General features: G+C 40.7%; 1 protein-coding gene across 3 annotated transcripts; it reads right to left on the bottom strand.

The window, feature by feature from the left end:
- Nucleotides 1–6,812: 6,812 nt before the first annotated feature.
- On the bottom strand, nt 6,813–82,376 carry TFEC (transcription factor EC). Of its 3 annotated transcripts, none has more exons than XM_084625764.1 (8): nt 82,315–82,376; nt 60,331–60,582; nt 58,282–58,377; nt 29,751–29,865; nt 28,786–28,839; nt 25,744–25,819; nt 10,290–10,437; nt 6,813–9,381 (listed from the first exon to the last, which is right to left on the bottom strand). In XM_084625764.1, the coding sequence occupies exons 1-8, from the start codon at nt 82,345–82,347 to the stop codon at nt 9,001–9,003; spliced, it is 1,155 nt and encodes a 384-aa protein (XP_084481890.1). In that variant the 5' UTR covers nt 82,348–82,376; the 3' UTR covers nt 6,813–9,000. The 3 variants fall into 3 exon arrangements, with proteins under 3 accessions (XP_084481890.1, XP_084481889.1, XP_084481891.1); XM_084625763.1 differs by having other exon boundaries at nt 28,786–28,842; XM_084625765.1 differs by lacking the exons at nt 58,282–58,377; nt 60,331–60,582; nt 82,315–82,376 and adding an exon at nt 50,894–51,041 and having other exon boundaries at nt 28,786–28,842.
- Between the last annotated feature and the right edge of the window lie 61,803 nt (nt 82,377–144,179).

The raw sequence follows: 144,179 nt of genomic DNA on the forward strand, positions 1-144,179 counted from the left end.
GGCAGTTAGCTGCACAGAAAAGCTTATTTTTACTGGTCTGCGGATAGGTAACAGACAGGAGCCAACTGCCTGCGGAGGTTAACATGACAACTTCTCTCCAGTCTCTCTCTTCCTGCTCTTCCACTTTTGTTACCCTTCCAAGTGTCTGAGTGTGATAGATGTACATTCAAATATGTGCATGTCCAACCATCTTGTTAATTTTATAAGGGCCAAATTCTCCTCTCCTTTACAACTTATTTAATCTCAATAGAGTCAATATAAATACTGCTAAGGATGAGATAATTGCTTTGCATAAAATAAGAACTGACCCTACATCTTGCTGAATTGAGAATAAGGTGGGATGGTTTTTAACACAATACATTTTTCATTTTCACATTCTTCTGCTCTACCTGTTGAATCTGAAAACTTGACTTTGCAAAACCTTACTGCAAAAGAATGCCCCGTAAAGTCAATAGGGCTGCTCCCATAATCAAGCAATATGCGTGAGAGTAAATTTGAAACATCACTTATTCAATGGCATCTAAGATGTCTGGAGCTAACATAATGGTGTTGTGGTCCATGACTGGAGCTCCTAAGCACTATGGTAATAGAAATAAATAATAATAATAATGCAGTGGGTTTTTCAGAGGGCTAAGGGAGTGAGGTAGCCAATTTCCATTGGATCCCAGAGAAATTTGGGTACCCTCAGGGCCCTTGGAAAATCCCAGCTTTAAAGTGAGTATATACATATTTTTAAATGACTATGACATTTCATAAAAATGAGGGTCAAGGCGAGTAAATATCCCATCTTGATCTTTTAAAAATATTAATAATTATTATTTATATAGTGGCATTAATTTACCTTAAGTGTCTCCTGCTAACCCTCTCTGCCAGGCCCAGCTGGTGCAGCAGCAGCCCTCAAACAGCTGCGGGTGAGGGGAAGTGGGAAAAAGTGTATCTGGGAGCAGCTTTCCCCTGGGAAGGAACAGCCCATACACACCCAATGGAGGGGAGAGAGACAGCAGAGGGGTGTCTGGGATCAAATGCACCTTCCTCCTCCAGGAATGTGGTCCTGTTTGAAAAGGGTAAGAGGAGAGAAAGCTGTAGGGGTCTGGGAAGAAGCACTTGTAACCACACCCTATGGAAGCTGAGGAAGTCCTGAGAGTAGAAGGAAATACTCTTCACTCTTTCAAAAAAAAAATGAAGATAAAGAGAATGTGGGATTGTGGATCCATTTTGGGAACCTGGTTACCGAGCCCAGCCATGAGCTCTCAACTCCCTGTTCTCCCTATCTCTGTCCCTGGAAAAATCATGGAGCAGGTCCTCAAGGAATCAATTTTGAAGCACTTTGAGGAGAGGAAAGTGATCAGGAACAGTCAGAATGGATTCACCAAGGGCAAGCCATGCCTGACTAACCTAATTGCCTTTTATGATGAGATAACTGGCTCTGTGGATGAGGGGAAAGCAGTGGACATGTTATTTCTTAACTTTAGCAAAGCTTCTGTTACGGTCTCCCACAGTATTCTTGCCAGCAAGTATGGGCTGGATGAATGGACTATAAGGTGGATAGAAAGCTGGCTAGATCATTGGGTAGTGATCAACAGCTCCATGTCTAGTTGGCAGCCAGTATCAAGCAGAGTGCCCCAAGGGTTGGTCCTGGGGACAGTTTTGTTCAATATCTTCATTAATGATCTGGAGGATGGTGTGGACTACAGCCTCAGCAAATTTGCAGATGACACTAAACTGGGAGGGGAGGTAGATACACTGGAGGGTAGGGATAGGATACAGAGGGACCTAGACAAATTAGAGGATTGGGCCAAAAGAAATCTGATGAGGTTCAACAAGGACAAGTGCAGAGTCCTGCACTTAGGATGGAAGAATCCCATGCCCTGGTACAGACTAGAGACCGAGTGGCTAGGCAGCAGTTCTGCAGAAAAGGACCTAGGGGTTACAGTGGACGAGAAGCTGGATATGAGCCAGCTCTGTCTGTTTAATTGAAATGTAGACATATTTAATATTTTTTTACATCTAGGGTAACAATAAGTAACAGTAAAAAAGACTAATGTTGGCCAGTCACTCGCCCTGCTGCTTAGTTTTATGGTCAGTTGTATCGGTGAGTTGTACCACACTTTACAGCACATCTAGCTCATACGGATGACAGGCTGAACCAAATCATCTGCCAAAAACCTCCTCTAAAGTACCTGCCACAATTATGCTGCTTTGGTAGTTCCAATGCACTTTCCATTGGATCTACACTGTCACAAGCAAACATCTTTAGAGATTAAAGTGAATGCATAGTTGTAAACAAAATGACGTCTGAATGATAGATAGCTAAACACCGTATAACAGTTCAGCCTATGCAATGAATGGGAATGATAGTTTCATTCAGAGGAAGGATGGCATTCTTATACTAAAACACAGAGCAGAAGAAAAGGCGGCATTAAAAGCCAGTTACATCTTCCCTTCAATAGGCAGTTTATTGGCGTGCGTCCCGCAGTCTATCTGATTCCACCAGACACTGCCAGTCTCCTTCACTAGGACTCATTACACTTTTTGCTACAGAATAGGACTGGTGGAAACAATCAATCAATTTCAGTGAAAAATTGGAAAGGAAATTAACATTTTTCATTTGGTTCAAATTTTGTGGCAATTTTCAATGAACATTTTTTAAATGAAATGAAAATTTTGTTTTGTTTAGTTTTGAAAGTAAGAAATTTTTCATAACCATTGAAAATTACTAATTAATTCTTAAGATTTGGGACATTTTCCCCTCTCCTACAAACATAGAGTTACTCATCACATTGACAAGCATAGGAGTTGGCAACGTTGACTATAGTATTGTTTTCAGCAATCTGCCTTTTCCTAACATAGCCTCTTATTCCATTATAATGCTTGAATGATTCACAGGCAATGTTTCCAATCCACTATTCCTAGCTCATGAAACTTTTTAACGAAATGTTAGCATTTGCAGACACCAGATGTTTTGACATAAGGAGAAGCAATATGTAAATTTTAATCCATGCTAGGAACAATAGCCTGCAGGCACCTTTTTCTTATTACATGAATCATATACTTAACCACAATGTGGTGGATTATATCAAAATCATCATCATCCGGAATATAGTACACTTGTCTTGTGGTTGCCAATTAATGAAACTGATATATATTTAACTTGATGGGTATCAGTGATTTAACCAATAAGCTTTAGCATGCTTCACTACTGTACCTCCCCCGCTATAATTAGATTTTTGGCCCTGCAACTGATTAGTATCAAAACTTCTGGGTTTTCCTTTAATCTACCATCGGTTGTCAATACAAGTGATGCTTACATCAAACCTGATTGGCTATCATTTGCTAACATCACCATTTTTAATCAAGCAGTCTAACACACAGTGTCTTTCCTAATCTTTTTAATAACTTCTGATTGGATTTCCTGATGTTATTTATTTAATCATTAGGAGCTTGATTCTGCAAGATGCTGAGCACCTCCATGAAATGGAATTGAGAGCTCTTAGCACTGCACAGAGAATCTTTTATAATCAGATCTGTGTATAATGTATGCACAAGCAAAGTTTCCTTCCTTTTGGCTAATCACAGAACTTTAGTATGCAAGTAATAATTAGCATGTTCAGTTTTTAACATTAATTAGAGAAATCTTAATGAACGGACTAATGGAATAATAATAATAAAAATGACAATACTATCTTCATTTTAAATAAAATGTTTATCTAGTGCTGTATAAAACAATGAAAATCCTTATTTTCAAAGAAATAAACAAAAATGCTCCCAAAACGGGGCTGAAATATATATTCCTATTTAACAATATTTGTATTATTCATGTACATAAATGCCAGCTATATTCTTGAGATGGCACTTCTGATATTAGTAATTCAAAATGTTAAACCCAAATCCTAACCTAATTCAAAATGTTGTCTAATTATCAGTTTTAAAAATGTTTTACATCTTAAAAACACAATATTCTGTTTACCCTAGGTTGTCTGGGGAACTTCTAGTATAGTAAAAGATTTTTGTAGAGCATCTTTGTGATTTAACAGATACCATCAGACCTGCTAGCAATTTTGCAACATTCTGAAAACACTTTCCATAAATCAAAGCCTTAGCCTCAAGAATAAGCAGATGGCAGGAGAACATATTAAAGAATATATCAATTATATTCATTAATGGAAGGCTTCTGGATCATGATGTATCCTAATGGACTAAATGTTTAGCAGTTGTGAAGTCTAGTAGGTATCTCCTCAGATGCTCTTGGCCGATGTTATTATATTGTTTGGTAGTGGGTTCTTAGTGAGTCTGGACAGTGATATTTCACAAGGGATATATAAAAAAAGATGTTTTAATTTTATTTCTTTAATTGTATTAATATAATAAACATAAAGTACCAGGACATATCAAGTGTATTTTTATAAAGATTGCATGTACAGTAGGTAATAAAGTATATTCTGTCACATACATTTACTTAGAAAACAAGATACTGTATGGTTAACAATGAAAAATAGCAATTATTATAAAAATATTCTAGTCTCATGCTAGTAATGTAAATGTCTTTACTGATCTAACAGACTTAACATAATTTTAAATTACAATAATTTTACAGCCTCCATTCATATATACAGCCCTATTAAAGTCAAAAGGTATTATAATAACAATGTTCTTATTAAGATTAAATTATTGAATTATATTTAGTTCTTTATCCGATAAAGCAACTGCAGTTCTGTTTGTTAAAATGTTTGCACGTAGTTTACCTTTTCAAACAGTATCCCCACTCTAGACAGTGAAATAATTTAGGTCTTGTTTCTTAGTATAGCATCTATATCCATTTCATGAATTAAACAAGATGATGATATTTCAACTCCCTTTCCTTTTGTATAATTATCAGTTCACTGGTTCATGTATACTTTAAGAATATGACGACCAGTTTTTAATATCTGCTACTGAAAACGGGCAAAAGCTCCTCATTTAACATATCTGTAAAAAATGAAGATAGTGGCAGAGGGTGTTGGAACAATTTGTATAGCGGGGGTGCAGAGAGCCATTGAACGAACTTGTAAACCCTGTATATGATGGAAACCACTTCAAGCCTGAGGGTGCTGCTGCACCCCCAGCACCCCTAGTTCCAATATCTATGGATAGTGGGTATCCTAGAAGAACTATAGAAGTCTTTCTTTCTTAGGGCCTGAGTCATAGACCCACTCCACACCTCTTGTATAAGACTTCAACAAACAAGGCTGTATTAGAAATAATTTGGCCACATTGCTCATGCACCAAAACCTGCAGTCCCGATACATAATTTACTCATTGACATCAATAGGAGTTTTGCTTCAGGATTTGTCCCCATATTCATCAAATCCCTTTCCTCTGCACAAGCATGCAATGAAGAAAGCATTGTGCCCTGGTTTAAAAAGTACTAAGCTTTAGTACCATCTCACTAAAGCTGAGCAGACTCAGAGAATTTGTTATTCTAGTAAGTTTGGGATAGTGAGACCAACACGTAGACAGCTCTGGCCATCTAGCCTTCTCAGAAGCTTCCTTAACTCAGTAGGGCATGTCTCCATTGCCCTTTTTTTTTGTAAGCATTAACATATTTGTATTAATAGATCAAACCAGGAAACTATAGACTCTGCCACTGAGGAGCCAACTTAATTTTCTTTTTTCCCCAAAGATTCATCCCCTAGCAGATGTGTCAGAGAAGTATTTCCCACTCTATACCACTGATTTCAGGGGTGACACCATATCTTTTATTAAGTTGTAGTAATTCATAAAAACACTAACGATTATTTGAAATGCTGAATTTCTACTGGAAAAATAATTTGATGGCATTAACACAGCATTATCATCATGTGCATTAACATAAGCATTTTCATGAATGACTACAAATTGATGAGAGTGTAGTTGTTGTCAATATATTTATTTGCAGAGACAGCAGTTCAGTATCTGGAAATAGAACCACTGCCTGTTAGATTTCTCATGCAGAAAATACATCTGGTGTTTCATATTGAGGGCATTGTAAGATGAATAAAAATGAACTTTAAAAAAAACTCATGGATGCACTGTAATCCTTTTTTAGGACAGCACTTGTAGAAGTGATTAAATTCAGGATCCTCCTTAAAGTCAATATGGTTCCTAGGTATGGTCTAAAAATTCAATGGGAAAATCATGTAACATTCATATTTAATTTCTTTTTCTCCATTATGAGCAAACTCACATTGGTGTATTTGAAACTAATGTAGTAGAAACTACAGTACAAAGACAAATGAAAATACTTGACATTAGCCAACAATTCCCTCCCTTTGGCAGCTGAAATGGGCAATATCCATCCTAAATTAGGAATCTGTGCATGAATGTTACTTTGGATATATCCAATTTTGTATTTGACTTTCACTACAAGCTAGTCCAGTGGTTCTCAACTTATTTATCATTGTGGGCTACTTCTGTGGCCCACAATGCATTACCTGGGCCGCAGGGGCAGGGTGGCAAGGTAGCGGCAGCTTGGACCCTGACCCTTTACCCCCGGAGCTCACGGCTCCAGCCAGCTGCCCAACCCTGGACCTCGGAGCTCACAGGGCCAGGTGGCTGCCCCACCCCCGACCCCTGGAGCTGGCCTTTAGCACACAGCTGAGCTGGGCCGCAGCTGTGTGCTAATTGGGCTGCATGTGGCCCGTGGGTTGGAAACTGCTGAGCTAGTCCCTGACAAAGCTGTGAACTCTAGCGAAGTAGGCTCTTCTTCCTGTATTCAATTACCTGTGGTTAATATCCCTTCAATGCTCCCATCCCCACTCCCGATGTTCTTTAAAAAAAAATACTTAACATGTCAGTTGTTGTTATTATTGTTTATTTGCATTGTAGTAACAACTAGGGGCCGCAATCAAGGATCAGAGCCCCGGTGTAATAGGCACTCATATAACAAGAAGAGAGTCCCTGCCCCAAAGCACTTACAGTCTAAATAATTTGATTTATATTAGCTAATAGAACTCCTTGAGTTGACTGAAAAACTCAAATGTTTCCTTTAGACAGACAGAGATTGGTTTTACTACACGTCTGCAATGCTTCCTAGAACCTCAGATGAAATTATACAATTCATAAACCCATGTCTTAAACTCCTAGCAATGCACTGAAGTCAGTCCAAGTGAAATGGAATGAGAAGATAAAATACCATCAAGAGTACACCAGATAAGGAAACTGTAGCCCTCAAACTGTTTGGATATGTTGTAGCACACTAGTCAGGTCTGGGCTATGGCCCCTGTACAAACATTTACCTAAGGGAACGATCCATTTAGTAACCTGAATGGATATTCCAGGAGATCTCATTTGACTTCTGGGCACAATTTTTTTTTTTAAAGAAAATGAATCTATCAGGATAAAGACATCATTCTTGGACAATAAATGTAAAGCATTCACTCAACTAGCAGCCTGATTGACTCTCCCTTAGCTACTCCACTACCCATATCTATAAGATACCTTTTTTAGGCAGGCTCTGGCAGAGCAAAGTGAAACACAACACTTTTTACTTTTGAATCATTTTTTGACTTGCACCAAGACCCCCACAATGCTCTTTTGACTCAGTTGTGGAAAGCTCTGAAGAACTCGGGTCAGCTCAATTTCCGGTGTATTACTATTAGATTTAGAATGATTGCACTTAATCTATTCCAAGTATATACCTCACTCTCCAAAATCCCACTATGTACAAAAATCAAGTGTGTTCTTCCTGCCTTCCAACTGCCAAACCTCTGTGGGGTTATCAATCCACATGTTTTGTGAGTGCGCAGTACTAGCATGTTAGAAAGCAGTGGATCATATCAATAGGTATCAGGAATATCCCTTATGATTCCAAGGTCTGCCTACTTCATTTTTATAGTGAATCTAGAGATGAATTTAAAGTGAAATTCTCTCTGACAAAATGCATATAATGGGAATCCAGTGCATTGCCTTCCATATGCAACTGGCTCAAAGACGTAGGTATCAATTTAGATATAGTCCCTTTAGAAAAACCTTATTATGTCAAAACAGGAAACAAGGTACAATTCACGTCTGGAAAAAGCTCTCTCAAGGAAAGCAGTAGAGAGAAGAGTTTGCAACAAAGAGCTGGTGTTAGCCATATTAGCACTAATGTCTGTTTTTATTTGTACTATCTGTAACACTGAATATATTCATTGTGTCTTGAACATACCTGCACTCTTAGTATGTTCTGTTGCCTGAACAGAATCTGTCTTGAAGCTGCTTAAACCTTGCATCTGTTTGTCTGATTAATTCTTTTAAATCAGTATCATTAAGGTAGTTTTTGTTTTTCTTCAGTTACACTAAAGCGTTTGAAAATAAATATAAAATATTGGATACTTTTCTAAATAGGAATAAAACAGAAATGATAAGGATTCTGAACACAACTTTATGGACTTTGTGGCTTCATTATAAAAAGAAGGCGATGCAGTTCATGAAGCACTGAATTTATGTGGACTTTACTCTGACAAGAGCCCTGTGCTCCCTTTTTTTTTGATGTTTGTAACCTCTCTATTGCAGGAACATCACATTCAAACATTTCCTCATTGTTGTGTTGCAATTGTTGTATATATTGAAATTTCTCCTTTTCATTTAAAAAGAAATTAACAAATATTTCTGACTAAAACATTGTTAAATTTGAGTGAACCGAGTGGTAGATTCCACAGAGTTTTTGCAATGTGGGTCTTCATTTTTCTGGGAACCATTTTAATACTGCTGTGAGAATGTGAGGGGAAATGGCTAAAGCCTTCCCAGTGAACAAGGAAGGGTCTGTGCAAATGCTAGCTCTGAACAGGTGTAGTCAATTCTGGGCAAAGAGATATGAATCCAGGTCCATCTTTCATCTTTCTGTGACATATGCAGTCACCTACATCCTACCCATGCAGCAGCTTATGTCCACAACAGTTCTCCACCTTCTTAGAACTGAGTACAAACATCACACTTAAATTCATAATACAATCTCTTAGCACCAACAAAAGATTATCAAAATTAATTATGCCCTTTCTAGTTTTAGAAATCATCTCCATCATCTGTGCTAAAGCTACTTCTTCTGCTGCTCTCTTTTGATGCAGCAGGTGATATTGAAGACAAGAGTGGATCTGTTCCAAATGGCGATATTGTGTCATCCAGTAAGATTTCTTCTAACCTTTGTTCTTCTTTTGAAGCAGCACTAAAAGACAAATCGGTGAAATGCGAGAGAGGATCAGAAAAGGCTGTGGATCCATCACAAAGGTCAGCACTTGGTCCATGTACCAGAACCAGTTGCTGAGAATAGTCTATGGAATTCTCCTCTGGATATGTCTGTTGCTTGATGACCTGGGCAGCTACATCCACAGCACTGAGTGAAGACATGAGTGGTAGCCCATGAGCACGAGCCTGTATTTCTAGTTCCTAAGGTTTCAAACAAAAAAGATTTAAATAATGATTTTGGAAGGGAACTTCAGTTCTTTAGAACCACTGTAGGTAAGAAATATGCATACAGATTGTACGTGCACAGTAATTCTTAATCCACTTGTGGCAATATGTTTAAAAATACAATATATGGACAATCCATGATAAATAACAACAAACAACCTGGGCTGGTTTTCTTTTTAATTCTCAGCCTGTAGCTAAGTGAACGCCCTACGGGAATATAAGAGAGATGACAATCCCCATAATACCATTACCTACAGTACTGAACCACTTAAAGGTGATGGAAAAATGCTGCAGATATTTCTACTTATTAATTATCCACAAAAATTCAAGGCTGCTATCTGGAGAGATAGCGGGTACCTTACCTGATTATATATTTCTTTAAATCTTGCATTTCAAGCTATGGAGACCAGATTCTGATACTTTATGTCACATGAGCAGATGATGTGTGACTTAATATAACATGGCACAATGTACCCCAAGGCAATGCAATGCCGTGGAAATTTTACAAAGAGGAAAAGAAAATATGGAGGAGGATTTAGTGTTCAATATAGTTTTAGGGAAACAAATGAATTTTTTTGCTGTAGTTATAATGTAGATATACTACATAAGGCAACATTTCTTCAAAATATTGTATTAGTTCTCTATAAATATGTTACCTTGCATAAGGCCTAATTATCAAAGGATTTTTCTAGAAATCTAAAGAACTTGCATAGCAATAAATACAGACTCGCAAAATTATGTAAAATTGTACCATTCCTGAAAAAGGCCAATCCACTTTTAATAAATGGCATTTAAGAGAAAAAAAATGATACAGATGAATTAAATTCGATGATGGATAAGTAGTGAGAAATCTTTGTAGTTCATAGTGACATTCTTATACAAACCTGAATTCGAAGAAGAAGTCTTCTGTTAGTCTGCTCTAATTTCTTCTGTCTGTGTTCTAATTCTCTAGCTCTCTGTTGTTCTTTTTGTAGCCACTTGATGTACTCCACTGATGCTTTTAAAATAGTTCCTTTGTTCCAGCGCATATCACTGCAGAATGTAGAGATAACCTTTTCACAATTGTGCATGTCAGCAGAATTCATAAGAACTTACAAAATCTTTTACATTAATATGAAATAATGATTTACATGACTATTATTCACTCTTAGATATTATTGCTTCTGAATGGAAATTTTAATAGAATAGTTAAGAAGCCCTTATATAGTAAAATTAATCCCAGAATGAAAATAAGTGTCAAAAGAAAGTAATAAAGTGACTTTTTGTGGGAGAGCTAAATGCAATATCATGATTCTACCATTACAGTTTTTATATTTTTAGTGAAAATTGCTTTTATTATTAACTCTAAGATTAAAATCTCTGTGCAGTATTTCTGCATTAATGAACTAGGAAATATACATTACTTAGGACTTAAGCCTAAATTTTTAAAGATCATTTCAAATATACTACTCCTTTTACCTGACTTTCTAATGAGGTAGCTTTTATGCTTGTCGGGAAAAAATTGTCTGGGCTGAATGCTGGTCCTCATTGATGGTGAAGCAGACAAATTATAGTTTAGCAATCACATGGAGTGTAATATGACAAAACTTTCTCACTCAAACCCTTTGACCACACTTGAATCAATATATAGCTGGTTAAAGCAGCACAAATAAAAATACATCCCAAATACTTCTTCTCCAAGGATCAGACTGTCTCTGGCACTGATCAAACAAGGATCTTAAGCACATGCTTAATTGTAAGCACACAAGTAGTCCCATTAAAGTCAATGTGCTTAAAGTTAACATTGCACTCAAGGACTTTGTGGATCTGTGGCCTTGAAACAAAATGGATTTTATGAAGCATGCAGATTTTTGATATAGTTCTAAATCTTATAATACAGGTATGGGTACAGCCTGCATGACAGATACAGATTGCAAGATTTTAGCAAATCCATGTCACCAATTTCAAAGACAGAATGCCTGTAGGAGTCCACACAGAGGAAAGAACTCACATGGCCCCGGGTCCTGTATATATAATAGCGGATTGTGACAGATATGATAATTTCCTGCAATATTCTGGACAAACCTTATTGAATTAAGTTTTAGGAGCTCATTGTATGAAATATGCAAATTATTGCATATTATTGTGGGATTGTATGTAACATTTCTAGTAGGGAAACATGGCTAATGTAAACCCTGGGAAGTATTATGAGCTTCTAAGGACTATTTGAAACAATGGACCAGACAAGTATGAACTTTTAAAGTTAAGTGGGTCTCCCACAAAATCTCTAGGGGTGGTGTATACTAATATACCTCTGGTTATGTAAGAACTCAGCCTTTTGAAGCATTGCCACGTTCCTGAGGAGGGACCTTTGTCTGCTGATCGCCTGTTACATGAGGACAAGATGATACTGCCAAGAATGACCTCGAGCAGATCACTGAAGACTACGTGGCTCTGGGAAGAAGGATAAAGGAGTTAGAGGTGCAAGTGGTGTTCTCGTCCATCCTCCCCGTGGAAGAAAAAGGCCCGGGTAGAGACCGTTGAATCGTGGAAGTCAATGAATGGCTACGCAGGTGATGTCGGAGAGAAGGCTCTGGATTCTTTGACCATGGGAGGTGTTCCAAGAAGGAGAAGTGCTAGGCAGAGATGGGCTCCACCTAACAAAAAGAGGAAGAGCATCTTCGCAAGCAGGCTGGCTAACCTAGTGAGGAGGGCTTTAAACTAGGTTCACCGGGGAAGGAGACCAAAGCCCTGAGGTAAGTGGGGAAGTGCGATACCGGGAGGAAGCACGAGCAGGAGAGCACGAGAGGGGAGGGCTCCTGCCTCATACTGAGAAAGAGGGATGATCAGCGAGTTATCTCAAGTGCCTATACACAAATGCAAGAAGCCTGGGAAACAAGCAGGGAGAACTGGAAGTCCTGGCACAGTCAAGGAATTATGATGTGATTGGAATAACAGAAACTTGGTGGGATAACTCACATGACTGGAGTACTGTCATGGATGGATATAAACTGTTCAGGAAGGACAGGCAGGGCAGAAAAGGTGGGGGAGTTGCACTGTATGTAAGAGAGCAGTATGACTGCTCAGAGCTCCAGTATGAAACTGCAGAAAAACCTGTGAGTGTCTGGATTAAGTTTAGAAATGTGAGCAACAAAGGTGATGTCGTGGTGGGAGTCTGCTATAGACCACCGGACCAGGGGGATGAGGTGGATGAGGCTTTCTTCCGGCAACCAATGGAAGTTACTAGATCGTAGGCCCTGATTCTCATGGGAGACTTCAATCACCCTGATATCTGTTGGGAGAGCAATACAGCGGTGCACAGATAATCCACGAAGTTTCTGGAAAATGTAGGGGACAATTTCCTGGTGCAAGTGCTGGAGGAACCAACTAGGGGCAGAGCTCTTCTTGACCTGCTGCTCACAAACCGGGAAGAATTAGTCGGGGAAGCAAAAGTGGATGGGAACCTGGGAGGCAGTTACCATGAGATGGTCAAGTTCAGGATCCTGACACAAGGAAGAAAGGAGAACAGCAGAATATGGACCCTGGCCTTCAGAAAAGCAGACTGACTCCCTTAGGGAACTGATGGGCAGGATCCCCTGGGAGAATAACATGAGGGGGAAGGAGTCCAGGAGAGCTGGCTGTATTTTAAAGAATCCTTATTGAGATTACAGGAACAAACCATCCTGATGTGTAGAAAGAATAGTAAATATGGCAGGCGACCAGCTTGGCTTAACAGTGAAATCCTTGCTGATCTTAAAACACAAAAAAGAAGCTTACAAGAAGTGGAAGATTGCACAAATGACCAGGGAGGAGTATAAATATATTCCTCAGGCATGCAGGAGTGAAATCAGAAAGGCCAAATGACATTTGGAGTTGCAGCTAGCAAGAGATGTTAAGAGTAACAAGAAGGGTTTCTTCAGGTATGTTAGCAACAAGAAGAAAGTCAAGGAAAGTGTGGGCCCCTTACTGAATGAGGGAGGCAACCTAATGACAGAGGATGTGGAAAAAGCTAATGTACTCAATGCTTTTTTTGCCTCTGTCTTCACGAATAAGGTCAACTCCCAGACTACGGCCCTGGGCAGCACAGCATGGGGAGGAAGTGACCAGCCCTTTATGGAGAAAGAAGTGGTTTGGGACTATTTAGAAAAGCTGGACAAGAACAAGTCCATGGGGCCAGATGTGCTGCATCCAAGAGTGCTAAAGAAGTTGGCGGATGTGATTGTAGAGCCATTGGCCATTATCTTTGAAAAGTCATGGCGATTGGGGGTGGTCCCAGACGACTGGAAAAAGGCTAATGTAGTGCCCATCTTTAAAAAAGGGAAGGAGGAGGATCCGGGGAACTACAGGTCAGTCAGCCTCACCTCAGTCCCTGGAAAAATCATGGAGCAGGTCCTCAAGGAATCAATTCTGAAGCACAAGGACAAGTGCAGTGTCCTGCACTTAGGACGGAAGAATCCCATGCACTGCTACCAGACTAGGGACCGAATGGCTAGGCAGCAGTTCTGCAGAAAAGGACCTAGGGATTACAGTGGACTAGAAGCTGGATATGAGTCAACAGTGTTCCCTTGTTGCCAAGAAGGCTAATGGCATTTTGGGAGGTATAAGTAGGAGCATTGCCAGCAGATCGAGGGATGTGATCATTCTCCTCTATTTGACATTGATGAGGCCTCATCTGGAGTACTGTGTCCAGTTTTGGGCCCCACACTACAAGAAGGATGTGAAAAAATTGGAAAGCATCCAGTGGAGGGCAACAAAAATGATTAGGGGACTGGAACACATGACTTATAAGGAGAGGTTGAGGGAATTGGGATTGTTTTGTCTGCGGAAGAGAAGAATGAGGTGGGATTTGATAGCTGCTTTCAACTACCTGAAAGGGGGTTCCAAAAAGGATGGATCTAGACTGTTCTCAGTGGTATCAGATGACAGAATGAGGAGTAATGGTCTCAAGTTGCAGTGGGGGAGGTTTAGGTTGGATATTAGGAAATACTTTTTCACTAGGAGGGTGGTGAAGCACTGGAATGGGTTACATAGGGAGGTGGTGGAATCTCTTTCTTAGGGGTTTTTAAGGTCAGGCTTGACAAAGCCCTGGCTGGGATGATTTAGTTGGGGATTGGTCCTGCTTTGAGCAGGGGGTTGGACTAGATGACCTCCTGAGGTCCCTTCCAACCCTGATATTCTATGATTCTAAGATCAGAGGCCCATCCTGTATACAGGAGTGGCTCATACATTCATGAGTGTGTTCATTCTGAGCCAAGGTGGTTATGAACTTGTAACCTTAGAGAAAACGCCCTTGGTGGGGTTTGAAGGACTGGAGCCCTTGCTGGAGTTGCAGTGAGCTCTGATAAGCATGTGTGTAGGTTTCTTTATTGTTTAAATATATTTTCTCTATAATGTTTTCACCTCAAGAATAAATGGCTTGATTAGGAAAAGGTGTATGGTACCTTATAACTATGCGCAATTACGCTGATTATAGCCTATGAGGAGAAAAGCAAAGCAGGCCTATTCAGGCAGTCTGACTTGCTGGGGAATTCATAGAGCAGGCAAGGAACTTTGCCACCTGCAAATACCCTGGTCAGGAGGGAGTGTGACGCATGTCTCTTCCCAAGAAACGTGACAGCCGGGGAGTCACAAGCCTGAGAGTGGGTGCCCTTGGTGGACCACACAGGGGCAGTACTAGTTCAGTTGCCATGAAGTGTGACACTGATTGGATGTAGTCAATTGGGATCTGGAGGTGGGGTAAGAGGTAACCCATATAGGCTGCTTTGCAGGATCAGGGCCATTAATGTATACTCATATATGCTCTGTAAATGGTGAAAATGAAATATAAATTTTAAAACAAATCAATCATAGAATAGCAGGGTTGGAAGGGACCTCTGAAGGTCATCTAGTCCAACCCCCTGCTCAAAGCAGTACCAATCCCCAATTTTTGCCTCAGCTCCGTAAATGGCCCCCTCAAGGTTTGAGCTCACAATGCTGGGTTTAGCAGGCCAATGCTTAAACCACTGAGCTATCCCTCCCCCAAAATAATCAGTTCCCATTGCTTTTTGGACTGTAGGCACCAAAAGAGCACAGAAAGAGACTTCTTTTGACTATTTCAGAGACAGCCTTGGAAAACTGTACTCACCCACTAACCTGTGGTGACGAAAATATCATTAATATTTTCTCTATTTTCAAGAAAACGAGTGAGTGACTAGATCTTGTGCCTGATTTGGTAAATTTTCATGGCAATTTTGCAAAGTGAGACTGAAATAAGAATACTTATAGCATATTCTTCAGAGAAACACATCCAAAATGGGTTTTTGCCAATCCTCCTATCCACATAAGGTCAGCCTGTCCTATCAAGGAGCCAGAACAGTACCATGAGAATTATGTGTCCACTCACAACCAACTGGCTCAGCTTGAAAATAAAGAATATAATGCTGCAAAATTAGGTGCCAAGATACTTCAATGTTCAACAAATTAGAAATTCTGAAGATAGCATCATCCTCATAGTGGAAAAATAATTCATACAAAACTGTCAAGATTTTTTGCAACAGTTTCACACAAGTGTTGTTATTCAAAACAGGCAAATTTTGACAAAAAAGTTTTTTCAATGTATATTCCTCCTAGACATAAGAATAAACCATGTGTTATAGACTATACTTTGAACTCACTAATCAACAACTGGAAATCTTTTTTTTTTAACAGAATAACGTTAGTAACCTTAATATAATGTTCTGAATATTATTTACATTTCCTAATTGTGCTGGCTGGACATTTCTACTGATATAATGGTGCTATTTTTATCTCTTTCTTTAAGTTAGATCTTCTTTAAGTTAGATCTAAGAGTCTAATTGCTACATTCACATTTACAATGGAAATAGTCAACTGCTACATGGCTCACAAGCGTTAAGGCACAAATGCTAGACAGGTGACGTTAACTAGATAAGGTGACATTAACAAATTTGAGGGGCTTGCCCACTAATGTGAACTCTGATGAAAAGCTTGTAGCCCTTCTGATATCACGTTACTAAAGAATTTTGAATCCTTGGTTTTAAGTCTGGAAGTTCTGGACTGAATGACATCAGTCACACTTTCTTAAGTGTGATATCCAATAAGCGTATTGTTCAATACCTGATAGGAGAAATTTTGTACTAACTAATTGGCATATATATGGTGGGATGTCTTACAAAATAAGAGTATTATAGCTAATCCTTCCAGTGCATGAAAGAGAAACAGAAGTTCCCTCATACACTAGGACTGATGCAGGGAGGGGAAAGGCATGCAACAGCAAAGGATTGGTTGGGGATCAGCTGATGTATGACAGTACCATCCATAGGCCCTTTGCTCCATCCATACTTATTTATGTCATCAACAGAGGAGAGCTGATGAAAGAGCTTCTGTGCTGGCTCTAATTAACAAGGTTCCCCTTCTACTAGTGTGATTTTCCTGGGACAGCTATGCCCACTTTAGCACCACCTTCTGCTGGCAGTGCAGCATAACAGGTTGCATAACAATTACCTCACAGGTTGCATAACAATTACCTGCAGTATGCCTAGCTCTAGTTAGTAATTGGCCCTCACTTCCTTGAGAGCTGAGTTCATCAACATTAAGACAAAAAATCATGGAATCTGAAAAATATTGTCACTTAAGAAAAAAATAAAACAACATCAGAATAATTTAGCAATTCCCATAACATTTTCCCGTTCTTTAAACTTTGAAATTCTAAGCTGAAATGCAGTTAAAGTTAAGTGAAAAGTGACTGCAAGTGTCATTGTGGAATTCTGTGTTTATTGTCTCCCAGTGATTTCTATATCAACCTTGCTCAGTTTACAGAGAGAATTATGATTTTCTAGCTACCAGTGCTGCAAACTCATCTGAGAATCTGCAAAATCACGCAGTTGATGTTAGTTGTTATTTATTTTATTTGCAAATAATATTTTAAAACAATATTTAAAAATGGCTACATTTTAAATAATTGGAACCCCATCCAATTGTGCATATAACTAGCCTGTAGACCTTCAGGGAGTTGTTATTTGTTATTCTTGTCCTCTTTCCCCATTCTTTTCTATTCCTTGTCATACTCATGTAATGTCTTAAATTAGGCCCAAGTCTTGTAAATACTTACATATATAACTCAAGACACAAGAGCAGGTCACTTAAGCGCTTACAGGATTACGACCTTAGACTGTAAACTCTTCACAATAAGGACTGTGTCCAGGGCCATCCCTAGCCCTAATGGCACCCCAGGTGAGGAGCATCTTCAGTGCTCCCCTTCCATTTATTAAACTTTTGAATACCTTATTTTTATTGCATATGTAATATGTAGCCCATTTCACAATTTGGATGCACCATTTGGATGCATGGTTTTCCCTGTCATATAAAATGATAAATTTGCATGCTAGGATATGTAAATCTGTATTTATTCATGTCATATATAAGCAAATAAAAAACTAGTTTCCTCTAAGCTTATAGAAATTTTTTATAGAATAGCTGAAATGTACTAACATCAAGAAATTGAACTATGCACGAACAATGGGTGGACCAGTATTAAATAGTATTACAGTAGGTGACAGCTTTAGAAAATTAACCCAAGTCCTTTAGTTCAAAAGGTCGCTTTTCTTGCCTTTGCCCACACAAACTGATGCACAGCATCAGAGAGATCCAAATAGTGGCCAATGGAATTTTCAAGTGATAAAATAGCAAACAATGTCAATCTCTTGTTGACCATCATCGATCGAAGATATGTTTTAATGAGCCTGAGCTTTGAAAAGCTGTGCTCATCACTCATGGCTGTGACAGGCAGCATGAGCAGAATCCTCAAAGATATCCACACAGTAGGAAAAGTGTCCTTCAGCTCTGCATCATGAAGGAATTGGAGAACTTGGAGTGGAGAGTGCTTCCCATGTGGCAGAATGTAACAGAAGTTGTCTAGTTCGACATATAGGTCTTTATCATTGACATCCAAACATTCCCTATGCGTCAGCATCCAGTGAAGGTCAGTACAATTGTTCAAGAGTGTTTTCCTGTCCACCAGCAGCTTACTAAGGTCATAAAAAACCACCCAGGTCTTTTCATGGTGCTTCATTTGTCCGAACCTTTCTTCGATGAACATTCAAGCAGTGTCAACGAGTGAGCAAAAAAACTCCCTCTTGATTTTTCTTCTTGGCTTCCCATCACCTCATCTCTTCCCTTGTAGCCAAGCTGTCTCTTCTTCCAATGAATACAAGTTTCTCTGAAGATTCAACTCCTAAGTTTTCTGCCATTTCTTTGGCAGCAGTGATAGAATCTTCAAATCCATTGTCTCTGTAGGCCACAACAAAATCAAGGCAGCTTCTCATCAAAGTAGTAGCAGTCGCGATGTCCATCGACTGAGTTTGTAATACCTTGCTTACAATGTTTACTTAGAACAGGAGATCATGCCAAACCACAACTGAGACCAGAAATTTGAACTCAGTTTCTAGTTTGCTAGGCTATGAATGTTGTGTCAGATTCCGGCCTCAGTTTTACTTGACTGTGCCAATTCCATCAAGACGTCGTAAACCTCAGGCACTTGGTACCTCACTGGCCTTACACTCCCAGTGAGTGTCACTTAGTGGCTTCACATCAGATTTGTAACACTGTCCATGAGGATTTTCCTCCTGATAGTTGATGCTGAAAACAGGACGTATATCCTTTGCTGTAATCTGAAGATACTGAATCTAAAGATGATGACACTGCATCTGACACAACTAGGGTGAGGGAATGGCATTCAAAAGGCATGAAGGAAGCTCTTGGATTCAGCGCAAGGGTCCTTGCCTGGACAACCCTGTTTCTTCCTTTCATTTTAGCACCATTGTCGTAACCTTGGCTGCAGCAGTCCTGAAGCTTTATTTTACTCTCATTCATAGATTCATAGATATTAAGGTCAGAAGGGACCATTATGATCATCCAGTCTGACCTCCTGCACAATGCAGGCCACAGAATCTCACCCACCCACTCCTGAGATAAACCTCTCACCTATGGCTCAGCTACTGAAGTCCTCAAATCATGGTTTAAAGACTTCAAGGTGCAGAGAATCCTCCAGCAAGTGACCTGTGCCCCATGCTACAGAGGAAGGCAAAAAAAACCCAGGGCCTCTTCCAATCTGCCATTCAAAATGTTCATAAACAGTTCTGTTAGGCTTTTTCCAGTAGAGTCGTCCACAGACTGGAAACAGATAAAGTGTTCTTTTACTTGGATACAGCCACCCTCACTGTCAACAAAGCTTACTATAAATGACATCTTTTCACTGCGACTAATGTCAAGAGTGCAGTTCATTATTATGGTGTAGTACTTTGCTTTGCTGAGCCACATCAATATGTTATCAAGCACCTTCCTTGGCATAAGGTCAGTCAATTCATTTTGAATTGTTTTGTTGCAGTAATGGTCCATAGCTTCTTTACAAACTACTTGACGTAGGTGCTCACGCATGACATTGTCGTATTTCCAAGGAGCTCTACCAAACTGAGAAAATTACCATTATGTTAAGTGAACAACTTACCTGATGAGCCCTGGAAAGCCAAACTATTAGTCACTATTTCACTGTTCAAGTCATAAAACACAAGTACACTTTCACAATTACACAATAAAACAAGGTTCCCAATATTGCAGGTGGGATTTCACTTCAGTTTGTTCTTATATCTCACTGATTGACTGGCAACATCCTGCCCCTTATATATCCTTGAGTGCATGGCTAACAACATTCTAGGAGGTTTGAGGAAAATGTTGTTCTCAGAAAGTCTGGAAGGTTCCATGAGATTCTACAAAGATCCAGAACGTTCTAGGAGGTTAGTGAAACATGAATCCACATACGGAATACCTGAAACATTTACTTCCAACATTCTAATTTTCCCTTTTGTCGCTAACAACAAAAACAGCACCCCAAGCCCAGCGTCTCCCAAGCCCAGCACCCCAGACAGTTGCCTGGGTCACCTGCTCCTTAATCTGGCCCTGACTGTCTCTTCCTATGTTTTAGCCCATCACAGTGAAACCTCAGTACTGCCCATGGCATCTGTGTGCTACTGTAACAATAATCTTACCCCAGACTATTATATTATGTGTAGGGTTAAGATTTTGTCACTTTTACTTTTTAGTAAAAGTTAGGCACAGGTTATGGGCAATAAACAAAAATTCACAGAAGCCCGTGACCTGTCCCTGACTTTTACTAAAAAGAATGGTAACAAAATAGGGCTGACGGGGATGAGAACCCGAGCCCTGCTGCTGGAGGAGAGGAGGGGCAGGGGTCCAGACCTGCCACTGCTGCGGCTCACAGCTCTGGGGTTAGAAATATTTTTTCCATTTCTTCTTCAGTTTCACTGGAGATACCATGAGAAAGATAGTTATTATTTTGGTACTTCCAGGTTCCATCTGGAGCCTGGTTTAACCAATCAGAACTGGAACTTGGAAGTGCTGAGACACATGAAAAGGAAAATGGAAAAAATACATATATTTAAATGCACTGGTTTTGAATTTTCAGCAAAATATCAATGTTTGGTTGTGGTTTTCTCCCAGTTTTATTTTTAAATGATTTTACTTGCCTGTTAATAGTTTTGCATTTTGAAAGTACCTATCACTTGGATATCTAAGCCCTTAAAATTAAACTAAAAAGACAAAGTATTTTGTAACTTAATAGAGACAATATTCCCACCTCAAGTTTTCTCCCACTGAAAAAGCAAGTTCAAAACATCTATTCAGTTAAGCAATGTAATCCATGCCCCTAAGTATAAATTAAACGAAAAAGAAGAAAAGGGATTTCAATGCAGTCAGGAGTGAGTCCCCTGTGAAGTTCAACTGGATCAAAACAAGTTCAGCAAAGACACAAGAAAATAAAAGTGAGATACAAACACTTCTAAGAAGCAAAATCTGCCTTGTAAAGGTCGATCATAGAAACATAGAAATGTAGGGCTGGAAGGGACCTCCAGAGGTGATCTAGTCCAGCCCCCTGCGCTGACTCAGGACCAAGTAAACCTAGATCATCCCCGAAGGTGCTTGTCTAACCCGGGGTGGGCAAACTTTTTGGTCCGAGGGCCACATCAGGGTTGTGAAACTGTAGGGAGGACTGGGTAGGGAAGGTGCCTCCCCAAAGAGCCTGGCCCGTGCCCCCTATCCGCTCCCTCCCACTTCCTGCCCCCTGATTGCCCCCCTCAGAACTCCCAACCCATCCAATCCCCCCTGCTCCTTGTCCCCTGACCACCCCCTCCTGGGACCCCCTACCCCTAACCACCCCCCCAGGACCCCACACCCTATCCAACCCCCCCTGCTCCCTGTCCCCTGATTGCCCCGCCCCCTATCCATACCCCCACCCTCTGTCAGGCCTCCCAGGACTCCCATGACTATCCAACCCCCCCTGCTCCCTGTCCCCTGACTGCCCCCTGGGACCCCTGTCCCCAACTGCTCCCCCAGGACCCCATCCCCTATCCAACCCCCCCCACTCCCTGTCCCCCCGACCTCCCAGGACCCCACCCCATCCAACCCTCCCCCGTTCCCTGTCTCCTGATCTCCCCACCCCCCCCAAACTTCCACCCCATCCAACCGCCCCCTGTCCTCTGACTTCCCCCCAGGGTCTCCTGCCCCTTATCCAATACTCCCTCCCCCCTTACCCTTATCATGCCGCTCAGAGTGGCAGGACAGGCTTATTTGAAAGCCTGGGAGGTAGGCGGGCACAAGCCGTGCCGCCCGCACGGCAGCGTTACTGCACGGGAGGGGGGACAGCGGGGTAGGGGCTGGGGGCAAGCCTCCCCAGCTGGGAGCTCAGGGGCCGGGCAGGACGGTCCCGCGGGCTGGATGTGGCCCACAGGCCGTAGTTTGCCCACCCCTGGCATAACCTATTCTTAAAAATCTTCAGTGATGAAGATCCCACAACCTGCCTTGGAAGCCTATTCCAGTGCTTAGCTATCCTTACAGTTTGAAAGATTTTCCTAATGTCTAACCTAAATGTCCCTTGCTGCAGATTAAGCCCATTACTTCTTGTCCTACCTTCAGTGACATAAAGAACAATTGATCACAGTCCTCTTAATAGCAGCCCTTAACATAGTTGAAGACTGGCCCCCCTCAGTCTTCTTTTCTCAAGACTAAAATATGCCCAGATTTTTTAACTTTTCCTCAGAGGTCAGGTTTGCTAAACCTTTCATCATTTTTGTTGTTGTCCTTTGGACTCTCCAATTTGTCCACATCTTTACTAAAGCCTGGTGCCCAGAACTGACACAGTACTCCAACTGAAACCTCACCAGTGCTGATTAGAGTGGGACAATTACCTTCCATGTCTTACATATGACACTGCTGTTAATACACCCCAGAATATTAGCCTTTTTTGCAACTGTATCACACTGTTGGCTCATCTTCAATTTGTGATCCTCTGTAACCCCACAGATCCTTTCAACGGTACTACCACGGAGCCCTGTTATTTCCAATTTTGTAGCTATGCCTCCGATTTTTCCTTTTCTAAGTGTAGTATTTTGCACTTGTCTTTACTGAATTTCATCCTGTTGATTTCAGACCAGTCCTCCAATTTGTCAAGGTCATTTTGAATTCTAAACCTGTCCTCCGAAATGCTAGCAATCCCACCCAGCTTGGTGTCATCCACATATTTTATATGTATACAATCCATTCTGTTAACCAAGACATTAATGAAAACATTGACTTGTACCAGACCCAGGACAAACCCTGGCAGGACCCCACTAGACTTGCCCTCCTCATAAGAGGCTTCCAGATAGCCTCTGTAAATATCCTTTTTGATCCTGATTTTGAATGTGATCTCAAAGGAAGCCATCCAGGATAGGCATGCTAATCACTCTGCCTCAGTTGCAGTAGCATTGTTCTTCCAATGCTAAGGATGATTTGCTCCACTGTTATTAGTCCAACTATCATCCAAGCTCTTCCCTTTGCAACCAAGTTTCCAGTGTCAGGAACATCTTTTAAAATCAGTAAATATGGTGACAATATTGAATTTGAAGAAAGTTACAGATTGACAGTATAAAGTGGGGTGTTTTAAAGAAAGAGGGCTGACTGGGAGAAGAGGAAGGTGGATGGTAGCAGAACAAGAGCCTCAATAGAGGGTGTAGGGAGTTGGCAATGTACCATGCCAGGAAGAAGTAATTGATAGATGTGATGGGCCCCAGGCACAGGCTAATTTGTGATTACAAATAAAGGGAAGTTCATAGACATTAATTCTTTGAAGCATTTTGATCTGACAGACAGTAGTAAAGTTAGATTATGGGAGATTATGTATATACATAATCTATTATATTTGCTACATTTTCAAAAGTGATCTTGGATGCCTCCATTTTGGGATGCTCAACTAAGTTGAGACACTTTAAAGGGACCTGGTTTTCAGAAAGCACTGCGCACATGAATATCAGGCCCCTTCAAAGTGCCTCAACTTGAGTACTTAAAAACGGAGGCACCCAAATTCACTGGTCACTTTGTGACTGTCACGTCATCGAACCAGTCAAGTACTGAGAGAAACAAAAATGTGACATGTTTATTATTTTTTCCAAAAAAACTGTAAGGCAACATCTGTAAGCCAAAAAAACTGTAAGCCAAAATACTGGTGCATACTCTTTAGGCTTCACTGAGTGACATGAGTTTAAATCCATCATGTGCTTGTGGAAGCACCAAAACAGATTTAAGGCCAATTTATGTGTTTTTACAGGAGATCACTATAATGTATGAAATATCAAAACAAGACTTGAATCCAAACCAAAATATTCAACCCAAACACCCCTACACATCTGGGCGAAAATGTTGATTCATATCTGGAGTTTGCAGCTCTCGCCCATTTCTAATCACAGTTCAAGACTTGCTTCCATTAGCACTTCATAGCTGCAAACCAACAGTGCCATCCACTGTTCCTCAGAGTAATCTTTCCTCACAATTCTTTACTTAAATGGTCTAAAGTACTGTCCGAAAAAACACTAAAATTAAAACCAATGTTACCAATGTGTCTCTACAGGACATCTGATGTGAATAAAATCTTATTTGGCGGCTTAGTGGTGGTCTTACTTTAACTCAATTGGCACACCCATCATTGTATTAGTAGCATCAACAACAACATGCCCACTTTACCCATTTTGGGTTGATGCCAGAGAACAAGGTGAGCTTGTGAAAAGGTCATTCCCTAGAAAGGACTGTGACTGTGTTAACTTTCTCACTGGCGATTTTGCTCAGAGTGGCTTGTCATGCCACGCTTATACTTATGCAAGTCTCACACAGCTTTATATTATTATAAAAATCCTTAATTTAATAAAAAACTTCTTAGCCCTGAGGAAAAAAGGCTGAAGTGTCAACAGAGAATTTTATTCTGAGCATCACGAAGCAGCCACTGACGAACAAATGAAACCCACAATATTTGTATAACCAATTATATCCAAGTTACAATCATACTGGTGCATACTCTTTAGGCTTCACTGAGTGACATGAAAAATCCAAAGCTAAAAGTCTAGGCTTTAAATAACTTACTGAATTGTTCTTGCTCATCCTGCAATAGGCTTCACTATGGCGCGTCTTCCCCCGCTCCCATTTTGTTTACTGCAGAGCTTTGAAAGTTTGCTAGCACCAGAGAAAGCTGGCAAATTGAAGGTCATTGACTCCCTGTTTTCTATGTTAAAAGAGTTAAAGCCAACTCTTTTAATAGGGCACGCTGATTGCAAAGACTTTCCAAAAGCTAATCTTTAGATACAATCTATTAAACAGAACTGTTGACAACACAAACTATTTTCTTACAAATAAATTAAAAGGGATGATGGAAATATAAACATTAAGAGAATGCAGTAAGGTGTAGCAGCATAAAATTTGAGTTACCACACATTTATTTATACACTGGCATAAAAATTATAGCCATTTTTGTATCAATTCAAAGTACCTGAATTTCCCTTGCCTTTCAGCTTCTTTTCTCAGTGGATGTGGTTTTTACGAAAGGTGCCAAATCAACAGCCTCAGAGACTGAAGTATTCTGTTTATCTAAAGAGCAGGTAGCAGCAGTGCGCATGCTGCTTCGTCCCATTAAAGGGACCATCTCTAGGGATGAGAAGGTAGCTCATTCCCCATTATCATGCTACCCGTGGCCTCTCTGGTGAGACTCCGAACAGGCATAGCAATTATTCCCAGATGTAATGGTGGTTTTTGTGGTGTGGAGACTTCTCTCTGAGGAAATGCAATGATAAGACCACCAACTCTTTTCATTACAGCCATCAGAGGTTAATGATTTTTGCTACCTATCTGACCAGCTGGGCTGGATTTGAACTAGTGACCTAGAAGCAAAAGTCTCTGTATCCCATTAACCGTTTTCATGGTTATCTTATCGCTTCTTTCCCTCTTTATTTATACTACAGACATTGTTATAGAAATGACTGTTGAACTCACGGATCATTAGACTTTGGAATAAGCGTGCCAAGCTCCTTGATTCGGTAATTAATATTATACCTTCTTCTTCTTTCAACTGTTAAAAAAAGAACAATTTACTATGGTCATTATGAAACATTCTTTGGAAAAGGCCTAATGAAACATTTTAATTAGTTAAAAACAGGCAGACCAAAATAAGGACCAGTGCAAAACATTCTGATTTACAATGATAGAATTAATCCTGAAGTTAGCTTAGAAATAATAAATTACCGAGTCAAATTCAAAACCTATATCGCTCAGCATCCCTTTGCCTACTTGTCTCAGGGTCTCAGTAATGTAGGTTTGCTTTGATTTTTAATGTAATTGACTTACCACTGTGGTCCAGGAGGGAGCAAGTTCATATCCCTCCACCCACAGGGGCAGCTCTCCCTGCAGGGCCATTACTTCAGGGCAGATGGTGTTAAGGTTGCCACCATTTACTATGGCTGGGGTTCCATAGAAGCCCCAGTATCAAATGTACTAGGTGCCTGTGATTGTCCCCTCTCCACATCCATTCTCCTGCCTGCAATGGCCATCTCTGGTCTTCACGGTAGCTGGTGTGCTTGCCTCCACTGTGGGCCCACAATCCTAGGAATGAATTGGGCTCATATTGCTTATAAGATCACAATGAGGGTGTGTCTACCCAATGGGGTACTGTAATCTATGGGGGTATGATTTCTAAAGCACACTGTGTTGCACATTCATTGGTCCATGGACACTGTAGTGGTGAGTACTAAAGTTACCCTAGTGCACTTTAATGTACTATTGTTTCAAACAGCACTACATTAAAGTGCAGTAGCACGGTCTAGGTGGGCCAATTAATGAGCAATACCTTAGTGAGCTTTAGAAAACACTCCCCCATAAAGCACCTTAGCCCACTATGTAGACAAGCCAATGGTATGGTTCTGGGAATGCCTGCCACCTTCTAAGAGATAAGTCACTGAAAATGCATCTGGCCACTTAAGACAAATATGTGGGTCAAAGCATCAGGCAACTTACGCTCCCTCATCATATTAATTCTTTTGAAACAATAAGAAGACAGACAAAAATAGGATGTTTAGTCAACTGGTTAATAATTTCACCCATGAAATTTCACCCATATTCTCCCTTCTATGTGTTGCCAATGGAAGTGTGCATTACTAGGAAAACCAGTTATATCATCAGCGTGTCCATATTATAAGGACAAGGAAACAGAGCATTTGGTGCCAAACTGAACACACAGAATTTATTTTTGAGATAACTAAACAAAACACTGAATAAAGCTATCAACCACTAAACCTTCCATTATGGCACTGGCTAAGATGGGACTGTTGATCTGGTGTGGCACGAAACACGTAACAAGCTTCAATGGTTATTTTTAAAATAAACAAAGTTAAAAGCTATAGGAACCAGTTGAAACTCTTAAAGTTTCATATAGGTTAAAGCTGATTTCTTAGATCCAAACCTATCTCCATGATTTTGGTTCCAGAAATTTATGTGGCCTATTTTGTCAGTTCCTCTTCAGATGTTCTTGTAAATTTTGGATCATAACTACAAAATGTGAACTTTAATTGTGCCTGGTATTTGAATGCTGGTGTAGTTCAAATCCTCTTCAGACCATCTCTAAAAAAATATGATCCTCATAAAAGAGCTTACCTTAAAGGGTTATTTTTTAAATCACTCCAGCAAAACCTTTATTATTTAATGCCTTAATACATACAAGCAAACAGATAGTCGGGTTAGCCTCCAGAGAGAGTCTGAGCGCTAACGTGTACACACAGAACCAAAGCAATGTGAAACATGCCCCATGGCTGAATATTGTAGTCATGACATATAGCTAGGCTTCAACCTAGCCTCCAATATTGTATACAATTAAATGCACTCTTCTCACCCACTGAGATGCCTAATTAACTAATTTGCGTGAGGTGATTATGGTCTAATAGTCGGAGGGAGCAACCTAAGCAAAGACAAGATTTGGCACCCCAAATGTATGCTTGCTACTCTCTTTCCTCCCTCTCATTAATCCAAACAACTCAGCAACACCTGGAGTTTCCTACCTGTGTCTTTTCCTCCTTCAGAAGGAACTCTTCATTTCTGGCCAATCATGTGAAACAGGCAGTGGCTGCTGCAGGGCTTCAAAAAGGATGCCACAGCCACCATCATAAAGATTTTCAGGGTGTGTTAGTAACCCCAAAAGGCCCCATCCACAAAAATCTGGGTGGAAACAAGGATACCTTCTGGAGGGGGGAGGCTAAGTGAGCAAAAAGTATTCTACAGCAAGTGAAGAGTAGCTTGCATGGGTAGGTGGATGATACTACACTCCCAGTATGCCAGAAAGTATCCTGCTTAACCTACGTCAAATGTTATCTGAGCAGATGGAGAGATAAGAACTCCTGAGATCTAATGCTAGTCTGATTCTGACCACAGAATTGGGAAGTCATTGAATAGTTGGGTCTCAGTTTTCTATTCTGTAAAATGGGGATAATAATACATATGTAATTCACAGAAGTAAGGGAGACAGCATGGTTTAGTGGACAGTGTATCATACTGGGAGTCGGCAGACCATGCTTCCATTCCAGCTTTGCCACCAGCTGACTGTGTGACCTTGGGCAAGTCACTTTATCTCTGTGTCTCCTCCCACCCTTTGCCAGTCTTTGTTTGGACTATAGGTTCTTTGGGGCCGGGACTATCTCTTGCTATTTAATTTTACAGCACCTAGAAAAATGGAGCCTCAGTCTTAGTTGCCACCTTTAATCACTGCAAAAATATAATTTATTATAAGTTATTTATAAGTATATGCTGTAAGAATTAATTCATGAAAATATGTAAAGTATGTCAAAGGTTAAAAATGTTATATAAGTGCACAGTATTATTTTATCATCTCTGGGAAGAAAGCAATGTATTTATGGAGTTCTTTTTTGTCTTCCCCCCCCCCGAAACAGATCCTTTCTGTTAGTCTTGGACAACAGCAGATAGCTGGCACACTCCATTTCTGTTCTCTCTGTACACAACGTACAATGATATAGAAGAAGAACATATACTCACTGAGGTTGTGGTTGTCCTTTTTTTGTCTCTCCTTTGCCATTGCTCGTGTATCTGCTTCTGACAGAAAGTAACATTTATTAAAACAGTCCTTGGGTCACAGTTCTACTACTTTCTCCCTGTTACAGTGTCCCCTTTTCATTAAGGCAAAGTTTTTAGGCAACAACTTTAGAATTTTTATCAATTCCCACATTACTAAAGAAGACTGTGCCTTTGACCAGTATTGCATTTTTCAGTGTACCTGACAGGTTTCTTAAGACTTTATTGAACATGCATTTTAATTAAAAAAATTAGAAGTGGTAAGAAAGAACATTACATTTAGTACTTTTTTCTCCAATTTGCTGTACTTTACGGTGGGAGGAATCCCTGCCCCCCAACCTTTACAATAAACTAATGTGAATCTGGATTTGTATATCCCATAATGCAATAGTTAATCAGATTTCTAAGATATTCATATTGAACAAACTCACTGTTTCTTTTGAGTGACACTAATAAACCGTACATGGTTGTTAGCATTCTTTGGATTAACTGAATGTAACTTTTAAAGTTGTTAATCCATTAATATAGATTCTCCTTGAATAGACGTATTGTAAGCTTTTAAAAGAGCCATTTGTTCAATCCTGGAACAAATTTAATGGGCGATAATTTATTTATGCTATTGATTAGGAGCCAAAATGTGGAAGAATCCTCTATGTTTCCTAAAATAATTAGGTTTATTAGAAGCATGATGTTCATAAAAATGACAGAGTACACATTGTTTCTGAGTTGCTAAAGTAGAGGACCCAGTGTAAACATTTCCCTTGCTCTTTGCTCAACTCCTTAAAGGAAACAACATGCACTTTGCAAATTCTTAAGCAAAAAATACTCTGTATTTCACATATATTTTATTGGTAAGGTTCACTGAATTTTTAAAACAAACATCATTGCCTCTTAAATTATTACATTCCAAAATCCCAGAGCTATATTACCTGTGATTTCCCTTTTTAGTGGTAGAGTAGATGGGCAGGAAGCATTTGTAAGACCCATATTAGCAGGTGACAATCCTTGGTCACTGTTGTATATATCCAGAATGCTACTGGACAGCTTAAGGAAACAAAGGAAAAAATAGGAAAAAAAGAATCACAATATGTTACAAGCTTAAAAGGTAAAAAGCATAAGTAAATGCTAAGAGTAAGCATAATGACAGGTTTCAGAGTAGCAGCTGTGTTAGTCTGTATTCACAAAAAGAAAAGGAGTACTTGTGGCACCTTAGAGATTAACCAATTTATTTGAGCATAAGCTTTCGTGAGTTACAGCTCACTTCATCTGATGCATAAAAGTGGAAAATGCACTTTTATGCATCCGATGAAGTGAGCTGTAGCTCACGAAAGCTTATGCTCAAATAAATTGGTTAATCTCTAAAGTGCCACAAGTACTCCTTTTCTTTTTGCTAAGAGCAAAATTCTCTATCAGATGCGTATTCATGTCTCATGTTCTTCAGTGTGAGCTGCATATATACATCTAAAGGAGAATTTATCATCTTGTATTAAATAAAATTAAAGGTTAAGGGTCAAAGCCTGCCATTGTTCCACATGCAGAACTTTGATAGAGGACAATGTGAGTTTTGTATGTTGAGTGATGGCAGAATATGGCTCTTGGTGTCTGATTTTGAAATAATACTGTAGCCTATTTTCCAATAACAAGATTACTGCAGCTACACTTCAAACATGAGTTAAGTTGAAAGGGAAAATAACCTTGCTGGTCTTTACCTAGTCCCCAGGGAGTACTTAACCACACCATTGAACTCAGAATTAGTATTTCGTTTTGTTTATGTTTTAACAATATAAAGAAGTTAAGGCCCGATTGCTTTTAAAAGAGGAGTGAACAGAGCACTGGAGAACATGCTGTTGGTGTAAATCTTGCAAAGTTACAAGGATAGACCAGAAACTCTACTGGCCTTAATTCAGCTCTACCATGTCTGGCTGTACATAATATTGTATTGTTCCTTCCTTTGTGAAATGCGATATGGTACTTGAAAACAAAACAAAAAAATTGTTAAAAGGGAGTGAAGGTTGAAAGAGTGTTCCTATGGATTCCTGCTAGCACCCCAAGATATCAACCTTTCTTTGAATAATTCTAAACCTTTTTAAAATAAAACCCAGTTCTGGAAATCTAGAAATGAGCAATTTAGACTCCAATCCCATATAATCAACCCTTCATCACGCACTATCCCCGCACCAGACTTACAATTAAACACTGTTGTGTGTCCATGTGAAAACAGCTGTATACAAATGTGACTCAAGCCAGCCCAACAGAAAATAAGTCTGGGAAAAGCAGAAGAAAAGATGCCAAATATTGTATTCTGCCATTTTATTGCACACACAACTTCTGTGCACAACATTTCTCCACTGTGGCCAATGTACAACAAACTAGGGGCTTTTGTCAGTCTGGTCCAAAACATTTTAAAAAGATAGATGAAAAAAGCAAAGACAGTTTGTTTTAGTTGGGGGAAAAGTAAACTGTCCTTAAGATACAAAAAGTCTCTTTTAAACTGTATAGACCTTCATTGTCCCAGTTCTTTCTTGCATCCTGACCATGGGATTGGGCTGGGAAAGCACTTCCAGTTCTTCTACCTCTTCCCCTCAGGATGTCTCCTCTAGATTTCCCTTGCCTCCCTTGCTTTACATTCCTGAGCCCCTAATTAACTATTTCTGTACCTTCCCTAAGGTTGGGCACGTACCTCATTGCAAGCTGCTTGGGACTAAGGTACTTTGGTAAAGATTTGTTTAATGCTTATCTGTCCCATGCTAGTGTTACTACATTCTTTCGTGAGTCCTTTTATGTATCTAATTACAAAGAAGATTTATCTTCTAGGGGGAAGAAATCTCTTTAATTTTAAAGATTTTCCACTTGAGAGTTCAGTTCACTGCAAATTCTCCTAGTAGCCAGTGGTAGAATGAATCTACCATTGCACATGTTGCACACATACGAATAACACCACCTATGTACTTCAAAGCACTTTATCAGAAGACTAATGCTTCAGAGCATGGAGCGCTCCTAAACACAGATAGAAATCACCAAGCCAAGTCAGTTTTGAAAATCCGCTTAAATATTTCATCTCTCAGTGCAAATAAATTTTAAAGAATGTTCAGAATTCACTTGAGTATTACTCAAGAACAAACTATGTTTAATATGTAGGATTTGAAAGCTAAGCACATTCCCATCATAAGCACCTTTATTTCATTCCTGAGCAGTAAAACAAAGAGTACTGTAGTATTTATTATATTTTTAAGTTTGCAATATCTGTGTTGCAGTCATACTATAACTGAACTATGACAGTGGATTTTGTATCAGCTCCAGGTGTATATTTAGGGACTCCTTTGAGATTACATTACTGTAAGTTAATGCAGAAGTTGGGCTCCTGACACTAGATTAACTCAAAAAGAAAAGGAGTACTTGTGGCACCTTAGAGACTAACCAATTTATTTGAGCATGAGCTTTCGTGAGTGAGCTGTAGCTCACGAAAGCTCATGCTCAAATAAATTGGTTAGTCTCTAAGGTGCCACAAGTACTCCTTTTCTTTTTGCGAATACAGACTAACATGGCTGTTACTCTGAAACCTAGATTAACTCAGTAATTTCCAACAGCCTAATCCAAAATCTTCCTAATGGAAATGTTACTATTCACTTCAATGGGCTTTGGATCAGGCCCTTATTGGGATTTAGTCTTATTGTTTTAGTGAAATGACAGGGAAAAAATAACTATTAATAAAATAATAGTTTTCTTACATACAAATAGTCCAGCAAATGTGATTTGTTCAAATAACTGCAGCAAAATTCTCATACGCCTATACATACATATTCAAAACTAGGTATTAATATCGTAGTAATGGTAAATACATTATAATTTGTAATGTTATGTAACAGAGTGCTGAAGGCTAGTACTGAGCCAGCACTCTGGTTACCATTGGTACTGATTAGGTTCTCCTGGAGAAGGCCTAATTAGAAGAGGTGCACCAGATTACCAGGCCAGATTGGGAATAGTCAATAAACCAATTAGCCCCTCTGACAGGGAAGCTGTAAAAAAGGGCACAAGAAGGAGTGCTCAGGGGGAAAAGAGAAAGAGAGGAACAGAAGGCTAGGAAAGCTTGCCAAATGCAGGGGGAATCCCCTGAGTAGAAACACCTTACCTACCTCCCCCACCACTTTTGGAGACTGGATCAGGAAGTTGAGATACAGTGTGTAAGTGTGCAGACAATGCTATGTATTTGTGGAGGGATTAAAACTCTAAATAAACAATGCAGTGGTGTTTACAAGCAAGAAGATCTCAGGGTAGTGTGTTCGTGGAAGAGGTAGGGGTGCACCATGCTGCTTTGTCATGATCTGGAGGCTTGGCTGGGATTGTGCCTGTATCTGTGTGGTCTGGAAACCTGACAGAGAAGCTGGTGTCGAGTTTTGGCAGTCTTGGCGATGTGGGAACACCACAATGGCTGATGGAGCAGCAAAGAGAGCTGTAGAAGACACTGAAAGGCTTCCAACAATCGCACCACACAGAGAAATAGTCCTTGCTTGCCTGGCAGGCAGAGCAGCAAAAAATCCAGCAGGAATTTATATGGGAGCAAATCCAGGTTCAGCAACAATTCCTGCAAAGTTTAAATTGCTGAGTCCTACAATGGAAAAGAGAACCTAGGGATAGGACTCTGTAGGATGGAACAGGGAGATTACCCTGATGCATTTGGTTACTTTTGAAAGGTGGCAGTGGGAGCCAGAACAATGTGGGCCTTCTGGCTAGCAGCCTATTTAACTGAGGAAGCACAGGCAGCATATACAGCTCTTGGTGATGAGCATGCAAGAGACTATAACGTGGTTAAAGCAGCCATCTTGGATCCGGTGGGCCAGTCCACAGATAAATATTGCAAGAAATGTACCGTGGCAAGAATAGTAGATGGAAACAGAGGCCCAGGAGCAAGAATGACCCCCCCCCCACCAACAAAGAAGGTGTAAGGGGGGGAGAACAGCTCAACAGGCTGCCCTTCATGTGATGACCTCAGACAGAGACAGAATTATGGGACGGAGCCACACCCACCAAATGTGATTTTTGTGGGTGGAAAATGGGTAGCCCCTGTAATAGGATCCAAGATGAAGACTCTGAGGGCAAGGAGGGGCAGATGCCTGGTAGAACCTCCATTAAAGGAAAAAGAGCAAAGAGGAAGAAACTAATTCTAATTAGGTTCCCATGGAGAAGGCCTAATTGGGCAGAGGTGTACCTAATCACCAGTCTTGGTGTGCTCTGTGTTCATGGAAGAGGCAGGAGTGCAGCATGCCGCCCCATCACAGATACCAGTGCCATTAAATAAGAATGTGTAGATGATAAAGAATGGGATGGATGATATGAACAGATGAGTTAAATTGAAGAACACATCTAAATCTCAAGAGTTAAGCCATATAAATATAATCTATATATCTGTCATATAGATATAATCAAATATCCACCATCTAATCACAAAGGCATGAATTATAATGACAAGGTCCAACTCTGAGAAAAAAGATCACAGACATCTAACTAGATGCTGATGAAAAATGATGCATTAACCATGAATTGCACATGACAGCCCAAGAGCAGATGGGGGTTCAAAAGTACCTCTGTAGTGACAATCACCTCAACAAAGGGTGGACAAACTCCCTGAGGGCATGTCTATACTACAAAATTAAGTTGACCTAACTTATGTCGACATACAGCTGCTGCAGAAATTACATCACTTGTACATGTCTACACTTTGCTATGTCCTCACCAGGACTGCATGCACTGATTGAACTGTCAGTGTGGGGTTTCACGGAACAGCTTCTGAAAGCCAGCAACAGTTGATGTAAGCAACACAGTGTCTACACTGACACTGCATCGACCTAACTACATTGACTCTACACCTCTTATGGAGGTCGAGTTATTACGTTGGTGCAGTGTGCGAATTACATCGGTGGGAGTGAAATTTTAGTGTAGACATGTACATAGTTAGATTGACATAAGCTACCTTGTATCAACCTAATTCTGAAGTACAGACCAGGCCTGAGTCTCCACAACTGATATAAAAGGCCCAGAATCATTTCCCAACCCACTAACATCACCTTTGTCTCATAGAGATTAAGCTTCAGACAGTTTTTCTCTCCTCTACGTTCCATTCTCAGTGAGGCACTGGGAAAGCAAAGCTACCACACTATCTGTATGTGATAAAAAAAGTGAAAAAAATACAGAGCTGCAAGTCATTCATAGACTGATGGCGGTGCAGTCCAAATAATCTCCCCATCTCCCCAAAAGCTCCATGTAGGTGTTAAAAAGGAGTGTCCAAAAGAAGCCTTGTAGAGAAACACCTTGCCCCAATTCGCCGTATAAAACCACTTGGAAAGATAAGAACAAAGCCATTAAAGAGAGAGAGAGGCCACTGAAATCTGGTCCCCATTGAAGTCAATGGCAAAATTTCTATTTACTTTAGTGGAACCCGAATGTAACTTACCATGTTCCCAGCCGAAGAACAAGGTGATTCTATGAAACCTTGTGGTCAATGGTATCAAAGACTGAGAATAGACCTAAAAGAATCAGCATAGACATCTGTCCTTTGTCCCTTGCTAGGAAATCATTGGATAAATAACATTAGACCAAACACTCTGCCATATTCAGGCAAAAAAAAAACCCCAACAACAAACAAACAGGACTGAAATGTTCAGATAGAGAGAAGAAAAAACAGTATGAAGAGGTGGCTTCTTGAGCAAGGGCTTAACCATCAGTAAGATAATGGCACCCTAACCTCCCAAAAGATGTTAACAATCCTGATTTATAATTCATCCCATAACTCCCTGCTTGAATTTATAAGCCACGTGGGGCTAGAAGCCAATTTACAGGTCACAGGTAAAAGTTTCCCTAAAACCTCAAGCATTTTAGGGAGCAAAAGTATCCTAAACTCTGTAAGAAAAGTCAGACAAATCTGCACCCACAAAAGCAGTCAGATCAGTTCTATCAAATAGAAGTGCCGTGAAGTGAATTGTTGTTTCCACACAATGCCCAAAGTCAGCAAACTAAAATGGCAGTAGATTAAATGCCAGCTTTGTATTAAGCAAAAAGACATGAGGTGGTTGTTCCTGTGATGTAGGTGGGGAAATATTATTATCCATTATCCCTTTTATACGGATAGCAATACTGTGATTCAGGGACCTTGGAGCCCAAGCTCTAGGACATTCCCCCAGGGTGTCACAGAGCCTGGGCTGCAGTCCAAGCTTGAACATCTACACCACAATGAAACAGCCCCATGGACTCACAGGGCTTGGGCTGAGTTAGCTGACACGGGCCAGCCAGGGGTGTTTAATTGCAGTGTAGACATACCCAAAGTGATCTCGCTTGAAGACACTAGGTTTGATTCTGAATTACCCTGCACTTTATGAGAGGTTTCAGACTAGCAGCCGTGTTAGTCTGTATCCACAAAAAGAAAAGGAGGACTTTTGGCTTAGAGACTAACCAATTTATTTGAGCGTGAGCTTTCGTGAGCTTCATCCAATGAAGTGAGCTGTAGCTCACGAAAGCTTATGCTCAAATAAATTTGTTAATCTCTAAGGTGCCACAAGTCCTCCTTTTCTTCCTGCACTTTATGTAGACATTTACCTCAGCACAAAATGGATGTAAAACACTAAGTCAGAATGATAACATTTGACACCCACTTTGCACTGATATAAGTGACTATACATGCTGCAAGGCAATAGAGACTGTCATCCACTATGTTCTAGGGGGGTTAAGAGCATGCCTCAGCATCAAAAGTGCTGGGTTATAATCCTAGTTCTGGCACTCACTTGCTGTGTGCCCATATGCAAGTTGTTTGACCTCTCTGAGTGCCAATTTCCCCATCTGTAAAATGAGTATAAACATATTAATTTTTGTCAAATACTGGTTTTATAGTGCCTGGATGAAATAATGTCAGTAAATGCTATATAAATACAAAATATTATCAAGCCTGTCAGTAACAAAGATTGGAGTAGAACTCCAGAGTTCAGAGCTCCCTTCCTCCATTCGTACTCTAGAGTAGGGGTTCTGCTTCCTCCATCAGGATATATAGGCTACTAGAGATTTTAAACATCCTTACAAATATAGATTGCACAGTGGCCTCACAGTGTTTGAAGCTGCTTTATATAGAGCAGAAAAAACAAATAGCAAAATTTAATGCAACTATGTGTCCACAATACTACAAGGTATAGACGAAGCAAAACAACAACAAAAACCTCAGAAAATACTACTGTACATATCTTAAAAATAAATTGTCAGTTTTCTTAATATTAAAACTTCTGAACTATTTTCCTTCAAATATGGATTCTTGTTTAAATCACATTAGGATCTACAAAGCAAGACAAATTTGATGCCCCTTTGACATGTATACACATTTCTCTTTTGGGTTTTTCCCCCCCATATGAAAATTCCACAATTTCTTAAAGGATTTTGCTGAAACTCTATAAAAAAAATTCACCTCTGGCATGATACCAAGCATGGAAAATTCTAGTACCAAACAAATTAGAGGTTAAAATAGAAATTGCATTATAACCTTGAGTGGTCACTTTTGCTGTAATGAGAGATGAGAAATTTTGTTTCCTGGTTAAATGTTGCAGAAGTTAGTTCAAACGTGACCCAAAATGTGGGCATTTTGGAATTAAATACAAAAGACAAAAATTATACCCCAAAATATTATACAAATTATTAGGCGTCATTCACGTTATATCAGGCCACTTGCATATATATTACCCTGTATGTCACAACAGGATCCTGTATGTCACAACAGGATTTCATGATGTTATATGATGTAGCACTGAAAGTTTATACACAATTATGGCTTGAACCAAATATACTCAAAACTTTGTATTTAAACCTCACAAAAACTTTTGTAACCTTACAAAAAAGTACAAATACTTTTGCAATGATGTAATTATACATTATGTGTATGAAAGTGACCTTACAGTGATATAGCACCATTAAATGTGATGAATCCAAAGCACTTAAAAATGTCCTAACTGTACAAAATATACATGCTTGCTCTCAGTTCTGTGTCTGTGTGTGTACTTTGTAGATGACATGTATGTCCTATACACGTACAAACACATAATAATTTCACCCACTTAAAAAGAGCAGTTGGAGAAAGATAGCAACTGTTAACACAGGAAATGTTAACCAGGCACACCCAGTGACAGTGTATTACTGGAAGTGAATCATACTATATCCAACTGAAACTGCAAGGGGAATTAATGAAAGCAGAATGTAATTAACCAAATTAGAATTTGGCAAGGATACCAGGCTTAACGCTCTTGCTTTTAATAACAAAAGTGTCACTGGATCTTCAATGACTGTATCAGAATATTGGTTTGACATCTCATCTGTAGATGGTGGTTCTCATCTGTAGGGCTCAATCCTGCAAGGTGCTGAACAGTGCATTCCAGCCTAGACCAATAAAGCACTTCAGCCCATGCTGAATTTTAACTTTGTGAGTGAGTCTCTGGCTAGGACTCAGCAGCATTTTGCAAGATCAAGTCCATAGTGCCCCCAGTAGTAAGTCCTGCAGCTCCAGGACTTTTGCTAGGCTCTCTCATCCAACTACTGAAGAGGCCTGACCCCAGGGTGCGGGACAAATTTTATAGTGGGGGTGCTGAGAGCAACTGAGCCAAACTGTAAACTCTGTATATAATGGAAACCACATCAAGCTTGGGGGTGCCGCAGCACCCCCCTGCACTCCTAATTCCAGCAGCTATGCCTGACCCTGAGGAATTTGTGCCATCCAATGAGATTACAGCTTGAATTAGTATGGCTGCAGACATGAATGTTATAAAAATGTAGTTCGTGGTTGCTATTGAAGAGCTGGCAGTTACCACAATTCAGTATTTGAAATACCATAGTTCCTTTTCCAAGGAAAATATCATGCTGATAAGCAAACTAATTTCCTCATGTAGGGAAATACTGTGGTATTCCAGATATCACAGCATGGTAACTGTTGGTAGATGTCTTTTTAGTGGAGACTACATATATGAAACATATGTAACCCTTCTGCCCGTCAGAGTTGGCAGCAACAAGGGCCGGGTTCAATATCTAGGGGTTCCATTCCAATAACACAATGCAAACCGGCTCGAGCCCCCACCCAGTGACCTGGGAAAAATATATACCACCCCCGCTGGGCGCCTCCAAGAGGCAATACTTCCCCTCTCGCAAGCACATAGTCTGAGTGTAGCAAAAGTCTTTTAATAACAGAGAGAAACAATGTGGCATTATGTTGGGGAAACACCACCAACAGGATTCATAACACAACCCATGAGCAAAAACAACCCCACCCCAGGCAAATTGGGGCATGCCCTTTTCCCTTTGGTTCTTGAGTCCAGCAACCCCAAATCACCCAAAGTCCCAAAAGTCCAATGCCCCAAAAGTCTCTGTCCCTGGTCAGGGCAGCCCCAGAGTTCGAAAGTTTATCGGCGGAGCTTTACCTCCCAACCTGGGTGGAAATGGGACGGGGGTAAGAGGCACCTTACGTGATCTGAAGCTGACCGCCCCATAGCTCCATAGCGGCGCTCCGCCAGCCGCCCCACGAACTCCTTCGCTCAGCTGCGCTCCGCTCCGCCAGCCGCCCCACGAACTCCTTCGCTCAGCTGCGCTCCGCTCCGCCAGCCGCCCCACAAACTCCTTCGCTCAGCTGCGCTCCGCTCCGCCAGCCGCCCCACGAACTCCTTCGCTCAGCTGCCCCACGAACTCAGCTCCACGGCCCACAAGCAGCTCCTGCCATCCACACACTGCTCCGCGTCGAACTGCTCCACAATATATCTTCAGGCTCCCCCACTACTTAACACAACACTCAGTGATTTCAGCTCTTAGGTGAATTCAGCTTATAGTAGGGGAGCCCCAGTGCTGGTGCACTGTCAGCCCAAAGTGAGCTCAGCAGCCTATAACTAGACTTCTAATGAAATCAAAATTAGCTCTGATATTCCACAGTGGAGAGAGGAGGAAGTGCAATCAGCATGTAAGGCCCTCACCAAGGGGCCCATGCCACCAAGTACTACTACTTGTCCCCAGCCTCTCTCCATTCACACAGTTTTGGAACCCATGACCCTTGCCTAGCGAGTGCTACTTAGTTGATGGTGAATCCCTCCATCATAACAAAAGGCCACGTACAGTTCCAAGCACAGTTCCCATAATCAGGGTAATAACAATTTATTCTTCCTGCCCCAATAACAGAGACACTGGGGATCCCACAGCAGCCAAAGTGACCATTTGGGCAGCTATGGTCTCATTCTAGGCGTGGTGGGTGTGCCTATGCAAATGAGATCGGCCCCTGAAGTTCTTTTCCACAACTTGCCACACCTCACCACCAGATGTCAGGGTGGAGCTCATCCTGACACTGCTTACATCCTCCCCCCAGCCGAGACTTTGTCGTCCCGACAAATCACACTCCCTTTATACCAACTCATTGGTTTCCTCCAAAGGGCCTCAGGAAGCCCACTTTAGCTTCCACAAGCCTGTGTGCTAAATGTATTGGCTCCTCACTAGTCACCCCAGGTGCATCATAAGTTAACCGTTTCACTGGTCTTATCACCCTGTCTCGTCTATTGAGAATCTCTGTTGCCGAGGTAGGGGGAACATCCTCTTGAGTGACGGATGGAGAGGCTTCCCTGGAGGGTCCCTCGGCTACTGGCGTAGGCCCCTGCACTCCTAGTTCTAACGCTGGAGGGTCCAAGGTGCCCAGGACATCCTCTACCTGTCTGTCCCCATTGTCCAATAACCTGTGTGTGTCATCACAGGGGGGTCTCATCAGCAGCACCGGGGTATCAGAAATGGGCCTAAATAGTTCCGCCATTGGGTTTAGGGCGGAAGAGGGAAAACTCTCGTTTGGTTCAGCTGATCGAGACTGAAATCTTGTCTCCATCCCAGGATACACCAGGGTTGTGTCTTCCTCCTCAGACTCACTCTCAGATGTGCAGAATAGGGGTAAGTTAGCTGCAGGGGGCCCACTGTCTGTGTTGGATGGCGGCTTTGGTCTAGCACCTCTGTTCTGCCCGGCGGCCCTGCCGTGGCCCATCTCACAAGGGGTGCTTACCAATTCCCCCACAGGGAGCAAAAGGTTTCTATGCACCGTCTTTATTTGCCCTGGACCGTCTTCAGGTTTGATCTTGTAGACTGGCAGATCTCCCAGCTTTTCCATCACCAGGTAAGGTATTGCCTTCCATCTGTCAGCTATCTTGTGTTTGCCAGCAATACCCAAATTTCGCAGCAGGACTCTGTCCCCCGGCTGGAGCTCCTGCGAACGCACTCTAGCATCATATCGATGTTTGTTGCGGTCTGCGTTCTTCCGAGCCGCAGCGGTAGCTAAGCGATAAGCATCCCGCAGCTTTTCTCTTAGTCGGGATACATACTGCTGATGAGTTTCATAGCTATCTCCATCCTCTGATACACCAAAGCACAAGTCTATGGGTAATCTTGGTTCTCGCCCAAACATCAAGAGATATGGGGTGACTCCCGTAGCATCGTTCTTTGTGGCATTGTAGGCATGCACCAGAAATGCGACATGCTGGCTCCAGGTTGCCTTCTGCTCTGGTCGCAAAGTTCCCAACATATCTAATAGGGTTCGATTGAACCTCTCGGGCTGAGGATCACCTTGGGGGTGATAAGGCGTTGTCCTAGACTTTTTAATTCCTGCTATCTTCAGCACCTCCTTCAGAAGGTGACTCTCAAAATCCCGCCCCTGATCAGAGTGTATCCGAGCCGGGAATCCATAGACTGAGAAATATTTGTCCCACAATACTCGAGCAACGGTGGTGGCCTTCTGATCACGTGTGGGATATGCTTGTGCATACCGTGTAAAATGGTCAGTCACTACTAGAATGTTTCCAACATTCCTCTTGTCTACCTCCACAGACAAGAAATCAATGCATACCAACTCCAAAGGTTTGTTGCTGGTGATGTTCTTGAGATATGCAGCCCTCGTGGGCAGAGTTTTCCTTTGAACACATCGAGCGCAAGTCTCACATTTCCTGCGAACATCTTCAGCCATTCGGGGCCAATAGAACCTACTACGAATAAGTTCCAGGGTCCTCTCCATCCCTAAATGCCCAAAGTCATCATGCAGGGCCCTCATGGCCAGGGCTCTGTACTTTTTTGGCAGTACTAGTTGTGCTCGTTGTTTTTGTAAAGGGTCAGTGGTCATTCGGTGTAGCACTCCCTGAATCAGTTTTAGTTTGGTCCATTCTCTCAATAGTAGTTTACCCTCCGGGTTAGGTGGGACAACCGCAGCTGGGCTTCGCCCCTCCCTTTTGGCAAGTAGTGTATCACGAATGTCAATATCTTGCCGCTGGGCTTCTTGCCAGTCAGCCGCATTGAGCATGGGCAAAGGAGATTGGTCTAATGCAATATAGTTCACCGAAGCAGAAGGCATGCATTCAGGGGGCAGGCCCAAAGCTTCTGCAACACATCCCTGAAAGTTTTCACGGGCCTCTGGCTCTCGGCGACTCACACTGCAAATAGCTCTCACTCCATCTGTGGGTATCACAGCAACTTCTGGAGCCTGCGGACGCCTGGACAATGCATCTGCATCTACATTGCTTCTCCCTGATCGGTACTGAATGCTGAACTCATAGCTAGCCAAGGCGGCCACCCATCTCTGCCCTGTAGCATCCAGCTTAGCACTTGTTAACACATAAGTCAGTGGATTGTTGTCTGTCCACACCTGGAACTGAGCACCATACAAGTAGTCTCGAAATTTCTCAGTGATGGCCCATTTCAAGGCCAAAAACTCCAGCTTGTGGGTGGGATAGCGAGTTTCACTATCAGACAATCCTCGGCTGGCAAAGGCTACCGGTTTACATTTGCCTTCCACTTCCTGGTACAGGACTGCTCCCAGACCCTCCAAACTGGCATCAGTATGCAGGATAAATGGTTTGCTTGGGTCGGCAAAAACTAGGACTGGAGCATGAGTTAGGCAAGTAATGATTTCTCGAAAAGCCCTTTCACATCTCTCATCCCACCGTGGCCCAAATGGTGCAAAGGGGCCATTGTGTCTCTGCACAGGAGGCTTTGGGGACCTCCCCTTATTCTTGGACTTAGATTTGTTCTTGCTGGACTGATGTCCCCTGGTAAGATCATTCAGAGGCTTTACAATCGTAGCATAGTTTTTCACAAATCTGCGGTAGTAGCCACTAAATCCAAGGAAGGTCTTGAGTTCTCTGTAGTTACTTGGACGTGGCCATGTAGTGAGTGCTTCTATTTTATCAGGATCGGTACTCACACCTTCTTGGGACACAATGTGACCCACATACTTCACTGAGGTTCTGCAGAACTGGCATTTGTCAATTGAAAGCTTCAGACCATAATCCTCCAACCTATCAAGCACTTTAAGAAGTCTTTCTTCATGCTCCTCTAAGGTTCTTCCAAACACAATCAGGTCATCCAAATAAACTAACACTTGCAGTAAATTCATGTCTCCCACAACTTTCTCCATGAGACGTTGAAAGGTGGCAGGTGCTCCAGAAATCCCTTGGGGCATGCGTTCGAACTGATAAAACCCTAATGGGCAGATGAAGGCTGTCTTCTCCTTATCTTCTTCTCCCAGAGGGATCTGGTAGTATCCACTTCGAAGATCCAACACAGAGAACCACTGGCTTCCCAGCAAACAGTCTAAGGCGTCTTGCACTCGAGGCATAGTGTACTGGTCGACCACAGTACGGCTGTTTAGGGTGCGGTAGTCAATACACATCCGGATTTTCCCATTCTTTTTGCGGACTACCACAATGGGTGAGGCGTATGGGCTGCGGGACTCTGTAATGATGCCATTCGCAGCCAGCTCCTGAAGATGATGTCGCACATCTTCCATCTCAGAGAGAGCAATCTTCCTAGATCTCTCCCTGAAAGGTCGAGAGTCATGTAGTCTGATATTGTGCTCTACTCCTTTTGCACATCCCACATCCCACTCATGCAGTGAGAACACCTTGGATCTTTCACAAAGTTTCTTCCTCAGGCGATCTTTCCAGTCCTCGGACACTGGTGAATCTCCAAAGTCAAACTTTGCTGGGTCTATTGCCGAAACTGGAGTTTCATACTGGGGTTTTACAATCGACTCAGGCTCAAAGAGGTCTGCTATCTTTTGTCCTTGCTTCACAAAAATATCACGACTCGTTTCATTAGCAATCAGTATAGTCACCCTTTCCTGGGCTTCAGCAGGTAGGGTTATGACTCCACTGGGGACCAGCACTCCTTCAGGGAGCTCTCCTCCCATCGGCTGCTCTATCATTGCTAACGTCCCTTTACTGCCTTTCAGACAGGTACTCATGACAAGCACTTCTTGCTCCGTCCTTGCAGGCACTACTAAGGGGGTTGTGCCCGCGTACTTCAGTGCCCCAAGCGGTAGCTCAGATGTGTCCCTTTTAGCGCTCTCAATTTTCCTATAGGCTTCAGCACAAAGCGTATGGATCATCAGGGTATTCAGGTACTGGTCCCCAGCCCGCCTTCTGCAGTAATCCGCGAGTACCTTGAAGAGACTGGAGTTGGTCCCTATCAGCACAGACACATCGGAAGTCCCTTTAGGGTCAGGGCATATTAAGGCAGCTGTGTCTACCTCTTCTCTTACCCCAGCAACCTCCTCTGGGAATTCCAGGTGCACTATGACATACCCTTGATAGGGGTATTCATCCATGCTGAGGCCACATAGGCCAAGGCCAGTCAGTGGCTGTATAGGCAGGTGCCTAAGCATCTGTTGGTAGAATGACTGAAATATAATAGTCACTTGAGATCCAGTGTCAAGCACTGCTTTACACTCCACCCCTTCGATCCTCACCATGACCTCTGCTCGAGGCCCTATCAGTCCTGCAGGGATCCCAGCTGGACAGTCTTTTCTGGGGGAATCTTCAAATCCTGCAGACCTGGGGGGTCCCCGTCCCCAGACCCTCTGGCAGCTACCGGATCTCTCCCAACTGATCCTCAGCTTTCCATACACTAAGGAGGGGTTTTCTTCATTACGGCACTTGGCAGCACTGTGTCCATCCTGACCACATCGGTAGCAGAAGAATTGACCTTTCCCCCTTCGCCTGGGGGGGATGGTGGCTCTAAGTGCGGGCTTCTCAATCGCCACAGTTTGAGGCTTCTTATTCCTAGAAGTCTTAACTCGGTCAACGGTACTTTGCAGCTCAGCTATCCGTTCCGTCAGGACCTGCATTTGTTGGGCAAGTTCCTCTCTGGTGCTCACCATCAGTACACTGGCCATTTGCAGTGGTGTTGTGCTGGCTGGCTCCGATGTTTGGGCTTCCCAAAACTCACTGGCAGCCTGCCTTTCTTCCTCCTCTCTGACCTCTTTTATCAGCTGGGAGTAACTTGGGGGATGTTCCCGTCGTTCTCTTAGCCGGAGATGAAGTAGAATCGGGTTCTGATACTGAGTTCCTCTTACAATTTGAGCCAGTCTGGTCTGATCCATCTGCTCAGCAGTCACTGCTCCCCTCATGACAGCTCTCTGAAGCAGTCTCTCCAGTCTCTGTATGTAGGCTGAAGCCTTCTCGCCCTTTTGTTGTCGGGAATTAAGGAACTTACAGTAGCTGTCTTCAGGGCCCTCTACGCTCCCAAAGTTGTGTTCAAGGGCCTCTAGGCAGTCCTTCACACTGACCCCAGGGTCAATGAGCTTCAGGGTGCGAATCACATCTAATGCTGGGCCGCCAAGGCTCTCTATAAGGCATCTTCGCTTTTCTGCATCTGGTACGGCCCACTCTTGCAGCATTTCAGTGGTATGCTCTAACCAGGGTTCAAACTCCTCCTCCCCAGCAAATAATCTTAACTTACGACAAGAGTCTGACTCAGCATGGGGCAGCACAACCTTTTCCAATATTTGCCCCAGAGCTTTTGTCCAATCATCAGCCGAGGCTGCAGCCTCCGAGCTAGAAGCTGCTGAGCCAGGGCCCAACAAACCTGACATATTAGCCATTATACAAACAGTAATTTCCTCAAAATATAAGCACAAACAAAAAAAATATAAATTGTTTCCCAATGTAGTGGATCACTCAACAGGTGCTTGCGAGGGGTACTGACCCAGGCGATCCCGGACGAGCCCCCAAAAATGTAACCCTTCTGCCCGTCAGAGTTGGCAGCAACAAGGGCCGGGTTCAATATCTAGGGGTTCCATTCCAATAACACAATGCAAACCGGCTCGAGCCCCCACCCAGTGACCTGGGAAAAATATATACCACCCCCGCTGGGCGCCTCCAAGAGGCAATACTTCCCCTCTCGCAAGCACATAGTCTGAGTGTAGCAAAAGTCTTTTAATAACAGAGAGAAACAATGTGGCATTATGTTGGGGAAACACCACCAACAGGATTCATAACACAACCCATGAGCAAAAACAACCCCACCCCAGGCAAATTGGGGCATGCCCTTTTCCCTTTGGTTCTTGAGTCCAGCAACCCCAAATCACCCAAAGTCCCAAAAGTCCAATGCCCCAAAAGTCTCTGTCCCTGGTCAGGGCAGCCCCAGAGTTCGAAAGTTTATCGGCGGAGCTTTACCTCCCAACCTGGGTGGAAATGGGACGGGGGTAAGAGGCACCTTACGTGATCTGAAGCTGACCGCCCCATAGCTCCATAGCGGCGCTCCGCCAGCCGCCCCACGAACTCCTTCGCTCAGCTGCGCTCCGCTCCGCCAGCCGCCCCACGAACTCCTTCGCTCAGCTGCGCTCCGCTCCGCCAGCCGCCCCACAAACTCCTTCGCTCAGCTGCGCTCCGCTCCGCCAGCCGCCCCACGAACTCCTTCGCTCAGCTGCCCCACGAACTCAGCTCCACGGCCCACAAGCAGCTCCTGCCATCCACACACTGCTCCGCGTCGAACTGCTCCACAATATATCTTCAGGCTCCCCCACTACTTAACACAACACTCAGTGATTTCAGCTCTTAGGTGAATTCAGCTTATAGTAGGGGAGCCCCAGTGCTGGTGCACTGTCAGCCCAAAGTGAGCTCAGCAGCCTATAACTAGACTTCTAATGAAATCAAAATTAGCTCTGATATTCCACAGTGGAGAGAGGAGGAAGTGCAATCAGCATGTAAGGCCCTCACCAAGGGGCCCATGCCACCAAGTACTACTACTTGTCCCCAGCCTCTCTCCATTCACACAGTTTTGGAACCCATGACCCTTGCCTAGCGAGTGCTACTTAGTTGATGGTGAATCCCTCCATCATAACAAAAGGCCACGTACAGTTCCAAGCACAGTTCCCATAATCAGGGTAATAACAATTTATTCTTCCTGCCCCAATAACAGAGACACTGGGGATCCCACAGCAGCCAAAGTGACCATTTGGGCAGCTATGGTCTCATTCTAGGCGTGGTGGGTGTGCCTATGCAAATGAGATCGGCCCCTGAAGTTCTTTTCCACAACTTGCCACACCTCACCACCAGATGTCAGGGTGGAGCTCATCCTGACACTGCTTACACATATAATATATCAATATTACACACACAAAAAAACCCTTTGTTAAAAGAACATTAAGGTTGCTAAATCAAGCACCCAAAATTTAGGAAATCCAAGAATTAAGATTGCCTTAATTTGGCCCCCTTGTACATATGTATTATGATTAAGGTTAAGATTCTGTCATGGGTATTTTTAGTAAAAGTCAGGGTCAGGTCTCAGGCAATAAACAAAAATTCACAGAAGCCTGCAACCTGCCCCTGACTTTTATTAAAAATACCCTGGGGGTTGGGGGAGACTAAAAGTCAGAGCACTGTCGGGGGCTGACTTCCGGCAGCTGCTCCAACCCAAGCCACTGCTTCGGTCCAGGAGCTGCTGGTCCAACGGTCAGCCCACCAGTCAGCTGCTCTGGCAGCCCCAGGGCTGACCCCTAGAGACTGCTGCTCTGGGGACCACAGCTCCAGCAGGCCCAGGGACCACAGCTCCAGCAGCCCTGGGGCTGGCCACCAGGTGCTGCTCCAGTTCCACCGCTGCTCCTGGAACAGGGGCAGACAGCTGTTGCTCCAGCCGCAGGGGGGCTGACCCTACCCCGGATGCTGCTTCTGCCCTGCCTCAGAAGAAGTCACAGTGATCCCAGAAAGTCACGGAATCCATGACCTCCATGACAGAATTGTATCCTTAATTATGATACAGTCTTTAATTGCATGATCACATTACTATTTTTCCAGGTTACTTTTTTTTTTTTTGCTGCATTGCAGTAGCATCCAAAGTCTTCTGTCAGGATCAGGGCCTGATTCTACTAGGCCTTATACAAACACAAAGTAAACGGTAATTTCTTTTCCAAAATAAACTAGATTTTCTTGCTTTTGTAAAGTCCTACTGAATGCAGTAAAGCCCAGCTCTAAATAGAGTTTTAGTTTCTTTATAATATCTATTCCACTTTAATCATCTGCACTGATGTTTTTCCACCCACATGACTAGACCAAAATCAATAATCCCTGATTTATTCTAAAATTAGCTGGCAAGAGGCACTCATATGGTGAGCAGCCATCATTGATCCATTAGACCTTGAAATTCATGTCACCATCCATTGAGGAGGAGTCATACATGTTAAGAATAGATACCTTCAACAAACACATGTATTTCTAATAGCTATACTCGTTTGGTCCATCTTCTTGAGTGTACAGTATCATAACAATACCTGTAATTGTAAATTTCCATTTCTGCTTGATAGAAATTAATACATCAGATGACATCTAAATTGCAGTGCTTGCATGTTAAATGTTAGGACAATCTGTCATTCACATTTACACCCTGTCTATACACCTCTTAAATCATGTTAATATTGGACCTTAAATTATAGCACAATTTTGTAAAATGATTCTTGTCGGTCTACCTTATCCAGGAAAAGTATGTTAGCACCTTTCTACTTAAAAATGACTCTTGTTAATTCTTTCTAATTATAACTATAGACAGGGCCTTAATAACGCTTTTACACTGGTGTCACTTGCATCCCTAATGTGGAAGAAAGTCTAAAGTTAGAACCATTTTGATTATCCATTTCATGTATTATGTAAAATGTTATTTGTTTTATTCCTTCAGATTCAAAAAGTAAAAACCAAGTATTTAATTCCTTATCATTTACCTCATTTGTTCAGTGTAACCAGGTGACTCAGCTGGCTTTAAATTCTGAAGTATGGATATGAATTTCAAAACATGCATTGATTTTTTTCTGCACTTTAATCCATAACTATCAAGTGACGAAATTGTTGATGAAATTGTTGCTCATACATTTACTATACAATAATATCTGAAATGTCAGAAATACATCCTATTTTTAAATAGAGGGGGGAAATTGGGATATCTGAAATACCTCTCAGTATCTGGCTTAGTGTGTGCTAACAGCTCACACAATGGAAGGGATATATAGATGGGACATATAGTCTAGTGATTCAGGACTGGAACAGGACTCTAAAGATCTGAGTCCAACTTCTGGTTTTGTCATAGAATTGCTGTGTCACCTGGGGAAACTCAGTAAACCTCTCTCTCTCTCTCTCTCTCTCCACTTACTCTGTAAGATCACAGATAACAATACTCCCTTTGCCCAACCCTTTGTCTGCTGGTCTATTTAGACTATCAGTGCTCTGGCACAAGAGCTCTCTCTTACTAGGAGTATTTCCAGGGCCTAGGGATCCCTTTTGCAGTTGGATGTTAAAGGTACTCCAGTAATTAAACTTTAAATAATTACTTATTAAAAATATTGACTTTTAAAGGACAATCACTGTATATTGGGAAATAAACTTGCTTTATTGCTAACTAATAAAAACAATACCTGTTTCTTTTTTCTTTATTTCCATGTAAAACATCAAGTTAGCAAGTGCTCCAAGTTTCAGACCTCTGTACTTGTACCCAGCACAAATTGCAGCACCTTCTACATTTATCTTTAACCTGGTTAATAATTGTACACTGCTTGACCTGGTACTTAACGCTCAGATATATTATGTATGAAAACTGGCTATTTTTATCTTTGAATAATGAGCAGCAAGCTTGTTCATTATTCACAAGAGAAAAATGAACTAGTTTCAGATTCCCACATACAGTATATGCCCAGAAGAAATGTTACTACTGACCATATACATAAATGTCCATGGTCTAGCCCAGTGGTACCCAAACTTGTTCCTCCGCTTGTGCAGGGAAAACCCCTGGCCACAATACCTGCCACGTCCGCAGGTTCAGCCGATCATGGCTGCCAGTGGCTGCAGTTCGCTGCTCCAGGCCAATGGAAGCTGCTGGAAGCAGCGCGGGCCAAGGGAAGTACTGGCCACTGCTTCCAGCAGCTCCCATTGGCCTGGAGCAGCGAACTGCAGCCAATGGCAGCCACTATCGGCCGAACCTGCAGACGTGGCAAGTAAACCAGCCCGGCCCGCCAGGGGCTTTCCCTGCACAAGTGGCGGAACAAGTTTGGGAACCACTGGGCTAGCCAAAGGCTTGGGCAAATAAGACCAGGGCCTCATGTATCCCATACAGCTATGGAATTTGGTGTGGAATCAACTCCTTGCTGTAGAGTTGTGTGCTGGGCTATACATTTAATTCCTTTTTAAAAATGTTCCTGGCCCTTCTGGGTGCAAAGATAACCTAAGAATGTGAATTCAAAGCAAACTAATGAAGTGATACCTGACTACCGTGAGGTGGACCTGTGGCCCCTCGTCTGGACCACACCTATTTTAGTTTTTGTACTGGCCTCTGTAGAGCTGTTACAAAAACCTATTCTGTGGCAGGCTGGATACATAAGCTTCCTTGCTTTGCCACTCCCTCAAAGTAACCCGCATGCAGCCCTTATGAAGGGATTAACTCCGACAGAGAGCTGTATACCAGTCTTCCACGACATGAATGAGTTTCACCCACAGAGTCCTGCTTCATACTGGTATAACTCATGAAAAACTGGTACTAAGCATTTGTTTTGACAGCTCAGTTACAAACACAAGAGAACGTCCTCTCTGATATCAAGAAATGTCTCCACAAAGATTGCCTCAGAACTGTTTACTGCAACAATCTAAATTAACAAACTGCATTATTGGTTCTATACATATTAGACAGTTTCTAACCCAGTACTTTATCTTGTTTGTTCTAAGATTAGTATCTCATGATCCACATGCTTTATATATTTTTAACTCAAAATTATTGAAGAAAGAAAATATTTGCTCACCAGTTTTATTTTTGAAGAGTCTATAATTTCCACAATATCGATAGTTTGGTCTTTCTCCTTCATTTTTCTCTTTCAGTAATCTTGTAAACAATATCTAGGAGAGCTATGCTGAAGCTTATGTACCTAGGTGAACTTTGATTCTTCCTTGGACTTTCAGACTAATCTGGTGTAGAATGTGATTGACAAAGCATTCACATTGACGTTATGCACGTTTTTCAAGTTACCCACAGTAAGCAAAGAGGGTTGTTAATATTTACTCTGTACCTTTCTCTAGAATGGTTTTGAACCCTAACAGTTTATGAAAATTGCCAAATGACATCAGTGCTTACTGACTGAAAACTACCCATACAATATGCAGCACTGGGCTGCCTAGTCCAGCATTATTTTGTGCACCCTTTAACGCAAAGGATTCCTGCCTGAATGATCACAGTAGTTATTCAATAAAGTATTTAGAGAAATATCCTGATATTTTTTCTGTGTGGTTTCTAGCAATGGGACAGACAGTAATTTTTTTGTAATCCATTCAATTACCAAATTGTAACCACCAGTATTTGACAAATAATTAATATGAATACAAATTATTAATGCCATGATGAGCAATTGTGACCTCAAAGACCTTGTGACAGCAATGGGATTTTGCAGATAGATAGAATTGTGCATTCATCATGGTTCAGAGTGATTTAATGAGAGCTTTTTATCCACTGCTGTTAACATAATCATAAAAATTACAGATGAATAAAGACCTATTAGGTCATCTAGTCCAAACCTTGGTCAGGGTAAGATTATTCCCTACAGAACATTCCTTTTGCTTTGCAGGTTATCAACATCACAAGGACTAGCCTGGATTGAGCCACTAGGCAACTGACAATTGCTTAATCAATTGTTTCCCTGTAAGGGCTACAAGGCTCATCTATGTCCTTTCCTCTCTTACAGGCTGTCTAATGGGTTATTCCCTTGTAACACGCTAGCTCGCTTTTGTGGGTTCTGTTGTTCTTTTCTGCACTTGTGTATTATCCCCTTGTGAAAGGGTGTACCTAGCCTTTGCAGCTCCCTACAGAAAACACGGCAGTCCCAATACATCCCATCCAAGAAAGCAGCAATACAGGAAAAAAAAGGTGCACAAAAAGTAAGTTCTCCAGGCCTACCTAGAGGGACCTCACTGAAACAGCCATCTTGGAAACTACAAAGGCCCGGTCCTTCTAGGGCTACCAACATCCAATCAGAGCCCAATCAGAGCCCAGCAAGCTCAGATAAAAGGAGATGCTGGGCCCTAGTAGGCCAGTCCCTGGCTGACACCAGAGGATTAAAGAAGCATGCTTCTCTCTGGTTATAGGAGCATGAGGATTAGCCAAGGTTTATTGCTGGCTGCATTTGTGTAGCTGGGTTTGCACAGGGAGAGAGGGATCTGATAACTTTGGCCCTCTTATAAGGATGAAGATAAAGAGGCCTAGGGAAGTAGCAGCAACAAGTTGAATTGAGAAGTTTCTGGTTGTTGTTTATTGGGTTCCTGGTGTAGTGGGTGGGCCCAGGTTCCCCAAGAAGTGGACTGGGCTCACTTGGAAGCCCTAGAAAAAGTTTAAGTGTAAAGGACTCACAGTTGAGGCTGAAGATCTTGGAGAGGGCAGATAAACCCTTAAACCCCTATAGAGATTTTTGGCTATGAGTCTTGTGGTATAACTGTAGAACGGATAGAATAACTCACAATGTTTGATGTATTAAACCTCTTTTTTATTCATGAATATTTTGGGCAAATACTTCTTGTAGATTTTATGAGACGAGGTTTTTTTCAGTAACCTGTGAACAAGATTAAATTTGCCTAGGTCACATGGTTTGTTTCTATTCCTTAAATGAATGAGCATAATTCCTGCAATCATGTTTCTGGTGCAAGTACTTATAGTTACTAATTCAAAATGTGCTTTTCACCAGTATTCTCCAGTATTTGCTTATAATTCACTGTTCTCAGGAAATATTACTGCTAGCAAACTAATTGACTAGAATATACATAGAAGAAATGGATACAAAGTAAAACCATTAAAAATTGTGAAGGAATATTCAAAGGCTTTTTTTGTTGGCTTTCTCAGCACTAGAGGTGGTCAAAAAAATTGACACTTTTTTCCATCTAAAAAGTCATTCTTTCTCTTTCTCAAGTTCTTCTGGTGAAGCTAATTCATACTGCATGAATAATTAAATATTCACTGGGCTAGACAGAAAGAAAAAGAGACTGACCCCATAGCCTAGTGGTTAAATCACTCAGCTAGGATATCAGAAATTTGGGTTCAAGTTCCTCGCTGGCCTGATGCAGAGTAGAGACTTGAACCTGCATTTCCTAAGTGAATGCAGTGTCCTAATCACCAGAATATTGGTTGTTCTTTGGTGGGTCTCTGTGCTTTTTCATGAAGACATTCAAAAGGTCTAGGTTTCATTTTTGCTCTGTATTGAAATTAAAAATTTCAAAACCTCTATTTTTTTTCAAGTTAGAATTCTTGTTTCCCAGCCAGCCCAACTTAGCACTTTATGGGTGGAGCTCAGGTCCTTGCAGAATGGTTGGTTTTAGATAAGAATCCAGATGGCAGGATTCTAACAATCTTCTAATTCTTATGATGTAAGGTTTGGTGAAAATCATGTGAAGTAGAAGCCATTAAAAAAAGTCACTGCTCATCAGTAGTTGATACACTGCGATTATCTAAAATACTGCAGTTATTTCTTAAAGTATTAGTATTTGTGGTATTTCAGATACCCCTGTACAATAACTATTGGCAAATAATCTTTTCATAGAGGCCACTGTTCTTGGCAAACTACCAGTATAGTGTTCCCATGAGTCTTGGAAGCATATATATATATATAGTAACACAAACAAAAGCTATGGTTAGTGATAGCTAGGATTGCACCACGACACTTCAGTTGATCCAAAACCTGAAAAGCCTGGAAATAAAAAGTCTCTTGCATTCCTTGACATTTTCACATTTCCTGCTACACTGTCTATAACAGGCTCCATAAGGCTTTCACTTCCATCTCCAACAGATTCCAAAAGCAATGTGTTCCCCAACTTCATTAAACTTGCACTTTGATGCAAAATCTTAATGGTGAGGTCATATACTTTATATCAACAGTGACAGTCACACATTCCAAGTCTTTGGAAAGTTAATACACTTCAGCCATGCTGAGGTTGCTGTTAAGGTTTTGTGTTAAAGTGCAAGTTTGGTGAAGATGGAGAGCTGGTAGCTTTTTGGCATCTGTGACCATCTCCAGCTATAGCAGTACTTGTACCTACAACAGAACCTCAGAGTTATGAACACCAGAGTTATGAACTGACCAGTCAACCACACACCTCATTTGGAAGCAAGTGGCAGAGACCAAAAAAAAAAAAAAAAAAAGAGAGAGAGAGAGAGAGAAGCAAATACTATACAGATCAGTACTGTGTTAAATCTAAACTACTAAAAAATAAAGGGAAAGTTTAGAAAAAAAGATTTGACAAGGTAAGGAAACTGTTTCTGTATGTCTTTCATTTAAATTAAGATGGTTAAAAGCAGTATTTTTCTTCTGCATAGTAAAGTTTCAAAGCTGTATTAAGTCAATGTTCAGTTGTAAACATTTGAAAAAACAGCCATAATATTTTGTTCAGAGTTATGAACAACCTCCATTCCCAGGTGTTCATGACTCTGGGGTTACATTGTAGTTAATTTAACCTTTCTTTCATTACAGGTGGCAGCTAAGTAATAATTACTACAGTTGCAGTCGGCCGATTGTCTTAATATACATGTTGCATTCAACGCATCAGTCCTCAGTGTTCAAAGCTCAAGGACGCTATGTTACTTTCTAGAGTTGACACTCAGGCCACTGACGACGGGAGCAAAGGGGACAATTTTCCAGGGGCCTGGGTGATTTAAAAGTCCCGGGAGCCCCGGGCCCTTTTAAATCGCCCATGCGAGTTGCAGGGCTGCTAGGCGCTTGCAGGGTGGTACTGCAGGAGGCGAAGGCAGCCGAGCAGGCATGTGGAAGCCTGGCTGTGCCGGAAGAGCACAGCCAGCAGCAGCTCGCTGGGCACCAGCCAGTGCAGGCACAACATCGCCCAAATGTCAGGTGGACCGTGTCCACATGGGCACAGCTTGCGTGCGCGTGCACCAGCCGCTGCACGTGGTCCAGCTCCGCGCCCATGGGCTGATGCCATACCAGGCCAGCAGCAGCGTGGGGCCTGTCTCCAGCCCGCCCTCCATGATACGCAGTGGCAGTGACTCCCCACCCCAGCGACCCTTTCTTGGGGGCCCATTGACAGTTCTGCCCTGGGGCCCAGAATTGCTGATGGTGGTGCTGCTAACACTAACAACAGTCAAAATAAGAGGTGTCATCGTATTGGATCCTCATGATTATGGAAAAACGAGTCTCGATCATATTCTGTTTTACTTTTAATTTTGTTTTTCTAACTAAAGTTCTAGATTATATCAGCAAAATGGTGTTTTGGGTTTGTTATTCTTTCATTGCTGTAGTACTGCTGAAACAATGCTAGTCTTACATCTCCTTTGAGCAATACATGACGGTAATAGATATGCTTTATTTGAAACCAATGTTTCATGGTCGGAGACAGAACTGGGGTCTACAAATACTTGCATAAGTATTGAGGCAGCTAGATTAAACATTCTCTGTCCCCTTATCTTTCTTTGCATAAGTGATTTTAAAAGTTGGTGATAAAAGATACCCCTGATCTAAAGTAGAAACTTAAGTGCAGAAGAAATAGAGCTAGTGCATTCTCCACTCTGAGTAGTTCTTAAATCAGGGGCCCAGGGATAGATGGTTTTCTGATATAAGGAAATTTAGACCAAATTTCAGTAAAAGCCAGATGACCAGCTGCTTTAGCATAGGTGGAGCTGCAATGAGCACCTACAGGATGGAAGGAGTATGTTCCTGTTTTCACTTTTCTGACCCTACTAATACCACAACTATAATTCATTAATTAAGGGGCAGATTATGAACCTCTGATCAATTATTCACATAAGTAGTCCCATAGCCTTTAATGTGAACATTTAAGTCACACATGAATGCATCCAACTAAAACAAACATCAGTTTAGAACTACACACAATGGACAGCAATACAAATTCCCCAACCACATCAACCACCCACTAAGATTAGGAAAGAAAATGGTCTATGGATTAGACCCTGTGAAGCCAAAGTTCACTGAAAAGGTGAGCTTTACATGGTATGTGGAAACCTAACAAGCTGAGTTCTAGCAGAGCGTAAGAGGGAATGTGTTTCAGAACTGAGGAACAAACCATAGACAATGACAGAAGCACAAATTTAAAGTGTGTCTCTAATGCTTCTGTAGATCTCAGCTGCCACAGTGGAGTATAAGGAGAGGGAAGACCACTAAGTGAGCCATAATCACCTAGGGCCTGATTCTGATCCATCTGACAACAGTGTAAGAGTTACGTCAGGCCCTTGTGCAGAAGCACAGGGGAAGGCACAAGAATTCTCCCTAACTGCTCTTTGTGCACTGTGCAAGGAACTGGGATACAACTGAAATCCTTCTGCTTGCGGGCACAAAGATGATAGCTAGTGTGGGAGATACCTGCCTCTTCTGGGAAACTGAAAATCCTAAGATTTTAATTCTGGCCGCTCCCTCCTCCTTGTCCCTGGAACATCTTTTTATAACATGACCAAATATATAGAGATGTTTTAACTCAGGAAAATAATATATTCCTCTACTTTATGTGATGCTAGACAACAGTGTATCTGAAGAACTCAAGAACTGGGGGGAGAGATAGCTCAGTGGTTTGAGCATTGGCCTGCCAACCCAGGGTTGTGAGTTCAATCCTTGAGGGGGCCATTTAGGGATCTGGGGCAAAAATTGGGGATTGGTCCTGCTTTGAGCAGGGGGTTGGACTAGATGACCTCCTGAGGTTCCTTCCAACCCTGATAGTCTATGATTCTGTCATCTAACCACCCAAAGGGAGCAGGAAGGAGGCAGAGCCATGGCCTGCCCTCTCTCCACTTTGACCCCTGGAGCAGGCCAGGTGCTTCATGGGGAGCACACTGTACCATCCTAAAGGACACACACCTGGCTGTTCAGAAAGAGGTTGTATCTCTCTGGCCTCCCAGCATCTTCTCCAACAGAAGCCAGCCGGTAAATGGCACTGTTTGGCCCTGTGGAGTTGCAGTCAAAACAGTGTAAATAAGAGAAAACTCAGGTCCATAGTGTTTGACAGATTAAAACCAAAATGCTGACTTGCACCTGCAAGAAGAGAGTAGCCATAGACAATACACAGAGTGTGTATACTTCATGCCTGAAGCTAAACATTAATGAGGCTGGAATTAGCATATTTAGTTAATGAAAAATCTTCAGTTTTAAAGAAGGATTCCAGTCCTGCTTGAAAACCCACTTTTCATGGAGTCTTTTCACTCTGACTGACCATCCCTGCATACCATCTTGCAACAGTTAAGGCTCTTCCCGTGCATCAGACTGATCTGAGAGTATTAACTCTGTTCATCAAGGACCATCTGTAAAGTGTTCTGCATATTTACAACGTGCTATAAAAATAATAATTTGAACTCTGAAACTGGCATAGAGATGTTTGAACACTCCAAGTTCTAATTGCCAATCTGGGCACTATCACTTTGAGGGTGAAGTCTGGAAATAAGGATCACAACATGAGTCGGGGCTGAGAGGAGAAAACAGATGACATCTTAAGTAAAGTTTGAGCACTCAAATTATTTCCCCAAATACGTAATGCTCTATTTTATTTACAACCCAAATTTTGTCCACTCTCCTTCCTCAAACTTGTAACATATTTGACAATGTAAACAGACTGCTCATCACATTTTTTAAAAATTGAGTCTATTGCTTTAATATTATTATTCAATTGGTATTTTTCATATTCTCACCTCAATGCTTATAATTATTTCAAATGGGTGCTGTTTACCAATGTTAGAGGTAAACCCAAGGGTCTCTGCAACAAATAGAGCTCACCCCACCATCTTTCCCTTCAGAGTAGCATGTAGGAGTAGTTGCCGCAACACTGGGGAATCTTTGAACTTCTTGCATGCTATTGGGGGAGGGAGACTTTATACTGGCTTTCATGGATCTATTTAGTCATAAAACCCCTGCACAGGGGTATTGAGGAGCTGAAGCTACTATTCCATCCCAGAGTCTGCAATAATAGCAATAGAGGAACTGTGCTGGAACCCTCTATCTTTATCCTGGCCACATCCTGGGGCTGTGGATTCCCTCAACCCCTATGGCATTTCCTGGCACAAAGACAAATAACTCAGGACAATGGGGAGGAAACTTCACCACTTGAAAATACTGCTTATTCTGTCAAACTATATTTTACAATTCAATTCTATATCACAAATCTATATTACTAATAGCAGGATGAAAGTCCATAAAATACTTACAGTTCTTTGCATTAGTAGCGTAGCTTCGGAGCAACCTATCCCTTCGTCATTAAAACTTGATTCCATATTGATGATGTCATCAATAACCTCCTCCATCTAAGAAAATAATAGTTTTAAACTATTAATGATGACCCATATTTTTGATAATATGAAACTAAAGAGAAAATAAACTGCAATCAACAAAAGTGAATTAAAAACAAAGATCAAATTCTTAAGCCTCATATAAACTTTCCTATCTGTGCAAGATTTTCATATATATTAGTTCCCATGAGTAAAGTAAAAGTGATTGTGGTTCACTACGTTACTTTTTTCCCTGAATAACAACAGCCCTCTACCCATTCCCCCTTTCTGAGCCTACCACCTTGTCACACCAAGATCAGATGATAGAAGGGTTGTGGGTAACTAGTAACCATCAATCCCAACCCCTCTCAAGTGTGTCACATCCGTAACACATTTATCTACTGGTCCAGGAAGGCTGCCAGGAATCTGTGGTTGTTCAAGAATCCTGGTCACTCATGCTGCAGCATATAATGCTGCTGCCAAAATTCAGCAGGTTGAGTAATGTGTTGTGTGTTGAAGCACAGAAATTCATGGTACCTCAGTTTGGATATTCATTCCAAAGATTGGACACATATCCAAAACAGCCTGTCTGGTCCTAGCCAGAATCAGGAACTGCAGAAACGTGTGACACTGATAAATAATTAAACAGAAAAAACAGTTAAATACTTTTTGAAACCTCAATATAGGTTCAGTTTGGGTTCCGTTTGAGTTTTGAGTAACAATCTGAATTGGTACACAAATACCTTGTTTTCTTAACAAAGCAGCCCTGCAGAAGGCCTCATAGTCAAACACTGTTGCTAATTCTGTTGCCTATAGGTAAGATTCACTCGTGTCATGTGGGTTTGTACAAGCAGAGCTGGTAGGGGAACTGTGGGTGGAGCAGCTGTGTGGAGGTGCCTGCACACTCCATGCTCCCACATGTCAACTACCATCAAAGGCCACAAATGGAGCAATCCAGGGATATTTATGCGGATCTGGGGCTCCATGCAACTGGCATTGAGAGACTGCAGTCACTACTGCAGCCAATAGCATCCCCAGGGAGAGGGTAACTATTCTGCAGCTCCCCGCCCCCCACCCATGCCTATTGGCCCTACACTGGGGTACTGTATTCCACTTCCCCAGCCCTTTCACACTCCACTGACATAGAACTCAACTACTCAGGGCATATGTAGATGGAAAGGATTTCACCCTGTGGTAACAGCGTATTCATGAGTCTTTTTTGTTCTATTTAAATCCCATCATGGGATAAAGCTGCTCCCTTTCTTATGCCATTGGATGAATTCTCCTTTTGCTAGTTTGCAACATCTCTTGAAATCGACTGAAGTACTGAAGAACATCTTGATCTATATCGGACTGCATAAAATGTACAGGCCAGATCCTCAGCTGGTGTAACTAGGTGTAGCTCCACTGAAGTCAATGGTAGTGCTGAAGTCAATGGAGCTACACAGATTTACACGAGCTGAAGATCGGGCCTATATAAAATACAGCAATTAACCGAAAAAATCAATGAATGGGTTATTGCATCTAAAATTTAGTCTGATCTGGTGTTTAACTTTATTATATATTTGAAATAATGTTTTTAGACATAAATAACTTCCATTTGACAAAGGTTTGCAAATCCAGGTGCATAACCAAAAAAGTGGACAGTAATATACTAATGTCAGACTTTGTATTTGACATGCGTTCTGCAAATACAAAATATCCAGGTGCAAACTGAAAGTTTAAGTGTCTAATCCTGCAAGCAGCTAGTCACACTGGCATTCAGAATCCACGCACTTCAATGGGACTGCTTGTGTAAGCAAGGAGTACCCAAGTGAACAAGGGCTGTAAAGTGAAGCTATAAGAAAGGGAACACTGATGTGCTGCAGCAAAGAACTGGTACACGTACATTTAATTGTTATTCACAAGTAACACAAGGTGTGCAAGATAACCACCATTCTCCTATACTTTCCCTCAGCCCGGCCTGTATCTTAAACATACATGCCATACCACATTTTCATGTTGTCCTCCAAGACCCAGTAGCTTGGTAACCGGACTTTCTGGAGTGCCAATATCGCTGGCAGGAGGCATGTGTCCATTTCTCAGTACGGGTGTAGCTCCTGCAGGCTGGACTGTATGGCAGTGGGACAGTGAGAGGGTTTGGCTGGAGAGCTTGGTGTCAAGTGTCAGGTATTGTTTCACTTGATGTTTTTGGCTTTGCTGTATGTGATATCTAGATTGATTTTCCAAGTGTGTTTGTACCTGTGGGGAAAAGGAAATAATTTTTGAAGTTTATATTCATCAGTACAATTATTTATACATAATGTTGCTTTATAGCATAACTTCGGTAAAGAAGAGCATAAAAGGCCAGATCTTCAGTTGGAGTAAATTGATGCAGCTCCATTAAAGTAAATGGAGCTATGCTGATTTAAACGAGGTGAAAATCTGGCCCTTATATTAGCATTGTAGAATTATTATAAATCTCAAATCTTTGGTTGATTTCACTCCCTTATTCATTAATTAGATACTTCACATACCATTATTCCCCTCCTGCTTCCTTAGGGCTATATAATTTGTTTACATGATGGGATGGGGGAAAGAGGGGATAGAAATATAATCACTGTACATAATCTGGTACATCTCTTTCCTTTTTTCAAACTCATGATTCATCTCTAACTGAAAACACTGACCATATCTGCAAAAAATGGCAGTCAAATGTTTAAACATGTATGCACAATAAAATATTGTTTTATAAGTGTGCTGTAGCTCACGAAAGCTTACGCTCAAATAAATTGGTTAGTCTCTAAGGTGCCACTAGTACTCCTTTTCCTTTAATGAATAAAAGGATTCTAAAACAACATGTAATCTAACTGTGTTTGAGTAATTAAACAGTGGCAATCATTCATCAAATCTCATAGTATATTTGATTAGCTCACCTTGTAATAAGAGCAGTCCGTCAAATGAGGCATTTTTGTATTTTTGCAAAAGGAAAATTCCAGATACAATCCTAGATGGGTACTAACCAACCCCAAACCAAACCGTCTTCTACAGGCTCCACTGGAAGAATGACTATTTTTGAAGACGATGGGACTTTATAAACTAAGTGGTCATGCCAAAAGAGCTAATTGAGTAAGACTTTGGGCCATCCTTTAATTGCACAGATTGACAATTACTACTTCAAATGGGTCCCATTTCAGATCAATGTCACATTCCTACAATTCAACCACCACAAACTGTACTGTCATTTCAGCCCTGTGGCTCTCTTTCTATGCTACGGTATGACTAGTCACAAATTTCTTGTAATCAATTTTCCTCAAGTGGCCTTTGTGCAGGCATGTTTAATATTTCTTACACAATAGTAAATCTCGCTTTGCAGCCCTTATTTTCTCTATTTTTTCATTCTACTTAAATAAACTTCTTTTTAATTCTCCTAACATACATCAGCACAGACAAATAGCCCACAAAAAGTCTTTTGCATTTAAATTAGCTGTATTTTGGTACAATATTGCAGCACTTATTTTATTTTAATAGTGTTATGCTGGTACTTTGCAAATTATTTTAATTATGGCTCCCATAAACTAATTTTTCAGTCATATAAAAAATTAAGATTTGCAATAACAAATATACATATACATTGCTATAGTGTACATGAGATAGGCTTTAAAGACATTAAATTGCATTTCAGTAGAACATCTCTGTAAAATGTTAAGAATGCTGTTTAGACAATCCTATAATTTTAAGTTATGAATACATATGTCCTATGTATGGCTGTTGTATATTCATATATATTTTGGAGTCATTTAATTCACAAGAAATATTCATAGAGTCCAAGGCCAGAAGGGACCATTGTGATTATCTAGTCTGACCTCCTGTAAAACACAAGCTATAGAACTCCCCCAAATATAACTGCTAGAGCAGATTTTTTTTTAAAAAAAACATTCAATCTTGATTGAAAAATTGTGACCGATGGAGAATCCACCACACCTCTTGGTAAATTGTTCCAATGGTTAATTACACTCACCGTTAAAATTTATGCTTTATTTCCAGTCTAAAGTTATCAGCTTCAACTTCCAGCCATTAGATCATTTATACCTTCCTCTGCCAGACTGAAAAGCCCGTTATTAAATATTTATTCCTGTAATGGGGTTCACAGGACATAGGCAGAGGAGAGAGGAGAGCCTTCCTCACTGAGAGGCAACCAGGCTGAGCACACTGGCACAGCTGCCAGAACTGCCAGAGACACACACCCACAGCTAAGACCAATAAGGAAAACACCCCAGCTATAAAGGAAGGAGAACAGGGAGAAAGGAGGCAGAAGGGCTTGAGATGATAGAGGGGCTACAAACCTAGGCTGGCTCCAGGGAACTGATAGGGAGGTAAAGGAAGACTGTAAGCCCTGGAGTTAAGGGCTGATTGATTAATTTTCTGTTAAGTTGATGGACTGGGCAAATTTGAGTTAAATAGAGGAGAGACAATTTGGTGAAAGATGGGACACCAAAATGGAACTACACACAGAATCTTTAACAGTTCCCAATATAGGTACTTATAGACTGTAATCAAGCCATCGCATAACCTTCTCTTTGTGAAGCTAAATGGTTTGAGCTCTGATTTCACTGCTATAAGGCATGCTTTCTAATTCTTTAATCATTCTCATGGCTCTTGTCTGAACTCTCTCCAATTTATCAACATCCTTCTTGAATCATGAGCACCAGCACTGGATAGTGTTCCAGAAATGGTTGCACCAGTGCCAAATACAGAGATAAAATAACCTCTATGCTCCTATTAGAGATTCTTCTTTTTATGTGTTCCAGGATCGAATTAGCTCTTTTGGCCATCGCATCAGAGGGGAAGCTCGTGTTCAGCTGATATGCATCATGATCCTCAAATCTTTTTCAATGTCTCTGCTTCATAAGACAGAGTTCCCCCATCATGTAAGTATGACCTACATTCTTTATTCCTAGGGATATACATTTACATTTAGCTGTATTAAAACACATCTTGTTTGTGTGCATCCAGTTCACCAAGTGATCCAGATCACTCTGAATCAGTGACCTGTCCTCTTCATTATTTACCATTTCTCCAATTTTTCTAAAATTGAAAACTTTATCAGTGATGATTTTGTTTTCTTCCAGGACATTGATAAACATGTTAAATAGTGTAGAGCCAAGAATCAGGCCCTGCAGGACCACACTGGAAACACATCTGCTTGATGACAATTCTCTGTTTACAATTACATTTTAAAACATATCTGTTAACAAGTTTTTAATCCACTTAATGTGTGCCATGTTCATTTTATATTGTTTTACTTTTGTTGTGTGGTACCAAGTCAAACACCTTAAGAAGTCTAAGTATATTACGTCAACAATATTACTTTTGTCATCCAAACTTTTAATCTCATAAAAAAAATCAAATTAGTTTGACAAGATCTATTTTTCCATAAAACTATGTTGATTTGCATTAACTACATTATCCTCTTTTAATTGTTTATTAATTGAGTCCTGTATCAGCTGTTCCATTACCATGCTGGAGATCAATGTCAGACTGACAGGCCTATAATTATCCAGTCATCCTCTTTACCCTTTATAAAAATTGACATAACCTTAGCTTTCTTGCAGCCTTCTGGAACTTCCCAGTGCTTCAATATTTCTTGAAAATCAGAATTAATGGTCTAGCAAGCTCCTTGGCCAGCTCTTTTAAAACTCTAGGATGCAAGTTATCTGGACCTTCTGATTTAAAAATGTCTAACTTTAGTAGCTTCTGTTTAACGTCCTCCAGAGATGGGAACAGAAAGTCTCATAATATGGTGATAACATTCTATCTCATCTAATTATGCCCAAATACAGAACAGAAATATGTATTGAACACTTTTTCTGCAGTATTATTGATAATTCTGCCATTTTCATCTAGTCATGGACCAATACTATTGTCAGGATTCTTTTTGTTCCTAATATATTTTTAAAACTCGTTCTTATTGTCCTTAACTATGCTGACCACAAGGACAAATCTATGCCCCTTGGCTTCTCTTCTCAATTTTCTACAATTCCTAACTTCTGATTTATATTCGTTACTATCAACTTCCCCTTTCTTCCATTTGTTATATATTATTTTTTATTTTGTACAGTTGCCTTCACTCCCCCTTGAAACCAGTTATTTATTTATTTATTAACTAATACATCCTTCTTCCTTGATAGTGAACTCTTTAGCAGTCTAGTAAGCTGTTATTAAAATATTCTGATTATCATTCACATTATTCTCATTAAATTCTTCCTACTACATAATTTGGCTCATAATTGTTTTCAGTTTTGTGAAATTGGCCTTATTAAAGTATCTATCCATCTCTATATGGATATATATATTAATGGTCTGGACTTTATACTGTGTGCACATTATAAATTTGATCAAGCTATGATCACTTGTACCTAAGCTTCCATTAATTTTTAGTTCTTGGTCAGTTCCTTTTTATCTGTTCAGACAAGGTCTAATAAAGAATTTCCCTGTGCTGGCTGCAATGCTTTTTGAGTTAGGAAATTGTCATTTATAATGTTTAGAAATTCCAAGAATATTTTAGTATTGGAAGTATGAGACCTCCAGCTGATGTAACTCAAACTGAACTTCCCCATGATCACACAGCTTTTTTTCCTATATATTATAGATAAGTATGTAAGGAAGTGGCCATCCTCTTCCCAGAGGTAATTTTTGGCTGTCGCAGCCACCAATACCTCATCTTGTGCTTTATATGTTAGGAAATTGATCCATAAGCATTCAGGATCATTTTCTTCTGAGTTATCAATGACTCAGGTAATGCCATTTTTGACATAGTGGCCCCCCTTTTGCCCACTCAGTCCTTCCTAAATAGGTTATAACCACTGATTTTAACACTCCAATAGTGTAAATCATACTACCAGGTTTCAACAATACCAACTAGATCAAATTTATGCCCATAAAAATAATTAGGTCTTGCTTGGAATTTTCATGTTAGTTTGGGAAAGTATGTAAGGTGCTGTTTATTAAGGCCTCAATTCATCAACGCACTGAAGGACATGCTTGACTTTAAACTCGTGCTTAAATCCATCCCTATTCATCAAAGTACTTAACTATGTGCTTAAATCCCTTTAACTTCATTTGGATTTAAGCCCATGTTCAAATTTAAGCATAAACTGCTGAATTAGGGCCTAAGTGTAAAATCTACCCCATGCCCATTAAGCGAGGGAATTTGGACACTCTGTGAGTGGAGTGCAGCATGGTTGGGAACTGACCCCAATCCAGGACCAGGGTACAGAATTACTGTTTAGCATTCCTTCATGCTGTCATTCCACAAAGAGCCACAGGTCCTCCATACTAGTTACAAACGGTTCTAGAGCCACTGCAAAGGAGTGAATGTATGTCCCCTCTCCTAGCCTACTAGAACTTCCACACTGCCTAGGCTGGTGCAGAAACCCTTCCTGTGGTCCACAGACACCCAAATTCAACAGTTTTGCTAGTAGAACCCCCACAGAGTCCCTTTCCATGGTGTAACAGATGAGGAGGACTTTGCACAGGCTCTCCATACCATGGACCAAATATTCTTTCTTCTTAAACTGAGAGGACAATTGCTCTATCATGAATGAAAAAGTGGCTTGGAAATTCAACATTCCTGTAGGAAATATTGAAACCACACTACTAGATGTAAAAAATAAACAGAAAGGAATGTATAAATCATTTGCAGTTCATTAGATTAGTCTATGTTGTCTTAATTTAAATTGTTCTTGCAAACAAGGAGATTTAATCAATTAGTTGATTTTATTACCAGGATCTTTCCTGGGAGGATGATGTGGAGGAGGAAGACGCTTTATTTTTGTTTCTTAGGCTTTTAGGATAATCAGTGAACGCTTGTGGCACCCGATTGCGAATTGGACCACCACTTCTGTCACTGTCCTATTGCATTGTGATTTCCATGAATGAAAATCAACTAAGCATGGAGCAGTAGTAATTCAGAAATCAGGCACATTATCAGTGCTTTTCTTGGATGGTTTTCTTTCAGTGGGAGCAACAGATCTTAACAATGTTTGTAATAGACATTTCACAAGCAGAAAAGCATTTAAAGCTCCTCCAGTGGGAGATGGTCATTACTTCAGCTATAGTTTTTCAAACTCTTAGTGGCCTCAAGTGTTCAAATTACAAAAGCAGTAAATATGAAAGTAAAATTGTTTGGGTGGAAAGGGTTTTTTAAAATGCGTACTCGAAGTTAAGGTACCCAGTCCATCTTTAGGCAACCGTTTTTTTAAAAAAAATCTTGACCCTACTATATAGGCCGTAAATTTTTCTTTTTATATTAAGAGAACATTAGGGTTGCAAAGTCAAGCACTCAAAAGAATTAAGAATATCTGTGCAACATGAGTGAAATAGAAGAGAAAATTCAAGACTTGGTAAAAATGTTATCAAGTCTGAGGGTAATGTAGCAACTAACCACAATATGATTGGACACTGATTTATTCTCTACTGGAATGTCAGAAGACTGGAATGAGTCACATTATTAAATGTTAGTAATATTATGTTTGGTTTAGATTTGTTGAATAGCTGAGACTGTAGAATAAAATAAACTCTTTAGTGTTTGTAATTTCGACAACAGTTATTTAATTTTCATTTTGAGTTTGAGTTTCAGTGTAACTGTTGGGTATAGTTCATTATTTCTGTGGCAGTTAAGAACAAAACCCTGGCCACAAGGATAGGAACCACAGACTGTGGAGAAATTTGAATCTGAATCTAAACTTGGACACTCTAGCCCAGTGTTCTCAACCAATCTACACATAGCTGTGACATCCTCAGGGCCATTCAGGTAGTATATATATTGTGTGGATGCAGCTCACATAACACATATACAGCTGCATATGTGGCCCATAATGGTAAATAGATGGAGAATCACTGCTCTAGCCCATTTTTAATTAGTCTTGATAAAGCCATTGGCATTGAAATACTCAATCTAGGGGGTTAGGAAAAGGATCATTGGATAAAACAAGCATTCCTCTTTGCTCCTGGGATCCCCCACAACCTCATCCAGTTTTAGAACCAAGCTCAAAATGAACATTTACATCCACGAGTAACTCTTTAGTTCACTGGAACCATTACATTGAAAGGGACTATTCATGTGCATAAAGTTTCTCATGTTCAGTAGAACCTCAGAGTTACGATCACCAGAGTTACAAACTGACCAGTCAACCACACACCTCATTTGGAACAGGAAGAATGCAATTAGGCAGCAGAGACAAAAACCAAAAGCAAATATTGTACAGTACAGTGTTCAATGTAAACTATTAAAAAAAGGGAAAATTTTATAAAAAGATTTGACAAGATAAGGAAACTTTCTGTGCTTGCTTCATTTAAATTAAGATGGTTAAAAGCAGCATTGTTCTTCTGCATAGTAAAGTTTCAAAGCTGTATTAAGTTAATGCTCAGTTATAAACTTTTGAAAGAAGAACCATAACGTTTTGTTCAGAGTAACAAACATTTCAGAGTTAAGAACAACCTCCATTCCTGAGGTGTTTGTAACTCTGAGGTTCTACTATAAGTAAATAATTACAGAATTCGGGCCTATGTTTACATTTATCCTATTTTTATTGCTTAAAACACTTGTGAAAAGGAAATGTAAATGATTAAATTGTGGAAAAGATGAGCGGTAGGGGAAAGTTTTCAGAAGTGCCTACATGATTTAGATATGTCTACACTGCAATAAAAGCCCTCCAGCATCGCTGCAGCTGGCCTGGGTCAACTGACTCAGGCTCACAGGGCTCAGGCTGCAGGGCTATGAAGTAGCAGTGTAGATGTTCAAGCTCTGGCTGGAGCCCGGGCCTGGGCTGAGTCCCCACAAGAGCGGGTGGGGCTTAGAGCCTGGGCTCCAGCCCAAGCCTGAACATCTACACTGCTATTTGTAGCGTTGCAGCCCAAGCTCAAGTCAGCTGACCCGGGCTCTGAAGATGTGTCTACATTGGCAACGTAAGCCTTGTCTCAGGCTCAAGCCCAAGTCCCCTTCTGTCCATACACAAATCACACTAACCCAGGGTCCCAGGACCCTGAGGGGCTGCAAGGTATGATCCCAGGTCAAAGCCCTGACCCAGGTTCAAGAGGCAGTGTAGATGCAGCCCCACTTGACTCAGGTCCTGGGAGTCCTCCAAAAAGTATCTCAGAATCCCAGGAGCCAACTTCCTCTGTCCTCTCTGTTCCAAGACTCTTGAACCTACACTATTGAAAACAGATGCAACCACCCTGGGTGTACTGCAGCAGCTCAGTGAGTCGGCATTAACCCTTCTGACCCCTGAGCTGCAAACACACCATCCCTGAGTTCGCAATAGAGACTGACCAGAACAAGCCTTTTGCAAATTGTGCTACTTCACGGTCACAGGAGCACAGCCTGATTTTGGTACATCTCTGGAGTGAGGCCAGCAAGACTGTGGACTTTAGTAAGAGCATCAGCAGTTAAATTGCTCTGAAAATGTTGACTGGCCAAAATGTAGGTGCCTGGGAGATTTAGTTGGAGCGGTGGGGTCAATTAGGTGGTACCTGAGCTCCCAGTTTTGAAAATGTCAGAGGTGCCTACATGATGGACTTAAGTATCCATTTTCCTATTTAGGTGCCAAAATCCCTTTAAAAATCTGGGCTTTAAGCCTAAATCCCAATGATTTTTTTAACGAGACTAAGTAAGTTATTCAAAAGCAGCTAAGTAATTTAATAGTGTAAGTCCTATTTTCAGAAGGGAGTTGTTAAGCATTGAAGAGCCTAAGTTCCATTGACTTTCAATTATACTGAATGCCTAACTCACTTTTGGAATGGGATGGAATTTAGGCTCCTAAGTGACTTAAATGTTTTTGAAAATGTTACTGGTAAACACTCAGGATAGCAGAAATGTGCAGATGAGCCAGTACTGATTCTCCTCCCAGACATTCTTTTGTAGCTGTTATAGTCAGTCCAGGCCGATTATTGCTAAGACTTTTGGATGAATGAAAGCTGGTATAAGTTCTAGCAGAGAACACTTCATCTCCTGCCCACTATCTTGATTCTGCTTACCTACTCCAGGTAGGATTACATAATCAGATGGTTCAGAACCAGAATCCCAAATCCTGAACACTGAAAGCATTAAAAATCCATACCCAAACCCAGAACTGAACGTTATGATTTGAGTTGAACCAAAACCTTGAATCCAAACACTCCCAAACTTTGGAGAAAGTTTAGGTCTTGTTTTTGAACCGTCAGCTCACATGTTCATATGTACTGTATTTCTAATTTATATTCCATTCACAAGCCAGTTATGAGTACAAATATAATTTTTAGGAGTTACAGATGCAACTGCAAAAGTCTTCGTTTCTTTCTAATTTGAGCACACATCTTGACCATGTTGTAAATCTGTGGTAAAACTGTGTAATATCCATTCTATTCCTGCACAAGTATGAAATTTAGATTAAAAAAATGAAAGTAAAATTGGTATCTTTTACAATGTCATAGCTAGGATTTCCAATTTGTTTAATTAAGCAAACATTAACCAGATTATTTGCTGATGGGATTTTTCAATTGGAAAAACAAAACAATTTCTATGGTTTTCATAGCAGTCATGTTAAAGGTAAGAAAAAGCCCATATTTGATGGGCAGGTGGGAGTCATGAATAGTTCTTCTAAATATCCAAATAAGGAAGAATGCTAATGTTGTGTCAGTAATTAAAAAAGACAAGCAGAATGACCCAGGTTAATATAGGCCAATTAGCCTGACATCAGTCCTTGACAAAATAATGGAAAGGCTGATATGGGATTCAGTCAATAAAGGACAAGAATATAATTAATGCCAATCAATATTATTTTATGGAAAACAGGTCATGTCAAACAAACCTTACTTCATTCTTTGATAAAATTACAGAATGAGTTAAAATAACTGTTCAGATGTAACGTACTTTGACTTTTGTAAAGTGTTTGACTTAGTACCACATGACATTCTGATTAACAAATTAGCACTATACAATATCAATAAAGCACAAGTTAAATGGATTAAAAATTGACTAACTGAGGACTTGTCTGCACTACCATTGTAAGTCAACCTACGCTACGTAATCTACGTAGTCGATGTACCTTAGGTCAAGTTACTGTGGGGCCTACACCGCAGGGGGGTCGACGGGAGAAACTCTCCTGTCGACTTACCTTACTCTTCTCATTGAGGGTAGAGTACGGGGTCGACTCAAGAGTGATCTGTTGTTAATTTGGCGGGTCTTCACTAGACCTGCTAAATTGACCGCCTGTGGATCGATCTCAGAGCGTCGATCCCAACTGTAATGTAGATGGACCCTGAGAGATCTCAAAAAGTAGTTGATAGTGAGGAGGCATCACCGGATAGGGAGGAGGACAGGGCTGTTATGCAGAGTAAACTGATCGCATGGTAAGATGGGCCCATTCAAACAAAATGAGTTTTAAAACAGTCTAATGCAAAGTTACACCATCTAGGCACAGGGAATGCTGGCCATACCTACAGAATGGGAGGACTGTATTCTGGAAAGCAGTGTCTCTGAAAAGGATTTAGAGTTATAGTGGAAAAGCAACTCAATGGGAGCTCTTAGTGTGATGCTGCGGCAAAAGGGGCTGGTGAAATCATTGGAGTATACACCAAGGAGCAGTGGTAGGAGAAAGAAGGTCCTTTGAACTTGGTATTTGGCATTGGTGAGTTGAATACTGGAATACAGTCTTCCTTTTTGGTATCCACATTTTAAAAAGTATGTAATACTTTTACAGAAGAGGTGCAGAAAGGAGACACAAAAATGATTCAAGGGTTGTAGAAAATGCCTTTCAGTGAGAAATTTTCAGAGTCTAATCTATTCAGTTTATCAAAAAGAAGATTGAGAGGTGTATAAATAATTTCACTTGGTGAAAATATCAGGGCTCTTTACCTAGTGAAGAAAAGCATAAGAACTACTAGTGGCTGAAATTGGACAAATTCAAATTGGAAATAAGACACACATTTGTAACAATCCGGATTATTAATCATTGGAAAAAACTACCAAAGGAAGTGGTGGCTTCTCCATTTCTTGATGTAGTCAAAATCAAGACTAGATGCCTTTCTAGCAGATATGCTTCAGTCAAACACAAGTTACTGGGATCAATTCAGGGGGTAATGGGTGACATTTAACAGTCTGTGATATACAGGAAGTCAGATTAGAGGATCAATGGTCCCTTCTGAAGTTTACTCTATGAAATTATAAATTTGGCTGCTTTACAGCTACTTTTTCTTTGATTAAAAAAAATTTGAATTTTCAGCAAACAATGTTAAAACGAAAGCCTTGTTATAAAATCACTGGATCAAATGCACTCTTGATATAGTGGGTGACACTCAATGGATTTCACTACAGTTTGCCCACTTATGTAACAGATGAATGTACTACCATATTTTTAATTATTTGTGAAATAAACTTCTCTGGTGGTAGTCAGAGTTACACTGATGGGAACACCATCACCATTTGACAGCAATACAATCTTCACAATAACTATTCTAGTTATAGGATTTCACGTTCTTTCAATCTTAGTACTAGAAAATAAGCATTGAACTACAACTTCTTTGTTAATAAAATATTCTGTAAGAACCTAAAGCTATAATTCCATTTTAAGATAAGTGCAACAGCAACATAGACTATTATAATAATTTTTCTGTAGGTTTTCAAGTAGCTTTCAGAAAGATAGTATATTTGATGAAATAGCCTTTCCTAACTGCTGGCAGCACCAAACATAAGTTGTTTATTTGTCCTGATCATTTTATTAAACTTGTTAAGCTTTATTGAAAATTGCATGTATTTGTTTCATACCAAAATTAAATTTCAATTAAAGTTAGAATAAAAATGTTCCATTGTTATCTAAAAATTTATCTCCAAATAATGTTGCTGCTTGTCTTAGGGCTGGTGTCTACAAGTATGTGCGAGGGTGCCAATTATTTAAGCTAAACGCAGTAATTAATTTTTTGTAATGTGAAATTTTATTGATTGGAACTTTGATCTGACTAGATGGGACCTTTTCTATTAATATGCATGAAGAGAGATTACAAAGAGAAAAGACATCCAGTCTGGCAATCCACAACTGTGTTTAGCTGATGCCATAAAGTAGCTTTCAAGTTAAAACAAAATTCTCATGTGACTCTAATGAATTATTTTTCATCCAGTTTAACCTTTTGACATCATATTCATCAATAAGTTGTGAACGTTCTTTCAAGGGTGACGAGACTAAAGAAGCGCATTTTTAAAGTTCTTTTGCAAAGGCCACGTCTTTGACAATCACTACTGTCTTCTCTATTTTGGTATCTCAATGTCCTAAAATAGCTCTCTCAGTTCTAAATGGAAGGGGAAGGACTCTAAAATTCTCTATCATGGCTGTCAGTCATTATTAGAAACATGATATAAATTTAATAAAAAGATCCTTAAAAATCTGCTGCAACTATAGCTAGGTAAGAAATATATTATTAATTTTTGTCATTTATATTCTTTTGAAATAGGTTTACATGCCATTTTTGCGCTTTTTGTCTGCAAAGAAGAAAAATATCATTTTAAAGTGACTATAATATTTTCAGAAAGACATTTTTAACTTTTAAAGGACACAGGTGATTCTGTAATACACACTTAAAGACAATGGGACTCAGCAGTATGGACCCTGGGTTATAGTAGTGGATCCAGATATAGGATCAGGGCTATGATATGTTTTCTGTTCATTTTAAAGATTACGATTGTAGGCATTTACTCTTATCTTGAAAAAATTTCATTTACTTTCTAATTCAGGAAAGCACTTACGTATGTACTTAATTCCCAAAGAAGTCATGGGGGACTTGTCTACAAGGCGCATTAGTCTGTACTAGAGGTGTGTAAATTCGAGTGCACACGAGCATGATGTGCACTAACTGGCCCACAAAGACCCATGCTCATGTGAACTAAAAGTTCCCTAGTGCACATTAATATAGTCCTGTTTCAAACAATGCTACATTAATACATGCTAGAGAAATGTTAGTGTATATCAGCTGGGTCCACACAAGTTTAAGCTTCAGTGCTTTCCTGAATAGGTATAATCCAAGCACACAGTTAAGCGCTTTCATGAATCAAGACCTTAAACTGCAGTATTCTATTCCCACCATCTGCTTCACAGATGTTCAAGAAGAATTGATCCTCCATTATTTCAGTGAGACCTTGAAAAAGCCCATTAACATTTTTTTCAGTATTTAAGTGTCCAAAATCTAATTAAAAATTAAACACAATTTTCTAATTTGATAGACAAACTGCTGAAACATGAATGACATTACATTTCTAAGTTTTGCTCTTGTTGGCAAAATACAACCATAAAGGCTTCATATTCTGGTCTACATGAAACTTGGAAATAAAGACGATAAATAGGACCGCATGTCTGAAAGCTGTTTCATGTGACTGACACCTCTTCCCATGCACGACCCCATTGACTTTTAGAGTTTATTACAAAATGCACTTCAATGGGACCTTTCTCATACAAGTTGCTGGGTAAGACTAGGGCCTGGAGCAGAATATAACATTCATAGAAGGAAGTTTTTACAATGAAAATGCTAACTTTTGAGATTATGAAAATGTGTACAAAATGGCTTGAAATCTTTAACAAGTCAATGTTTTTGACAAAAAAAAATATAGGAAAAAGCTTTGCTAATAGGACTGCAAGAAAGTTAGAGTTAAAGCTGAGTACAAGTGTTTGCAGGGATCAAAGTCTTGGACATTATCTCTGAACACACAGATGTGTGTGTATCATTAAAATAGTTACCTACAATCAAACTTGACTTTTGCTAAATTAAAAATGTCAGTCATATCAATTATGACCTTGATAACATTTTTTACACAAAATTTCATTGCAAAAATTCACAATTTGTTAGTGGAAAATAGGTCTGGTTCAAACTCCGCAAAATAGAAACAATTTTGACATTTTTCACAATACTTTGAAAAATACTTTGACCCAACTCTAAGTTAGAGGCTACTGGGAAAGAGAAGTGAGCTAGATTAAAAGGCTGAAGTAAAGACTGAATGACTGCAGGCCTTTGATCTTAAGGTGAGAGAGGAATCCACATGGTCCCAAGATAGAAAGGCAACTGCCCACCTTGCCCACTGTTATATAGACCATTACCAAAAGCCCACCCACTTGTCAGAGCACTGATCTTAGGAAACAAGTTTAAATATACACAATGTAGCCAAAGGAGCTAAAGAAAAGTGATTCAGCAAATTAGCAAAGAGAAGGAATTGGACTGTGTGGATCAAATGTGAAAAAAGAGAGTGCAAATACCAGTGTTGCATAAGGAAAAGCTCTCTGCAAGGTATGACCAAAGGTACAAGAAGAACAACAGCTCTCCCATGGACAGAAGATCAACACAACAGCATGTGACCATTTGGGGCTATATCTTAGAACTGGCCATCCCCTGCAAAGTTATTTTAAGAATTGGAAAGGTGATTATTTTGACAGGATTTCCTCAAGGTGGTATTTGCTAACGTTCAATGATTGAGCTCGGGTCCTTTCCTTCCTCTGTTTCTGTCTGTTAACATCATTGTTCACACAACATTCATTCAGTAGGAAATGAGTTGTGCGAGGCCAACTAGCTGTACTTTACAACTACAGGGATATCATCAAAGCTTGCTGTCCCAATTGCACTGGAATACTGGAGAGACTTTTGGCTCCTTAATTGAACTCATGCAGTCAAGATGCACAAACCTCTGATGGCTCCTTGGCCAAAATAATCTAACTCTGACTTTTGCTGAAAGGAGCCCTAAGGCTTTAAGGCCAGCTTGTCAGGTGTTAAAATAAAATTTAAGTCTTTATAACTTTGCAGCCTTTATGGCATTTAAGAACAATTTAACTCCCTAGCCCAGAAGGATTTAAGTTTCAAAACATGCAGTCTAAAAATAGTGCATAATCTTAAACAAAACAAACAGACTACAGGCATTATTTTTTACAAACTACGTGATTTAAATGAAAGATTAGAACTGAAAAATGAACTAGGAATCAGACCAAACAGTATAGTTACTTAGAGAAATGTAGAACTGGAAGGGACTTCAACAAGTGTTCTAGTCCCCTGTGCTAAGGAAGTACCAAGTAAACCTAGACCACCCCAGACAGGTGCTGCAGATTAAGCCCTTTACTTTGTCCTGCCTTCGGTGGACATGGAGAATAATTGACCGCAGTCCTCTTTATAACAGTCTTCAAATATGTTAAGGGCTGTTATCAGGTCCCTCCCTCCAAAGGTAATAACAAAATGTTTTTTAAGTACATCAGAAGCAGGAAGCCTTCTAAACAACTGATGGGGCCCCTGGACGATCGAGATACAAAAGGAGCACTTAAAGACGATAAAGTCATCACAGAGAAACTCAATGAATTCTTTGCTTCAGTCTTCACGGCTGAGGATGTTAGGGAGATTCCCAAACCTGAGCCATCTTTTGTAGGTGACAAATCTGAGGAATTGAATTGTCACTAGAGGAGGTTTTGGAATTAATTGAGAAACTTAACAGTAACAAGTCACCGGGACCAGATGGCATTCACCCAAGAGTTCTAAAAGAACTCAAATGTGAAATTGTGGAACTATTAACTATGGTTTGTAACCTATCCTTTAAATCAGCTACTGTACCCAGTGACTGGAAGATAGCTAATGAAACACCAATATTTAAGAAGGGCTCTAGAGGTGATCCTGGCAATTACAGACCGGTAAGTCTAACGTCAGTATCGGGCAAATTAGTTGAAACAACGGTAAAGAATAAAATTGTCAGACACATAGAAGAATATAAATTGTTGCGCAAAAGTCAACATGGCTTCTGTAAAGGGAGATAATATCTTACTAATCTATTAGAGTTCTCTGAGGGGGTCAACAAACATGTGGACAAGGAGGATCCAGTGGACATAGTGTACTTAGATTTCCAGAAAGCCTTTGACAAGGTCCCTCACCAAAGGCTCTTACATAAATTAAGTTGTCATGGGATAAGAGGGGAGATCCTTTCATGGATTGAGAACTGGTTAAAAGACAGGGAACAAAGGGTAGGAATAAATAGTAAATTTTCAGAATGGAGAGGGGTAACTAGTGGTGTTCCCCAAGGGTCAGTCCTAGGACCAGTCCTATTCAACTTATTCATAAATGATCTGGAGAAAGGGGTTAGCAGTGAGGTGGCAAAGTATGCAGATGATACTAAACTGCTCAAGATAGTTAAGACCAAAGCAGACTGTGAAGAACTTCGAAAAGATCTCACAAAACTAAGTGATTGGGCAACAAAATGGCAAATGAAATTTAATGTGGATAAATGTAAAGTAATGCACATTGGAAAAAATAACCCCAACTATACGTACAATATGATGGGGGCTAATTTAGCTAATCAGGGGAAAGATCTTGGAGTCATCCTGGATAGTTCTCTGAAGACATCCACACAGTGTGCAGCGACAGTCAAAAAGCAAACGGGATGTTAGGAATCATTAAAAAAGGGATAGAGAATAAGACAGAGAATATCTTATTGCCCTTATATAAATCCATGGTATGCCCACATCTTGAATACTGCATACAGATGTGGTCCCCTCATCTCAAAAAAGATATACTGGCATTAGAAAAGGTTCAGAAAAAGGGCAACTAAAATGATTAGGGGTTTGGAACGGGTCCCATATGAGGAGAAATTAAAGAGGCTAGGACTTTTCAGCGTGGAAAAGAGGAGACTAAGGGGGGATATGATAGAGATATAAAATCATGAGTGGTGTGGAGAAAGTGAATAAGGAAAAGTTATTTACTTGTTCTCATAATATAAGAACTAGGGGCCACCAAATGAAATTAATGGGCAGCAGGTTTAAAACAAATAAAAGGAAGTTCTTATTCACTCAGCACACAGTCAACCTGTGGAACACCTTGCCTGAGGAGGTTGTGAAGGCTAGGACTATAACAGGGTTTAAAAGAGAACTGGATAAATTCATGGAGGTTAAGTCCATTAATGGCTATTAGCCAGGATGGGTAAAGAATGGTGTCCCTAGCCTCTGTTTGTCAGAGGGTGGAGATGGATGGCAGGAGAGAGATCACTTAATCATTACCTGTTAGGTTCACTCCCTCTGGGGCACCGGACATTGGCCACTGTCAGTAGACAGGATACTGGGCTGGATGGACTTTTGATCTGACCCAGTATGGGCATTTTATATTCTTATGTTCTCTGTCTCTTTTTTCAAGGCTACACATACCCACTCTTTTTTAATCTTTCCTCACAGGTCAAGTTTTCTAAACCTTTTATAATTTTGTTGCTTTCCTCTGGACTCTCTCCAATTTGCCCACATCTTTCCAGAAGCGTGGTGCCCAGAACTGAATACAATACTCCAGTTCAGGCCTAATCAGTAGATCCATTTGAGGCCTCACCAGTGCCAAGTAAAGCAGGATAATTACCTCCTGTGTTTTACTTACAACATTCCTATGAATACACCTCAGAATGACATTAGCATTTTTTTCAACTGCGTCACATTGTTGGGCTCATATTCAATTTGTGATCCACCATAACCCCCTGATCCACCATAACCCCTTGATCCTTTTCAGCAGTACTACTGCCTAGCCAGTTATTGCCCATTTTGTAGTTGTGCATTTGATTTTTCTTTCCTAAGTGTAGTACTTCGCACTCCTCTTTACTGAATTTCATTTTGTTGATTTCAGACCAGTTCTCCAATTCATCAAGGACATTTTGAATTCCAATCCTGTCCTCCAAAGTGCTAGCAACCCCTCTGAGCTTGGTGTCATCTGCAAATTTTACAAGTATATCCGTTATCAAGTCACTAATGACCCTGAGGGACCTCACTAGATACATCCCCACAGTTTGACAGCAAATTATGGATAACTACTCTGAGGTCTTTCAACCAGTTTTGCACCCCATATTATGGTAATTTCATCTAGACCACTAAAATCAAGACAACCCGCATCTCCAGCTTCCCCACAATCCATTAGGCCAGTAACCCTATCAAAAAGGGAAATTAGGTTGGTTTAGCATGATTTGTTCTTGACAAAACCATGTTGGCTATTACTTATAACCCTATTATCTCCTAAGTGCTTACAAATTGATTGTTTAATAATTTGTGCTACTAGCTTTCCAGGCTGACTGGTCTCCTTTTTTAAAGCTATTTGCCCATCTCCAGTCCTCTGGGACCTCATCTGTCCCCCAAGAGTTCTCAAAGACAGCTGCTAAAGGTGCCAAGATTGCTTCAGCCTGTTCCTTAAATACCCTAGGATGAATTTAGTCAGGCCCTGACAATTTGAATACAACTAACTTAAATAAATATTCTTTAACCCGTTTTTTTTTAATAGGATCATGCAGGCTCATCAAATTATGGAACGGATTCTAAAATTGTTACTCATGCTAAACAGTACCTTACTCCATCAGTGGTCCCATTGATTTAATTAGATCTGTGAATAAAACACATCTGTGTTTTTCCAGTTTGTCTTTATTGTTGACATTATTCAATTTAAGGGATTGGTAACTTTTGGCTATTGCAGTTGATAAATGGAGAGAAACTTTTTGCACAGGTAGCTATATTTAACTGGTCAAACCTTTACTTACACTGAATATCATCTATCTCCATGAGTACTCCCACTGAAATCAACTGGACTACCTAAGGCAGAAGAGGCTACAGAACAAGAGTAGGGGGTATCAGTCTCCTAGTGAAGACCTCAGGATGTGGCACTATCTGTATAGAAAAGACTACCTTTTGAAAATTGTTACTCCTGGAGGAATTCTGCATCACTGTGTGTGTACAGAATTCATGACTCCCAGAGATTTCTTTGCTTCCGCGCAGAAAAATGACTTCTTACGGGGAAGCAAAGGGAAACTGCAAGAATGGTCATGCGCCAACTCCCTGGCAGTGCAGGCAGGTGGGTTTGGGCACCCAGAGCAGCCAGTAGAGATGGAAATCACCACTGGGGGGAGTCTGGGTAGTCATGTGTGTGAGAGAGACACTCTGTCCCTCTCAATTGCTGTTGTGGCATGCTCGGCGTGGAGGGGCAGGGCTTTGGGGGTGTTTCTGAAGAGGTAGGCATAGGGCAGACTCTGGTCTCTCAGGCAGAGGAGAATGTAGCAGCCTGCCTGCTTAGTGAATCGTTCCCATTGTTCTTATTGAATTCCCCCAGGAGTATAAAACAGGTGTAAACATTTTTACATTTACATTTTACACTCCTTTTACATTGCCCGAGTGATGTAAAGGAGCCTTATTGTAAAGGACAGTATGGCCTTATAAATGCTTATGGTGCTTTAGTGATTAGAACTGGTCTAAATTTTGGGACTGAAAAAAATTCCTATCAAAATATGCTCCATGAACTATTTGCTACTGATCTTTTTGAAGAACGTCAGTAGCCAGTATAAATTGTGAGTTTGAGGCCTCACCCCTCACTTGCTCTTCAGTTGCCTATGATATACCACTAAGCATATGGATGCATCTGTTTGTTGACTAATAACTCGACATAAATGGTCAATACTAGCTACATTACTATTAGACAGAGGGGTTTTGGTGATTTCCTTCAGGGCTTGGCTAGGACTAATGAAGTGCTTTTGTTTAGAGTACTAACTGGTCATTATGCCTTAAAACAAAAATATTTTTTAATAAATAGATCAAGATGGACTGTGTGCACTCTGTAAGGTAGAAGAAACAATTTGATCACCTTTGATGGGTATGTTAACGGCTTTGCTAACGAGAGGAAAACACTTGAAGACGTTCAGCTGTCTTAAGGTTAAAAAAAGCTATTGTGCTTTAGCAAAAGCACTAGGGGGATGAGGTATTATTTTTACAAGTGCTGTTACTCTGCCTTGTATCTTTCAGAGACTGTGAGAGGATATAAAGTGCTTAGTAGTGAGGCGTTATAGTTGGTGGTGGCTATAGCCAAATCAGACGTGTCTACTTTGCCATCAAAAAAGAAAGAAGAGGGCTAGCTGGGAGAAGCTGTAAGCAGTACATGAGAAGTAATTCCTCCCGTCCCCTCCCTCCTTAGCACTGATGAGGCATCAACTGGATGTACTGTGTCCAGTTTTGGGCACCACACTATGGGAAAGAAGTAGATTAATAGGAGACAGTCCAGAGATGAGCAACAAAAATGATTAAAGCTCTAGAAAACATGACCTATGAAAAAGATTTAAGGAAAAAAAAAACACTTTTTTCAGTCTGGATAATGGAAGACCGAGCGGGTACATAAAAGTACATCTTCCTAATTTCTAACCTAAATCTCCCTTCCTGAAATGTAAGCTCATTACTTCTTGTCCTGTCCTCAGGGAATAACAACAACAATTTATCACCCTTCCCCTTAGCCAAAATATTACAAGGGGTACTTAGTTCTTTCTAAATTATTCTTTCTCTTATCTCTCATTTTCAATAAACAGAGTCAAAGATCCTAAAAACTAATAGAGGTCCTATTGTGTAAGCAAAAGTTACAAGGTAAACTTGCACAAGCTTCTACTTAAAAAATGTTTTAATCCTGCATATGTGTGTATGTGCGTGCCCCAAATTTGTACTCTCCATGTCTGAATTTGGAAGAGCTTCTATTTGGCCTTACACTAATCTGAATATCCCTTACAGAGGTGACGAGGAGTTAGAAGTTCATGAAGAGAAGGTTGCTGACTGTAAACAACATAATGTGTTTTACTGTTCTTGCAATTAAATGGAAATCCCACAAAAACAGCATAATTGGTACTTACAATACTAAACTTAGCAAATGAACTTGACCATTCATCATAATAACAAATCTTAGTTCACCACATGTCCCATTCAGTAGTCATTCAATTAGCTGAAAAAAAGATATCATTCAGGCTATTTCTAATGTGCAACGGATCAAAGTTTCACTTCTGTCTCCAATTACTTGACTTCTAGAAGCAGCTTTTGAGAAACCATTTGGGAAAAAAAGCTTTTCCTTTTAGGTTACAGTCCCATAAATGTACTCTAGAGGCAGTTTAGAGACAGTACTTGTTCATTCAGTATTATAAATTTAGGCTCTCTCATTTATATTTAGAGCTTGCTGCAACAAACCTTCACTTACTCACTTGGGTAGACTTTAGGAAGGAGCTATCTGTCTGAGTACGGACTACTCCATAGCAGTCAGAATTTGTAGGAGTCGCTATTTAGGGAAATATCCAAATGCTAATTGTCATTATCCAAGGTAGTTCTCTTGATTTGTTGCTTTATAAATCAATAATTTTCAGTCATTATCCACTCAAGAGTATTTTAATCAAGTAAAAATGAAATTAAGAAGACTGATTCTGCTGTCATTTAAGCTTGTGAAACTCCCATTTAATTTTAAGGGGAGTTTTCTGTGAATAAAGAATTAAGGATTACTATGGATATGACATTATTAAGAGTAGTCATTCAAAGATCTATAGTACAGAATAAGGCAGACTTAACAAGCCTTATAAACACTATAGTCCTAATGTGAAAAAGCACATAAGTTATAAATGTAGAATTGCTTAGCAAATAACTCTCATAGTTACTAAACTTCATTTTTCAAATCGGAAACATGGATCCAGCATTTTTAAAAGCAAAGAACACTATTATTAAATCATACTGAACCTGATTCTAAATTAATGCCATGAAATGTGTAATAATGAGGTGAAATTTCAAATTAAATCCATCACAGAAGAATAAAAACATCTTATTAAGCAGGCCTGTTGATATTTGTCTTTGCAGGTTCTGATTTCCATTATACTTTGAGTAATTTTAATATTTTAAACTATTTCCCAGTTACAAGAGACACAGAACTTCTAACAATGAAGGAATGCCAAAGAATGTGTGCAACAGCAACTGAAGACCTATGAATGTCAAACGGGGTGACATTTACCAATAGCTGTATTTGTTACCAGCATTATGAGAGAGCCTCCTCATGGAAAAGATGCAAAATGTCATCTTTTCCATCTGCTTTAACAAGATAATCCCACTTTCTGTTAAGTTACATGTGTAACATAAAGCAAGTATTGATTAGGCTGCTTTTACCACTTAATTAAAGTACAAACATTGACTTGCCAGGTTAGTTACTTACCCGCTGTGATTGGATTTCTATCAGTTTTATCATCTCTTATAGCATCAACTCAGAGCCCTGTTACCAGAACGTAAGCAGCTTGCTAAGGACAAGCAAAAGAATAACACAGTAAAATACCTGACTACGAATAATGTATGTTATGTTTTGTGCAAAATCCAGTTAATTGAGGGGAGAGAAAAGAGAAGTGGTACATTATGGTCAGTCTGGAATTTCAGTTAAGGAAGAAGAAATGATACAGCAATTTCAAGCAAAGACACTTCCTATTTGTGTGTAAAATGTGTTACTAACTGAAGAATCAGTGCTGGAGTGAAACCATAGGGTAATGGAATAGCCATGTTAGTGGTTTTCCTTAATCGCTTTATTGCTCTGTCATCACTGTTTCTTTGCAAAAAAAACCCACCAAGGCAGCATTTTCCTAACAATATATTCTTATTCTTATCTAGGATGGACTAACTTCCTGTATTTGAGGACTAACAGTCCAGCAAGCACTGGAAATATCCTCCACACAGTTCAACGTATTTGTATGTGACTCACTGTTCTGAAGTTAATTCCATAATTTTCTCTGATTATTGTTGGCTTCAGTAGTTTTCTCTTCCATCAGGTTTATATACATGTGGGTATGACTATTATATACTCACATATTTTGGTGGTAAGGCACTGAAAGTATCTTCTCCATTAACTCTCCCTAGGTCAATAAGGTTTTCACCTTTCTAATTAAGGTCTAGACTTCCTCTGGTGAGTAGTCAGGAGAAATCCTATTGAAGTCAATAGAACTGTGAGCATGAATAACTGCTTGCCAGAATGGGTGAAGAATTCACAAAATAAACCAGGAAACCAGAGTGAGTGTAAGTCGGATCCCAACATCTGAATCTGTGCCATTCTTTGTTCTACTGATGTTTTTTCCCCCTTCACATAGTTGTACTTCCAAATGACGCACTGCTACAACCGTAAGCATTCCAAGTATAGCACAAGGCTACCCTTCCCAAAAGATCAAGAAATCTCACTAATTTTAAGTGCATTTGAAGCCTGGATCTCCAGTGTAAGAATGTAGCATATTACATTAAAATAACACTCAAGTCTTCTGCCTAGCTAAATGTAACCTACATTTTCAACTCCTGAAGCAAGACTTTCATGTTAACCACTAAAGTTTCATTTTTACTTCCAAAGGTTCAGTTCACATTACAGTAAATTGTCTCTCTTCAAAAGCACTTTTAGTGCAGTTGAGTTGACATTTATGTTTGACAAGGAGAGTGAATAGATCAGGTTGAGCTATGTCACCAAAATACTTCACTTCCTGCCTGGAGAAGGTCTTCATAAACCTTGAATGAATGAGAAGAAAAGCATAGCAATATCAATGGAGAATACCCAAGTCACCTTAGATTTGCAGGTGACACTATATTTGCTGAAAAACTTTGAAACAGTTATCAGAAATTTTACTAGGAAGAGTAAGAAACGTTGACTCATGATGAATGTGGAGGACCAAAATCATGTTTAATACAATTGTGATTATGGATGAAAAATAATTAGAAGCTGGACTAGCTGTTGCATGCTAATCCAGGCAAGATGATGAGGTCAAGAAAAGAATTAAGGCTTGATAAATAGCCTTTGGAAGACTGAACAGCAAGTCTCATTTCTGCTTGTAATGATATTTTTGGTATCTTTATATTATTAGCCATGTTATTTTAAGCAAAAACAAAGGCACTCACCAAGAAAGTACTGAGGACAAAGCTGGATAGTAAAGCAGGGGAAAAAGTATAGTTGGAGTAAAAATCAACTGGTAAAAAAGCAAAACCAGGTAAAGGAAATTGCACAAGAAGAAGGTAAAATGACAATGAACTGGAGAATGTTTTGAAATAAAGAGAAGAAATATAGATAACTATTATGAAGGGAGCCAAGATAGATTGCTAGGATAGGAGAGTTAGCAGAGAACATGGAAGGATACATTAAAAAGAGACTTATAAGACATGGGTAACCAGATATGGCTCAAGAAAAGAATGCTTGGTAGTCTTGTACAGGAGGCTTTTGATTATTTAAAAAAATAAATCCAGGAATGTGCAGAACGAAATTCACTCTTGTCATACCATAAGTGACACATACTGTTTAAATATTTTCTTAATTGCAAATTGAAATTCACTGCACGCCCAACTTCTATTTAATGCCCGCACAGCAAAGCGTGCTGATGGCTCTTTGAGAACAACGGATCAAAACAGTGCATCAGCCAAAAAGTGCTGTAAATTGTTCTGCCAGAATGAAATGACTAGCATAAGAAAGACTTTGGAAGGAAAAAAAACCATGGTGCTAATTTCAGTAAGGCTTTTGACCATGTCATGGCACTGAACCAAGTCAAAACCCCACCCCCTCTGTGTGATCCTGAAATATTTCCAAGGGAGTCTCTGTACTACACTGTGTAGGTGAGTTTTGTGGAGGGACTCCGAAGAGCTGCCCAGTGTGACTATGTGAATCCACTGACCATGCTTCACTTGGTAAGAGGGAAAGGAGCCTGGAGGATATTGCAGCCCTGTGCCTGCAGTAGCAGCTCTAGAACAACTCCGTAGCCAGGAGGAAGGATTCCTTCTCCTAGTCCTGATGGAACATAGCAACACACAATGTGGTTAGTCAGGCTGTGCATTCACCTTTGGACAATCCTCCACCCAGACTCAAGATTGTACACTGGCTAGTGAGTCACTTTTACAGACTATTCTCCTAATTCCCTAGATAAGATGTCAACAGTTGGTTCTGATCCACAATTTTCAGTGGATGTCAGTATGTCCGCATCAAATTCAAAGTCTTAATAGTGTACATAAAGGGCTTCAGAATCTAGGCTTCCTGCACTTGACCATCTGCCTGGAGGATAAGCAAGAAAGGACGCCCAGGGAGGAGTAGGATAGAGCACAGGCTGTAGCATGGACGAGAGTTCTGTAGCCTTGCCCTACTACACCAGTGAAGTGGTGTATGAAGATAAATTTTAACATAAACAGACCATTTATGATTTAGTCAACAAACTATCATGCTGGGCATCTGACACATTTCTGTTACAAAATATAATGCATACAGTCCTGCTAGAATATAAAAAATAACCCTATGCCACCAAGACTCCTAATCAGTGATGGATTTAAAAAAAAGGCCTCTCCAGCCTTCCAAAGCTAAAGCACAGCAGCTTCTCTACCTCTACCCTCTAGATGAGTCTGAAAATCTCAGCCTAATACCATAATGTACCATTGAATTTGATTGTGTTCTCTAGGACAGTGGTCTCCAAACTTTTAGGCTCAAGCATCCCCAGGGTGAAGACCAGAAGACCTGCCGCAGGTGCGCCGCTGACAGAAGAAGACCGGAAGACCTGCCGCAGGTGTGCCGCTGACGGAAGAAGACCAGCCGTGGACGTGCAGAGCTGCCGCGTACCCCAGTTTGGAGACCACTGCATTAGGAAATCAATGAGAATTTTGGCTAGCCCAGAGGAAAACAAGCCTGTGGCACTCAAGACTAGAAGCCAGTTCATGGTTTAAATTAATATTCTCTAATCACTGAACCATGCTGCAGCTCTACGACAGCATGGTCTTCACAAATACTGTATGTGTACTTCATAAATACTACACATACTAATGCCATTTATAGCAACTTTTACTGGTAAAATAACAGAATACCACTGGATTGAGACATAGGCGATGAGGCTTCAACTCCTGGCTCTACCACATGTTTCTTGTATAACCTTGGGCAAGTAACTTAATCTCTCTGTGCCTCACTTCCCCATCTAATCATACTTCCTTTCTCCCACCCTTTATTTATTTATATTTAGGCAGTGCGATGTGGTATATAGAACCCATCCTGGAAAGCAAGTTCTGGGCCCAGGTGGCCCTGCTCAGACACACCTGAAACCCCTGAACAAGCTGGTGGCAGGAATTTACAAAGGGGAGCAGAGTAGTTCAGACAGAGACCCCGGAAGGGACCAGAGGACTGCTCTGAGCTCTGAAGGGAAAATATTACCAGGGAGCTCATTGCCTGGACCAGGCAATGCAGGCCTGTGCAAACCCATGGAGGAGAAGCAGACAACTCAGATTGCAGGCTGGTGACTTGATTAGAGTGAGTTATTCTAGGAAGCAAAAGGGAACTGGGGTAGGAGGTGGTCCTGGGGAGGGCATAGCTTAACATCCCAAGATGTTGAGTGTGGCTGCCCACCACTGGGCCCTGGATCAGAGCCTGGTGGAGAGGGTGGGCCTGGGATCCCCTATTTACCCCAAGAGGATATTACCACACCAGGATTCTTCACCTAGGTGAGAGACCTCCTGGAAAAGGCCTTGACTGTTCAAGGGCTCAGCCCCACCAAAGTGTTTGTGCTAAATGGGAGGACTGGAAACCTTTGGGGCAGGGGCACTGAGGGATCTGACTGCTTTCAGTGGGGAGGCGCCATGCTAAAACCCAGCCTAATTGTTAGGTGGCACTGTTGGTGATTGCGCACCTTCTATAGGCAGACACGTTATACAGTGCCTAGCACAATGGAGCCCCGATATGGGTTGGGACCTGTAGAGTCAACAACAGCAACGATCATTACAAATATTTCATGATTGTTTTACTTGTATAAATTAAGAACCATCTAACCATTTTTTTTCCTCTCAAGATAAAAATACTATTTTGGGGCTAAAACCTGTTGAAATTCAGGGTGGGCTGAATTTTGCTAACAGCTCAACCCCTGATAAGCATGACGGGGGCTTACTATAAGTTTATGGACAGGATTGGATCCACAAGCAACCTCTGAACTATAGGGTCATAAACACAAAGATTTATTCCTTCAGAGTTCCCGGAGATCATTCTTATAAATATTATAAGGAAGTAGGCAAGTGTACCAAAAGAAAACAGACCTTTGAAAATACATTAACTATTTCATTTAGAACTAATAATATGTTTGCCATAAGTCCAATGTAAACACATCCACATGGAACATTTTTGTGTTTGACAATAGTACATAAAAGTCTGCATTACTTTTTTTTTTGGTTCTCATTGATAAAACTTTGTTTCTACCCTTAACTAGAAAAAACTTGCCAGCTCCTATTTATGCAAAACAGAATACTTAGAAGAGGGGGAAAAAGATGTCCTCTAACATCAGAAGAAAACATCAAAGAACTAGTGGCACATCTTAAGGCTTTTATCAAAGTAGTGAGAGAATGCATTAAAGCAACAATACATGTACCTTTACATGTGATATATCTATCAAACTCAATAGTATGTTTGATTAACATAGACTGATACGTGACTTACATGTGCTCTGTTTTTAAAGATAGACTCGAAATATGGCCTTGCTTGCAAAACTGAAAGAAATCTGACAAGAATGTAGGATTAAGTCCCCTGGTGTCAATCAATGTAGCTGTATTAAAATCAATGGAGTTAAAGTGACTTACACCAGCGGAGAAATGGGACCTTTATTTTATAAAATAATTTGTACTGTCTCGATACAGAACACAGCTTTTTTGATGCATATACATTCCATCCACTTATGCAGAGATTTTGGAAAGATGTACTAGACTCTTGTCCTTGTAAACAATGTCTACAAACCCAATGGACCTCAGTGCAAGACTGATGGAACTCATACTGGCTTTGCGTTTTGGTGCAGATCAGCAAACCTCCATCCCCAAAGATAACTTGATTCCTTTCAGGAATGTCCACTATTCATTATTTGTCACTAAAACATTCATTTAAAAATCTTCAGAGCGGCACCAGGAACAACACATGATCAGCCACGAGTGGATGAATTATGCACAATCTCAGCTCTATCCTAAAATTAACTGACTCATTTTCCATAAAAAGTGTGTGCACGGTGGAGGCGGGGGGACATTCTTTTGTCCTTTCCTGTAGAATTGGAGACCAGATGCTTGTTCTTTTCAAATTTAGGACTAGACCATGCTATTACAATCTGCCCCCAGGAGCAGCACAGATTATGAAGCATGTCTTAGAGAGACAATTCCTTTCCTGTTCCTGGGAGACAGAAATCTGCTAGTGGCCCCATTCGGCTTCAAGCCCACAGATCATGGGTTCCAGTCCCTGCTCTTCCATTGACTGCTGTTAATATTTCTGTGCACTTCACTACTCTTATTCTGAGCCAAGATTTCATGCACTGTGAGTAAATATCATTCACCAGTTTCACAACTAAAATAACTGACAGCTTGCATAACATAACTTCAGAAAATATTGAAAATAGAACCCAGGTCTCTAATAGAACAGAGCTAAGTCTCATCCACTTTGCCACACAATCTTTCAGAAGGAGCATGTCAAATTAAATGCATGGACTTATACAGTGTGGCTCTGCACCACACTGTTGCAATAAGACCTATTATGACAGATTTATGGATTCTGCAACTGCTTCCATATGAAGATCTGAATCTTTATCTTAAATGGTAGAAAAATCACTTTTTTTTACGTCCTCGGTTTACCCTGTCAGATAACTCAGCTATGCTGTCTGAAACCACTAGACCACATTCCTCTTCCAGATCAAGGAATGTAAAACAAGAATCCTGATGCCCAGCATTCCAGCTGTCTCCTTCTGTAACTCACTGGCACTGAGAGCTTATCCCTGCATGGACTGATCCACACAGAGGACAACACCATGCATTCCTCCTACCAGTGGCTCCTACCTTGGTGCTGTTGATATAAAGGTTGTAAGTTAATATCCTGCTGATAACCCATGTGGGTGTGAGAAAAAGAAATTATGGGTAAAAGTTAGTAATTGAGGTAATTGTAAGATTGATGATTCTACTTTATTGCAAAACGTATTCAGAAGTGAACTTGGATGTGTGCTAATGCATGTTTTACTGCTGCATTTTTATTATTTGTGTTTAGTTAATGGGAGTTTCCCCTTCCACAGTGGGATGTGCTAGACTTACAGTGTGTTTGAGACAGACAGCAAGGTGTGGAAGATTTTTGCATGTGGGGCCAGAGAATGGAAGACCCTGCCTATGTAAACTCCCGAAAGATCAGAACTTAATTTAATAAACTTACCTTTCCAGGAACCATGTGTCCTTCTTTAAGGTGTAACATTAATGCTTATGGGGAATTGGATACCTCAGGGTGTTGCCAGTGAAGTATAGAGCCTTTCCTCTGGAGATCACCAGTTTGAATATTGCCTAGCTCAGTGGAGATTAAGAACTACTCCTATCTAACGGATGGTTAGTAGCCCCTATATGAGATGAGTTTGGCAAGTCCCAATTCCAGCTCCCCTGCCACAAACTCCCCACTAGATTGCAAGTTATTTGGGACAGGAACTACTTTTTACCACTATGATTACTTCTTTGTACTGAGGTAGTGCTTAAGTGTCCTAGTTGTCAGCCAGGATTGCATTGTGCTAGGCACTGTACAAGCACAGAACAAAATGACAGTCCCTGCCCCAAAGAGCAATGTGCTAATACAGGGCCTAGCATAAGGGGATCCAAGTGTGTCATCTAGTGAGAGCTCCTACAGCAGTGGACAAAAGAAAAATCAAGATTGTGAGAGTTGGTCACACTGTAACTGACACACGCACATATGAGGGTGGGGGTGGGGAGAGAAATTGGTCTTGCTCTGTCTATTTTTCTAACTTTTGTTTGAAATCTTGTGATTTGCGGGGGGGGGGGGAACAGACTCATGATTTTTAAACTCTAGGGATTGCCATACTGCAATGCTCATTTGGAAAAAACCCTGACAGCCTCATTCCATAAAAAAAGTCTTAATGACATTTAGCAAAAAGAAAAGGAGTACTTGTGGCACCTTAGAGACTAACCAATTTATTAGAGCATCAGTGAGCTGTAGCTCACGAAAGCTTATGCTCTAATAAATTGGTTAGTCTCTAAGGTGCCACAAGTACTCCTTTTCTTTTTGCGAATACCGACTAACACGGCTGTTACTCTGAAAAATGACATTTAGGAAACTTTTGTTGTTGTTGTTACATCTAAGGAGGCAAAAGATCTGAAAAATATTCCCTTTCTAGCCCACATATCTGTTTTCCTTTGCCAGGGCTTGCAGCTCATGTGCCAGATCTCACTCATAATAACCAGCACAGTTCTGACTTAAGAAGAGAGAAGGAACGAAAGGTTGGGAACACACATTCAATAACATTCATTGTCTGTTGCTGCATGTCCTGCAGTGCTCCCCGAAAGTCATGTTTTAGGAACATTCATGCAGACATCCAGCAGAGAACATATCAGTAGGTTTATACATATCCCTACAACCACTAATGAAACAATGTCAACTTTTTATGAATATTCAGTGTGCATTTGTTAAAAAAAAAGGAATAACAATAGCTAGCCACTCTGTAGGTTGGCACCAACTGTTTGCCCTTTCTCAGGGAAAAAATAATGATGATTTGTGAAATAGTTATGGGTGACATTTGGGGACAATGTATACCTTCAAATCAGCAGCACTGCTATGGGTACCCACATGGCCCCACAGTATGCCAACATTTTCATGGCTGACTTAGAACAACGCTTCCTCAGCTCTCGTCCCCTAATGCCCCTACTCTACTTGCACTATATTGATGACATCTTCATCATCTAGACCCAATGGAAAAGAAGCCCTTGAGGAATTCCACCATGATTTCAACAATTTCCATCCCACCATCAACCTCAGCCTGGACCAGTCCACACAAGAGATCCACTTCCTGGACACTACAGTGCTAATAAGCGATGGTCACGTAAACACCACCCTATACCGGAAACCTACTGACCGCTATTCCTACCTACATGCCTCCGGCTTTCACCCAGACCACACCACACGATCCATTGTCTACAGCCAAGCTCTACGATACAACCGCATTTGCTCCAACCTCTCAGACAGAGACAAACACCTACAAGATCTCTATCAAGCATTCTTACAACTACAATACCCACCTGCTGAAGTGAAGAAACAGATTGACACAGCCAGACGAGTACCCAGAAGTCACCTACTAAAGGACAGGCCCAACAAAGAAAATGACAGAACACCATTAGTCATCACCTTTAGCCCCCAACTAAAACCTCTCCAACGCTTTATCAAGGATCTACAACCTATCCTGAAGGACGACCCATCACTCTCACAAATCTTGGGAGACAGTCCAGTCCTTGCCTACAGACAGACCCCCAACCTGAACCAAATACTCACCAGCAACCACACACCACACAACAGAACCACTAACCCAGGAACCTATCTTTGCAACAAAGCCCCTTGCCAACTGTGCCCACATATCTATTAAGGGGACACCATCATAGAGCTTAATCACATCAGCCACGCTATCAGAGGCTCGTTCACCTGCACACCTACCAATGTGATATATGCCATCATGTGCCAGCAATGCCCCTCTGCCATGCACATTGGTCAAACTGGACAGTCTCTTTGTAAAAGAATAAATGGACACAAATCAGATGTCAAGAATTATAACATTCATAAACCAGTCGGAGAACACTTCAATCTCTCTGGTCACTTGATTTCTGACCTAAAAGTGACTATTCTTCAACAAAAAAACTTTGAAAACAGACTCCAACGAGAGACTGCTGAATTGGAATTAATTTGCAAATTGGATACAATTAACTTAGGCTTGAATAGAGACTGGGAGTGGTTGAGTCATTATACAAAGTAAAAACTATTTCCCCTTGTTTATTCCTCCCCCCCCCCCCACTGTTCCTCAGAGGTTCTTGTTAACTCCTGGAAATGTGCTGGAAATGGCCCACCTTGATTATCACTTCAAAAGGTTTTCTCTCCCCCCACCCCACTCTCCTGCTGGTAATAGCTCATCTTAAGCGATCACTCTCCTTACAATGTGTATTTTTTCATGGTCTGTGTGTATATAAATCTCCTCACTGTATTTTCCACTTTATGCATCCGATGAAGTGAGCTGTAGCTCACGAAAGCTTATGCTCAAATAAATTGGTTAGTCTCTAAGGTGCCACAAGTACTCCTTTTCTTTTTGCGAATACAGACTAACACGGCTGCTACTCTGAAATAGGTATAATGCAGGAAGATCTTGTGAAAGAGTCTTCACACACCTCAGTCCTTACCTGCAACACTACAGTTATTCAATTACTGGGGCTTACCTCTATCATCCATAAAAATCTTATGCAGTGGTTTTGTGATAAGCATAAATGTCTGCTTATGACAAGATTAATATCACCAAATACATTTTATTTACAAGATGAAGCAGGTTTCTGAATCTGGGTCTCCAGATATGAAAGTCTTCCATAAGCTATAGCAATAGCTAGTTCACAATAACATCTAGCCAAGAAAAATTGCCTTTGCATACCTTTGTAGATTAGTATAGATCCAATCTACCAACGACGTACCAACAATACTTCAGGAAATTTACTGAAGAGGCTCTGAACGTATCTGAACAAAGTACTGTAAACACAAACACATTGACTTGTGTGTATGTATGCCACTGCCCTTTTCTGGATAGAAGCACAAATGTTCAACTACTTATAACAGGCCTTGTACTCAATTTAGCAGAAGAACTGTCTCCTGTTGTGCAAGTGGTAGGGCTGCTGCTTTTTGGTGCTGGAGGACCATTGTGTGAAACCTAGTGATAACCATGCATTCCTATGTAGCCAGCGACTGGTTATAGTGTAATGGCATGAACATTCATCAGAAAGCCTTTCCCCACTATTCAGACACATGCACTCAGTGATAATCTCGATGGACTATGCCACATGCAGATGTAATTTTATCATATGTTATTTCTACCTTGCCTGGTGAAATGCAAACATTCTCAGTGTTCCCAAAGCCAATCAGAAAACAACAAGGGCAAACAAGTTTTTTGTTGAGTTTCAAACATTGCAAGGCAGAGCCTACTTTTATTGAGTGACAACAACACTATCAACATAAGAGGTATTCAGAGCAACAGTAGTGGGATGCATGCCTGTTTTGAGGTTCCAGTAATTGTGGAATCACTTATTTATAGGAGATAAAAAATTAATTTGAGATGCTTCAAATCCACTTTTGTGGGGTAATTGCAGAGAAGAAAGAAAAAGAAAGACTTGTTCAAAACATGCCCAATGTTCATGAATTTCCCAATGGATCTCATACACTTATCAGAATTCTGCCACAGGACTCAGCAAACTAAATGATAGTGCATTCAGATAATAATTATATAGTAGCTTATGCATACTACAAAATATAAAAAAAATCACCTCTCAGTTAAAGCACTTATTACTGATTGCTTTGGATCTCATGCTGGCCACCATTTTGCATCAGTACCCATCTCCTACCCTTCAGCCCTATGTCTGTCAGGATGCCAGTCCGAAATCAACCAATCAGTGATGTCTAGGCTGAAAGGTGTTGCAGGGTAGCTGACCCTCTCAGCAGGTCAGCCACCCAACCAACAGTGACAGGCTCTCCTCAGGATTAACCCAGATCCACCTGTGAGTAGTTACTTGACCACATGGCTGAATGACAGTCAATTAGCTCAGGAACACATGAGCCTAATAAAACGTCATGAGGGCTCAGTCAGGAGAGGCCAGAAGACAGGAAGCGGCTGATGAGAGAGTCTTTCCAGGGGAGCTGCCTAGGGAGTTCACGAGGGAAGGGTACGTAGGAAAGGTATTCTCAGAAGTAAGAGGTTCTGCAAAGGAAGAGCTATGAGTGCCAAGCCACTAGTGCAGTCTGGTCCCTGTTAAAGGACCTTACGAGAAAGCAGCAGGTGGTCCAGACTGCAGTGGAACTACATTCCATTCTAGTGAAGACTTCTATTCTTTTGACCTCTGCAGAGCCCTGAGTCAAGAGAAGGAACCTTTCCCCAGGTGATGACCAGGGTTCTACAGAGAGGGTTCCTGGGCTGAGAGGACCTTGCTGATAAGAAGCCTGTTTGGACTCACGTGGACCAGACAGGCTAAGTTTACCTCAGCCTCCCCTCCCAGCTAAGATGCTGGGGTGAAGACTTACATGCATGTCCATTTGGCTTTTGATTAAATCAATTAGACCCCTGAAGGGTCACTGTTCACTACATAAAAGCCTTATTGAAAGTCCATTGGGGAAGTGGAGGCAGGAACATGCCTGCAGTTCTGCATCTGGCCCCCAGGAAACATGATGGGTGACACTACACTCCTGCCAGAAGGGGATGATCTAGTGGGAGTGCCCACCACAAAGGCCAAATAGGGATAGTTGACATTTACTTACATATTATTAATAACCACCACAAATGGGAAATGTTTTATATAGGTGTATATATTTGTCCCACACACACCAGTTTTAAAAATATAGATTTGAAAGCTCTTTGAGGGCTTGGGGTTTATCTCAAAAGCTTTAGAGCCCAGACTGCAGTCAATGAGCTCTATACTTCCAACACAGGATATTAATTAATCTCATTAGTTTCAATGTATGTCACTTGTATCCTGCCATGGGAAACCAGGCCTAACGTGATTACTGTTTTGTTTTGTTTTTTAATAAAAATAAAATTTTAAATATGACCAGATCAGAAATGTGCAGAACATTGAGGGAGAAGTGGATTCCCAGCATTGTTAACATATTTCCTCTCTGGTTCAAGGCTCATTACAGGTATTGATACACATATGCATGTGGTTATCTCATTGGATCTGGTAAAAGCTGCTGCTGACTGATAAACTAGATGCCTCTATTTCTTGTATATTGTTCAAAAGGCAAGCTACTGAACACTCAAAAAGTCTCTTCCCACTGTATTAGCCTTCAAATTATAAAATTAATTTTCTGCTCTCTTTCATCATGTTTACACCAGTGTAACTCCGTTTATTAAAATAAAGTTACTACTGTTGAAAGAAGGAGATTTAGACCCAGTAATGAAAAGTCTTTGATCGAAGGACAACACCAGTTCTTAAGGACCATGAGAACTGGCTGAATATCTGATTCTAGTGCATAGCATTCTCAAATTCCACCTGCACTGTTAACAAAATGTTGTACTAACACAAACGTTACATGCAACATTGTGAATTAGTTGTGATACTTCATTCATGACACCTTCTCAACAGAAACCATGTAAAACCAGCAAGGGCTAGACTGACCTCCTGTATGAGTGCACCAGGATGGAAGGGCACAAAAAGATTCCCCTTCCAGATGTGCACCTGTGTAGGGTCCAGACATAATCCCAATCCTTGACATTTGGCATGCAAGGAGCAGGAAAATGTAGACTGGACAGTGGTCCAAAGAGGGAGGTTGGAGTGGTTTCAGGGCAAATCTATGACTGTGATCCCCATGAGCCAGCAAAGGGAGACAGATGCAAACCAGCATGGCATATTTACAAATATGAAGGCCTCTTTTGAAATGTGCATTTTAGACCAGTCCAATGATCCAAAAATTCAAATTCAGGCCTGATTTTTTGAAGTGCTGAGCATCTTTAACTTCCATTGACTTCATATGGAACTGGAATAAATTGCCTAGGGAGGTTGTGGAATCTCCATCACTGGAGATTTTTAAGAGCAGGTTAAACAAACACCTGTCAGAGATAGTCTAGATAATATTTAGTCCTGCCATGAGTGCAGGGGTCTGGACTAGATGCCTTCTTGAGTTCCCTGCTAGTCCTACGATTCTATCCTTCTATTTCAGTCCCTCTGATCAGTGTCTCAATGTACACTGCAGGATGGTGGCATCTACTACACATTTCATTGACCGTAGACCTGTGCTAATGCACTCTGGGAATAAATTACTTCTGAATTCTTTCATTCTAATTAAATTAATGGCATATTATTTCTCAGAGATTCCGGTTTGATACATGAGTTACACAGTGAAATTCATTAGGTTTTACTTTGGTCCAATTTTGTTAAACATTTAACATCATACACACAAAAAACTATGCATTTTTTAAAAATTACATATCACTGACATTTACGGTAGCACACAAAGACCACTAACATAAATCAGAGTCTTTCCTTTGTTTTCAATTGACTTTGGATTAGTTTCTAAATCTCTTGCAAGCAGTAACTTTCTCATTCTGTATAGACGCATGTATGTTAAGAAAATGCCAAGGTTATCGGAAAAAGATGTGTACTTTGTTCTCCATTGCACAAAAAAAATAAATGCAACTGTTTTCAAGTATGCTGCTCCCTGACAAAAACCTCTCTTTGGGAAATATCTAACTTACAGTAAACATTATATGTTTTTTTCCAAACTATTGGGTCTATTCTGAAAGTATTAGTTATTTTGCACAAATGTTACAATAACTTAAAGTTCACCAGGAGCTATCACTATATTATATTATCCCGATCTTTGCACAGTAGCAGGTGAACTATCACTGCCACTATTCTTAGTGATCTTTGTCCAAAGGCATCAATTTAAAAAGTCACACTATGTCAGATCCCATAACTGAACAAGAGAACCATATCCAATGCAATACCCAATTCACTGCTGTGTGATCCGTCTACTTAAGTAGCCTTTTCAGCTGGCCCTGCATTGCAGAGTTTGATACTGCAAAACCAACCGCCTGTGTTCAACTGGCGCACTGTCCGATCAATGGAATTTGCTTTTTCTGGCAACCACTGGCTAATCCCCGCTGCTCAGTCCAGATTTAATGATTGGTTCTTGGTCCAAAGGGAACAGATTTGGAGTTAAGGGATAAAGCCTTTCCTGTGAATTAGGCATCAACCCACTATCTGGAACTAATGATATTTGAGTCAGCTGAAATGTCCACTCTCTCACTTTGAGATTGTGGATAACTTGGCTCAGTCACTTGTGTTGAACTGTTAGCCTATTTAAGTTTTGGGACAAGGTAGGCCTGGCCCATTTATGACCGCATAAACTAAGAGGTCAACCAGAACACACATTACAGTAGAACCTCAGAGTTACAAACACCTCAGGAATGTTCGTAACTATGAATAAAACATTATGGTTGTTCTTTCAAAAGTTTACAACTGAACATTGACTTTCTATGACTTTGAAACTTTATTATGAAGAAGAAAAATGCTGGTTTTTAATCTTAATTTAATCTTAATTTAAATGAAACTAGCACAGAAACAGTTTCCTTACCTTGTCTAATATGTTTTTTAAAAAAAACAACTTTTTTTTTATAGTTTACATTTAAGACAATACTGTATGGTATTTTTTTTTCTGTCTCTGCTGCTGCCTGATTGCATACTTCTCATTCCAAATGAGGTGTGTGGTTGACCAGTCAGTTTGTAACACTTGTGTTCATAACTTTGAGGTTCTACTGTATTACATGTCTATGAAAAGGGGTGATTGCCAGAGATAGTAAAGGAACATAGGAAAAGTCATACCAAGTCAAACCATTGGCCTATCTAGTCCAGCATCCTTTCTCTGACAACGGCAAACACCAGATTATCCAAAGGCAAGTGTAAGAAACCTCAGCATAGACAATTATGGAATAACCTATCCCTAGTGAAGTTTCTTGCTAAGCCGTAGCAGTTAATGATTGACTTTTGTCCTGAAACATAAGTATATATCTCTGCTAAAAAAGTTTTCTTCTAGTGTAACTGAAGATGCTTTAAAACAATGGAATCTGGCTTATCTCTTGGCTTCCAAGATATCTTATGGCAAAGAGTTCCACAGGTTATATTGTGTTTTATAAACAAAAAAAAGTTTATTTTTATCCATTAAATCCATTTTTAGTTTCATTGAACGTCCCTTTTGTTCCAGTTTGACGGAGATAGGCTAAAGAAGAAAGTAACCTCCCAGCCATGCAGCAGCTGCCAGGCCATCTGCTTTTGGAAATATTCTATGTAATGAAGTTGTTCCAAAAACTAAGTAGCAACTGTCCTCACTGTCACGTGCTCTTGGCAAACCTCCATAACATACCAACAGAGCACACTTCTACTTAGTTGAAATTTAAAATAAAATCTAATTGCCAGGGTATGAACTCAGAAACAGCAATGTAGAAAAAATAATGAAACCAATAGAATTAAAATAAAAGGAGGGCTTCAAGATTAAAGGCCACTGAAAAAATGGCTGTATCATATAAACAGTTATCTTTAAACAATATTCAGATAAACAGTATGTGAATTATTTCAACTCCTCTTGTACATCAATAGTAAATTCATTCTGGTAATTCCAGAAATTAAATTTAAAGAATTAAGTTTTATCATTATGTATGAAGTTACATTATTAAATATAACAGGAACTCTGCAGTTTGGAACTAACCCTGTAGAAAGGCTTTTTATCATTTAAATATGATTTTTGAGGGGCAGGGGGAACCTCTGCTGAACACTACTGCATGCTGTTTCATCTTTAATTTAACCCTTTGAGCATTTCACAGAATGCATCATGGAAGATGAGTTGTGGGCATCAAAGAGAAAGATAAGTTTGATTAATTCAGTTTGCTTAGAAAGAAGGAATATTTCAACTTACTATCATGTTAATAACTATAAAGATAAACTAGGATTCCTGTTGGTGTTTATAATTGGTTAGACATTCTTTCTGGGATTTCACTGTAAAATGCAGAAGCCTGCAGACTCCGGCAAAGAATGATCTATAGGTAGTGGCATGTGGGTTGCAAACTGCAGCCCTTTGCACCTGAGGAAGCCACAGTTGCCGACAAAAGCATTTATCCCTGGGGTAAGATCTTCAATATTTGGAGTATGGCTCTTCCCAGAGAATCTAGCAAGGAAGGATTTTAAAGTGCTTCTTGTTGCAAGGTGCTGGATGCCTTCTATATTTCTCAAAGCACCCCCAGCACCATTTGCCTGAATGGGAAGTGAAAACATCCAGGAGGCATTGAGTACCTGGCAGAATCAAACCCTAATATATCCAGTGCTCCATAGTAGCCCTGCTGATGGAGGCTTCCTAGAATATACTGGGAAAGACCAAATCCCATTGTGTCCTCTGGCTATACACTCTCCCCAGCCACCACCATTTTGAGGGCAGAACTGGCACTTCTGGCTCTCCTAGCACAGTGGATCCTGGCGGGCACCTGACACCTTACTCCACTGCGATGGAACAGAAAACCCTCACACCAGCAGAAAAGGGGTTAAGGAGAGCCTATGGGCCAGCTAGCCCTGTCTCGCTATGCCTGCAGCCAATGCCAGGCCTGGAGGAGGAAGAAAAGGAGAGAATCTGCTCAGCTCAGGGCTGACTGGTGAAGAGGCAAGAGGTCATACTGCTTCTCTCTAAAGGAGGGGAGCTTAACTACAAGCATGAGAGCTGGGACAGCAGCACTGCCCCCTGACCGAGAGAGACTGTTAAAGACACTAGGGAGCACCCAGCAGTGAGTGAACTTTACTCTTTGACTATAAGACCATTGTGGGGCTAGGCCCCCTCCAACTTTGTATCTTCCTCTGCCCAGAGGGTCTTCAGGCTGTGGCAGGATGCTGCTAAAAGTCCACAAGGGAGTGGTACACCAGGTGAAACACTACAGACTGTTTGGACCATAGGGGCTGTGCCCAAACTGAAGGGTCATGGGTAGGCAGTAGCCCAGGGCAGTGGAGTTAGGCTGTCTGCTGGGAGGACCCTGCCAGTGTTGCTGCACACAAGGCCCTGGGCTGGGACCTGGTGGAGAGGGAGGGCCTGGGTCTCCCTACAACATACCCTTAAGGGTTGAGGCCAGAAGTTTCCTGGCCTTAGGTAAGGAACCGGTCACCTCACCATAGTTGGGTACATCTACAGTTGGGAACATCAGGTGTGCTAACTGCTAGGCTGCCCAGCCCACCGAGCACCCTATTACACACTTCACATAGACTTGCTACCACTGAGAGCCCTGCATCCTTGGCTACATCAGCAGAGGCTGGAATATTGCAGAGCTGAAGTTAAACAGGTACATGAAGGTTAAAATTTTACAAAATGCCAACTACCTTTTATCACCCTTAAATATTTTAAAACAAATGTGTTACAGATACAATTCCACCTTCCATGAGGGACAATCCCTACCTTTTCAGCTTGGTCATATTAGACCAGATCATCAGCGTTTGTAAATCAGTGTAGCTCCATTAAAGTTAAAGTAGCTACAGCAACTGATACCAACTGAAGAGTAGGCCACTTATAATTTAAGGCTATAAAACAAAGTTAAACCACGATACTAGAAAAAACACTTCAATAGGTACCAAAGTTCTGTAAAGAAGCTAGCTCTACAGTGAACAACTAAAACTGAACAGAGGCTACGCTTAATATGAATTAACAAGGGGTCATCAGTGTATTCTAAGAAATAGCATGAACCATACCCTAGTTGCTCAAGATAATGAAATTTCACTGTCCTATTTTTAGAAACTGTCTTTCAATAGAGTTCTAGCTTAAAAATTATAGAATGATGCAAGTTAAGAAGATGGAGTCTACTGGAGTCTCTTTAGAATAGTGATATGCAAACCTTAACAGGTTCACCCCAAAAGCTGGATGTTTATTTGAACGTGGTGTGGGGGGGAAGGCAAGAACACTTGGGGCATGTCTATTCTTACCAGGGAATGATGCTGCAGAGATCAATGCACCAGGGATTGATTTAGTAGGTCTAGTGAAGACCCGCTAAATCGACCGCAGATCGCTCTCCCGTCAACTCCGGTACTCCATTGGAACGAGAAGCATAAGGTAAGTCAATGGGAGATTGTGCCATTGGCCCAACACAGTGTAGACACCGCAGTAAGTCAACCTAAGCTACGTCGTTGACTCCCACTAGGTTATTCACTTAGATGGAGTTCCATAACTTAGGTCGATTTACCCCCGTAGTGGAGACAAGGTCTAAGTTATTCCCACCTCCCAACTTTATAGTCTATCCTTTCTTCTCTGTTAGACTTTGAACTCTTTGGGACTGGGACTATCCTCATTATGTGTCTTCTACAGCAGCAGTTCTCAAATTTTTTCATAGCACTGACCACATTTCAATACAAAGAGATTGCCTCATTGTCCACCTAACCCCTCCATTGGCACTCACATAACATCCTTGTAGCAACTACAGCAATTGCCTTTATATAAAACAAAACTATGTAAGTGTCTTGTGTAATTGTAGCTGTCTTTGAATGAACTTTAACTGATGGAAATATGGAGGAAAACCAGCACCATGTGATCAGATAGTTCACTGTAGACCACTAGCAAGTGCTTTGTGCACTAGTTTGAGAACCTCTGTTCTACAGCACTGAGCACATGCAGCACTTAACAATAAACAATAAGGTAAAATAAAACTATCCATATTTATTGGGCCAAATTCAAACTTGGTTCAAGTGGGAACAATTCCAGTAAAGTCCATGGAGTTTAACTGGTTTGCAGCAGATACATTTGGCTCAAAGTCTTGTGAAAGTTTGGCCATCTTGGAATATTTTCAATACTTCCTGTTTATGGTTAGGCTGGAAAGTCTATGAGAACAGGTCTCCCCTTCCTGGCCATTTTGACAACTGTTTCCAACCCTGCCCTGGCTGGAACCAGGAAATGCAAAAGTAAGCATTGGGGATGGGGTGTGTGAGAAAAATATACTAAATAAGTTTGGTTTAGTAGAGATTGCACTGGATGTAGACTCCTGAGCTAGGTTTCAGAGTATCAGCCGTGTTAGTCTGTATTCGCAAAAAGAAAAGGAGGACTTGTGGCACCTTAGAGACTAACCAATTTATTAGAGCATAAGCTTTCGTGAGCTACAGCTCACTTCCTCAGATGCATATCGTGGAAACTGCAGCAGGCTTTATATATACACAGAGAATATGAAACAATACCTATTCCCACCCCACTGTCCTGCTGGTAATAGCTTATCTAAAGTGATTTCCAGCACAAATCCAGGTTTTCTCACCCTCCACCCCCCCACACAAATTCACTCTCCTGCTGGTGATAGCCCATCCAAAGTGACAACTCTTTACACAATGTGCATGACAATCAAGCTGGGCTATTTCCTGCATAAATCCAGGTTCTCACATCCCCCCACCCCCATACACACAGAAACTCACTCTCCTGCTGGTAATAGCTCATCCAAACTGACCACTCTTCAAGTTAAAATCCAAGTTAAACCAGAACATCTGGGGGGGGGGGGTAGGAAAAAACAAGAGGAAACAGGCTACCTTGCATAATGACTTAGCCACTCCAAGTCTCTATTTAAGCCTAAATTAATAGTATCCAATTTGCAAATGAATTCCAATTCAGCAGTTTCTCGCTGGAGTCTGGATTTGAAGTTTTTTTGTTTTAAGATAGCGACCTTCATGTCTGTGATCGCGTGACCAGAGAGATTGAAGTGTTCTCCGACTGGTTTATGAATGTTACAATTCTTGACATCTGATTTGTGTCCATTTATTCTTTTACGTAGAGACTGTCCAGTTTGACCAATGTACATGGCAGAGGGGCATTGCTGGCACATGATGGCATATATCACATTGGTGGATGTGCAGGTGAACGAGCCTCTGATAGTGTGGCTGATGTTATTAGGCCCTGTGATGGTGTCCCCTGAATAGATATGTGGGCACAGTTGGCAACGGGCTTTGTTGCAAGGATAAGTTCCTGGGTTAGTGGTTCTGTTGTGTGGTATGTGGTTGTTGGTGAGTATTTGCTTCAGGTTGCGGGGCTGTCTGTAGGCAAGGACTGGCCTGTCTCCCAAGATTTGTGAGAGTGTTGGGTCATCCTTTAGGATAGGTTGTAGATCCTTAATAATGCGTTGGAGGGGTTTTAGTTGGGGGCTGAAGGTGACGGCTAGTGGCGTTCTGTTATTTTCTTTGTTAGGCCTGTCCTGTATTAGGTAACTTCTGGGAACTCTTCTGGCTCTATCAATCTGTTTCTTTACTTCTGCAGGTGGGTATTGTAGTTGTAAGAAAGCTTGACAGAGATCTTGTAGGTGTTTGTCTCTGTCTGAGGGGTTGGAGCAAATGCGGTTGTATCGCAGAGCTTGGCTGTAGACGATGGATCGTGTGGTGTGGTCAGGGTGAAAGCTGGAGGCATGCAGGTAGGAATAGCGGTCAGTAGGTTTCCGGTATAGGGTGGTGTTTATGTGACCATTGTTTATTAGCACTGTAGTGTCCAGGAAGTGGATCTCTTGTGTGGACTGGACCAGGCTGAGGTTGGTGGTGGGATCTCCTGAGGAAACTACAATCCATCGGTGATCTTCCTGATAACACCATCCTGGCCACTATGGATGTAGAAGCCCTCTACACCAACATTCCACACAAAGATGGACTACAAGCCGTCAAGAACACTATCCCCGATAATGTCACGGCTAACCTGGTGGCTGAACTTTGTGACTTTGTCCTTACCCATAACTACTTCACATTTGGGGACAATGTATACCTTCAGATCAGCGGCACTGCTATGGGTACCCGCATGGCCCCACAGTATGCCAACATTTTTATGGCTGATTTAGAACAACGCTTCCTCAGCTCTCGTCCCCTAAAGCCCCTACTCTACTTGCGCTATATTGATGACATCTTCATCATCTGGACCCATGGAAAAGAAGCCCTTGAGGAATTCCACCATGATTTCAACAATTTCCATCCCACCACCAACCTCAGCCTGGTCCAGTCCACACAAGAGATCCACTTCCTGGACACTACAGTGCTAATAAACAATGGTCACATAAACACCACCCTATACCGGAAACCTACTGACCGCTATTCCTACCTGCATGCCTCCAGCTTTCACCCTGACCACACCACACGATCCATCGTCTACAGCCAAGCTCTGCGATACAACCGCATTTGCTCCAACCCCTCAGACAGAGACAAACACCTACAAGATCTCTGTCAAGCTTTCTTACAACTACAATACCCACCTGCAGAAGTAAAGAAACAGATTGATAGAGCCAGAAGAGTTCCCAGAAGTTACCTAATACAGGACAGGCCTAACAAAGAAAATAACAGAACGCCACTAGCCGTCACCTTCAGCCCCCAACTAAAACCCCTCCAACGCATTATTAAGGATCTACAACCTATCCTAAAGGATGACCCAACACTCTCACAAATCTTGGGAGACAGGCCAGTCCTTGCCTACAGACAGCCCCGCAACCTGAAGCAAATACTCACCAACAACCACATACCACACAACAGAACCACTAACCCAGGAACTTATCCTTGCAACAAAGCCCGTTGCCAACTGTGCCCACATATCTATTCAGGGGACACCATCACAGGGCCTAATAACATCAGCCACACTATCAGAGGCTCGTTCACCTGCACATCCACCAATGTGATATATGCCATCATGTGCCAGCAATGCCCCTCTGCCATGTACATTGGTCAAACTGGACAGTCTCTACGTAAAAGAATAAATGGACACAAATCAGATGTCAAGAATTGTAACATTCATAAACCAGTCGGAGAACACTTCAATCTCTCTGGTCACGCGATCACAGACATGAAGGTCGCTATCTTAAAACAAAAAAACTTCAAATCCAGACTCCAGCGAGAAACTGCTGAATTGGAATTCATTTGCAAATTGGATACTATTAATTTAGGCTTAAATAGAGACTTGGAGTGGCTAAGTCATTATGCAAGGTAGCCTGTTTCCTCTTGTTTTTTCCTACCCCCCCCCCCAGATGTTCTGGTTTAACTTGGATTTTAACTTGAAGAGTGGTCAGTTTGGATGAGCTATTACCAGCAGGAGAGTGAGTTTCTGTGTGTATGGGGGTGGGGGGATGTGAGAACCTGGATTTATGCAGGAAATAGCCCAGCTTGATTGTCATGCACATTGTGTAAAGAGTTGTCACTTTGGATGGGCTATCACCAGCAGGAGAGTGAATTTGTGTGGGGGGGTGGAGGGTGAGAAAACCTGGATTTGTGCTGGAAATCACTTTAGATAAGCTATTACCAGCAGGACAGTGGGGTGGGAATAGGTATTGTTTCATATTCTCTGTGTATATATAAAGCCTGCTGCAGTTTCCACGATATGCATCTGAGGAAGTGAGCTGTAGCTCACGAAAGCTTATGCTCTAATAAATTGGTTAGTCTCTAAGGTGCCACAAGTCCTCCTTTTCTTTTTACTCCTGAGCTAGGACACTTGGGCTCTACTTCAGGGCTGTCACTGACCTGTTATGTGACTGTGGGCAACTCAATTTGCCATTGTTTCCTCTGTCTCCCTTTGTCTGTCTTCTCTATTTAAACTGTAAGCAAGGACCTTGATTTATTACAGGTTTTATTTAGGTTTGGCTGAACTTATTTTCGCTGAACAAATTCACTCCTCATTTCTTTACAACAGTGTTTGTTAAGCACCTAAAAAATGAAAATACGCACCCCACCCCACCCCCCGCACGCACAGGCCAGCAGAGCCAGTTGCTCAGGATGGGGAAGGGAGTAGGGGGCAATCCTTAAAGGGGAAGAGCAGGATAAACACTTGCCTTGGGGCTGTGCACCAACTTCAAAGAAAGCTGAGCTATACATGCATTTTTTCCTGTTTTCAACTTTTTTTTTTTTTGGCTAAAGGAAAAAGAAATTGCTATACATTTTTCATAAAGTGACTATAGTCTTGAGACTTTTGTTACAACTCCCCCCAGCCCACACTTAAATTTGCTTCCAACCAAACTTCAAGCGACCAAGTTTTGAACTGGCCTACATCACTCAGACATCTACCTGAAGACTTTAATAAGCCATTTATGTGCTTGATTTGCATGCGACAATTGCATTTTTCCAGCTGGAACTACTAGTTTTTGCAGCCATCGTTTCTTAGTATGCATTACAATGTCACTATTTATGGGGCAGATTTTCTATTTTGTACCCAGCCCTCTATTGAAGGCAGTGTCTAGTCACAACTTGCACTCTCCATGTTCATATGCAACAGTAAAGTATAATCTGGTCCTATTTGCAGAGTGCCAGCACAGTGCTAGGAGCTCTACAAACAGACAAGATTCTCTAGTTCAGAATTTACAATCTAAATAGGTTTTAGCGTAGCAGCCGTGTTCGCCTGTATTTTGCGAGTTCATGCTCAAATAAATTGGTTAGTCTCTAAGGTGCCACAAGTTCTCCTTTTCTTTTTACAATCTAAATAGGCTCCATACATATGAGGCACATATGAGCAACAATAACAAAATGATAACCGTGAGCAGAGCTTGGAAATCCTGAAACCCTGCCAGTTTCTTCTGAAAAGCTTGCTTTAGGACAGCTTTGCAGTGCTCTACTGGTGCAAAGGTGCCCTAGTCATTTTATACAGGCCCATCTGTGCAGGGGGATGTTCAAACAGCTGTCAGTGTACGAAGCATGGCTAGTTATCCCTGGCTGCCAGAACCACCCCTTAGGGCTGTAAGAAACTGGCACAATTTGGAGAAGTGGACGTATTAGTCAAAGACTGGTGCTATGGAAACAGTTTAAAACCACCTTTGCTCCCCTTTTACAGCCACAGCTCAAGTCAGCTTCTTTAATTTACATTTTTTCAAATGCATTTGCAATTCCCACCACAGCATGTGTAAACAACTTGTGAAATTAACACAGATAAGAATTCTGTAAGAGTTGTTCTTCCTATCACTAATTGTCACCTTTGGAGTCTCCTGTCAGTTCAGGTGTTGAATATTCTTGAAATTCAAAGGTATGAGGTATGCTTAGTCTTTTTATATGTAAATCAAACTTAAACAGCTAAAATTTAAAATGCAATGTGTGTTTTAGAACCTAACTTTGTTATCATTCTTCAATTTTGCTTCCTTCCAGAAGCATTCAGAACAAAGAGTATTAGGCTTGGATTAAATTATTAGATTGTGCTCTGGTTTGTTCATCTGGTTTTTTTATTGGGACTATTAAAGAAATCTTGCATTCTAAATTTGAGATTCTTCTAAAAAAATTTCATGATATCTTAACATCAATCCATAATAAAAATAGTATATTGCAGACTAATGCTAAAATTTAGCTTTACAGAAATTAAGATTAGTGTTCATAAATTGCTATATTAGGAATGTCATTTATTAAATCTGAAACAATGTGCAAGATGCATATTTGCCACAGAGTGACTGGCTCCCTTAAGAGTGAGTGGGGGCCAGTGCACCTGCACTGATCAGCTGCTGCCCAACAGGGTTTAAGGGAATGTACCTGTGTCTTATCAAGGGGGAGACAGCTGCAGGTAGTTGTTAGAAATCTCCCCTTGGCAAGGTGCAGGTGGCCTCCTTAAGCCCTGTTGGTCAGTGGGTAATCATTCTATGTGCATGGTGACTCTGCTCCCTCTTAAAGGAGGGAGTCACTCTGACATACACTTTTCCAAAACAATGTCCTGTCTCATTGTTCTGTACTTACAGGGCCAGATCTTCAGTTGGTGAATAAGCATAGTTTTGTTAAAGTCAAATAGCAGTATGGACACTTGTTGGATATGGACCACTATGACAGACTGTATTCTTATGGTCACCCTTTTTACAAGTCTTTGATAAATTTTGTACAAAATATGTCTTCTGGGGTATAATTTGAAAACTCATAATCTGATGAACATTATTGTCCTGGTAAAACATGTGGCAACATTGTATGTAAAGTTATAAAATTCTACTGTATGAGGCATGTTCCAAGTCTGGGGAAACAGCTTCAGACCAGTTCCCCAAAGACAAAAGGCTAGCCAACCCCAGCCAGATGTAAATATAATAAAGTGGACTATCACTTGATTAAGCAGCCATTCTTTGGCAGGAAGAAAATGGTGAGCAAGAAATTTACATATTAGCAAAGAAACAGCAAAGGGTTCCTGTTCCCCAGACCACCACTCTCCTAAACCCCAGATGGAGATGATCTTCAAAGGGAGAAGAGAACTATAAAAAATGAGAAGAGAAGCCCCCAAACACTCCTCTTTCTCTCTGCTCACGGTGTCGACGCCTGAAGAAACACTGAACTGGGGAATGGGGGCTGACTGAAGGAGTTCAGCCAAGAAAAGCCTGTGGCAAGAAAAATCTTTGCTTTGCATTCATTTAGCTTGTTAAAATGCAAAGTAATACCTAACTTATCTTTTATTTCTTTGTAACTAATTCTGACTTATGCCTCATTACTTGTAATCACTTAAAATCTATCTTTCTGTAGTAAATAAACTTGTTTTATTGTTTATCTAAGCCACTGTGTTTGGACTGAAGTGTTTGGGAACCTCCATTTGAGATAACAGGGTTTCTGCACATCATTTTCTACTAATGAAATTACAGACTTTCTATCAGCTTGTATTGCACAGAAGGGAATTTGCTGGTGTCATTCTGCAATATCATTCAGGATTTCCAGAAGTTTTCTAGAAGCACTCATAACTCAGCTGGCAGTAATTTTCATGCTAGAGGCTGTGTGAGCAAGGCCAGGAGTTGTTGCTCTCACAGCAAAGCAGTGTAAAAAGTACCCCAGATTGGAGAATTGAGGGGGGACAGCTGTCCAGCAGTCTAGATTGTACCCTGGAGAATGTCACAACCACTAATGGAAATTAGGCACCTATGCTCTTTTGAAAATCCCCTAGGCATCTATCTGCATCTCTAGATGCCTAAATACGTTTGAAAATCTAGCCCTTGGGAGCCTATCTTCCACTGTCTATCAGTGAGACTTACGATCTTACACCCAGATTTTTTTTAAAGTATTTAGGCATTGTGTGCTCAGCCTTGCAACCCCTAACTGATTTAGGAGCCTACATCTGATTTTTAAAAGGCATGTAAGCACTCTTGGCTCCTAAATCAGTTAAGCATTGCAATGCTGAGCACAGCAGTGCCTAAATGCCTTTAAAAATATGACAAGTTTCAGAGTAACAGCTGTGTTAGTCTGTATTCGCAAAAAGAAAAGGAGTACTTGTGGCACCTTAAAGACTAACCAATTTATCTGAGCATAAGCTTTTGTGAGCTACAGTTCAATGAAGTGAGCTGTAGCTCACGAAAGCTTATGCTCAAATAAATTGGTTAGTCTCTAAGGTGCCACAAGTACTCCTTATTTTAAAAAAAAAATATTGGCATAAGTCACTTCTGAAAATGTGACTGAAGCTCCTAAGCAATTTAGGCACTTTTGAAAATGTTACCTTAAATCGACATTTAGGCCACTAAATAAGCAGTCTGATTTTTCAGAGCACTTCAGCCCCTTCAGTTTCCACTGAAGCCTATTGGAGCTTTGGATGTATAACTCAGCTGAAAAACAGGACACTGATTTAAGTGCCAAAATATGCATTTAGGGGTGCATAATCATTTAAAGTGATTTAGGAATACAAGTCCCATTCATTTTCACTGAGAATTGTGCTCTTAAGTCATCTGAGTGCTTTTGAAAATCCCATCTTAGGTGCCTAATTTTAGGCACTCAAGTTGGAAAACAATTGGCCATGACCTTGGAAGCAATTATTAAACTAATAGATTCTCTAATTGGTGATCATAGCTTTCTTTCATTTTATGCGGTTCCCCCCCCCCCCACCCCCCTTGGGAACAAATAAGTTATATTCAGCAGTCAGTATGCATGGTTATTTAAATTATAGTCTATCTTCACATATTTATGCAAATAAAGACACGTAATCATACATAATGTTCACATGCTATTTACTCTTTATTCCATAACAGAAATTCTAAAATTTATAATGAAGTAACATGCAAGTGATATATAAATACTTACTTGGAAGGATTAGTTTTTTATTGGTAAATGTCAATAAACCTCATTTTCACCATAGTCACACAAACTGACTAAAAATATATCCATCTACAATGATCACAATTTATATTTAGGCAGAGTAAGAAAAACGCTGCTTGAACACTTCTTGGAGTTTGATTTAAGGATATTCACTTTGCATATTATGACATGTGATATTGACCATTTATATTACACAACTGTGAAAATTTAAATTGAAAGTGCAAAAAAGCTTAAATAATATTATCCATCAAAATTATTAAAATTGTGCCAAGCATAAATATATACTAGAAAAGAAAAGTGTGTGCTAGCTTACAGTGCATATACAATTACCAGAACATAGTCTTGCATTGAATATGCAGGCAAATCTTCCACTGAATTTAACAGGAGCTTTGTGTGAGTAAGCAGTGAAAGATCATACTCTGAGTCATTTATATTACTGATTCATACAAAATAATTTTAGCAAACTGGGAAATATAATGTTCATGTCTCCTCAGTAAGTAGTATGTTAGGTTAATAGCCTAGCTTAACCCCTGTTAGTTATGGTGCAATACAACAACCCTAGAGGTACAATAGTTCAATTGTGACATGATTTAAATCCAGAGGCACTGGTTAACAAGTTATTTTCAATCAGTTCCTGTTACAAAAAAGCACTTCAAATTCAGCTACAGTTAAAACATAAGAATTTAAATCAATTACTAATGTCTAAACAATTAAACACTGTTCTTTAGTTAGTACTCCCCTACAGCTGGAACCAGAGTTCCTATTTTTAAGAAAGGGGGAAAAGTGATCTGGGAAACTACAGGCCTGTTAGTTTGACCTCAACTGTATGCAAGGACTTGGAACAAATTTTGAAAGAGAAAGTAGTTAAGGACATAGAGGTAAATGGTAACTGGGATAAAATACTACATAGTTTTACAAAAGGTAGATTGAGCCAGGCCAATCTGATCTCCTTCTTTGAGAAAATAACTGATCTTTTAGACAAAGGAAATGCAGTAGATCTGATCTTCCTGGATTTCAGTAAGGCATTTGATACAGTTCCACATGGGAAATTAGTTAAACTGGAGAATATGGGGATTAATGTAAGAATTAAAAGGTGGATACGGAACAGGTTAAAGGGGAGACTTCAACGGGTCATACTGAAAAGTGAACTGTCAGGCTGGAGGGAGATTACTAGTGGAGTTCCTCAGGAATCAGTCTTGGGACAAATCGTATTTAATATTTTTATTAATGACATTGTCCCAAAAAGTGGGAATGCGCTAATAAAATTTGCGGATGACACAAAGCTGGGAGTTATTGCCAATACAGAGGAGGGCCAGAATATCATACAAGAAGATCTGGACAACCTTGAAAACTGGAGTAATAGAAATGGGATGAAATTTAATAGTGCCAAGTGCAAGGTCATGCATTTAGGGACTAACAACAAGTTTTGCTATAACCTGGGGACATATCAGTTGGAGGCGACAGAGGAGGGTTAGATGGGGAGAGCTCTGAGTTATTACAGAGAATTCCTTCCCAGGCGTCTGGCTGGTGGGTCTTGCCCACATGCTCAAGGTATAACTGAGCACCATATTTGGGGTCAAAAAGGAATTTTCCCCCGGATCAGATTGGTAGAGACCTTGGCGGTTTTCCACTTTCCTCTGCAGCATAGGGAACAGGTCACTTGCTGGTTTAAACTAGTGCAAATGGTGGATTCTCTGTAACTTGAAGTCTTTAAATTATGATTTGAGGACTTCAGTAATTCAGATAGTGATTATGGGGCTATTGCAGGAGTGGGTGGGTGAGGTTCTGTGGCCTCAGGGCATCAGATTAGATGATCGTGATGGTCCCTTTGCATCTGGCTTTAAAGTCTATGAGCGTGAAGCCTGCCTGGCTGGGCCATGTGCTCCGGCTCCCCACAGGGGTGGAGCAGCAGCTGAGCAGCCATTACTGCATCTTCTGGTGCTGCATTTGTCCACCTGGCTAGTATGCTCCATTTACAAGGAAGAAAATCATGAGTGGATCCAGGTGGTTTCACATCCCCTGCCTGATTCCCCAGGAAGCACTTAAGGATCAGAAGTCTGCAGCTCCCCTTCTTCCACAAAGGCAGCACCCACTTCACTTGACAAGGGCTGTTTGCAGACATAGAGATTGGGATAGGATTTGGGTCTTGGGAAACAAGCAGCGACTTAATAAAGATCAGTTGTTTCCTCACAAAATTAACTTCATGTAATTGTTAAAAACTTGCATGTAGTAAATGAAAAATGGAAATAGACTCCATATAACCACCCCAACCAAAATATTATTTTGAGCTGAAAGGAAAACTTTAATGATTACTTTAAAGGTGAGACATTCTCCAATGTACCAGCAAGCCTATCCCAAAAGTTGTAGCATAATGATATTCCATATACCAGACAAAATTAATACATGATGAGAGGACTCTTTCATCTCAGCAGGCACACTCAAGTTAAAAAAAGCCCTGAATATGGATCAAGGCTTAGGTATTTAAAAGGGCAACTAAGGTATATGTAGTGATGCAGAAATGTTTGTTGGACTGAGATTAAAAAGTGCTATTATCAGGATCTTCTTGTAATGCAATCTCTTCAGAATTATGAATAATTGTAAAAATCGTAAGTTTTATGAGGTTTTCTTAAAAGGGGAGGGGGGAGCTATATTCTGAAGCCTGCAGAGACGCATTTTCTTCTCACTTTTGGGCCCAGTTGACACTACTACTATATTTGTATCTGAAGTGATTCAATTGCCTCCAAAAAGGTGGTTTTACACCCACTTGTCCAACCAAAGTCTAAGATTCATAATCAAAGGACACGCACCTTCTCCCACTCAGTTTTTCTAGATATGTTTCAGTGAAGGACCCTATTAGTACATCAGAGAATAGGAGAAGGGATGCGGCATAGGCGATGGAATGGAGGAGAGAGGGAACTGCTGACTATAAAATAAAAAGGCAAATGAGTAATTTAAAGTAACAAGTACAGTATTTTCATGGGTTCTTTCATTTATTTCTATTAAGATGACACTAAGCTAGCTTTAATTTGCCTCCATTGCAAACAAGTGCATGATACATTATTCAGAACATATAAGCAAACAAGGCAGAGAATCGGTTTAAGCAACATGCCACAACTTCTTTTAACTGTAACATAGCCAACAGGGACTAACTGTACCCTGGCCAGGAATAGATCCAGTGTGGGAAAAATCATCTTCAAGCTAAAACCAGCAGGAATGCAGGCTGCCCCCTGCATAGCCTTCCAAACAAAGGATTCAGCCCAGATGCTGGAAATGTAACTTCTCTCCCTTTGTAGCAGGATGAGGGTATGAATGAGGGGTCTCTGTCTTCCAAGCAATACAGGACCTAACAAAAGTCTCCTGGGTCCCATGCTTGGGTTTACCTAATGAACTAGCATTTACAATCCAGCATTCACCACACTAGACACTGGCACATTTTGTGATAAATTCAACACAGTTAAATCCCTAATAAAACCAGGACTCCAGCATGCTATGAGGTGAAAAAGCCCACATGCTTTTTTTTTGCCCTCTGAGAAAATCCTGACACCCCAAGTTGGCCAGGCCCACAGCAATCCTGGAGAACCAACGCAGGTATACTACAACAAAAGCCATATAAGGAGGGTGAATGGTGCAGTTCAGGTCCTAAAGATGGCCTGAGAAAAGCCATTTAGAGGCCAGGGGAAGGGCGGGAAAGCTCATAGGGCCACCCTGTTTCCATGAACTGGCCAATGAAACATCAAGGGTAGAGACAATATCTTATACTTCCCCTTTCCCACCCCACATGCCCAATGTTGCATCTTCCCTTCACCTCTAGTCATTGCTTTCTATGAAATCCATATGGAGCTGGGAGAGGGGGGCTAGGTAACAACGAGGCTGAGAGAGGCTTTCTACTGCACACAGTGCAGATCAGTACTTCTGGTCTCTGTCACCTGACAAACTCCTCACATCCTCCTGGTTGAAATCAAGAGAGGATGTTATCAACATACCCGAGGAGTACATCATGAAAATAGGTAAAACTTTAGCAATGAGACAGCTCACAAAGATACCCATCAAACTAACTTTGCTACTAATGGCCATGAGAATAAATCAATTCATTGCTGCAAAAGCCTTCCATCTGAGAATCTCAGAGGCATTATGCAGGTAAGTAAGTATTGTAATCTCTGTCTGATAGATGTGGAATCTGCATCATAGAGAAATTAAAGGATTTACCTAAGGTTATACTGCTAGTCAGTGGCAGAATTGGGATTGAAACCCAGAAGTACACATTCCAGACCTTTGATCTAACTACTGATGCCCTGTGTTTCCCTCTACCTGATCCAACATGACTTCAAGGGATGTAATAATTGTGATTTTTTTTTAATTTGGTGTTTGATCTACAATAGATAATTGGAAAATTAAACCCCATGTGACCCCACTGAAGGCAATAAAATTATACTTAACAAGAATCTGGCCCAATATCCTTTTACAGTTTGAGATATTTAAGCACATGAATACTTGCCAAACTGAGATCCTGATATAGGAAGCCATCCTTATTCAGGAATGGCACTTAAACAGGTCTTTAACTTTAAGCACATAACTTAAACATGTGCATAAACAATCTGCTTTCCTGAATAAGGATGGACTTGGTTAAGCACATACTTAAGAGCTATTCTGAATCAAGGCCAGAATTAGCCATACGGCTACCAGCCACAGGGTCCCTTGTGTTGGGGAGACTAGACACTGAAAAGAGTCTATCAGCTTTCATTTTTAAAAGAGCTTACTATCCACTTTGTGAAAACTGGAAAACAGAAACCAATCTTAATCCATGTAAAGAATCCCTTCCATCCTCTGCACACTTTTTATATAAAACAGCTGAAATAACTGTCTGATAAAGTTCCTTAAAATCTTTAAGTTGTCCCTGTTCATAATAATGGACAGGAATAGGTTACAGCTGAAGGGCAAAAAATGGCTTTATAGGACCACCAAAATATGACACTTTCTGCTACCAAATATAATCTCCTGTCAATATGCATGTACAGAACTCATTATCAGTAGTAGAAAAAACTACCTCCCTGTAGGCTAAAGAGGAAAATGTTGTTAACTTTGGAAAGGTGAGGGTAACATTCTACACGGTAGCAAGGCACTGAAGATGGGTTTTCCCTCATATTTCCATGAGCAACGAGCAGTTTAGGTTAGCCCTACAGAGCAGATGTATTTTTGTTTCCACAAGTAGAAACAATAGCAGATATTTGCCAACCATATATCTCAAGACTTCATGTAAATCTGTACCCATAGGGAGCTTGCAATATGGCTATCAAGAAAACTGAGAAGCAAATTTAAATTAAAATAAAGCCTCCAGTTTTCCAAATCAACATCAGTGTCCTCAAGCCTCAGACCCTCTGTACACCAAAAAATAAATGTCCTAGGAGGTTAATAAATATTCTCATCACTCAAGACAAAGATATTTTTATAACCTGCACTTTTTTTCCAATACATGCACACTTACTGCTTACTCATTTTAAGGTTACAAAGATACATAGAGAGAAGAAACTGTCCTAAAAAGCATGCTGATATCTTGGTGGGGGGGGAATCAACTGCTATCTTAATCTATCAGTTCCTAAGATTATTTGGATGAGGGATCACTTTTCTGTAGATCATATGCTATACAATTTTATTTTATGATTGTATCTATTTCTTATTATTCTACCACTAGGTGATAGCATTAAGACCAATAACAAGAATAACAGCCAACACTTATACAATGTTCATCACCTTCAAAGTGCTCTTAAAAAGATAACAGTATCTACCCTGTGAGGAAGATACAATTAAATTTTACTACACCCATTTTCCTGATGGGAAAACTGAGGCCAAGAAGTCAAAAGCCCCACATAAAAAGCCAGTGTCAGAGACAGAATCTGAACTCAGGAGTACAGTGCTGTTGATCCTGTCTCAGACCATTAGACCAAGCCTATTTCACATATTGTTTATCTGTTTTACATTCAAAATCTCCAATAAAATCAGCTGGGAGGGAAAAAATTATAAAAAGCAAAAATGTTGCTTAACAGTTTTATCTGAATAGTTTGGTGAAAATCTTTTCTGTGTCAAGCAACATTTTTGCTGCAAATTATTTGTTGGTAAGTAATAGATGGCTGATTAATACAGAAGACATACAAATGTGAGCATTAGTTTTACAGAATAAAAGATTTTTCTCATGCTATGCAATAAATGAGAAGGGATACATGCTCAGACTGAAAGCATGATAGAGATATCTGTCCATAATGCCTATAAATAGATCTCTTGCATTGTTAAAATCAGTGTGTGTGTGTGTGTATGCACACACACACACACACAAGTGACTGAGGGGGAGGATGGATTATGATTGCTATATTTACAGTCTGACTCATCATACCTATATTTGAATGCTCCACAAACAAATGTCATTTTAAAAGAATAAGTATGGTCAACATAAAATACCATCAGACCATATCAACATTTTACCAGCAGGAGAGTGGGGTGGGGGGAGATAAAACCTTTTGTAGTGGTAAACACCCATTTTTTCATGGTTTGTGTGTATAAAAAGATCTTCTGTACTTTCCACAGTATGCATCCGATGAAGTGAGCTGTAGCTCACGAAAGCTTACGCTCAAATAAATTTGTTAGTCTCTAAGGTGCCACAAGTACTCCTTTTCTTTTTATCCATCTCTATTATTGTACAAAGAAAAGGTGTACTTGTGGCACCTTAGAGACTAACAAATTTATTTTATGCTCAAATAAATTTTTTTATTTTGCGAATACAGACTAACATGGCTGCTACTCTGAAACCTGTTATTATTGTACAAGATTGTATGTTGTGAAGCAAATGAAGAAGTTAACCACTGAGTTTCTGATCTAACATCTACAAACTTTAAAACCCATAGGATGAGATTCTGACTTCTGTTCCACAGTGTAAATGCAGAGTAACTCCACTGAAGCCAGTGCTGCTTGCTACTCCAAAGAGACACTGGTGTAAACGAGTTCAGAATCTGACCCAGAATGTTCAAATAGCCAATAGTTGCAACAGCAGGTATTTCTTAACTAGGGGCTTCATCCAAAGCACATTGGGATCAGTGGGAGTCTTTCCACAGACTTTAGTAGGGTTTGGATCAGGTCCTAGGATTGTAATAGCAATAAAATGCCTGTTAATTTAATGAAGAATGTAAGGTGCGTACCTTTCCCTATTCAACAGTTTGAAATGTTGAGTGTTCTGAAGCAGTTTGGAAGTGCAATGTGGTCATTTAAGCACCTACACATTTTGCACATTCACTATGTACAAATCCACAACATTTTACCTTAACGACGATTCCTTACAGCATTCGTGCTTATGTAACTTAAATAATTAATGAATGCATTTCTCAAATATTAGACAAAAATGAAAAGTTTATCATTACACTACTTGCTGCAAATGGAATTTTAATTCAAATACTACTTATAAAATGACAACATATAATACAGTCTGTAACTAGTTGGGCAAAATATGAGAACAGTGATGGAAAACAGCCTTAGCAAAGCAATATATATCATTCACCAATCTGAAATGCCTGATAGAGAACCTGCCCTATAGTCTGCTGTGTCTTGAATTTTTTTCCTCAAGTTATAAACCTTTAATGAAAGATCCTCCTCTGTCAGGTCAATATCTTTCCAATGAATGTACAGAATAAAACCTTTGTAGATGGCTAAACATAGTTTATGTCCATTTCAGGCCAAAAAACCCATCATAACATTTACAGACCAAGAAAACATTTTTAGGGATTGAAAACGAACTATTTGCAATTTACTACCATACTTCCAGAACAATGAAAGAAAATAAGGAATTGCCTGAATTAGTATGTAAATAGTGACCTATACATGTGACACATGATGCCAAGAATTCAGTTTTATTTCTTACAACTCAAGGAACATAATATATTCACTGCTGCTATAAGACTGTTTTAAGTGGAGTTATACATACCTGCCCATACCAACTGTATTCCAGCATTGTAACTGTAGGGAAACCAAGCCTTAGGAAATTCAAAATAATGTTGTGAATACCAACTGTTTCATGTAATAGGAAGCGCACGCCTATGCTGCTACTTTCCCTTTCAAGGGCTGCAGTCTACAACTTTTTACTTAGCCACCAGCACTGCTACAATCATAGCTTTGTTGAAGTGTTGTGCTCTTACAGCTAAAACCTGTTGATAATGAACCTGAACCCATTATTTTGAGTCAATGAATTGAAAGAAATAGGGCAAAGAATGAAAGCCACAGGGCCAATTACCAGCATTCTTTGATGTATTACTTGCTAGCACCCACCAAATCACTTTGTGTCTTTGTCTTGATCCCCTCTGTTATTCATTAATTATTCTAGAAGGGTTAGAGTTCAGATAGCTAATTGCACAGACAGTCTTACTTGGTGGGGATTCTCCCTACACTGACACTTTCCCCAACTGTGCCCAGCCACCTTGTATTATGCCAATTAATCCAATTCTTAGCATTTTTGTACAGCCTTCCAGGTTCTTTTAAACCTTTGCCTAAAATATTTTCACTAGGGCTCCTATGACAGAGGCCAAAGCAGATTTAAGAACTTGTTAGGTAATGTTCTATAATTGTATTCTCCTTTCTCCATGGAGGCCACAAGCCACAACAACCTGGTTTTCTTCCCCACATAGCTGCATCCATTCTCACAACTGCTGCATGTTTGGACTAGATCTTTTACAATAAAGGAACAGACAGATTTAACAACTAATTGGCGAAAATTTTACAATATTGCATTCTTTCTCCCTCCTGGAAGCCACTAACAGCAACCAAATAATAATGGACTGCTTCCTCCTTTTTATCTTTGTCAGACAGTAACTACACTGAGTTGTACAAATTTTTATATAGATACATGGATAAATGCATAGAGAGAGAGAGAGAGAGAGAGAGAGAGAGATGTATGTATACCTATCTATAATATATAATTTTTGGATATAGTCTCGTTGTTAGAAAGAAGAATCAAGTTGTTTTGTTTCCTGATTAGAGCTAGTTGAAACATTCCAATTCTAAAATGTTATAATTGAAAAAAGGGACATTTTTTTAACAGCGGAAATAAAAACAGAGAATCAAATGCTTAAAAGGCCTTCTCTTCCTGTGAAATCAAACGGTGTGTGTATCTGTTGGTATTCTCAGTCACCATCTTTCAGCACCCAGATCTAGTAAATGCATGCTTAACTGCTGTGTTTGTAGTCTCAAATGTGGATAGGTATACCCAGGACTTTTAGAGTTGGCCTCTAATTATATGGATGTAATTTTTCTGTCACAATACCTACACCCACATTGCCACAATCATGATGACAAATTATGAATGCAAAATTACAGGGGAATTTGCAGGAACAAGACAGCACTCACAAAATTAGAACAGTAATCTTCCACCATTACTCACACTCAGTAGTACCCTCTTCCTCAAAAATTCCCACTGAAATCAAATTATTGTGCCTTAATGTTGCCTCTTAATTTATTAGAGTTACTGCAATATGGCTGTGAGTTGTGAAATCAGTAGGAATACTTGAGGAGCTGGATATTGAGGAAGAGTGGCAGAATTGGGCCCTTAAGGTATGTCTACAATGAAGGTGGAGGTGCAATTTCCAATTTAGGTAGACGCACCCATAATACTTCTGTCTGAGCTAGTGCATGAAAAAGTGTAGCTGTGATGGTGCAAATATGTGCCTAGGGTTTCAGACAGGATCATATTTGGACAACTAGCCTGTCCTGCTGCTAGTATCTCTGTGGCTACACTTCTATTTTTAGCACAGTAGCACAATCAGAGCTAGAGTGGTTATGTCTATTCCTGCCGGAGATTACACATCCAGCTCCAGTGTAGACATACCCTTAAAGACTGTGCTGAGGCTCAGCTGAAAACCAGGCCCTCAATGTACACATTTCACATGTGCACAAAAAAGGATGTCCCTTTAAAATGAGGTCCACACTATGAAGTAAACAAAAAATACAGCAGTTGCAAGGAACATGCTATAACATTTTAAATATAATCATAATACTAGGAACTTAAGCAACCTTTCAGATATTTAATTATTACTTTTAGGGGTGCCATTCATTTTTAATATTACATGATGCTGTCATTATGGGGTTCTGTGCAGCTAACTACTAAGGAATAGCTACCCTTTATTAGAGGTGGTTTTATAATTAACAGGTATGAAGTACAGTGACATAGAGTTGAAAATTTAAGCTTTTGGGATGTTAAAAATACAGCAGCAAAATGGAGATATTTGTAATATCTCAGTTTTCAAAGCAAATTTTTAGCAGTATTTTGGCATTTTTGACAACTGGCATGCTAATCTATGTCCACAAATAACAGAAATCCAATACCCTACAAGCAACCAGGTCAAAAGAACAGTCCAATAATTAAGAGTCTTACATAAGAATCTGTTTAACACCCAGGAGCATAGGCTAGTTGAAAAGATTAAAGGAAAAAGTTTGTTTATAGATTTCATTTTTCTGCCACAAGAACCTAAATAAGATCAGGATGGTGCTTTTTCCCCTCATTTGAACACAAACTCCAGAATACAAGATTATTATTAATACCTTTTTTAGATTCATCATATTTTACACATGCATTCAGAACCACTCAGGTTCTATCTTCAGGTGATAGCTCATGTAAAATATTTCTGGTTAGTCTAACCAAGATTTTATGAGTGACCTTTCTTTTTGGATTGACCTGTTGGCTTGGCTAACACAAAAACTCATTATTCATGAACTCAGACTTATTAAGTGTTCACTTTCAAATGCAGATTCATAAGATACTGTAACATCAAAACTAGGATGACAAAAAAGAGTTCTGTGAATTAATGTATTCTTACATAACCATATCCATGCATAACGTAGACATCTTTCACATTCTATGATTTACCTATTCCTCATTAAAAGGAGCAAGCATAAGGTTTCTATCTCATTAATATGTGATTTAAAGAACCAAGACATTTGAGTTTTCTCTGCAATAGTACAGCAATCTTTTTATAAATGAAAATTAGTACATAGTGATAAAGTGTTCTATAATTGTAAAACAGGAAGTAGCTTGAGTCAGCAATGCTACTTAAACAGACTTGGGGTTGAGACTAAGTAAAAACTACACACTAGATTAGACTATATTGTAATTTTATCTCAATTCTCACAATATTTGGCATTTTTCTTAAACCCCAGCACCTGGCATCATCTATGCGGGAATCTCAGCTTTCATTGTGATCCCTCGTGGCTACAGAGAAAAGCTTGAAAACATCAACCCTAAACATTCAGAAGAGTCCTACATTTATTATTTTTAAAATCTCTTCAAGTTTTAAACCAATCACATCACTTTTAGGGGACTAACTCCTCATTTTTGAATGCTTGAGATTGACATTGGCAATGCTGCATACGTTAGCTAATAGGCACAACCATAGTTAACATTCTGTGCTGCCGTCCAGAAGGCACAGTACAGGAAGTGCAGACCAGGAAGAATAGGGCAAAAGTGGAATGCCTTTGTAATTCAGGACTATTCCAACCTAAAATGACACTTCCTTCCCCCTCATAAATTAAAGCAGTTCCAATGGCTGCTCGAATGTATAGATAACTTCTGAGAGATACTCATGGGAGAATCTCCATATTATAGCATGCACTGCCGTTATTCCCTTGCCCATTGACTTCTGCCCTGTGCTTGTGAAGGGGCTCTGTTATGCCTGAGTTCTCCTCTGGCCCCTTGCAACATAGATTTGGTCTCTCTATGCCACTGGAGCAGCACATGGGGCTAGAACACTGGAGGAGAGGAGCGGCAGAGGTGTGAGGAGGATCTGACCCTATCACTTTAAACACTAGGAGCCTGATTCTCCATTGCCTTGCACCTTTGGTAGATGTTTAAACTTATGCAAAGTGAATCTAAAATTCTCCCATTCCAATCTAGTCATATTTTACATCCAGTTTTCAGACATGTAAATGACTATTTAAGGTGCAAGACATTGCAGAATTAGGTCCAATGTAACAAATAAACCAAGATTCATGTCCAAATTACATACTGTGCTGATTCACTACATGCAAGAATCCATATAAGGAATCCTTCGAACTACAAAAGATACAGATCCTGGCTTGATTCAGCAATGGCAGCTTGTGTGCTCATATATGTGGGCGTGTGTGAGAGAGAGAAAAATTACTACTGCTGACAAAGCTTAGGACACAAGATTCCCAACAGCAGTCAATTTGTGTGGAAATGTTCCCCACCTACCTCTGCACTGCTAAAGGACAGAGCTGGACAGAGAAGCCCCAAAAGTGGAAAGTAATGGTCAAGGAAGGATTATGGCCAGAGTGGCTGAGCAATGGGCTGCTTCTGAACTCTGCTTCACCAGGGCTTTTCTGGAGTCCCAGTCAATATGGCCTCCACCAGCAGAATCCGTAGGCAGGATGCTGGTATAAACACCATCTGGCTTCCCAGGGTGACTCTCACAGCAAGTGGAGCATCCCCATTGTAGTAAAGAGGTACAAATTACAAGCCCATTCCAACAGGGCTGAACATGATCTTCATACTGGATTATATGAGCCTAGGCTATATTATGATCCATTCTTCTTCTTAATGTATCGCTAGATTTAACACCCAGATCTTGAAAGTCTGGATGTGGCATCTTTAGACTATAAGCTCATTGGTGCAGGAGCTCATATCGATGTAAGCAGTGTCAGGATGAGCTCCACCCTGACATCTGGTGGCGAGGTGTGGCAAGTTGTGGAAAAGAACTTCAGGGGCCGATCTCATTTGCATAGGCACACCCACCACGCCTAGAATGAGACCATAGCTGCCCAAATGGTCACTTTGGCTGCTGTGGGATCCCCAGTGTCTCTGTTATTGGGGCAGGAAGAATAAATTGTTATTACCCTGATTATGGGAACTGTGCTTGGAACCGTACGTGGCCTTTTGTTATGATGGAGGGATTCACCATCAACTAAGTAGCACTCGCTAGGCAAGGGTCATGGGTTCCAAAACTCTGTGAATTGAGAGAGGCTGGGGACAAGTATTAATACTTGGTGGCATGGGCCCCTTGGTGAGGGCCTTACATGCTAATTGCACTTCCTCCTCTCTCCACTGTGGAATATCAGAGCTAATTTTGATTTCATTAGAAGTCTAGTTACAGGCTGCTGAGCTCACTTTGGGCTAAGAGTGCACCAGCACTGGGGCTCCCCTACTACAAGCTGAATTCACCTAAGCGCTGAAATCACTGAGTGTTGTGTTAAGTAGTGGGGGAGCCTGAAGATATATTGTGGAGCAGTTTGCGGGACGGCTGGAGTGCCTTGTGGACAGGCTGGTGAAGCAGTTCGACGCGGAGCAGTTTGTGGATGGCAGGAGCTGCTTGTGGGCCGCGGAGCTGAGCGAAGGAGTTTGTGGGGCGGCTGGTGGAGCAGAGCGCAGCTGAGCGAAGGAGTTCGTGGGGCGGCTGGCGGAGCGGAGCGAAGCTATGGAGCGGTCAGCTTCAGATCATGTAAGGTGCCTCTTACCCCCGTCCTATCTCCACCCAGGTTGGGAGGTAAAGCTCCGCAGATAAACTTTCGAACTCTGGGGCTGCCCTGACCAGGGACAGAGACTTTTGGGTCATTTGACTTTTGGGACTTTGGGTGATTTGGGGTTGCTGGACTCAAGAACCAAAGGGAAAAGGGCATGCCCCAGTTTGCTTGGGGTGCGTTTTTTTTGCTCATGGGTTGTGTTATGAATCCTGTTGGTGGTGTTTCCCCAACATAATGCCACATTGTTTCTCTCTGTTATTAAAAGGCTTTTTGCTACACTCAGACTATGTGCTTGCGAGAGGGGAAGTATTGCCTCTTGGAGGCGCCCAGCGGGGGTGGAATATATTTGTCCCAGGTCACTGGGTGGGGGCTCGAGACGGTTTGCATTGTGTTATTGGAATGGATTCCCTAGATATTGAACCCGGCCCTTGTTGCTGCCAACTCTGACGGGCAGAAGGATTACATATATTTGTACAGTGCCTAGTACAGTGGGGCCCTGACCTGTCTGAGATCTCTAAGCAGTAAAGCAATAAATGATATCATCTGAATATTAGCCAGGATGAGCCAGGGATGTCTTTAGCCTCGGTTTTGCCAGAAGCGGGGAATGGGTGACAGAGGATTGATCGCTTGATGATTACCTGTTCTGTTCATTTCCTCTGAAGCACCTGGCACTGGCCACTATCAGAAGACAGGATACTGGGCTAGATGGACCTTTGGTCTGACCCAGTATGATGGTCCTTTGCTCTTATGGCAATGAACTCTTTCAACCCTGGATGAGATTTTAAAAAGTATTCAGCATTGGCCTAATTCTGTTCCTATTGAAGTCAATAGAAATTCCCTTCGACTTCGGCTTCAGTTGGCTTAGAGCTAGGCCAACACTGAGGCTATGTCTATGCCACATCATTTACAGCGATTGTAGAACTTCTGGTGAAGATGCTCTAAGTCAATGGGAGAGAGCTCTCACGTCGGCTTAATAACCCTTGCACCCGTGAGAGGCAGTAGCTATGTCGGTGGGAGACGCCTACACCGGTGCTTAGGTCGGTATGGCTTACGTCTCTTAGGAGTGTGGATTCTTCACACCTTGAGCAATGTAAGCTATACCAAAGTTATTTGTAATGAAGACACAGCCTGGGTTCTTTAGAAAGCCCCACTTCATCTGCCTTTCTTTTTCAGGTGGGACTTTCCATAAAAGACTTTGGAGGTACACTGAAGGCCCAGTTTTCCAGACCCCTATACTCTCTTTAAATACAGGAACAGTAAATGATTTCTTCACTGAACAATCAAAAGTTGGGGAAGAATACAAATCCAGGTGTGAATAGGGTTTTTCCAGTTTACAGATAAATAGTCAGCTCATTATTCAAAACACTCTTATAAAAATGTCTCCAAGAGCAGACTAAGCTCTGCTTGTGCTAGTCACACAACAGAGACAGCAACAGAAAGGGAGGGTTGGTACCCCAAAAGAGCAATCAGTTTAAACTTGAAGTAACAGGCAAGACGCAGCAAAAGATCTTGGAGAAAGGGTCTAAGTTATGCTTGACTAGGTTCTCTACTGTCTGTGAATATAGGCTAAATTGCCCCTGTGAATTGAAGCTTTACTCTCTGACCCCTCTGTGAACTGTACATCATTAGGCGAAAACACCCTGCATTTCTAATGTGGTAACAAATTAAAAACCCTCTTTAAAACAAGATACATGAGCTACAGTAAGGATTATATGAACCACTACCTTAAATTTTTCATTTAAAAGTGTGTAGCCCTAAGTTATCTTACTGCTGAATACTGCAAGGCAATTAGATGGTTTTGAAACCATATATATTTATGCATTCATCTTTCTTCTTGAAACAATGTGATGCAGAAACTGGGCTTTTCCCCTGTCAATAGCATCTTGTTCTTAGATCCTCTCCCTTAGCTAGTAAGCAGTATATTTTATTTATAATTGCCAAATCCTTAACTTCTGCTCGGGGAACGTTTCCATTGAATGGATTTTGCCTAATAATAAAACTTAATACTTTGCTTTTCCACAGTGTGTTTCATCTGAAGATCTCACAGCCGTTTCCAAGCCATGCTCACATTGCACAAGACTCACATGAAACAGATAAGATGCTACAGGTTTTCAGGACAGTATATGGAGAACTAGGCCTTATACTTCCAAGGCACGCACATCACAAGCACAGCAACTTGCTACTGAATGCGACAAGTTTCTACACACAGGGCAAAACCATTTATTTGGTGTTCTGCTACAACAACTTACAGCACAAAAATAATTGTGGAAGAAGAGCAGCAAAGCACTACAAAATGAACATGGGCTGACAAATCAGGGGAGGAGTCAGTGCAGTAACAATAAATAAGATATAGCAGTAGTCCTTCCTGTGGCAACAATGTTAATGAACTTCTGCTTCTGCAGAGCTGAAAAACTGTTTCACAATATCAAGTAAAATCTCTCCCAAATCAGGGAGAAAGTAAAGTAGTACCTGGTGTGGATGGCTTTAAATGAAATAGCTCCTAGAAAAAGTGCATTTCACAAAATATCAACAGAAGCAATGATTAGTAACATAACACAAAAGTTAGACTATAGGAAATATGGCACTAGACATCCTAGTAAGAAATGTCCTATGTGTGGGAAAGTCAGCTAAAAGTAAGAATCATCACCATGCACAATCACAGTTGTTGCATTGCACGTATAGTTACAGCAACTGATAGATTGCAACACTTTGGCCTTGATTCAAGGAAACACCTAAGTACGTGTTTAACTTTAAGGATGTGCTTACCACTGTACTGAATGGGGATGCTTTCATGAGTTGGTGCCTCAGTTAACTATTATTACAATGGGGCCTCATATCAATACTGAGGAAAATAGAAACAAGAAAGTAACTGCAAATAGAGACCCTGACACAGGGGGGAGGGATAGCTCAGTGGTTTGAGCATTGGCCTGCTAAACCCAGGGTTGTGAGTTCAATCCTTGAGGGGGCCATTTAGGGATCTGGGGCAAAAATTAGGGATTGGTCCTGCTTTGAGCAGGGGGTTGGACTAGATGACCTCCTAAGGTCCCTTCCAACCCTAATATTCTATGAAATTTGATATAGGAGCCCATGCCAATGTATTACCAAAAAATGAATACCAGAAAATCAGGAACCAATCTCAGAGAGAAAAATAAAAAATAAATATTCTCAACAGATCGTGGAGGGAAATCACCAGACTTCAAATCTCAAGTGTATGGATATAAAAATTGCACAGCCAATTGGTTTTGAGAGTTAGGGTGTAGCAGCTCAACCTTTTCAAATAATGAAAAGTTAGTGAAAAAACAGAATTGATCAAACAAGTAATTAAGGCCTTGTTTGATCTACTGTCTAAATAACAAGCAATAATAGAAGACTTCAGTAATGTGTTTAATTAATGTTTCAGAGTTGTAGCTGTTTTAGTCTGTATCCGCAAAAAGAAAAGAAGTACTTGTGGCACCTTAGAGACTAACAAATTTATTTGGGTATAAGCTTTCGTGGGCATCTGATGAAGTGAAATAAAATTGTTAGTCTCTAAGGTGCCACAAAGACTCCTCGTTGTTTTTAATTAATGTGGTTGCTTAAAAGGCATACATTACATTTGTTTAAACCCTAAGGTAACCCCATTTATTGCTTTACCTAGGAAAATTCCACTTCCACTGAGAGACTGGTTTCTGAAAGACCTAACATGCCTGGTGAATTTAAGAGTTGTAAAGAAAACTACTGAATCAAATGAGTGAGTACAGCCAATGGTGGTAGCAGAAAAAGCAAACAAGAGTCTGAGAATATGCCCAGATTCAGAGGAACTTAATAAAGCTATAAAGATAATCACTTTCATCCTCCAATTGTGGAAGAAATAATCCGCAGTCTGGCTGGAGCTAACTACAACAATGCTGTTGATGCTAGAGGGTTTGGGATGAAGAAAGTTCCAGACACACACCCTTTCCCACACCATCTGTTAGTTACTGTTTCTTTTAAGATAATGGAACTTGTGCTGACAGACAGCAGCAGGAGCTAGCCTCATCCGCCTGGAAGCCTGTCTACATAATTCACCCGCCACCACCCATGCTGCTGTGGCTTCACCATTATTGTTACTCAAGCTAGCTTTGATCTAGTTAGATACAAGCTAGCTCAGGTATGTCTACACATGCTGCAATCACATCTCCTGAATGCAATGCAGAAATATCCTTTGGCACTTCTGAAAATCAAGCTCTAGGAAGGTGCCTAAATATATATTTAGGAGACTAACTTTAGGCTCCTGCTTTTGAAAATGGTGGCTAGTAACATTTACTCTATCTACTTATATCATCTTTTAAAATTACAAATGCATATAAAAATATAAATATTTGAATATAACCATCTTCTCCAACTTTCTATGTCACTAGCTTTCTTGCCTGCAAGTGGCTTCACATGGAAGGATCCCTACACCCACAATTAAGTCAACAAGACTCGACCAGAAGCATCTTGTAGAATCAGATAGTCGTCTCTTTGGGGCAGGGACTGGGTCTTCATATGTATTTTTACAATGTCAGACACAGTGAGGCCTTTGGATACTACTGTACCTTATTTGAAATCTTTATACTAAGTCAGGCCACCATGCATATAGGAGTATATAGATATAGATATGGAAAAGGACAGATTTTATATATATGCATGTATGTATATTCAATATTATTAATAATGAGGAGGATAAAAAAGGACAAGAATCCATCCCATTTAAAAAGAGATTCTCTTTGTATTCTTTTCTATTTTTAATCATTAAAAAAAAAGCCCAGTGAAGCCTCATTTCTTCCAGATCTCCTTTCCATGGAGAAGTGTTTTAGTATTTTTTTTAATCAATGTGCATAATGCAGGGGAGGAGGTTTCTATCTGCAGAGGTCATCACAATTTTAGAAGCAATACTGCCGTTATCACAAGAGTGGCCCATTAGCTGTGGTGATAACTAGCACAGCAGTGTGGGAGTCACTTTGGAGATGTCATCAGCACTTCTGCTGCTAGGGAGTATGCTTAAAATAGCCTTGTATGCACGGAGACATGACTTAATATAAAGAAAAAAATACATTTTTTCCATTTTATGTTTGATCAGGTTTAGGTTCCCTTTGAGTTACATTTCCTAAAAACAAAATTATACCCTTCATTTTATGCAAATTTTTAGAATAAGAGGCATATCTGCTGAGACAAAATCTCATCACAGTGGTATCACTAATGTGACTGCTTTAGAAACCTTTTCAGAGTCATTTTTCTTTTTAAAAACAGAATGATAGTTTTCCTTGTTAACTAAAAAAAAAAATTCTGCTCTTTTAGGACCTAATCCAAAGCTTGTAGAAGTCAGTTGGAGTCTGCCCATTGTTTTCAATGTCCTTTGGAACAGGCCCTGGGTCAGATGGCAGTTCTCAAACAGCAGGCAGGAAAGCAACATTTATTTTATGCAGAACAAAAATATCATAGCAATATCATACCAGGTCACATATCCTAAGGGACTGCATTTCATAGGAACATAGACCTGAGATCCATGTAGTCCAGTATCCTGATTCTGACAATGGCCAGCATCAGATACTTCAGATGAAGGTGTAAGAGCCTCATGGTAGGCAGATGTGGGATCATCTGTTCCCACACACATTTCACTCTGCTCTTCAATAGTTAGAAATTGGCTTAAGCTCTGAAGTACAAGGTTTAATATCCCTTCTAAAAATTTGGTGTAATTAATTATGATAGCTCTAGCAACTCAATTTCTACCCTTGAATTAATATCACATATTGTTTTACTTAGTAAAATTTGCTCAGATACCATAATAGCAAGTAGTATTTGCACGAAACACACCTCCCTGGTACCAAGTGTTGATCCTGATGGGAAAGGGTTAAGTAGCTTCTGCTGACTTGCTGAGACAAGTAACTAGTTACCTCAGCTGGAGATAAGTCAGGTAGGACTGGCTCTCTGGAAACAGAGATCAGGATGAAAGAAGAATGACCCAGTAGATCAAGTGCAAGCCTAGGACCTCACTTGAGAGAGGTTCAATTCCTTGCTCGACCACAGAATTCCTGCTCAAGTCAGTTAGTCTCTGTGGACCTCTCCATTTGTAAAATGGGGAATACCTCACACAGAGGTGTTGTGAGTAGAGCTGCACAGGTTTTTGTTTTAGGGGCAGAACTGAAAAATAAAAATAAATCAGATTCTAATCAAAACCAATTTTTAAAAAAATCATCAAATTGAAAAAAACTTGAAAAAAAATTCATTTTGAATTGACCAAAATTTTTCACTCGATTCAAAATAATTTTGATGTCTTCATTTCAGTTTGGCTGTTCATGAGTGTTTTTTTCAACCTTCTTTGTGTGTTTTTTTTAATTGGCCAAATTTGGAAACAAAACCCCATTTCAAAATGAAAAGCTGAAATGAAACATTTAGACATTTTCAAAATGAAACATTTAAAATGAAAAAGTCAACGTGAAATGTTTAGTCTTTTTTCTAATGTTTCTTATTTTATTTCAGCCAAAACTATTTATTCAAATTGACCTGAATTTGTGAATAATTTTGGTACCACAAAAATACATTTTTTGGTGAAAACAAATCATTATTTTTACTGAAACAAACTTACTTAGCTCTTATTGTGAGGCCAAACGCATTAAAGCTTATATGATACTTGGATGTTATGGTAAGAGGGATTACAAAAGTACTTAAGATAGGTATTTAGATAGGTAGAGAAGGCCCCCAGGACCCAATCCTGGGTAAAAGGTTTGAGCAAAACTTTTTAAAATCTTACTCTTTGTTAATAAAGCTAAATCCCTGGGAAAGAGTTCATTTGGACTCTGCATAGCGTGTAGATTGCATTTGTGGAGCAGGCTGGGAATACTGCAGACTTGAAAGATCCATATAAACCACATAACAAATGTTAGTTTCGTTTTAGCCACAAAAATCAAGGATCCCAGTAACGACGATTTCACTGCACCCTTAACTTGCACTTGGCCCTGCAATTCTTTTCCATGCAGAACTCCCACTGGTTTCACTAGGAGTTTACTGTTGGAAGACCAGGTTCAAGGAGTTTGTTTCCCTATGTGTTTATTAGATATCACAGCCTATATAGGACAGTCTATTTAGATTGTTGTTTGTAAGTTCAAGTTCTCTGGCACATAGTTCTGACCTGCCTTTCACAATAATGGACATTGTGCTATATAGAGAGAATATGTCAAATATTTTTTACTAAAATATGGGCTCTGTTCTCCTTTGACACACACACACACACACACACACATATATATATACATTCCAGTAGCATCAATGGGAGCTACAGGCTCATATTCATCCAAACACACTCTGGTTCCAGTTCCATTATCCTTGATCAGGAAAATCTTCCATTGGCTTTAGGAGGCCAGTAGGCCATGAGTCATTAGAATCTTTGATTCTGTAAAGTTTGGGTCTATTAGGGACAAATGGATGTACTGTAAATGTCACAGGGACTCTTAGACCTGTACGAGCCTTTGAGCTATGTTTGAGACACAAGTGGAAATTATAATGGAGAAAGCTTAGTGAGCTGGTTAATTTCCCCAATAAACTAATGAGAGTTGTGTCTCCAGGAGAGAATAAACCTCATAGTGACTACTCTTGTTTTATTAATTATTTAGACTTTGTCCTGAAATCACAGTGTTCGAGGGAAGGGTGGTTAGGGTCATGAGTCTCAAGTTGGTACCATTTTTATTACTACTGCTAGTTATACCAAGTGACTAACCTAGACTGTAAAGTCTGCAATGCAAGAACCTGTCTGTCCCTATGTCCAATAAGGTGCTTAACATCACTTTTAGTAGATACAAATAAATAATAATAATGAGGATTTTTTTCTTTTCTTATAGATCAGTGTACCCAGGGGCTGTTTGACTTGCATGTACTATTTCCATCTTCAGTCTCTTTCTTTATTTCTCTGTGTGCCTTATTTGCTCTGCATCTGTCATTTTTATTCTACATTTTTCACTCTGCTTATTTCTTTCTTCTCTTTGCTCTCCATTCTGTACATTGATCTCATTTGTTTCTTTCTTCCAACTCTCAGCCTTACTCCCTATCAATTTTCTCCCTATCAGCCAGTGGTTTTGCTGGCACTCATAATATTATGGGAACATCTCATTCAGAAGATTATTTTAAAAAATTTAAATGATACAGGAATGATTCTTCTCTGGTGGAACACATCTAGTCTGATTTCAAATGATCAACTGTAGGAACTGGGGGATGTTACACTGTAGGTAGGATTCTGGCTTATGGATCTAAGGTCTTGTAACCACATAAATGTCCCTAACTATGAAAAATTAGGATAAGGGACGAGGGGACATACATATAGGCAGAAACCTCCCTTAATTGACAAGTTTCGCAAAGTGTTCTTTAATTGAAGGTGATATTTACTTCCAAAGCCACTAAGTCTTTCTTGCCTTCAGTGGTCTTTGGATTAGGTCCTATGCAAATACTGAGCAAATTAACCATCCTTGGGTTTCAGCAACATGAATTTGCTCAAGTGTAAGCATTGGAGATCAGAATACAGTTCCTTATTTTTGTTTTCAGTATCACAATCAAGTAGTCTACATTACACACTCATAACCGAATATATTCTGCATTAAAAATCACAGCCATTTAAAAACTACTAAGGTCCAAAACAGCATCCCACATGGTCACATTTTTCCTGTTATCTCAGAAAGGCCAAACTGAATATCTGAAACAAAATAGCTCCTGGGCTGGAATTCTGTATGCCAAGTATTAGCCTCGAGCAAATTTTTACAGCGGAGATACTCAACTTGAGGTAGAGCTTCATAATGGGAATACTGCCAGACCCTTGACTATAACCAATACTACTGGGCACCAGTATAATATTTAATTTACACTTCTTACAAAGCTAGCAATCTTTTTGTTAATCTCACTGCCTAAGTGAAAATCTCATCCCAATTCACTGCCCTCATGAACTCATAAATGGTCTTTTAACCACTGCTGTGATTTTCAAGTGGAAATATAAAATGGCAAGAGTTAAATATTAATATTTAGTTCTTACATTGTGCCTTTCTTTGATACCAATTACAACTTGAACTTCACCTAACTGAAAAAGACTGCAGACTTCACTCAATTAGCAGTAATAGGATTAAAACATAGCTTTGGAACTGAAGATTTAAATAGAAAAAAGAAAACCTTGGCAAATACTCACTGCAGTACCAAATTAATCTCAAAATAAATATGCAGTCTTGGGTAAAATAAGTGGAATGTAGGAGGGGGAGGGGAGAAGCTTTCTTTTTGACAACTGCTGCAATTTACAACTTGTGGATTATGATTAATTTAGAATAGTATTTTTCTCCATTTGGCCTAAGCACTTTTGAAATAGATATTGCCAGTCAAAGAAGGTTTCCTCACATGCAACTATGATGCAACTTGTTATGCTGAAATAGTGTCCAGTTTTGCTCATCACATTTTTATTTATTAAAAGGATTTTCTATGGTGCTTGTCTTTGTAATATCGGAGCATCACACAGACATAAATGAATTTTATTTGTATACCCATTTTACAAGTGAGGTGCAGAAATTAAAGCTGTGTATCTAGCTGCACTAGAGAACTGAAACACTGGTATTCGAGCCAGTGGACAGCACTGATGTGAGTACCATTAGTGCTGCATGTGTTCATATTACCCATGCAGTTTTGGATGCATGTTTACTCTGCATCCACACTTGCTGTGTGCTACACAACTGCAGTTTCAATGTCCTCTGTGTACCTACTGCACAGTTCCCTGGATCAGTGGGTTGAGGAATTGTGGCAGAAGATATCAGTTTTCCATAACTCACTGGGAAGCTCCCATAATTGTCTGCCCCTAAGTACCAGTGCCATTTCTTGTCCTTGTCTCAAAACAGAGGCCAAGATACATAGTCTGTACTCATTCCTTGCTCAGCAAGAAAGGTTTTGCATGGAACTTCAGTAAAGCAGTCATAAGGAGGCAAGTCATCTGCAGCAAGGTAGTACAAGCAATACGTGTAGAGATAAGGAACAGAGACCAGCAGCTAATGGAGTTCTGGTTGTAATGGCCATGTTCCCCCAGGCCTGGAATAGCTGACTCCATGCAGTATGGTACAGATGGAGAGAGAACCACAGTGACAGATGAAGCAAGTTGCTCTAGACATGTTCCCCCAGGCCTGGAATAGCTGACTCCATGCAGTATGATACAAATGGAGAGAGAACCACAGTGACAGATGAAGCAAGTTGCTCTAGACATCTGGAATGAGTAGCAATGGCTCTATAACTCCAGAATCTGGGAAGATTTTTTTTCATTGGCCCCAACCTAGTCGTGTCAGACCAACCAGGATGAGAGTTCTACTCGCTATAGAAAAGTAAGTGGCAATTTCCTGAGGAAAGCTGATTACCCTGGCTGGTTACTGGCCAATCGGGGAGCAGTTTGGGGTTAGGAAGTTCATAGTGGGTGATGTTTTCAGGAAAGTGGACAAATCAATACATAGCATGGCCAATGTGCCAGAGATGAATGAGGCTTTTGAACATGCATGATAGCTTCTGCTTGGGCAGTAGAGACAATAGGAGGGATGAATATTGGAAGCAAGTGGAGACTAAAGAAGGAGAAACTTCATGGGGCAGAGGCAAAGAGATACTCAAGGATACATCTACCCTTTTACAAATACTAATGGCAGCATTCATGAGGACCAGGAAAATTCCCTCTCCAGCCCCAATAAAAGGCTGCATATCTGTTGCAGAAAATCTCTTTGTCCACCAATTTCTTGTCCCCCTGAACCAGCTTGACTACAGCCTACACTGTTCTGTCTGGCTCTTCAGTCCCACGGATAAATCATGAGATCATGGCAACGTTTCAGGTGTATTCCAATGTGACTTCAAGTACTCCTGAAGAGTACCTGGCATTTATATTCTTCTCCTCATCCTTCTTGCCCCTCACGACTGCATTGCAAGGCATCTCAAGCTGAGTGGAAGGGAGAATTGCAAAGATTTGGTCTTTTTTTTTTGCGGGGGGGGGAGGGTAAGAAAGACCTTTTTTCTGGCCTGACTTATTACTACTGTCCAAGGCTTTGTTAAGGTTGACCCTAAAGTCCTTTGATCTCTGCCAGAAGATAGGAGTTATGCAGCACTATTTGTACAGTAACGTGACTCTGGGCCGTGAAGATCAGAAAGTAAACTAGACAGGCAACTTATGTGACTGGATGCATTGAAGAGGAAGAATGTTTACAACTTTCAGGCTATTACACTATGCTCAGCCTGGCACCGGACTGGCAGAGATCACCAGGACAGAGGAAGACATGATTGTTAGTATTGCTCAAAGCAAGCCTAATCTAAACAGTGGTGTGAATACCTGTTCATCACTAGAAATAACTGTATGTGCGGGTATGAGATTTGTTATTGGCATGGTAGGGAGAGCAAATGGTGGTTAATATATCAGATTTCTCATGTAAACAACGTCTAAGTAATTTCTTCATTGTGTGGCCAAAGAACAGAAGCCCAAATTCCCAAGTTCTACTCTAGTGACTTAATTAGAAGAACTTCATTTCAAATTTCTACCTTTCAAGGGACAGAGATTCAACCACCCACCAAAATTATAGTCTCAGACCACTGACCAGTGCATGAAAACTTCAAGATACAGAAGTTTATCTGAATAACTTTCTAGCTGACAGATCCCAACAGGAAAAAGCAAAAAACAAAAGAAAAAGATCAGACATTTAGAGATGATTGTCATTCTTTATAAAGATTAAGGAACTTGCAGCTCTTAAAAACTGCATTCCTTTATTAATCCAAAGGCCAGCCATTGTACAAGCAGCCACAGTACATGCTGCCAGACACTGCTTTGCTTGTGATCTGAGACCTGACATGAAGGGACCACCTTCTCAATGGGAGAGAGTTAATTCTTCATATTGGACCATTCTTGGGCCCCTAATAATGCTCCATTTTATGGCAAATATACAAAATTTAATTTGAAAGGAATAATGTTTACACATGATTTGCAAACTGAAAAGAGCATAACAAGAAATGATGCGTTCTTACATTCATGTTTGCATCAGTTGGAGTGGGTAGTTGTAATCTCTGCATTTTGGGATAGGGCTTAATTATGGTTTCAGGTTTATGGATATGTTAGAAAACAAGAAAGCTCTTATAAGAAGAGGAGTCAGTCAAAGTATTAGATGAACTTCATGTCTGATTTGTTAAAGGAGCCCTAGGTAAACTGCTGAGCTAACAAGGTGAAGCTCAGAATAATGTACGAGGACAAAATGGATTTTTTCATTTTAATATATTCAAGCAGGAGAAAATAAATAATCCTGATTCTTCTAAGGAGGTGGGCAACTATAAACACATCCAGTAATTTCAGTGTTTTCTGGAAAAGTCAGAGCTGGTTTGCAGTCATATGAGGAAGACCAACCACTGTTAATATGACTACTTTCACCTCCCCACCCCATTATGCCTAGATCTAGCCTGAGATCTCAGTCTCTCACTTTCATGAACAGTATAAAATTCTGCCACAAAATTTAAATTAAAAAAAATCAATTATTCATTGGATCTCAGTAACCAATAGTTTATTTCCCTACATTTGATTTTTTTATTCAGCGATAGTTCTGGCATCCAAAGTGGCAACTAATTGCACTGACAATGAAATGGGATCACCACAGCACAGCCTTTATGCATTTTTCCTAATAAATGTCAGTTGAAGCTCAACCACTCACTTCACTAGTTGCTAATTTAGGCTGAATACCACCAGCTTTCTAGAGAGAGAGATTTTGGTTTTAAATGAGATTAATCTCACAAGTGAAGTGTAACTTTCTTTCCGTTATAATAAAGGCCTTTGGTTATCCATTAAATCTGAATTGCGGGTTTAACAAACACTTGCATAAGACTCATTAATATTATCCTTCAAAATTTGATATAGTTACTAATTCAATTAATGCTACTTAATACCTTGGAAGTCAGGTCTCTTCAAAAATTCAGTTACCATAGCTTTTGCCACAGAGCAGCAGTACTGTAATTGCAAAGCTCTTTTTCACTATGCTCCTTCAACTTAACTTTCTCTGTACAAGTCCAAAACTTGAGCTGGTGTTTTTCAGATATATCACTAGTGCAGTTTGGTTGGTGCCCTAATCCATCACACCAAGTGCCTATTGTTGGTACACTTCTGATCTGCAAGTTCACAGGCCTGATTTACCCTCATTGTCATGGACAGGTGGAAATTGCACCTCCCTGCACCAGTGAAACTGCTGTAACTTAGGAGACGGATTCATGACCAGGAAGGGCAGATGGTGTTTTCACCATCACTCTCTACTTCCACTGTGGGAGGACAGCTTTAAACTATGTTTGGAGTGTTGTTGTAGTCATGTTGGTCCCAGGATATTAGTGAGAGAGGTGGGTGAGGTAATATCATTTATTGGACCAACTTCTGTTGGTGAGAGAGACAAGTTTTCAAGTTACACAGAGCTCTTCTTCAGATCTATTACCTCACCCAGCTTGTCTAGCTTTAAAGAATGGCTGTCCTGGATGATTCCATCTGTTGGACCTGTGGCCAGGCTCCTTCTGGGCTAGCACCACCCATTTGTGGTGTATACCAGTCAGCTCCAGGACTCTCAGCAGAGAAGGTTTGTGGTGCACTCTTGATGGACTTCCCACCTGATACTGGAGACTCTGAACAGGGGATAGGCTGGTGGAAGGCAGCATATCCTGTGGTTGATCAAATCTTTTCCTCTTCTGCTCAGCTCTTTCTTCTACACTGTACATCACCTCTTATACAAAGAATCACAAAGTGCTTCACAATGAGTCATCCTAACAGGTGCCAGTTTTATATCCTTAGAGAATTATTTCATGAGAGAAATGACTGTAAATTTTGAACAGACATGATCCAGCATTAATGCCTTCTTCATCTGATGAAGGTGAAGATCATGATGAACTTTCCTTTTCAGTAGCAGAAATATCAGAGGACAGAAAAGAGCTAGATTTGGTGATCTCCATGTTATGGGAATTATTGCCCAGAAGTGGGTCAACAGCAGCTCAGGTGTCAGGAGCCATGAGCAGAAATAGACATCACAAAAATAAAAAAGTCCAAAGAAAGGCAAAAAAAAATGATGAGGCATATGGTGGGACCAGAGAACTTCACATGAGGAGGAGTTAAAAAGACTAGGCCTATGTTGTTTGGAGTAAGAAGAGACATAACAAAGGTATTCAAATTAATGAATGAGATAGAGCACATGAGGCAGGAATTATTATTTGGCCTCTCCCATAATGTAAGAATAAGGGCCCTCCTTGAAGGTGAAAGGTAACTATTTTAAAATGAATATCGTACGAAAATAGATGTGAACACAATACATCAAAAAACTTGTGGGAATCATGGCCAATGGACATTATTCCAGCAAATAGCCCGGCAAGATTTTAAAAAGAATGTAACCCCAGTTACATTAGCCTGAATAACTTCATATCATATGGATTATTAAACAGATCATCAACTGGAATCAAGAAGAACTGGGGCTTCTGTCCTCCCTCAAAGCAACTGACATTGGGCACCTGTCAAAAACAGAATATTGGACTAGGTGGATCATTCGTCTGTTCCATTATAAATAACCCTTCGCTCCTGTGTGCTGTTACTGTAGCTATGCTGTCACAAAGGAGGAATTGCCTTCAGCACAGCTATAACATATTATGCAGACTCATCTATAACTGTCTTGTACTTGGATCGGACAAACTTTTGAGTAGGATGCATCATCCAGACAGCAATGGATTTAGGCGATATCTGTCTATCTATGTGGGGGAATCAAAGCAGCTGTTCTATTAGCTTCTGTGTCTATAGTAAGGTATGGAGAGGTGTCAACAATAAGGTGGCTATGGTTAATTATAAAAGATAAATTCTCATATAGTGCAGACTCTCGAGTGTTTGGCCCAGTATAGCAAGAGTGGGATTTTGTGTGAAGTACATCATCCAAAATGAAGAAAAACATGCCTGGGGAATTGGTTTGATGGGGCATGCACTCATCTCACTGCCAGCAAGCCTAAGTGCCCCTGCATTCATGCATCACCAATTAGGTGCACATGCAGAGCATGTTCTACCTGAAGAAGGGGAGCTTCTAAAGCTGAAGCTGGCCAAAAAGCAGGGAGAAATTTGCTCAAGAGGAGAGGCTGCTAGGGAGCCCACTAATCAGGGCAGCCCAGCCTCCCCTTTGCCCCTCCCCCTTATTTAGGGCAGAGAAACACTGCAGCCCTGATTGGGGCTGCTCTGGACATCTTCTTTCCCTCAGTGCCCTGTAGCTGGACCTGAGGACCAGTGTCACAGACTGGAGGTAATTAGACTCAGAGAAGACAGTGGTAGTGAGCACAACTCCAGTGGGGAACAGTGAGCTTGCCCAGGATTGGGGTTCCAGAGGGTAACCAGGGACAAAGGACATAAAGAGATGACAGCAGAGCTGAGAGCTGGCTGACTACAATTGACTACAATTCTTGAGTATCTGAAGTTTTGATTTCACTTTTTTCATGCATACCTTCAAGAACCCTGGAAAACCCTCAGCTTGTGCATTTCATCTATTTAGATTATAGTTTCTTTGGGGCAGGTAGTCTCTTATAATGATGCTATAGTGTTTAGCAAACATGGGGCCCAATCTTACTTAGGACCTCTAGGCAGTACTAGATTACACACAGAAATCATAGAAATGTAGGATTGGAAGGGATCTCAATAGACCATCTAGTCCAGTGCTCTGAACTGAGGCAGGACTAAGTTCCAGTGTTTAATTACCCTTACAGTTAGGAAGTTTTTACTAACGTCTTATCTGAATTTCCCTTAATGTAATTTAAGCCCACTGCTTCTTATCCTGTCCTCAGTAGTTAAGGAGAACAGTTTATCACCATTCTCTTTATAAGTGCAACTTTTTACATACTTGAAGACGTATGTCTCCCCACAGTCTTCTCTTCTCCAGACTAAACAAACCAAGTTTTTTCAATGTAACCTCATAGGTAAGACTCCGGGTCTGTCACAGAGGTCACAGAAATCATAGATTCTGTGACTTTCCATGACCTCCATGACTTCTGCAGCAGCCGGTGTGGCTGACCCCAGGGCCACCTAAGCAGCTGGCACTGGGGGCCAGCCACACCGACTGCTGCTGGAACGGCCCCGGGGCTAGCTACTTGGGTGGCCCCTGGGGCCAGCCGCACTGGCGATGCTGGAGCGGCCCTGGAGCCAGCTGCACCAGCCACTGCTCAAGCAGCCCTGAGCAGCAGTCCCAGAGGTGTCAGCAGCAGTGGCAGGTAAGCAGCCCCTGTCAGCTACTGGCCCTTTGCCCCTCCTCCCGCCCCTCCGAGCAGCGCCCCTCACCCCCAAGCTAAGATTTAGTCAGAGGTATATAGTACAAGTCATGGACAGATCTCAGGCCGTGAATTTTTGTTTATTGCCTGTAACCCGTCCATGACTTTTACTAAAAATACCCATGACTAAATCATAGCCTTACTCATAGGTCATGTTTTCTACACCTTTAATCATTTCTCTTTCTCTCCTCTGGACTTTCTCCAATTTTTCCACATCTTTCCCAAAGTGTGGAGTCCAGAATTGGACACAGTACTCCAGTTGAGGCCTTATCAATAGAATGGAAGAATTACTTCTTGTCTCCTGCTTACAACACTCCTGCTAATACATCCCAGAATGATGTTGGCTTTTTTTGCAACAGTTTTACACTGTTGATTCATATTTAAATTGTGATCCACTATAACCCCCAGATCCTTCTCTGCAATACTCCTTCCTAGGCAGTCATTTTCCATTTTGTATTTGTGCAATTGATTATTCCTTTTTAAGTGGAGTAATTTGCATTTGTCCTTATTGAATTTCATCCTATTTATTTCAGACCATTTCTCCAGTTTGTCAAAATCATTTTGAATTCTAAGGCTGTCCTCCAAAGTACTTACAACTCCTCGCAGCTTCATATCATTCATAAACTTTATAAGTGTGCTCTCTATGCTACTGTCCAAATCACTTATGAAGACATTGCATAGAACTGGACCCAGGACAAATCCCTGCAGGACCCCACTGGATATGCCCTTTCAGCTTCACTGTGAGCCACTGATGTAAAGGACAGGGCATAGGCGGTCTGGCCTAGCATTCACAACTGATCTGAGGTCCACACATCAGGGACAGTAGTCAGTTAGCAGGGGTTGGAGAAATTGCTAGAGCCAAGTTCAATAAGCAAGAGTTGGGGTAAAAGTCAGCCTGGGGTCAGATACTGGAGATCGGGAGACGCGATGGGGTCTGGAGTCTAGCAGGCCTGAATGACAACTTAGTGGGGCACCCTCCAGGGTTAAATAGGACATTTGGCCAATCAGAGGGCTGCAGAGTACCGTCACTCTGGGTCCTTTGGGCTGTACTTCCTGAGGCGCTTACTCTCCAGAGTGCTCCCTGGCTGTGACTCTGCATGGCCTCCTGGTGGCACTGTGGGAACATCAGCCATCCCAGGTTCTAATCCATGGATCCTTACAAATCGTAACTATTCTCTGTGTACAGTTGTCCAACCAGCTGTGCACCAACCATATAGCAGGTTCATCCAGGCTATGTTTCCCTAGTTTGTTTATGAGAAGCTCATGTGAGACAATATCAAAAATCTTTCTACTGTCAACATACATCACACCTACTGTTTCCCTCCCTATCCACAAGGCTTGTTACCCTGTCAAAGAAAGCTATTAGGTTGGTTTGACATGATTTGTTCTTGACAAATCCATGTTGACTGTTACTGGTTACCATCTAGGTGCTTATAAATTAATTTTTTGATTATTTGCTCCATTATCTTACTGGGTACCAAAGTTAAGCGAGGCTGTCCTCATTGTCCTTTTTATAGATAGGTGCTATATTTTCCCTTTTACAATCTTCCATGATCTTTCCTGTCCTCCATGAGTCCTCAAAGATAATTGCTAACGACTCAGAGGTCTTCAGCCAATTACTTAAGTATTCTAGGTTGTATTTAGTCAGGCCCTGCCAACTTGAAGACATCAAACTTGTCTAAGTAATTCATAACTTGTTCTTCCCTATTTTAGCATCAGATCCTACCCCATTTACACTGATGTTCACCATGTTAGTTGTCTGATCACTGTTAACCTTTTTGGTAAAAACTGAAACAAAGGCATTTAACACTTCAGACATTGCTCTGTTTTCTGTTATTATCTTTCCCTCTTTATTCAGTAACAGGCCTACCCTGTTCTTGGTCTTCCTCTTGCCTCTAATGTATTTGTAGAATGTTTTCTTGTTACCCTTTATGTCTCTAGCTAGTTTGATCTCGTTTTGTGCCTTGGCCTTTCTAATTTTGTCCCTACATGCTTATGTTGGTTCTTTTTACATTCATCCTTTGTAATTTGACCTAGTTTCCAATTTTTGTATGACTCTTTTTTGACTTGTAGGTCACTGAAGATCTTCTGGTTTAGTCAGCGTGGTCTCTTACAATACTTCCTATCTTTCCTACACACTGGGACAGTTTACTCTTGTGCCCTTAATGTCTCTTTAAAAAACTTCCAACCCCCCTGAACTCTTTTTCCCCTTAGACTTGCTTCCCAAAGGATCCTACCTACCAATTCTCTGAGGTTGCTAAAGTCTGCCTTCTAAAAGCTCATTGTCTTTATTCTGCTGTTTTCTCTCCTATCAGTCCTTAGAATCATGTGAACTCTTATTTCCACACAAGCTGTCTTCCACCTTCAAATTCCCAATCAGTTCCTCCCCATTTGTCAAAATCAAATCTAGAATAGTCTTTCCCCTAGTCACTTTCTCCACTTGCTGCAATAAATAGTTGTCTCCAATGCATTCCAAGAATTTATTGGATAATCTGTGCCCTCGTTGTATTATTTTCCCAACAAATGTCTGGGTAGCTGAACTCCCTCATCACAGCCAAGTCCTGTGTTTTGGATAATTTTTCTAGTTGTTTAAAAAAAGCCACATCCACCTCTTCTTCCTGGTTAGGCAGTCTATAGTAGACCCCTACCATGACATCACCCTTGTTTTTAATTTCTTTAATCTTTACCCGAAGACTTTCAACAGGTTTGCCTCCCTTTTCTATCTCAACCTCAGTGCAAGTGTTTACATCTTTGATACAGAAGGCAACACCTCTTCCCTTTTTTCCCTGCCTGTTCTTCCTGAACAAGCTGTACCCTTCTATACCAATATTCCAGTCATGTGAATTATCCCACCAAGTCCTGTGATGCCAACTATGCCATAGTTGTCTTCACTAATATTTCTAGTTCTTCCTGTTTATTCTCCACACTTCTTGCATTAATATACAAACATTTAAGGTGTTCATTTGATTTCCCCTCTGCATTCCCTCTTGTCTCTCCTTTGTCCCTGCTATGATTGCCAATGTTCTGACCCTTCACCTAGCCTCCCTGTTTTTAACTCACCTATGGACTTTTGTCTTCTGCCCCCATCAAACCAACCTTACAGCCTGCCTCCCTAGGTTAGCTAATTTGTATCTAAAGATACTCTTCCCTTTCTTGATAGGTAGACCCCATCTCTGCTCAGCAGTCATTCTTTTTGGAACAGCACTGCATGATCAAGGAAACTGAAGCCCTTCTAGTGATATCTTCTGCACAGCCAAGCATTCACCTGCAAGGATGTGTCTGGCTCTGCCTGAGTCCCTACCCTTGACTGAATGGATCAATGAGAACACCACCTGTGCCCTCACCTCCTTCACCCTCACTCAGGGTCATACCTTGCAGTATCATTAGAGCACACATGGATGAGCAGCATGGGGTAGTAGTCAGGAGGCTGGATGATCCTTGGCAAACCTTCTGTAATGATTCAGATACAGGTCCCTGGCAGGCAGCATACCCCAGGATGCCAGGTCAGGCCAGCAGATGGCTGCATCCATCTGCCTTAGAAGGGAGTCACAGACCACCACAGCCCTTTGTTTCCTTTGGGGAGTTGTGGTCGTGATTCTTCCCTCTCGGGGGTACATGGCTTCTCCTCCTCCATCTTTGGGGGAGACTCCTCATGACCCTTATTACTAAGGCAGCATACAGACTATTTATCTCTTTGGAGGGTAGACTGGGAGCAGGAGTGGAGTACTACTTATTGCCAAAAGTAATCAGCAGCCAGCTTCCTCCCTGTGAAGTAGCAGTTTCTTCCCCCACCCTCTCCACCCCTAGTGGTGCAACTGCATTCCTCTCCAGTTAGATTGCTTCCTCAACCATGCGGGTCTCCATATGCGTATCATGAATGAATTCCTCATGTGCACAGAGCTCACAGCCTCGCCACCTCCTCCTGTAGCTCTCCCACCTGCTTCCTGAGAAATTTTACCAGTAGGAACCTCTCACACTAGATGTGTCTGCAGGTGTCTGCAGCCTGGATTTCTGTGAGTGGGAAATGCAGGCCACAGTCTCTGCAAATCCACACCAGGACCTGGGTAGAGGTATCCATGGTCAGATTCTCTGTTAGGACACAGGTGCAGGAGCCAAGAGCAGTGTTGGCATTGATAATGCCACCTTTCCAAAGCAGGATGATTTTATTCTCTCTCCTTCCTAAAAACTTCCTCTCAAACTCCTGTTTACTAGCTCCCCTTGGTCGCTTAGCATCTGACTTTTACCCCTTCTCTCCTAGGTCAACCTTGCCCCCTGATCAACACACCAGCAGAAGGGAAGTCACAAGGATGATCAAGGGTCAAAGGATAGAAGGCTAGAGCCTTGCTAGTGCACACTCAGCCTCTGCCCCCCACATCCCCAAAAACACGATCCCCAACAGACCACACTGTAAACTTTAAGCAACCCAAAAGAGAAACCAAACAGACAAACAAGCTCACTCACCCCAAGATTTAGTGCTTGCTCCTTCTTCATGAGGGGATCTCCCTCTCAGACTCCCGTTTGCTCCCCCCTGTTCCCTAGCGAAATAGGTTACAAACACTTTGACACAAAAGGCGTCACCATTGTTACTAAGATAAAATATGTTTAAAAGGCTACAGGTCACGCTACGCCTGATTATTATATGCACCGATCTATTTATGAACATGACTACTTTTGTAAAAGGAACTTGCTGATTTGATTGCATCACAGAAGACTGGGGTTGGAACAGAAGGGGATCCCACTGACTAAAACAGGAAGTAAGGGAGGGGAGGGCATGGCTCT

Source organism: Lepidochelys olivacea, assembly GCF_965140295.1.
Source record: "Lepidochelys olivacea isolate rLepOli2 genome assembly, chromosome: 1".
NCBI classification, from domain to species: Eukaryota; Metazoa; Chordata; order Testudines; family Cheloniidae; genus Lepidochelys; species Lepidochelys olivacea.

What these genes read in the sequence shown, in the direction of transcription:
- TFEC (XM_084625763.1), bottom strand. Translation starts at nt 82,347, where the DNA reads ATGATAAAACTGATAGAAATCCAATCACAGCGG. An exon ending in AAAGGACAACCACAACCTCA is followed by an intron (nt 25,820 to 28,785) that starts GTGAGTATATGT and finishes TTTTTTTAACAG; the next exon opens with TTGAAAGAAGAAGAAGGTAT. An exon ending in ATTCCAAAGTCTAATGATCC is followed by an intron (nt 10,438 to 25,743) that starts GTGAGTTCAACA and finishes TACATTCTGCAG; the next exon opens with TGATATGCGCTGGAACAAAG.